The 123,210-nt window shown below is 51.2% G+C and overlaps 5 protein-coding genes, 1 long non-coding RNA gene and 1 pseudogene across 12 annotated transcripts; 3 read left to right on the top strand and 4 right to left on the bottom strand.

Moving 5' to 3' along the window:
• Window positions 1-10,259: 10,259 nt before the first annotated feature.
• Window positions 10,260-15,948, bottom strand: GLYCTK (glycerate kinase). Its single transcript, XM_012460668.2, has 4 exons — window positions 13,011-15,948; window positions 12,628-12,779; window positions 11,831-12,006; window positions 10,260-11,492 (listed from the first exon to the last, which is right to left on the bottom strand). The coding sequence occupies exons 1-4, from the start codon at window positions 13,385-13,387 to the stop codon at window positions 10,626-10,628; spliced, it is 1,572 nt and encodes a 523-aa protein (XP_012316091.2). The 5' UTR covers window positions 13,388-15,948; the 3' UTR covers window positions 10,260-10,625.
• Window positions 15,835-21,468, top strand: LOC105722891 (uncharacterized). Its single transcript, XR_001108704.2, has 2 exons — window positions 15,835-16,053; window positions 20,894-21,468. It is a non-coding gene; the product is annotated as an uncharacterized LOC105722891 (long non-coding RNA).
• A 2,699-nt stretch (window positions 21,469-24,167) lies between these two features.
• Window positions 24,168-48,347, top strand: WDR82 (WD repeat domain 82). Its single transcript, XM_064367153.1, has 9 exons — window positions 24,168-24,328; window positions 31,302-31,399; window positions 35,724-35,790; window positions 41,525-41,624; window positions 42,786-42,902; window positions 43,446-43,601; window positions 44,044-44,113; window positions 44,673-44,815; window positions 45,503-48,347. Exons 1-9 carry the CDS (start codon window positions 24,168-24,170, stop codon window positions 45,530-45,532), a joined length of 942 nt encoding a protein of 313 aa, XP_064223223.1. The 3' UTR covers window positions 45,533-48,347.
• A 4,199-nt stretch (window positions 48,348-52,546) lies between these two features.
• PPM1M (protein phosphatase, Mg2+/Mn2+ dependent 1M) lies at window positions 52,547-57,512 on the bottom strand. Of its 4 annotated transcripts, none has more exons than XM_021671619.2 (10): window positions 57,225-57,512; window positions 56,309-56,426; window positions 55,892-56,146; window positions 55,338-55,450; window positions 54,888-54,972; window positions 54,672-54,790; window positions 54,422-54,485; window positions 54,062-54,169; window positions 53,803-53,951; window positions 52,547-53,466 (listed from the first exon to the last, which is right to left on the bottom strand). In XM_021671619.2, the coding sequence occupies exons 1-10, from the start codon at window positions 57,446-57,448 to the stop codon at window positions 53,322-53,324; spliced, it is 1,380 nt and encodes a 459-aa protein (XP_021527294.2). In that variant the 5' UTR covers window positions 57,449-57,512; the 3' UTR covers window positions 52,547-53,321. The 4 variants fall into 4 exon arrangements, with proteins under 4 accessions (XP_021527294.2, XP_012316087.1, XP_012316086.1 ...); XM_012460664.3 differs by having other exon boundaries at window positions 56,356-56,426; window positions 57,225-57,243; XM_012460663.3 differs by lacking the exon at window positions 57,225-57,512 and adding an exon at window positions 56,880-57,116 and having other exon boundaries at window positions 52,547-53,491.
• A 7,141-nt stretch (window positions 57,513-64,653) lies between these two features.
• On the top strand, window positions 64,654-82,548 carry LOC105722888 (twinfilin-2). Of its 3 annotated transcripts, none has more exons than XM_012460660.2 (9): window positions 64,654-64,821; window positions 68,988-69,065; window positions 71,393-71,571; window positions 71,980-72,075; window positions 72,291-72,395; window positions 72,527-72,652; window positions 73,439-73,589; window positions 73,723-73,844; window positions 74,304-74,897. In XM_012460660.2, exons 1-9 carry the CDS (start codon window positions 64,797-64,799, stop codon window positions 74,469-74,471), a joined length of 1,050 nt encoding a protein of 349 aa, XP_012316083.1. In that variant the 5' UTR covers window positions 64,654-64,796; the 3' UTR covers window positions 74,472-74,897. The 3 variants fall into 3 exon arrangements, with proteins under 3 accessions (XP_012316083.1, XP_064223221.1, XP_012316082.2); XM_064367151.1 differs by lacking the exon at window positions 74,304-74,897 and adding an exon at window positions 79,320-82,548 and having other exon boundaries at window positions 64,741-64,821; XM_012460659.2 differs by lacking the exons at window positions 64,654-64,821; window positions 68,988-69,065; window positions 71,393-71,571; ... (4 more) ...; window positions 73,723-73,844; window positions 74,304-74,897 and adding exons at window positions 77,663-77,949; window positions 79,320-82,548.
• A 7,214-nt stretch (window positions 82,549-89,762) lies between these two features.
• Window positions 89,763-105,619, bottom strand: ALAS1 (5'-aminolevulinate synthase 1). 2 transcript variants are annotated; one of them, XM_012460658.2, is made up of 11 exons: window positions 105,456-105,619; window positions 104,236-104,455; window positions 101,025-101,252; window positions 99,746-99,895; window positions 98,835-99,057; window positions 97,446-97,630; window positions 96,722-96,901; window positions 95,839-96,003; window positions 92,592-92,860; window positions 91,757-91,919; window positions 89,763-90,066 (listed from the first exon to the last, which is right to left on the bottom strand). In XM_012460658.2, the coding sequence occupies exons 1-11, from the start codon at window positions 105,594-105,596 to the stop codon at window positions 89,906-89,908; spliced, it is 2,085 nt and encodes a 694-aa protein (XP_012316081.2). In that variant the 5' UTR covers window positions 105,597-105,619; the 3' UTR covers window positions 89,763-89,905. The 2 variants fall into 2 exon arrangements, with proteins under 2 accessions (XP_012316081.2, XP_021527292.1); XM_021671617.2 differs by having other exon boundaries at window positions 104,236-104,452; window positions 105,456-105,532.
• Window positions 105,620-106,666: 1,047 nt separating this feature from the next.
• On the bottom strand, window positions 106,667-110,867 carry LOC105722853 (fructose-bisphosphate aldolase A-like; annotated as a pseudogene).
• Window positions 110,868-123,210: the final 12,343 nt, after the last annotated feature.

Below are 123,210 nucleotides of genomic sequence, written 5' to 3'. Positions count from 1 at the left end.
ACACACACAGCAGCCGACACCACCCACCCATCTCCCTCCCTCCGAGCAGAGGCAGCTGCTAGGCCTCCATGCTGGAACCAAAATTGAATGAGCACTCTCACAATGTCGCCTCCCGCTGACAGCTCCTAATTGCATGTTGAAGCCATGTGATGGAGCCCAAGTTACACTAATTATGTCATTACCCTAATTAAGTAAATACTGTACGTGCTAATTGGCTGAAATCTCTTCAGGGGGATGGGCATGGTGTCCCCTGGGCTTCACTTGGGTGGGCTGGAGGTAACAGAGGAAGGTGGGGTGACCCCTCCCTGGGGTCACCCAGTGGGCTTCAGCGAGGGCCTCTGACCACAGCCCTAGACAGGTGTGCCTGTGCTGTAGGGGAGGACGCAGAAGGATTTGGATCAAGTGGTCAGAGACCCAGGTCGAAGGCCTGACCTGATCCCGACAGGCTGGTGGCCTTGAATAAGTCCTTTCTTCTTTTGATGTGGGCCCCCTTGCTGTCCTTCCCCTCAGCCAGCCCAGGGCCTACAGCCTTTCAGACATACAGGGCACAGGGGCACCAGAGGAGCCCAGTATTCAGTCATCTATAGATGCCAGTTATGTGCCTGGCCTGGGGCAGCAGGAGAAAGAATGGCGAGAACTGAGCAAAGCCCTGGTTCTTGGGGATGGCACCCACATACAATAGCAAAAAGGACAAACAGGGCTGGCATTCCCAGGAAGGCATGTGAGGTGGGATGCTCTGAGGAGGTCTGGAGGGCTTTCTGGAGGCGGGGGAACTTCATTTACAAGGGAGGGAGAATATCAGTGCACTAGAACTCAGGTCATCTGTAAGACGTGATTTCTAAATAATACCAAACTTTTTTTTTTCTTTTTTTTTGAGACAGTCTTACTCTGTTGCCCGGGCTGGAATGCAATGGCACAATCACGGCTCACTGCAGCCTCACTCTCTCACTCTCCTGGGCTCTGGTGATCCTCCCACTTCAGCCTCCTGAGTAGCAGGGACTACAGGTGTGCACCACCACGCCCACCGATTTTTTGTATTTTTTGTAGAGACAGGGGTCTCATCATGTTCCCCAGGCTTGTCCTGAACGCCTAAGCTCAAGCAATCCACCGGCCTCAGCCTCCCAAAGTGCTAGGACTATAGGCATGAGCCACCAAACCCGGCCTAAATACCAAACTTCTTAACCATGACCTTTGGGTGGGAGTTGGGAGGAATGAGAATAGCCATCTGAAGGAGGATCTCCAGATGGGATTCCAACCTACTTGGGAGTACTGGGGGTGCAGAAAGAATGCAGCCCTGTGTCAGGGACCGGCATGTAAACCCCAGTATGGCTGGAGCCCCATCATGCCCCTTCCTGGAGATCAGCACAGACCAGCTGGTCAGGTGGAACTCCATCCTGGCCCTGTCCTTCACAGTGTTGTAGGGAGGGTCCCAAAGGCAGGGGCTGGGGCCTCCAGCAGCTGGGTCCTCTCACATCACTTAGGGCCCAACAGCGCACATTCTCCCAAGTGTGCCAGGTGCCGCAGCACAGCCATCCCGCTCTCCCGGCTCCACCCTGCCTGCCTGCCTGCCGCCATCTCCACAAACATATGCTGCAGCTCCACACCCGGCAAACACCACCTGCTCGCTTTGGTGGGCAATGGCTCCCTCCCCGCTTGCTCACTTGCTTCCCAGGACCCCAGGCCCAGCACAGCTCCCTGCCCCAACCCAAGCCCTAGACTGGCCCAACTCCCAGGGTGGCCTTGGCCAGTCCCCAGGTCTCAAGCTCCCAGTAGGTGACATCTGCTCATTCCCTGCCTGTCTCAGGCCTTCATTCATTCCACGTAATGTGGTCTGGGCTCCCATGGGCTGGCTCCAGAGACAGAGACAGATAGGAAGCAATCCTTTCAAATGTCTGCAACTTACACAAATGAGTAAGAAAAGAAAATATGTATGTCTACACACACGCACGTGCACGCACGCACACACACACACACACACACAGAGCAAACGGAGCACAATATTCACAGTAGCTGAACATATCCCCTAAAGAGCACATGGTGTCTACTGTACTATTCCTATTCTGGCAACTTTTCTGTAAGTTTGAAATCATTTCTAAATAAAAAGTAAATAAAGGAAGAATAAGGAAAGAAGGAAGGAAGGACCTTTCCTTTCTCTGAGCTCCAGGCTATAGGAGGAGACAGCTGGACTAGTGGCAGCCAGGTCACTGTAGCCCTGCTGGGTGGGCCCAGGAGGGCTTCCCTGAGGAGGTGATAGGGCTTGGGGAGGCAGAGTTAAGGGGCACACATCTCTGACCCTTCTATGCGGGTGGCACTGAGGGGCTGACTCTCTGGGAGTCTTCCTGTCACAGCTTTAGGCAAGCCCTTGCTCCCTCCCCTCCTCCTCCTCTCCAAAGAATGTGCTCTGGAATCTCCAAGAGGAGTCTCAGATAAGAAGGGGAACTTCCCTTGGTCAGAAGGTGTGGGAGGGTGGCCAGAACTTCTGTGCCTTTGATCGTGAGAGGAGGCTGAACTGGCCGGGGTGCTGTGCCTGGGATAAGAGCGGGATGAGCCGGCCCTGGTCAAGGCCACCCTGCCCTCTCTCCCAGCGAACACTCACACAGACTGGCCGAGCTGACTTCCCCAGGCAGTGCCCTTGCTTGTCACAGCAGCAGCGCTTGGCAGCAGGAGGGCAGCAGCAGGGAAGTGGCTCATTATTTCATCCTTCATTAGCTCAGCATTAGGCAGCCTGAGAATTGTGGGGTGTGGAGTGGGAGCCTCTGGTTCGGTGGTCCTGCAGCTCCAGGCCCACCCCTTGCAGCCTCCTTCCCCCACCCCCTCTCTCTCCCGGGGGTTCCCTACCTCTTTCAGCCCTACTCTTCCCCTCCCTCCCTGTGCTAGGGATCCTGCCCCCTCCCCTTCGCTCCCCGGGCGGGGGTGGGGCACACACTCTGTTGTGTGTGAACTGGGCTTCCCCTACCCAGTTCTCAGTCAAGGGATAGGCCCCATTAACCATCCCCTCCCCCAAAAGACGGTGACACCAGCATCCTGATGTGTAGTCAGTCATGGTGTGTGTCCTGAGTGTTCTGAGCTCTCAGGGAATGACTGGGACCCCTGCCTGGCCTCACAGCCCATGTCTTCTCCCCTCCACCTCAGGCCAACACTTGAGAGCCTGGACCGCCCCAGAGTGAATCTGCACCCCCCACCCCCACTCCAGGAGGCTCTGGCTGGGATGCTCCGGGCCGGGGCACCCAGGGGTCAGCAGAAGCCGATTCCTCCATTCAGACACCGTGGTTCTCATGTCTTTGTCGACTTGCCACTGGCCGCAGTCCTCCCAGCCAGCCCACCAGTCCAGCCCCTTACCCCACGGCTAGCCAGTCCCCCTCCCTGCATGGCCTTCTGCCATTCAAGTCCTGTTGGTCTCCCCTGAGTCCAGAGCCTGGCATGGGATGGGTGGGGCCCCTCTGACCAGCTCAGCCATCAGCCACCGGCCCCCTGCAACCTGCCTCTCATCCCACTCCCTCTCCTGCCCACGCCCCTCACTTGCCCACCACCTCCTCACCCAGTCCCTGCTCTCCCGCCCACTAGCAGTCTCCCCGCTCTCTCTCTCAGTCTGGCCCTCATCTTCTCCGCCCCCTCCCCATTTCCTCTCCTCTCCTCTGCTGGCCCTTCAGTCCCTGGGTGTCAGGCTTTATCTATCAGCGGGCGGGCAGGCAGCGGGCTCGTTGTTCTCCCCTCCCCTCTCCTCTTCTCTCTCATCCTCTCCCTTCTCTCTTCCCCCTCCAGCCTCCACTCCTTCGCCCGCTCACTCACCCTCTCCCTCTCCCGCTGCCCCCCCTTTCTCCCCCACCTCTTTGTTTCAGCTGAGAACCGGCTCCTCGGGACAGTTCCCACACTGCAGTGCCTCTGGTGAGGAGACAGCGCCACTGAGGTGAGCCTTGGGGATCTGGGGACACAGGCACAGAGGGGCTGGAGCCCTGGGGGGCAGGCAGGTGGGGAGAATGGGAAGCACGCTTCTCTGCCCCAGGCAGTGGGAGCAGCAGTGAAGTGCCAGCCTCAGGTGCCCCGGGGGTCAGCAGGAGTGGGGGGCAGAGGGGCGGCCAGTTAGCCGCGAGGGACAAGGCTGGGTGGGAGCTGGCAGGCTCTGTTCCTGCCTGGGTGCCTGGCTTCTGTGGGTAGCCCTGGGCTGAGAGAGAACCTCAGGGGGACCAGACAGGGTGGGCAGGGGCTGGGCTGCCTGGAATAGCCCACTCCTGAAGGCTTGAGTGTGTGCTCAGTTCTGGAGTCCAGGGCTCTGACCCTGCCTCTGACTGCGCTGCAGCTATGGGGTTGCTGGGTGGCAGCAGCGGCACCATGCAGGGGGCTGTGACCCTCACAAGTGCCTGTGTTAGTGGGGGTGTTGGCAGCTGGCTGGAATGTGCTGGGGCTGCCCCCACTGACCAGGTGGAGAGTCTGAGCAGGAGAGACCTTCCCCCTGCCACAGGCTCACAGGTTTTACTCCAAGCTACTGATGCCCAGACCCATAGAGCCACAAGGCAAGGACAGACACTTCTCCCTCCCCTAGGGGTCTTTGACCAGCTCCCTCCAGACAGCATCCCCAGAAGAGCTTTGCCCAGAGTTGCAAACAGCAGGGTTTCAAGCCAGAGCCTAGATATTCCTGTAGTCAGCTTCCTGGAACTGGGCTGGACAGGGAGGAATGGGGGCTCTGTAGATGGGGCGGGGAGAGCAGGTGGAGACAGAGGCCTGGCTCCAGTGAGGCTGCAAGTGTGATTTTTGGAGACAAGCGAGGGCCACAAGATCTTGAGACTCTAAAGCTGTGCAGGTGGGTGGGAATGAACTGAAGGGGCAGAAGCCAAGAGCCAGGGGCCCCGCCCCCTTCTCAGCTGGTACTGGGGATGGAGGGACAGGGCTGGAGATGAGGAGAGGTATATGGCTCACACCTTCCCAGGGAGGTGGGCAGCGGCTCTGCTGGCTGCTAGTGGAGGAAAAGGAAAGGAAAAGCCAGGCCAGACGTGTGGGGGACCAGGGAAGACCTTCTCAATGGGATGCATTTTTGGGGTCCAGCTTCTGGCTGTCTGGATGGGGCAGAGCCAGGTACTACAGCCAGCTCTCTGGCTCCCCAAGGAGGCAGTGGTGGACCACAGCATAGTGAGTAGTTGCCCCATGAGGCAGAGCTGCTAAGGGCAGTGGCCCCATAGGACTGGGCAGATGGGGCACTTGTTTCCAGGACCCAACTGTCTTGCCCTCCTCCCTTGGCCAGAACCTCCTCATCTGAGCAAGGCAGCAGCCACACCTGCTGCAACCCCTGCTCCCCTCAACCCCCGGGTTGGGAGCAACATGTCTAGAGAGGTGGAATCAGAGCCGTGGACATGAGCTGGTGGCAAGTCAAGTGTCAACTCCCAGCCCACCCTCCTCCAGCCACTACAAACCAGCCTGAGTCAGGGGAAGTTGAGAGCAAAGCCTCAGAACTGGCCCTAGTGGTTACTGGGGAGAGGTCTGGCCCACAGCCTTGGGGAGAAAGCCCTCCCAGCCTGGGCACAGCTCATGACAGCCCCATGCTCCTATCGCTCACACAGCAGCCTGCCTAGGTTATTGGCTTCCCCATCACCCAGGGTGTATGTGTCTCCCACCCTTGCACACCCACTCCCCCACCTCCCCTAGCATATCCCAATCCTCCCACCTAGCTAGGGATTCTGGCCTGGGGTCAAACCAGTCCTCCCTCACCGCAGCCTGGGCCTCATCATGTCCCTCGTACATGACCAAGACCCAGAGGGAGGCAGGTTGCCCTCCCCATTTTCCAGAGAAATTAGGGGGCTCTCTTCCAGGCAGCTCAGCTCACTCTGACTCCAGTTGATCATTCATCAGCTCCATGACCTCCCAGGGCACTATACACCCTACTTGCCATTAAAGACTCAAATACCATCCCCTGCTGGTGCCTGTCTAATGTCAGAGGCCAGCAGGTCACTCAGCCTCATTCAGTGAGCACCAAGGTCCTGCTGGCTCTAACTCTGGTCCTGCCATGAAAGAAGAGGGCCTCCCTGAGCCAAGAGCTTCCTGATACTCTCCTTGGAAGAGGCCAATACCTCTCCCTTCTTTCTCTCCCTCCCTGAGGTCCCCACTTGCACAGAGCTTTTCCACACAGATCCACCTGCCGCTGACACCTCCCTAAAGAGGCAATAGGGCAAGGATGCTGCCCCCATTAAGCAGATGAGAAAACAGCCCTGGAGAAAGGAAGGTGGGAAGGCCAGGACAAGGACTTACCACCTGACTCCTACTCCAGTGCTCCTTTCAAGCCATTTAACCGCCACACTCATGAGATCCTACATGCGTGGGGTCCCTATGCCCACCAAAGTGTCCACTAGCTGCCCAGCCTCTGCCCTCCAAATCCTCAAGGCCCTGATGGCATTCCCAGAGACAGAGGGGCTCAGTGACTCCCAGTAGTATTTGAGCCAGGGCTTTCAGCCTTGGTTCCAAGGCAGGCATCTAAAGGGTTCCCTGGGCTGGCTAAAGGCTTTGGAGCTGAGGCTGCACAGCAGAGGTGGGAGAGTGTTCTCAGAGCTTGGTAATACACCTCTCCTACCTGCAATCGCTTCCATCTCCTTGCATGCCCTCACCTCTCACCCTCTGTAGTAAGGAGGCGCTCAGCATCAAAGTCCCAAAACAGCTTCATGACATTACTCCCTGCCAAAATCTTTATGAGGTTTGCCATTGCTGTCAATGTGAAGTCAACTCTCTTGGCCAGGCACACTAGCCTCTGTCAGTCTTTTGGGCTTCCTTGCCCACCTTGCTCCCTGTATCCCCTACCCTCTAACTACACCTGTGTGTCTCCACCCTGGGATGGGGCAGAGCACAGCTCACAGACTGGTTGTGGGCTGCACTACACATACACATGCCTATACATGTATCCATGCGTGCACGTGCGCGCGCACACACACACACACAATGTGCAACAGATGCAGACACACCTTTATGTAGAAGCCCACCACTCAACTGCACATGGTTTTCTGCCAAATCACACACACAATGGAGCTGTCCCTCTGAGCCAAGAAGAATCTAACAAATCCGCCGTGTGGATCCCTAGAGAGGCCAAGCATGGTGTGTCGCCATCCCAAGCCCTTGACGGGCAGCAGGGAGGCAGAAGTAGATCTCCTGGCTCTGGCTGAGCCCTTGCTTGTCCCCAGGGTCTCTGAGCCCCAGAGAGTGGCAGAGGATAGTCAAGCAGGTTCCAATTAGATTCTTATCTTGGCTCGCTGGCCAACTTGCTGTGCAGTCCCAAATAAGCCACCTTCGCTCTCTGTATCTCCAATTATTATAGTCAAAACGGTTGGGATTAGCTGACACTTAAGGGCTGCCCAGGCCCACTGCCCCAGTGCTCCCGGCTCATGCCAAGTGCAGAGAATGGACGGGTCTGTGAGGGCTGCTGCAGCCAGCAGGGCCAGACACCCTCCATGGTAAATCCTCCAGCTGGGCCCGGGGAAGCTTTAGAGAATGAAGATGAGGTAAGCATAAGGGCGGCGGCAGCCAGAAGAGACAGAAGCCAAGAGCAAGGAAGGGGCACTTTAATGATCCAAAATTGACATTTATGGAGCAAATAATGAGTCCTATCGAAACACTCACTGTGCAGGGTTTATCTCATTTCATCATCTAGACCGTGGCCAAACACATCCTTTATCATCTCTGGGGTAGCCAGTGAGCAAATCTAACCGGTTAGGCTCGTAAACTATTTGGCCTTATTGGGTCCAATCAAGGCCCTGGCCTCCTACCCCTATAAACAGAAGTATAGGGAAGGGGTCACTGTGGAGCAGGGTGAAACGCCTGCAAGATCCCATCCATACCCAAAGCCCTCAGCAGGCGTGTAGAAAGCCATGTGCCCTGTACTAAGTATCTATATGTACACTCACAGATGCATTCCCACTCTTGGTAAACCAGCACCAACGTCTGTGTGCTCACATACCCCCCCCACCCCCCCCCCACACACACCACACACCACACACACACCACATACACACACACCACACACACACACCACATTCACAGCACACACACACCACATACACACACACCACATACACAGCACACACACACCACATACACACACCACACACACATACCACACACACACCATATACACACACACCACACACACACCACATACACACACGCCACACACACGCCACGCACACACCACACACACCACATACACACACCACACACACACCACACCACACACACACACCACACACACCATATACTCACACCACACACACCACACACACGCCACACACACCATACACACCACACACACCATACACACACACCACACCACACACATGCCACACACGCCACACACACCACACACACGCCACACACGCCACACACACCATATACACACGCCACACACACCACACACCACATACACCACACACACGCCACACAATGCCACACACACCACACACACACCACATACACACCACACACCACAAATACCACATATACACACACCACACACACCACACAACCACACACACACCACACACACCACATACACACGCCACACACACACGCCATACACACCACATACACACACCACACACGCCACATACACACGCCACACACACCACACACCACACACCACACACGCCACACACCACACACATATCACACACACCACACACACACGCCACACCACACACACCACACACACGCACCACACACACATCACACACACACCACACACACCCATGCCACACATGCCACACACACACACCACACACACACCACACATGCCACACACCACACACACCACACACACACCACACACAAATGCCACACACATGCCACACACGCCACACCACACACACATACCACCACACACACACCACGCACACCACACACATATACCACCACACACACACCACGCACACAACACGCACACCACACACACACACACCACACACACACACACACACAGGGGACATGGCCACCAGGCCCTCAGCCCCTGCCCCCAGCTCTCCTATCCTGCTTTTGCCTGGAACTTTGTACCCAGTGCCAATACTCATGCTCCCAAAAGCAAGGACCGAGGCAGGAACAGGCTATGTGCAGAGGCTGCCAGAGGAGCACCAGGTCACAGGATCATGCGAGGATCACCGTAACCCGAGACTGACCCTGGTCAGCAGGAACTCCACGCCAGCACAGAAGGAAAGGAAGCAGTGCCCGTGCATCCCAGTAGGGTGCAAATTTCCCTTTTCCCTAAACCTCCCTGTTCCCCAGAGCCCGCTTACCATGTTCACCTCCCTCCCAATCCCCAGCCTGCCCTGTGTGAGCCAGGTCCCCAGGTCATGAACCATCTGCAAGCTAGGCTGTCCAGAGCCCAGGTGGGGAAGGGAAACTCTTCCCAGGGGAACGAGTTGAGGGACAAGGGGAGGGCTAGGGTGGAAGAAGGGCCTGCAAGAGCAGTCCCAGGCCTCGCTGTTCTCTATGGCTTTTTATTCCTATGTGATTCTACTGCTCACTCATATAGGGATTGGAGCCGTGGCGCACGGCGGGGACAGTCAGCGGAGGGCTCTGACACTGAGCAAGGGGGCCCAAAGGGAGGCGGGACAGTGGCACCTCCCTCTCTCAACCCAGGCTGCTGGCCAGGCCAAGGCAGCCATTCCTCTACTCCCACTCCCCTCTTCACCCGTCAGTGGTCACGGGAAAGGGTGTGGGCCACTGGACCTTGTCACTACCTGGACCCACCATCCCGGTGCTGAGACCCCCACTAAAGGGCTGACTGACGTCAGAGTCTGGACTTGGTCCCCAGAGAGTGGCTGAAGGAACTGGGATGTTCAGCCTAGGACAAGGGCTGTCACAGGGAATCAGCACTGGGCGGCGGGACAAACTTCAGCTCAACCAGAAGTGCAGTCTGTAGCTAAGGGCTGTCCAAAGACAGAAGGGATGTCCATCCAACGAGGCCAGGCTGAGGCCATGGTAATGGTGCCACTGCGGAGTCATGGTTGGGTGGGTGGCCAGTCACCCCAGACTGCAGTCCTTAGGCCTGTCCTCCCCGGGGTCTCTGTTCACACACATCAAAGCTGTCAGGAGCCAGCCTCAATCCTCACATGCTCCAGAGAGACAGGCACAGGCTCCCGTGATGTGAGGCAAGTCCTGTACATACCCAGCCCAGCAGAGGGGTGTTAAGAGTTCTGCCAGGCCCTGGCATGGTGGCTGCAGCCATACTACGCTCCTCTCCCAGTAGCTCCTCCATGAGGCCTCACTCTGAGGGAAAGCACACTGAGAACCCATGGCATAGTCCTATTTATTTTCAGACATTTTCACTTCACAGAAAAAAACAGGGTGAGGGGCTCAACAGAGAGGCTGCCTAGGGAGAAGCATGGGAACAGCGAACTGGGTGAGGGGCTTGTCCTCATCCTCAGGGTTACCTGCTGCCATCCAGAAAGTAGGGATAGAGAGGAGCCCCCATCTGCCAGTCTGGCTGGAGGGGAACGGACATAGAGCAGAGGCCCTGAGTGAAAGGTGACAGCCAACCAAGTAGCCAAGGCCAAGGAGGGGCCCTAAAGCCTAGTGAGGCCCTGAGGAGCAACCTTGGTCTGCCATCTGACCTTGCCCTTGGAGGCCTCCTCTGAACTCCCAAAATGTGACCTATGCCATCACCGAGGCCTCAGAAACAAGAGGTGGGTGTCCATGACATTGGTACCTGTCATCCCTGTGTGCAGCAGGTGCACCCCGCCCTGGAGACGGCAGAAGAAGGTATGTGAGTCATTGTGGGCTAGGAAGGTGGCCATGTCCAGGCCCTCAGCTGCAGCCTGGCTGGCAAGCTCAGGTGTGACCCAGGCGCCAGCAGCCTCTGTGGGCCCATCCTGCCCATCGGTGCCACCACTCAGAAACAGCACATCTATAGGCCCCAGTGGCCACCTTCTGAACTCTGCTCCAACACGCAGGGCCAGTTCCTGGTTCCGGCCACCCTTGCCTGAGCCCTGCAGCTGCACTGTGGGCTCGCCACCCGCCAGCAGGCAGACTGGGCCCCTTCCCCGAGCCATGGTCTCCAGAGCCTCCTCCAGCTGCAGGTCTGGGATCTGAAGCTCAGCTGCCAGCTCATGGAGCTGTGCATCTTCCTCTACAGAAGCCCCAGCCATGGATGGGGTGAGGCGGGTTCTAGCCACATGGGCCAGCAGCCCGTAGAACTGGGCCACACTTTTCACATCACCCTGCATGGCTGCACTAAGCACCACAGCCTGGTAGCCCAGTGCCTCGGCCTGCCGCTGGGCCTCAGCCAGTGCCAGCACATTAGAGCCAATGATCACATTCAGGACATGGCCACAGGTGTGTGGCCCATGGGGGTCAGAGTCGGCCCGAGACAGCACAGTCTTCACGGAACGTGGCAGGGCTGCACGGAGGCCATAGCGGTTGAGGATATGCAGGCAATCTTGCACACTGTGAGAACTGGCCACAGTGGGGCCACTAGCGATCACCTCGACAGGGTCCCCCACCACATCAGACAGGATGAGGCTCACCACCTGGGGAAGGGCCACCAGGCAAGGATCAGGCCTATTTCTTCCTCTCCCTAGAGCCCATAAGGATAAATTGCTCCTTGGGTATCCACACACCCTCCCCCAACTCAGTGCATTTCCTTACCCATTGTTAACCCCTCTCACGTGAGCTTGTAGAACACCTGGTTATGCAGGCACCTCCTCCCCATTTCTGGCACCCCCCCCATGATGTCACCCAGGCAGCCCCATGGTCTTTTACACCATGGCCCTGTCAATTTGTATACTGTTCTAGGCTTTCACGTCCCTGTCACATGTGGACCTGGCTCTACCAACCCAGGGCTGCCCGGGGAAGAAGTGACTCAAACCTGGGCAGGGTAGGCGGCTTGAGCCAGCCCCCCACCCTTGAGCTGGGACAGAGTCTTCCGAATGGTGTTCAACTCCTGGATGGTGGCTCCACGGGCCGCCAGCAGTTTGGTGAGTGTCTGTTTCTCCTCCAGCGTGACAGGTGGGATTGGGGCAGGCAGCAGGGCTGACCCCCCACCTGCAGAGACAATGAGGGATGAGGCAGAGGGGCTATCCCAACCCAGGGAACCAGGCAAGCTGTGGTGACAAGCCCACTTTAGGGAAGGGGGGCTGGAAAGGTGGGGTTAGGGTGCCCCCGTGTGGACATGCAATATGTGCACAGTCATCACATCCTGGCCACCTGAGGTTGTCCGCTGCCTTGGGGTACCCCAGGTCTCAGTAGACACTGGAAGAACTAACTATTCCTGAAGAGATTGGAACAGGAGGCAGGGCAGGGGGGACACAATGGAAGATCAAGGAGAGGACTCCATGAGGTCTGAGGGCCTAGCCCCTGGTGACATTAGTACAGACAGCAGCAACAGCAGTGACATTTTCCAAGGACTCTACGGATGTGCCAGGTCCTGGCTTAGGTGCTCCTCATGCACCCTCTCACCGTCACCTAAAACGTCAGCTCAAGGGGAGGACTCCACAGCTCAGGGGAGGCCAGATGACTGGCCCAAGGCATCCCAGGAGTCACCATCCAGGCTCCTCACCGCCTCCCTTGCTCCTAACTTCACTCTGTGATCCTGGGGGCTCAGACCTGATCTCTCAAAGACCTGATATTTGGTGCACCCCCCACCAACTGTCTTGGGTACCACACCTGAGATCAGTACGAGCAGCAGGTCATCAGCTGTGAGTCCCTCGGCCAGCTGCCGGATGGCCAACGCAGCTCTCAGCGCATCACGGTCCGGGAGGTTGTCCTCTGCACCCTCAAATACCTGGACACGGCTATGTGGCTTCAGTAGCATCTCCCTGGGGAGGGAGAGGTCAGAGCGCAGGAGAGGGGATGGGCTCCTTTCCTCCCACCTGATCTTTCAATTGTACAGATGAAGGGGGGGCATGGGGCATGGCTCATCCTGGAGCCAGGCCAGACCCAGGAGAAAAGGGAAGAGGGTGGGGAGGGGAGGCCCTGATCCAGCCTGGGTCTGGGCCCAGGTTTCCCTCCAGACAGACAGTGGGAGGCAGCCCCCCATGGCTCCTTACTGCTTGCCGGCGTGCTCCATGGCAGCACGGATCCCCTTAGGAATGCTGATCACGCCCTGCACGAGATGCTGGCCCAGTAGTTCCTCAGCTGCAGCTGCCATGCCCAGCACAGCCTTGCCAAAGCCCACCAGGTAGAGGTTTTGCTTCAGCTGAAAGCTCCGGTCCCGCACCTTCAGCTGTCTGCCACCAGGGTCCAAGGACAGTGTCCGGTGCAGCATGGGGCCTGGCAGCACTGCACCCACAGCACTGTCAAACAGCTGCCGCGCCTGCTCTGCCAAGGCCATGCTGCTGGCCAGCCGGGCCACTGGGCCCCCCCACAGGAATGGATGCAAGGGGGTTCGGGCCAAGCGGAGCAGAACCTGCAGGGCTGCAGCCATGCCCCACTGCTCTCAGCACTGCCTGGCACCCATGGCTGCCTAGAGGGAAAAAGCACAGCTGAGGCCCTTGCAAGGAAAAGGACAGGAGTTCCCCCACAGCTACCCCTCTCAGGACTCAAGGCCAGTAGACCCCACAGCTGCTGCTACAAGAAGGAGCCATCTGATAACCCCAGGGGACTTCTTGAAGCCCACAGCTGCAGGATCTCACTCCAGTCCTTGGAGACCAGCCCTGCCACTCAGCCATGTCCTTCTCTTCTGCAGACCACACGCTGGCTCTCTGGATACCCTGCCTCAAGTCCAAAGTTCCTCTTAGCTGGGCCCTCCTCCTAGGCCATCCCTTTGGCTGGGAGTTAATCATTGACAGAGGGAGTAATTTCTACCAGTGGAATCCCATCCCACCCCTTTTCCACCCCCTGCATTTCTGAGCTCTTACCCAGGGGCAACGCCCCTTTCTGGCACTCCTTCCTTGCCTCTTTACCACCTCTGCTGCCAGGAGGCTGTTGATTGTCCCACCAACTGACCCTGAGTCCACTGACCTCCAGCCTATTCTATTTCATTATCTCATGAGACTGGGATTAGGAGCCTGGGAAGTCAGAGGCTACAGGAGGCTAAAGGTTTATCAGATCAAACCCACAGCACATCCTCAGGGCATGCAATCTGAGGAATCCCAGTATTCAGGACCAGTTTAGCAAGAAGTTTAGGTTTAAATCAGGAATTGGAACAAAGTCTGGCTCATGGTGGAACCTTAGGAAAGTCCCCAGGCACCATGTGAGGCCATGTGCCATGAAGCCCAATTGCAGGACAGAGAAGGATGCCCTTCTACCCACATAGCTGGCCAGACCCAACCCTGCCAAGAACACCCCTTCTGGTTCCAAGACAACGAAAACAAGTCCTAGATCACACCACCCACAGTGGTGAGAGCCCAGGGGCTGAAGTAGGCAAAGGCCAGGCTCCCAAAGCTGAGCCCAAAAAGCCGTTTTCCCCACTGGGCAGAGTAAAAGCTAAAGAAGACTTGGGCTGAAGGCCAGGAACCTGTAGAGAGGTGTAGGGACAACAAAGACCCAAAGAGCTCATCTGTACCACAGATGTACTATTGCACCTACTTTAATAAATGCCTACCATAAATGCTGCAAGCTGACTTCATCAGCAAGTAAGGACTGAGCAGGGTAAGGAGGCTGGGAATTGAGGTTTCAGCTCTACTACTGATTTTCTGAGTGGCTGGGACACCTCCATTTCTCTCATTGGGCCTCATCCGCAAAATGAGACATGAGGTGAGATTAACACTAAGCTTTCCCCTTGACAGCCTCAGGTTCTCTGATACTGTCCACTGTAACAGAGACGATCTCAAACACCAGTTTACCCCACACCCAAAGAAGGTGGTTACTTCTAGACTCTGGCCATTCTGCCTGCCTAGTTCTCGGCTCTCCCATAGGAGAAGACAGCTGTGCCGGACTTCTTTCGTGAAAGGGAATACAGAGGGCATGGTCATGGGGATTCTGAAAATGGGTCCAGTTTTTGCCAGGGGGACCCATGGGGCTTGCCCATTAGGCTTGGAGCTAAAAGCATCCTAGCAACTAAGACAGACGGTCCTTATAGCTTTGTATCTATTTCCCAGATGGACAAGAGCCTGGAAGATCCCAGCCTTGCCGCTGGATATGAGCACAGGACAGGGGGACGCTCAATGCTAAGGCTGCCAGAGAAAATACAGGACGTCCGGTTAAATCTGAATTTCAGATAAACAAGTAATTTTTTTTTGAGACAGAGTTTCCCTCTGTTGACCAGGCTGGAACATGGTGGTGCGATCTCAGCTCACTGCAACCTCTGCCTCCCAGTAAACAATTTTAAAGATATGGGGTTTCACCATCTTAAGTCAGGTTGGTCTTGAACTCCTGACCTCGTGATCCACACACCTCGGCCTCCCAAAGTGCTGGGATTACAGGCGTGAGCCACCGCGCCCAGTCAACAAGTAATTTTTCAAAAAATATGTCGCACACAATGTTTAGGACTTAATGACAATTGTTCGTCGTTTATCTTAATTAAAATTTAGAGTTTGAGACCAGCCTGACCAACACGGTGAAACTCCGTCTCTACTAAAAACACAAAAATTAGCCGGGTGTGGTGGTGGGAGCCTGTAATCCCAACTACTCGGGAGGTTGAAGCACTAGAATCGAGAATCGTTTGAACCGGGGAGGCGGAGGTTGCAATGAGCCGAGATCACGCCACTGTACTCCAGCCTGGGTAACTCTGTGTCAAAATTTTAAAAAAATTTAACTGGCCGCTACGCATTTTTATTTGCAAAGTCCTCCAATTCTATCCAAGACATGGTCTCTCCAAAACTCCAGGAGGTTCCAGAGCAAAACAAGGAAATAAGAATACTACCGGCTTTGACTCCACCCTGCCATCAAAGGGGGCTGGCGCCATTTCCGGTTTGCCCTAGCCAGCAGAGAACGGAAGTGACGTCATCCCTTAGGTCGCACCTTCGCGAGGGAAATGGCTGTCCCGCAATGCCTGGTGATGCGAGAAAGAAGGGCCTGCTGTCACCGGGAGCCATCGTCACCCAGCCCCGGGATTGATTCTGAAAGCCATGTGAGCCCTCGCGGCGCAGACTTACCACCCAACAGCTCCGGGCCGCAGCGCCCAGCGCTGGAGGCCGGAAGTACTCGCGGGTACGCTGAACGGAAGCCGGAAGTGTGGGTGGGTGGAGTGGGGCTGGCGGGTGGGAGCTCTTGCTGAAGCCGGTGTCTGGGAAAGGAGAATTTAGGGTATTGGCTCCTCGCTGGCCACCAATAGACCTGGAAGGAGTCACCTTTAGGCCTCACTTTCTTCATCTCTCCATTAGGCATAATGATCCCCGCCTCACCGATTAAAGTTTTTTTTTTTAAACGGGATCTCACACTGTCGCCCAGGCTGGAGTGCAGTGGCACTGTCTCGGCTTACTGCAACCTCCGCCTCCTGGGTTCAAGCGATTCTCATGCCTCAGCCTCCCGAGTAACTGAGATTACAGGCATGCGCCACTACGACCGACTAATTTTTGTGTATTTTAGTAGAGACGAGCTTTCGCCTTGTTGGCCAGGCTGATCTCGAACGCCAAACCTCAAGCGATCCACCCATCTCAGCCTCCCAAACTGCTGGGATTATAGATTTGAGCCACCGCGCCCGGCCTCTCCCTGCCTTTATTCTGTACGATCAGTCAGCAGATCCACTCTGAGCTCCTGTTAGGTGTCAGGCACTGGGCTGAGCAAACCAACTGAGAGTCACTACTTCCCCACGACTCACCGCTTCTGGAGCCAAATTATAAGTCATTCCCGCTTGTCTTCATGGCTTTAATTCCACAACTTACTAGTGTTCTTCCCTCTCTCACCATGGGCCACCAAATACAGCTCTGGCTTAGCAAGAGTTCCGTTCCGTGATCCTCAAGCACATAAGCTGCATGTAAACGCGAATGACTCTGGTCCTTCCTCGCTGTCCCTGCTCTCTTACTGGGCCCACCCTGAGCTGGCCTGATGCCTTCCCACATTCATTAGACGAGTCCTGATCAGGTTCCAAAAACACAGAACAGTTCACTGTTTTTTACTGATGTTTTCTTAGGGAGATAGAGGGGAGAGTTTCGTCACAAATCACACACTTGATTTTCTAACAATTTTATCAAAACATGTTTCTTGGCAAGGCGCAGTGTTTCACGCCTATAATCCCAACACTTGGGGAGGCCAAGGTGGGTGGATCACTTGAGCCTAGGAGTCCGAGACCAGCCTGGCAACATGGCGAAACTCTTATCTCTACAAAAAAAAAAAAATTAGCCAGGCATAGTGGCATGCTCCTGTAGTCCGATCTACTCGGGGGGCTGAGGTGGGAAGATCACCTGAGCCTGGGAGGTGGAGGCTGCAGTGAACCTTGATTATGCCACTGCACTCCAGCCTGGGCCCCTGTCTCAAAAAAAAAAGAAAAAAAGGCAACAAACAAAAACACGCTTCTTTCTTTTCTTTCTTTCTTTTCTTTTCTTTTTTTTTTGGACTAAAAGTGCCTGCCACCATGCCCAGCTAATTTTTTTTTTTTGAGACAGAGTCTTGCTCTGTTGCCCAGGCTGGAGTCCAGTGGCATGATCTCGGCTCACTGCAACCTCCACCTCCCAGATTCAAGCAGTCCTCCTGCCTCAGCCCCCCTAATAGCTGGGATTACAGGCACATGCCACCATGCCTGGCTAATTTTTGTATTTTTAGTAGAGATGGGGTTTCGCTATGTTGGCCAGGCTGGTCTCAAACTCCTGACCTCAGGTGATCCACCCTCCTTGGCTTCCCAAGGTGCTAGGATTACAGGGGTGAGCCACTGCAGCCGGCCCATGGCCGGCTAATTTTTGTATTTTTAGTAGAGACGGGGTTTCACCATGTTGGTCAGGCTGGTCTCAAACTCCTGACCTCAAATGATCCCACCTGCCTCAGCCTCCCAATGTACTGGGATTGCTGGCATAAGCCACTGCACTTGGCTCAAAAACATATTTCTAACATCAACCTAAAAAATCATCAAAAGGTTCGAGATCCAGTTAAAGGAATTTATTCAAGCATAAAGTGTGAGAGCAGCCATCCAGGTAAACACAGACACCCAGCAGTGGCAATTAGTGCTCCCCACTGTGGGGAAAGCTGAAGATTGTTTATATAGGCAAAAATAAGGGTGCTGAAATTACAACATTTTCCAAAAAAAGGCTAACATAAATACAAGAATTGACTGGCTACTATTGATTATACTTGAAGGGTGTTGCTTAACATTCTATTGTAAAGTGATAACAATCACTAAGGTCTCTATCTCCCACGTCATCTAATCTAAGTTTGAATGAAGAATAGGGAGTCTGGTTAATGTATAACATTTCAACACAAAGGTCAGGAAGCAACAGTCATGCATCAGAGAAGAAAAAAAGAAAAGGCTATGCCTGCTCAGTTTCCAGGGCTTAACTTTTCTCCTTTGCATTATAAATTTAGCATGTCCTGAAATTTCCTTTTCTTTTCACACTCCCTACCTGCTCCCTTTGGCAGTTGCTATATAGTTCTCTAAAGTATGCTGTCATGAACTTTTCCCCTCCCCCGGCCCCCACTTCCAACTCTCCTCTCTCTCTCTCTCTCTGTCTCTCTTTCTCTCTCTCTCTCGACAGGATCTCATTCTGCCACCCAGGTTGGAGTGCAGCAGCGCAATCTCGGGTCACTGCAACCTGTACCTCTCAGGCTCAAGTGATCCTCCCACCTCAGTCTCCAAAGTAGCTGGGACCACAGGCATGCACAACCATCCCCGGCTAATTTTTTGTATTTTTTGTAGAGACGTGGTTTTGCCATGTTGCCCAGGCTGGTCTCAAACTTATGAGCTCAAGCTATCTGCCTGCCTCTGTCTCCCAAACTGCTGGGATTACAGGCGTGAGCCACCACACCCATCCTCCCTGGATTTTTCCTTTTAAAATATGAGACTTTGTGTTCCTTCTCCCAAATGATTTCCCACCACATCATCAAAGCAAAGGCATCCCAGGTGGAATTGCCCTCTTTAATGTGGAGGAGGTTGTAACTACTGAAAATTTTATGGGTTTTCCTTGGTTATAGTCAGCTGTCTTCACCCATCCATGCATTTATTCCTTCCTCAGACATCATTCAAGACATTTCCTGAGTGCCTTCTGTGTGGGCCAATGCTGTAGCTGCTGGGAGAAGTAAAAAGTGGTACTTTTGGCTGGGCGAGGTGACTCTAGCCTGTAATCCCAGCACTTTGGGAGGCCAAGGCAGGCGGATCACAAGGTCAGGAGTTCAAGACCCGACTGGCCAACAGGGTGAAACCCCATCTCTACTAAAAATAAAAATAAAAAGAAGTGGTACTTTTGCTGGGCACAGTGGCTCACGCCTGTAATCCCAGCACTTTGGGAGGCTGAGGTGGGTGGATCACCTGAGGTCAGGAGTTCAAGACCAGCCTGACCAACATGGTGAAACCCCGTCTCTTAAAAAAAAAAAAAGAAAAGAAAGAAAAATGAAAGAAAAAAAGAGAAAAAGAAGTGGTGCTTTAATTTTAATTTACTTTTTTTTTTAAGAGACAAAGTCTTGCGCTATCACCCAGGCTGGAGCACAGTGGTAATTACAGCTCATGATAGCCTCAATCTCCTTGGTGTTAGCAATCCTCCTACCTCAGCCTCTCAAGTATGTGGGACTACAGGTGCACACCACCATGCCTGACTAATTTTTTGTAGAAACAGTCTTGCTTTGTTGCCCAAGCTGGTCTCAGACTCCTTGGCTCAAGCAGTTCTCCTGACCTGGCCTCCAAAAGTGCTGGGACTTACAGGCGTGAGCCACTGTGCCCAGCCTGGGCTTGTGGGGTTGCTTCATGGGAGGGAGGGTCAGCTATGTTGGAGACAGGGTAGAGCGGAGTTGTTTCCTATGTAAGGGCTCTAAAACATCTTAAAGGTGGGAGCCCGAGGAGGGCAGATCACTTGAGGTCAGGAGTTCGAGATTGGCCTGGCCAACCTGATGAAACCCCAGCTCTACTAAAAAAAAAAAAAAAAAAAAATTAGCCAGCCATGGTGGCGTGCACCTGTAATCCCAGCTACTCAGGAGGCTGAGGTGGGAGAATTGCTTGAACCCAGGAGGTGGAGGTTGCAGTAAGCCGAGATCTCACCACTGCACTCTAGCCTGGGTGATAGTGGAACTTTGTCTCAATAAAAAAAATAAAATACCTTAAAGCCATTTTTCTTGCAAGGAGAGGTTGGGGAGAGTATAACAAAGCACCAGGAAGTGGTTCAGCTATGACTAGGCAAGTCACTGATGAGGGGCCACTAAAGCTGTGGATATTGGATTGTTTGGGAAGGTTTTTAAACCTTTGGAAACAGTGCTGTAGTTTTAGAGACTGGTGCCTTGGCCCTGAGACTCTAGGCAGTTCCTCCTGGTTCTGAGCAGTCAAGGCTTATCTGGGAAGATTTCTGTCCTTTCCTTCCAGACTAAGCAGGCATTGTTTCCTAACAGTGATCTTTGTTAGATGTGAATGATTGCTTGTCCTTAGCCCTGGAAACAGAACACAGGCTTTCCAGTGCAGAAGCAGAGTATGAATCCAGACTCTAGTGCTTACAGGCTAAGTGACCCTGAGAAAGTTACTTAACCTCTCAGAACTCTCAGTCTCCCAAGAGTCTTCATCATCATATGTTTCCAGTGCTTGTAGAGAGGCTCAGTGTTGTGGCTGTCCTAGTCCTGGGTTAAGCCAGCTTCATGGGTGTGCGATCTGTGCAGTCAGAAGGACCCTGCACCTGGTTTAATATTCTGTTGTTGCTGTCTTGAGATTCTTAGCAATTTTTTAACAAGGGGCCCCACAAATTGGGTAGTTGGTCCTGCTGCCAGGGAAACATGCCTGCCTTTTATCCAGGCCCTCTGGTCCTGGAGTCTCAGGACCTCTCTGAGGAATTCCAGTAAAAGTGGACATACATTGGTAACTAAATTTATTATTTCTAGTAATACTCATGTGCATCTCACAAGATTTTCCATGTACACACTATGTCAGGCCTCCAAGTCCAAGTCTGGCCATTATAGTCTTGGTGACCCACATGTACACCTCTGGATGGTCCCCAGGAGCCAGAAAGTCTGAAGTAACCAGATGGCCACAAAGAAAAATGAAACAACTTGTTCCTGCCTCAACTAATTGCTGTCCCCCTGCAACCTGCAGCCATTGTTCCTTCTTAGCCTTGCAAAATTTCCCCCTGGACATTGGGTTTCTCAAGACCCCTCCCCCGTAACTATATAATTTGCTGCACCCTCCCCTCTTCTTGCAACCAATAACCCCCACCCTTATGATCATGCCTGTTTGTAATGGATAACCCCTACCCTTGTGACCATGAATCCTGTGACACCCTCCCTATCCCTAAAATAGATTACCACCTTTAACTGACCATTTGCCCCAACCTGTGTAACTAGTCCCCTTTCCTACCCGCTTTGCCTAACTCCTTTATTGAACTTGGCCCACTTGCACCCAAGCACAAAATAAAATGGCCTCGTTGCCCACACAAAGCCTGCCTGATGGTCTCTTAAGCAACGTACCTAACAACTTATATTCTCTCTAAATAAAAATGGCTTACTTCATCCTTGTAATATTTATTTTATTTATTTTTATTTTTATTTATTTATTTTGGAGACAGAGTCTCACTCTGTCGCCCAGGCTGGAGTATAGTGGTGCGATCTTGGCTCACTGCAACTTCTGCCTCCCAGGTTTAAGCAATTCTCCTGCCTCAGCCTCCTGAGTAGCTGGGATTACAGGCATGTGCCACCACACCCAGCTAATTTTTGTATTTTTAGTAGAGACAGGGTTTCACCATGTTGGTCAGGCTGGTCTCAAACTCCTGAACTCAGGTTATCCGCCCTCCTTGGCCTCCCAAAGTGCTGGGATTACATGAGTGAGCCATTGCGCCTGGCGAGATTAACTTTCTTTTAAGGCAAAGAATCACTTCTGTGATAGAACCTTCAAAATAATCCTGTTGAATACAAACAGGATAGTGCAACTGTTATATATCTTGAATGTGGTGGTGACTGCATGACTGTAAATGGATTTCAGAACATACAACTAGCCACTAAAAAGGCTGATTTTTTTTGGAGGCAGAGTTGGCTCTGTTGCCCAGGCTGGAGTACAGTAGCATGATCTCTGCTTACTGCAACCTCCACCTCCCTGGTTCAAGTGGCATGTGCCACCACACCTGGCTAATTTTTGTATTTTTAATAGAGACAGGGTTTTATGTTGGCCAGGATGATCTCAATCTCCTGACTTCGTGATCCGCCTGCCTCTGCCTCCCAAAGTGCTGGGACTACGCGTGAACCACCATGCCCAGCCTGCCTTTCTGATTTCTCATGCCTCAGCCACACCAACATGCCCGGCTAATTTGTCGTATTTTAGTAGAAATGGGGTTTCATCATGTTGGCCAGGCTGGTCTCAAACTCCTTGAGCTCAAGTGATCATCCCTCCTTGGCCTCCCAAAGTGGTAGGTTTACCAGCATGAGCCACCTTGCCTGGCCTAAACAGGCTTTTTTTTTTTTTTTTTTAACTGTACTTAAAAGTCTACCTCAGTTAAGAACACACAATGGGCGGATCACCTGAGGTCAGGAGTTGGAGACCAGCCTGGCCAACGTGGTGAAACCTCCGTCTCTACTAAAAATACAAAAATTAGCTGGGCGTGGTGGCAAGCGCCTGTAATCCTAGCTACTCAGGGGGCTGAGGCAGGAGACTCGCTTGAACCTAGGGGGGTGGAGGTTGCAGTGAGCTGAGATCATGCCATGGCACTCCAGTCTGGGTGACAAGAGTGAGACTCCATCTCAAAAAACAAGAACGCCAACAACAATCTGGTTTACTAACATGGAAAAATGTGTAAGATTTAACACTAAAAGGGGCAAGGGTTGCATCTATAAGGTTTACGTGCATATATATGAAGAGAAGAAGGAATCTGGAATTTAAAACTGTATCCTCTGGCTGGGAGCGGTGGCTCATGCCTATAATCCCAACACTTTGGGAGGCCCAGGCGGGCAGATCACCTTAGGTCGGGAGTTCGAGACCAGCCTGGCCAATGTGACAAAACCCCATCTCTACTAAAAATACAAAAATTAGCTGGGTGTGGTGGTGAGCACCTGTAATCCCAGCTACTCAGGAGGCTGAGGCAGGAGAATCGCTTGTACTTGGGAGGCAGAGGTTGCAGTGAGCCGAGATCTTGCCACTGCACTCACCTGGGGGACAGAGTTGGACTCCCTCTCAAAAAGAAAAAAAAGAAAAGTTATGAAGCCGGGTGCAGTGGTTCATGCCTGTAATCCCAGCACTTTGGGAGGCTGAGGCTGCGGCTGTTGGATTACCTGAGGTCAGGAGTTCGAGACCAGCCTGGCAGACATGGAGAAACCCCATCTCTACTAAAAATAAAAAAATTAGCCGGGCATGGTGGCACATGCCTGTAGTCCCAGCTACTCGGGAGGTTGAGGCCACAGAATTGCTTGAACCCCGGAGGCAGAGGTTGCAGTGAGCGGAGATCACGCCAATGCACTCCAGCCTAGGCGACAGAGCGAGACTCCGTCTCATTTAAAAAAAAAAAAAATGTGTGCAGTCTACTGTATATCACAGCCCAATAAAATAGTAAAGAGGTCGAAGCTGTATAAGCGGGCGCTACGGTGGAGTAGCGGTCAAGCCCGCCTGCGAGCGGTTCACCTGATTCACCCCCGAAACCCGCTTCCAGCGGCGTTCCCGACACCGCAGTACCCCTTCCGCGAGCCTGTAGGGGACACCCGAGCCTTCGTACGAGGGTGTTGCAATCCCACGCAAGGGACCCCGGCTCCCAGGCACTCGCCACCTTCCGACACGCTAGGGAAGGCCCTGCACGTCCCGGCCCTTCCCTCCCAGCAGCCCGCCGAGCCACTACACTCGGCCGCAGCAGCGCTGACGTCACCACCCCGCCTCCCCGCCTCGCGCGGCTGTTCCCGCCCCACCCCCTTTCCCGGCGTGCGCTGCGACTAAAGCTCCTCGCCCTAGGCTTCTGCCTGTCGCCCCAAGATGGCGGACACAATGAGCCGGCTGCGCGCTAGTTGCTCCTGAGGTGGCTGTGAGAACCAACGATCGGCGAGGCTCCACAGTCCAGGCAGAAGACCGTCGTCCAAGCAGGAGAAAGGGGAGGAGGCGGCCCAACTGTCGGCCGACTTCCCGCTAGCCGCCGGCGCGGCGCCGGCCCCGCCTGGTTGGCCCCTCGGCAGCCCGCCCGCTCGCCGCCGGGCCCCGCCCCGGCCCTGCGCCGCCGCTGCCTTCCCCTGCCGCCGCCATGAAGCTGACCGACAGCGTGCTGCGGAGCTTCCGCGTCGCTAAGGTGTTCCGCGAAAACTCAGACAAGATTAACTGCTTCGATTTCAGCCCCAACGGCGAGACGGTCATCTCAAGCAGCGACGACGACTCCATCGTGCTCTATGACTGCCAGGAGGGCAAGTGAGTGAGGCGGAGGCCCTGGGCCCGGGTCTCAGTCCCTCCCTCCCTCCGGTGGCCCAGCACTGGTCCCTCAGCCCGCCCTCCGTCCCGACTTCAGCCCCCGGCCTATTTTGCACGCATTCCTGCCGGGGCCACCTCCACCCCGCAGCCGTCCAGGAGACCTTTTATTTTTTCTTCTTCTAAAAAAAATGTTGCGATAGTCATAATAATGGCATTATTTTTATGTCTAAGGTCTCCTTAGAGCGCTATGCATCGCTTGCCAAACCCCACCTTGACCTTGACCTTTAAAACGCCCGGTCCGCCCACCCCGGGCCCAGCAGGTAGCGTTTTCAGCAACTCAGGCTCTCTAAGGTGCTGGTCGTCTCTGGCCTCGACGCAGGACTGCAGGGGCTGCTCTCCTGCCTCCTTCGGCAGCTCTCTCTTATGCTCTCTCCGCTGTGACCTCGATTCCTCCCTGGCACTCCTCCCATCCCCTGCCCCTCAGCTTTTCGCGACCTTTCTGCCGTTAGGCCGCGTGGGTTGCAGTTCTTAGCTGTCAGGATTTATTTGTTGTGCCTCTTTGGGCCTCCTTGCTTTTTCTTCCTGTTCCTAGACTTTCTCTTACTCCGTCAGAATCAGTGCCCACGTTCTTAAGTGAACTTCTCAGCAACATCTAAAACTTCCTTTTTGCCACATACAAACGAACTTGGTCGTCCCATCCTGACCTGAATGTGAGCTTCCGTTAAAACAAAGCAAGCATCGTAGAACAATTTTGGGTTTCCTTTCATCCTTTTTTTTTTTTTTTATAATTATTATTACACATGTTGGTCCACTTTGAATTCCAGTTCTGACCATGAAACTTCTATGTTGCTGCAAGTCATCTGGAGACCCACCACACCTGCATCTTTTCGCAAAACCTAAGCACGGCACTTTGCCTTTTTCCGTGGGGGGTCCTTGGCAGCCCCCTCACCGCACGCCTGTGGACTTGCAGCTCCTTGGAGCCAAAACTAACGTAGATTAAATTCGTTTTACCCTCAGCCCTCTTTCCCAAGAAGGCGTGCTGATTGGTTTAAATCGGTGGCCCCTGGTTTTGTCAGACTTGATTTTGTTACATCGTGTTTTTTTGAGATCTTGGGTTTTTCTCTACCTTCTCCAGCTGTTTCTTTTGCTTTTTTTTTTTTTTCTGGTGTCTTTCTTTTGGAACGTGCCTTTTCATTTGTGAATTTGATTATCTGAGGTAACACTAGTTTGGACTGAGCTATAGTGGCATCCCCTCCCCCAGCAGTTTTTTCCCACTAGAGCTGTGAGAAAGTATTATGTAACTGGCTCTGAATCTGCCTGCAGTATGTGGCAAGGTGGTCTGCAGTGGTGGTCTTAAGGAAGAGGGAATTGTTAGCTGGGCAAATAGTTTGAGTCAGTGTTACTCATTTAGTAGATAGATTTTTGTCCTGGTCTGGTCACTTGAATCAGTTTAGAGGAGGAAGTAACATTTAAAGGTATGGTAGTAGCACTGGAGTTGTGGAGTCCTGGAGGAGTAATTTGAAGCTGGCTTGCATGAAACGTTTTGTGCTTATGCACAGATTAGAACCTCTTCCCAGAATATGAGGATAGAGATATATATCCTCATTTAAAGAAAATCAAGGTTGTGATAGCATTTCTTTGCAGTTTGTCCCCAAATTTGGCATAATTTCTATTTGGGAAGTATAACCTTGACATGAGTCCGGCCTTTTTTTTTTTTTTTTTTTTTTTTTTGGGAGACAGTTTCCCTCTGTTGCCCAAGCTGGAGTGCAGTGGCACGATCTTGGCTTACTGAAACTATCGCCTACCAGATTCAAGCGATTCTCCTGCCTCAGCCTCCTGAGTAGCTGGGATTACAGGTGCCCGTCACCATGCTAATTTTTGTATTTTTAGTGGAGATGGGTTTCACTTCATTGGCCAGGCTGGTCTTGAACTCCTGACCTCAGGTGATCCACCCTCCTCAGCCTCCCAAAGTGCTGGGATTACAGGCGTGAGCCACTGCACCTGGCCAAGTCCTGTCTTGTTAAAAGTGAAATGCCAATTTTGTGACATCAGGCAGTTTATTCACTCAAGTAGCATTTTTATGTAATTACAAACTTATAGAAAGTTGCAACAGTGTTTCAGAGAACTGCCATATGATTCAATGACTGGTTACATTTTCTGCATTTGCTTCATTACTGTATGTAAATATTTATATATACAGTGTGCATCCCCCCAACCCTTAGAGTTGGAAGCATCAAGCCCCTCTATCCTTAAACACTTCAACATGGATTTTCTTTCCTTTTTACTTTTTCCTGAGACAGAGTCTCACTCTGTCACCCAGGCTGGAGTGCAGTGGCACAATCTCGGCTCACTCCAGCCTCCACCTCTCGGGTTCAAGCAATTCTTCTGCCTTAGCCTCCTGAGTAGCTGGGATTATAGCACACCCAGCTAATTTTTGTGTTTTTAGTATAGAGAGAGGGTGTCACCATGTTGGTCAGGCTGGTCTCAAACTCCTGACCTCATGATCCGCCTGCCTCTGCCTCTGAAAGTGCTGGGATTACAGGCATGAGCCACTGCACCCGGCTCAACATGGATTTTCTAAGCACAAAGACATTCTTACATAACCAGAGCACAATTGTCCAAATTAGGAAATTTAGTATTGATACAATACTACAGGGCATGCTCTTTTGAGTTTTCTCTGGTCAGTTGTGACCTTGTTTAATTATGGTCTGTGGTGAAGGAGTGGCCTGGTAGTTAGGAGAGAACTAGGTTCTAGTTTTGCCAGTGACTAGGTATGTGACGTTGGTCAAATCACTTCTCTGGATATTAGACAACCTCTTTAGCTTCCATTCTAGGCAGTAATGTGATGAAAAATTTTGTCACTAGTATAGGTCAACCAACCTCAGAAGAAAAGAAGTATTTCCTTAGAAGGCATAGTATTGTATCTTTTTTTTTTTTTTTTTGAGATGGAGTTTTGCTCTTATTGCCCAGGCTGGAGTGCAATGGTCTCAGCTCACTGCAACCTCCATCACCCTGGTTCAAACAATTCTCCTGCCTCGGCCTCCTGAGTAGCTGGGATTACAGGCATGCACCACTATGCCCGGCTAATTTTGTATTTTTATTAGAGACGGGGTTTCTCCATGTTGGTCAGGCTAATTTCGAACTACCAACCTCAGTGATCAGCCTTCCTTGGCCTCCCAAAGTGCTGGGATTACAGGCGTGAACCACCCTGCCTGGCCAGCATAGTATCTTTATTAGATGACATTAATGTTAGAATTTGGGAGTTTGAAAATGGCTAAAGCAAGATTTTGTATACTTAGTATTTTCTAGTTTACTGGTCATTTAAATTTTCTTTATAATGGAGTTCATGCATTGAGTGATATTTCAGCTTGGAAGAATATAAAGGATGTTGTTTGTGGTAGGTGAAGCAAATTACTCAAAGTGAAAACTTAGTATTATTTTCCTTGTTGATGCTTGATCACCAGAATTATAGTTTGAGGAAGGAAGCTTACCAAAATATTTGAAAAATGTTGTGCATGTACTTTGTAAGAACCTCAAATGGATGCAGTACAATATAATCTTGCTTTCAGTTAGGAAATAAGGCCAGATGAGGTGGCTCACGCCTGTAATCCCAGCACTTTGGGAGGCCAAGGTGGGTGGATCACCTGGGTCAGGAGTTCAAAACCAGCTTGACCAATGTGGTGAAACCCTGGCTCTACAAAAATTAGCTGAGTGTGGTGGCGGGCACCTGAAATTGCAGCTACTCAGGAGGCTGAGGCAGGAGAATTGCTTGAAATGGGGAGGCAGAGGTTGCAGTGAGCCAAGATTGGGCCACTGCCTTCCAGCCAGGGGAACAGAGTGAGACTCTGTGTCAAAAAGATAAAAATAAAATTAGGAAATGAAATGAGGTAATAGATTTCTGTTATTAGAGAAAAAAAAATCTCACGTTAGTGTTTTTGATAAATTTGATACGAAGAGGCCAGATCTAACTGGAACCAGAAATTTTCCTAACACTATTCCCTTTTAACTCATCAGGTTAGAGTTTGCTCTTCATGTTGTCTTTTTTTTTTTCTTTGAGATGCTCTTTTTGCCCAGGCCAAAGTGCAATGGTGCTATCTTGGCTCACTGCAACCTCCACCTCCCAGATTGAAGCAATTCTCCTACCTCAGCTTCCCAAGTAACTGGAATTACAGGTGCCCACCATCACACTTGGCTAATTTTTTTAATTTTTAGTAGACACAGGATTTCACCATGTCGGCCAGGCTGGTCTCAAACTCCTGACCTCAGGTGATCCAGCCACCTCAGCCTCCCAAAGTGCTGAGATTACAGGTGTGAGCCACTGAGCCTGACTAGGTTCTGTCTTTACAACTGTAGATGGGGTGAACTAACTGGTATAAACTTCTTCCACTGGTAGAAGCAAAGTCAACTATCTAGAGAGTAAGTATACAGCCACACACTCAGCCTCCCTCACTGGTTACCACACAGTAACCCCACATCACAACACCAGAGAGTGGACTTGGCAAAGTAGCCTTTGCTGATCTTTTTAGTAGTGAAGTATTATATCAGTAAAGGTAAGAATGTGGAAAATCCAGTGCATTTGTAGTGAGAAATCTTTTGGAAATGGGTTTCATATAGGGAAGCCCTTGGCCTCACTTTAACAAAAATTGAAAGTGCAAACAATTGACTTAAAGACTGCTTGAGTCATGTGATTGTTTACATCTAGATTCTGAGAGGATTTTACATTGAGAGGGTCAACTTTCCTTTTCATAGATTGGAACTCTTGGTAAACATTGGTACAGGATTTATGAAATCCTTCTAAAGACCTAAATGTAGGACATTATGTTAAAGGCTTTTCTGTTTTCTCAATTGGTGCATATTGGAGAGTTGTTTTAGCATTTCAATCTAGATTTACGTAGATATTTAGGTCTCAAATTTTTCTTTTTCCTTTTTTTTTTTCTTTTTTTTTTGAGACGGAGTTTCGCTCGTTACCCAGGCTGGAGTGCAATGGCGCGATCTCGGCTCACCACAACCTCCGCCTCCTGGGTTCAGGCAATTCTCCTGCCTCAGCCTCCTGAGTAGCTGGGATTACAGGCACGCGCCACCATGCCCAGCTAATTTTTTGTATTTATAGTAGAGACGGGGTTTCACCATGTTGACCAGGATGGTCTCGATCTCTTGACCTCGTGATCCACCCGCCTCGGCCTCCCAAAGTGCTGGGATTACAGGCTTGAGCCACTGCGCCCGGCCTTTTTTCTTTTTTGAGACAGAGTCTCGCTCTGTCACCCATGCTGGAGTGCAGCAGTGTGATCTCAGCTCACTGCAACCTCTGCCTCCCAGGTTCAGGTGCTTCTTGTGCCTCAGCCTTCCAAGTAGCTGAGACTACAGGCACATGCTACCACGCCCAGCTAATGTTTGTATTTTTAGTACAGATGGAGTTTCACTATGTTGGCCAGGCTGGTCTTGAACTCCTGACCTCAGGTGATCCGTCTACCTCAGCCTCCCAAAGTGCTGGGATTACAGGTATGAGCTACTGTACCTGGCCTCAGATTTTTCTAACTTAAGCAGTATGTGTTAAAGTTTTTGGTTACAGGTTCTGCTGAGATCAGTTTTAGCCTTGTTCTTCCAGGTTCTGTAGAGGGAGCCATTTAAGGAGCTTCAACAGATGGAGATTGGTAACCTCTAACTTGGAAATGTATGATTTTTTTTTTTTTTTGAGGCGGAGTCTCACTGTCGCCGAGTCTGTATTGCACTGGCATGATCTCAGCTCACTGCAACCTCTGCCTCCTGGGTTCAAGCAATTCTCCTGCCTCAGCCTCTCGAGTAACTGGGATTACAAGTGTGTGCCACCATATTCCACTAATTTTTGTATTTTTAGTAGAGATGGGGTTTCACCATGTTGGCCCAGCTTGTTTCAAACTCCCTACTACGGGTGATCTGCCTGGCTTGGCCTCCCAAAGTGCTGGGATTACTGGTGTGAGCCACCACCATCCGGCTGGAAATGTATGATTTTACATTAAAGTAAAAACAAGGGAACTATTTAACTGGTTTTGGTAGAGAAAGTTAGGCTTGCCTTCTAAAAGGCTCAACAAGTGCTTTTGACCTGTAGGATAGGAAGGATGGATATCTTCTGCAGGAGCAGGTTACATTGGCAAAGGCAAGCAGTTTTGCATCTGGTTTCAGTTTTGAGAAATGACTGCCATCTTGAAAAAAATAAATAAAAGCTTCTTTCTAAATGGATGTCTTAAGAAGAAAAGTTTGGCCTCTTGGGTTTGACATATTCTCATAGCCCTCTTTGTTGTAAGTTAGGACTTGTTTTGTGTGGCTTTTTTTCCCAAGTAGATGTACAGCCATGCATCAGTTAACAATGAAGATCATTACTTGATGTTTTTGTTGCGCCTAGAGTGTACTTACGCAAACCTGAATGGTATAACCTATACACACCTAGGCTACGTGGTATGACCCATTGCTCCTAGGCTACAAACCTGTACAGAATGCTACAGTACTGAATACCGTAGGCAGTTGTAATATACTGTTAACTGTTTGTGTATCTCAACATAGAAAAGGTACAGTAAAAATAGAATATAAGGAATTTTAAAAATGATGCATTTGTTGTGTGGGGCAGCTCCATGATAATCTTATAAGACCATTATCCCATGTGCTGACTGTTGATCAAAATGTCATTACATGGCACATAACTATTTTTTCTCAAAGCTTACTTTTGAACATTGTAGTAAAGACTGAATTGAATCCCCATAGTTACTTGTACTTTGTACCTAACCTTGCTATTAGGTGTTCTGAAGTAAAAGGCTTTTTCAGATGGCTGTTGCTTGAGTGTTGTTTTTTCCCTTTTCGAAGAAATTGTTTCTTTCCAGTGTTAGAACTTACCAGAAATCCTCACCTTTGCCATATCATTCAAGTTCTTCTCTTTATATGGAGATTCCAGATTTTGATGATGGAGAATTTTCATGATTTTCTGTTTCTATTTCCTTATCAGACCAAAGAGAACCCTGTACAGTAAGAAATATGGTGTGGACCTCATCAGATACACTCATGCGGCAAACACAGTTGTTTACAGCTCTAACAAAATAGACGGTAAGCAAGCCTTCTTTTTAGGAAGTTAAGGTCATAGTTTCCTTAGTTAAAATAAATAGTTAATGTAATCTTTGTGATTACTTCTGCTTTGACTATAGTTACTTTAGTTTAAATATTTTCATATAATGTTAGTAATGCTAATTGCATTGTTTTGACTGAAGGAATGCTGGAAGCAAGCCATTAGCACTTTTGAAGGACTTGGGACTGAGTGTGAAAGTCTCTAGTTTAGAGTGGGGAGTGGAAAAAGGAAGCAACTAATTGTATTTATGATTTGTACTTCCTGAAACTTCAAAGAACACTTTTAAAGCTGGGCGTGGCTTGCGCCCATAATCCCAGCACTTTGGGAGGCTTAGGTGGGTGGATCACTTGAAGTAGTGAGTTTAAGACCAACCTGGCCAATATGATGAAACCCCGTCTCTACTAAAAATACAAAAATTAGCTGGGTGCAGTGGTATGCGCCTGTAATCCCAGCTACTTGAGAGGCTGAGGCAGGAGAATCACTTGAACCTAGAAGGCGGAGGTTGTGGTGAGCCAAGATTGCACCACTGAACTCCTGCCTGGGCAATAGAGCGAGACTCTGTTGCTCTGTATTGGAGCAACGACCAGCAAGTGATAAATAACAGGACTTTTTCTTTCAGAATGATACAGATTTGAGAAATGTTTCACAAATGCTTGAACTATGATAGTTTAAGGGAAGTTAGAACAGTTTTTGGTGTTTTCCCAACCTTACTCATCTCTGATTCCAGGGACATTTTCTGATCTAAAGAGTAAATAGTTATTTTTAGAAATTGAATGTGTGAGTTTCTTTTTATAATAAACAATCTCCAATCTCTCTTTTTACCTGGATATCTCTTTTTTTTTTTTTTTTTAAATAAAGACAGGGTTTCACCATGTTGGTCAGGCTGGTCTTGAACTCCCGACCGCAGGTGATCCGCCCGCCTTGGCCTCCAAATAGATTTCTCAAGATAAGTCCTAAGTTAACAGATTATCTTGGTAACTGAACTGTAACACTTATTTTCATGTTAGTATTCTTTTTAATTATTATTGTTTTTTGTTTTTTATTTTATTTTATTTTTCCGAGACTGAATCTTGCTCTGTCACCAAGGCTGGAGTGCAGTGGCGCGATCTCAGCTCACTGCAACCTTTGCCTCCCGGGTTCAAGCGATTCTCCTGCTTCAGCCTCCCGAGTAGCTGGAACTACAGGCATGTGCCACCACACCTGGGTACTTTTTTGAATTTTTAGTAGAGATGGGGTTTCACTGTGTTAGCCAGGATGGTCTCGATCTCCTGACATCGTGATCTGCCCGCCTCGGCCTCCCAAAGTGTTGGTATTACAAGTGTGAGCCACCACACCCAGCCAGGATTTTTTTTTTTTTTTTTTGAGACGGAGTTTTTTTCTCTTGTTACCCAGGCTGGAGTGCAATGGCGCGATCTCGGCTCACCGCAACCTCCGCCTCCTGGGTTCAGGCAATTCTCCTGCCTCAGCCTCCTGAGTAGCTGGAATTACAGGCACGCGCCACCATGCCCAGCTAATTTTTTGTATGTTTAGTAGAGATGGGGTTTCACCATGTTGACCAGGATGGTCTCAATCTCTTGACCTTGTGATCCACTCGCCTTGGCTGATTATTTTTTTTAAACTTAGCTCACTGATTTACTGATGATCATTTCACATTTTGCAGTAAGATTTTTTTTTTAGGCCAGGCATAGTGGCTCATGCCTGTAATCCCAGCACTTTGGGAGGCCAAGGAGAATGGATCAGTCAAGCCCAGAAGTTTGAGATTAGCCTGGGCAATGTGGCAAAACCCCATCTCTACAAAAAATACAAAAATTAGCCAGGTGTGATGGCACTTGCCTGTAGTGCCAGCCACTTGGAAGACTGAGGATGGGAGGATTGCTTGAGGTCTGGAGGTCTAGGGTATAGTGAGCTGTGATCACACCACTGCACTACAGCCTAGGTGACAGAGCGAGGCTCTGTCTCAAAAAACAAAAACAAACAAACAAAAAAAGACTTTTGTAATGTCATTGCATAAGGATAGCTTACACTGCTATTTGGTTGTGCCTATCTCAAAGCAGAATGAGCGGAAGTCCTTTTCTCTTTCTTTCTTTTTTTTCCCTTTTTTTTTAAATGAGACTCTTCTGCCTGTACTTGAGTTTTAGTAAGTATATCATTTTTACTTTTCATGCCTCTGTTTCAGAAGTGGTTTTCTAAGGAATCAGTGTAGTTGATGATTTGGACAAGAATGTAAAACCTTAGGATCCTGAGGAAACATGTCTATGTGATCATCTGAATGACTGGTTTATTTCTTCTGTTGGGCTGTTTTTCTGTGTGATTAAATGAGGATTCTCCAAATGTGGTACAAGATGAGGCAAATGTGTGGCACTTGTAGCTTTGCTGCCAGGCCTCTGCTGTGAGGATGTTCCCTTTCCTGTCTCAAGTGCATCCTGAAGAGTTCCTCCAGTGCTCCGTTTCCTTTTGCCTGATTCCAGGCTGAGGTAGTAGTTTGTACAGTTTGAGGGTCTATGATACCACCCGGTACAGGAGATAACTGTACAGGCCACTGCCTTGCCAGGAACAGCGCGCCAGCTGCCAAGTGGGGCTGAGAGGATGGCGTCGCCCTGCTCGTCTCTGGGAAATCAGGTAATGGAGAGGAAGTCTTTCTCTTCTTAGGGCAGGTGAGTCATTGTTAGCAGTAGAATAACCAGAAAAGTTATCATTCAAGAAGTTTGAAGATGTGTTCAAGGAAAATTGGGTAGTGTTCAAGTTATGGAACATACAAATATCCCATTCCCCTACTCCCCCTCCCAAATTAAACGCCTTCTTACTAGAAAGCACCCCTGTGAACCCCTGAGATGACTTGATGCTTTCAACCCCTTTATTCCTGTGTTCTGTTTGCCTTCAGAATGTTCTTTCCATGCTTTTCTTTCCGCATTTTGGCACCATTTTCTCCTAGCTGTTTCTCAACAATTTTTCCTTATTCCTAGTCTTTTTAAGGGGATAATACTTCTCTATTTTGCAGTTCTTTATGGCACTTAATTTCTCTACCGCCACCATCTTTTTTGTTTGTTATTCTTTCAGATAGAATCATTTGGTTTTGTTTTTTGTTTTTTTTTTGAGACGGAGTTTCGCTCTTGTTACCCAGGCTGGAGTGCAATGGCGCGATCTCAGCTCACCGCAACCTCCGCCTCCTGGGTTCAGGCAATTCTCCTGCCTCAGCCTCCTGAGTAGCTGTGATTACAGGCACGCGCCACCATGCCCAGCTAATTTGTTGTATTTTTAGTAGAGACGGGGTTTCACCATGTTGACCAGGATGGTCTCGATCTCTTGACCTCGTGATCCACCCGCCTCGGCCTCCCAAAGTGCTGGGATTACAGGCGTGAGCCACCGCGCCCAGCCAATCATTTGGTTTTTTAAGAGTGTTTGTCTTACTTTCCCCAAGCACAAATCTCTGATTGTTCCTTTCTCTAATATTGTCAAAATCTCACTACTATTACTCATTGGTATAAGAATTTGATTTTTTTAACTTCTTAAGATCTTAACCCAGACAGACCTCGATATCACTTCTCTAACTTTTCTTTTCTTTTTTTTTTTTTTTTAACATTTTCTTTTTTTTTTTCTTCTTTTTAAAGATAGGGTTTCACCATGTTGGCCAGGCTGGTCTGGAACTTCTGACCTCAGGTGATCCACCCACCTCGGCTTCCCAAAGTGCTAGGATTATACAGGCATGAGCCACCGCACCCGGCTCTAACTTTCTTTTGTTTATTTTCATTGTAATTTGTGTATCCAATTAAAGAATTCAAATATGTTGGGGTTGGGTCAACACACTGATGGAGAACTCTAGACAAAAACTGCTACCAGGGTTCAACCTGATCTTCAGTTTAATTGCCATGGCTGCTCACCTCTTTGAGCCTGTTTGCTCAACAGGCAAATATTTTTTCTTCAAGGTTTGCCATTCTGTGGACACTAGACCAATATCTAAAATTATTGTGTGTGCTTTTTTGTGTTTTTTTTTTTTTTTTTTTTTTGCCAGAGTATATTTGCAGGGCAAGTTGCATTGTAATTATGAAGAAGCCAAATTGATAATAAAAGGTGATTTCAGACATTGTTTTCTATGCTGTCAACTTAAGAACTCTGCTTTTGAGTTAGGTGAAATCTACATGCCCAGTCTTCAGCTGCAAAGTAGAATTATTCACCATTATTTATTCATGCCTTGCTTGGGATATAGGATACAATGGATTCTTTGACCTTGTCTTTTCAAGATGAAAATGCAAAGTAAATTTCTTTTAAATAGTATGATGTCATCATACCTTTTTTATCTTTTTACAGATACTATTCGTTACTTGTCCTTGCATGACAACAAATATATCAGATACTTTCCTGGACATAGCAAAAGGTAAGACCCACGTATTATAGAAGGAGATAGTTCTTTTTTTTTTTTTTTTTTTTTGAGACGGAGTTTCGCTCTTGTTACCCAGACTGGAGTGCAATGGCGCGATCTCGGCTCACCACAACCTCCGCCTCCTGGGTTCAGGCAAGTCTCCTGCCTCAGCCTCCTGAGAAGCTGGGATTACAGGCACGCGCCACCATGCCCAGCTAATTTGTTGTATTTTTAGTAGAGACGGGGTTTCACCATGTTGACCAGGATGGTCTCGATCTCTTGACCTCGTGATCCACCCGCCTCAGCCTCCCAAAGTGCTGGGATTACAGGTGTGAGTCACCGCGCCCGGCCCAGCAGATAGTTCTTTTATCCCTTAGGTTACACAGAGAATAGAAGGCTAGAGAGATCTTATTAGTGAACTGAAGCTACTTCCTCACTACTGTTTGGCATTCTTCTTCATCTTCTTTTAAATAGTCAACTCTTGATTTACTGAGGTTGTAGAGGTGCATGGATAGGTGTTCAGAGATAACTCAGTTAAAATATAACTAGGCCTGGCACGGCGGCTCACGCCTGTAATCCCAGCACTTTGGGAGGCTGAGATGGGTGGATCACTTGAGGTCAGGAGTTTGAAATCAACTGGGACAACATGACAAAACCCCCATCTCTACTAAAAAGACAAAAATTAGCTGGTCCTGGTGGCGGGTGCCTGTAATCCCAGCTATTCAGCAGGCTGAGGCAGGAGAATTGCTTGAACCTGGGAGGCGGAAGTTGTAGTGAGCTGAGATCATGTCACTGCACTCCAGCCTGGACAACAGAATAGATATTCTAGTTATATATATATTCTAGTTATATAACTATATACATATTCTAGTTATATATATAAAATAGAAAAAATAATGTGAATTAAAGATATTCAGCGAAAACCTATGTAATAGAAATTAGATTTGGCATTTAGGAATACCAAATCTCAGATATCCCTTAATAGAGGACTATTTGTGTTTATGACGCCTTCCAATATATATGGCCCCCATTTCAGCAGGCTCCTACATAAAAATGTTCCATTTGAAGATCTTAATGAGGATGCAAAAGAAAAGTCCTTTTTTTAAAATCAAGAAGTTTATTTCCTTATTCTTTATTGTAATGCAGGTTGCTTCTCTGTTCTTCACCCCAATGCCTGTTACTTTTTTCTCTAATTTTTCAACTTTTGTTTTAATGTTAAACATATTTTCTCCTGAATAATATTTTAATCACTTGGGGGATTTTCTCCTGCGTCCATTTGCAAATGTATGGTAACCCAGGATGGTTTTGAATGGTATGGCGCCCTGACAGGAGACGGTATGAGAGCCTCCTGTTAGAAGTTGCACTTCTAGGCCAGGCGTGGTGGCTAACGCCTGTAATCCCAGCTCTTTGGAAGGCCAAGGCGGACAGACTGCTTGAGACCAGGAGTTGGAAACTAGCCTGGGCAACATGGTGGAACTTCGTCTCTAGAAAAAATACAAAAATTAGTCGGGAGTGGTGGTACGCAGCTGTAATTTCTGTTACTCAGGAGGCTCAGGCACAAGAATCGCTTGAACCTGGACGACACAGGCTGTAGTGAGCCAAGGTGGCGCCACTGCACTCCAGCCTGGGTGACTGAGTGAGACCCTGTCTCAAAAAAAAAACAGGCAGGCCATTTGTGTTGCTGAAATATGGTGGCAGCCAGTGGTTACTGTATAGTTTCAGACAAATGATGGCTCATGATAAGTAGATGTTTTTGCTTGTTTGTATTCCAATTCGTGTTCCCAAATGTACTATTTGTAATTAAGAGTTGATGCAGTTGCTTCAGATGCTTTCCAATCTTCCCAATTATTCAATCTCTTGACCTCTGATTTTTGATAGATGACTTTATCCCTCCTTTTATGAGAAAATCAAGGCTACACAAAATGAGTTCTTTCAGTTGGGTGTGTGGTTCAGGCCTGTTATCAGCACTTTGGGAGGCTGAGGTGAGAGGATCACTTGAGCCTGGGAGGTCAAGGCTGCAGTGAGCCATGATTGTGCCAAGGTATCCACCCTGTCTCCAAAAATAAAAGTTCTTTTTAAACATCTATCCCTTTCACCTAAATTCCTCTCTTCCTTGGAATCCTTTCCTTGAGAAAGTAGTGGCCTTTCTTCGACAAAACAAACGTTCCTCTTTCTGTTTGCTTCCATCTCCTTAATTGGCCTTTTCCTTGCTCCTACAAATTTACTTGGTCTTTCTTATCTTAAATCTACTTATTGACCTTATAACTCACTCCTTTTCACTACCAACCTTGAAAGAATAATCTGCATATTCTCATCTCCACCTCTTCACACATGTTCACTGTTGAAATCATTTTTACACTAGTCCCAGAGTCATCTATGAGGCTTTATCCAAACTTTTTTCCTTCGTTCCCTGCTGCCTCTAGTTAAAACCCACTGTTTTAGGCTTTTCTTGGTGCTTAACCTCTCAGTAAACTTACTTTCCCACGGCAGGTGACTTTTCCCATTTTAGTTCCGTTCTTGTAATTCTCGGCCTCTATTTTGACTCTAAAATAAACAAATACTCTATCCACTCTCTTGTGATTTTCTGTGTCCATCACTGATTTTATTCATTCACCTCCATTCAGGTGGCTTCCCAAATCAGTATTTTTAGCCCATGTCTGTTATGAATTTCAGACCACCTTCCACCTGCAGGTTTGTTTGTTTGAGATGGAGTCTCGCTCTATCACCCAGCCTGGCATGCAGTGGCGCCATCTTGGCTCACTACAACCTCTGCCTCCTGGGTTTAAGTGATTCTTCTGCCTCAGCCTCCTGAGTAGCTGGGATCACAGGCGCACACCATCATGCCCTGCTCATTTTTGTGTTTTTGTAGAGATGGTGTTTCACCATGTTGGCAAGCTGCTGTTGAACTCCTGACCTTAAGTGATTTGCCTGCTTTGGCCCCCACAAAGTGCTGGGATTACAGGCATGAGCCACTGTGCCTGGCCCCACCTACATGTTTGTTTATTTGTTTTTATTTGTTTTTGTTTTTTGAGACCAGAGTCTCGCTCTGTCACCAGACTGGAGTAGAGTGGTGCGATCTCTGCTCACTGCAATCTCCAACTCCCTGATTCACCTATTCTCCTGCCTCAGCCTCCTGAGTAGCTGGCATTACAGGTGCCCGCCACCGTGCCCAGCTTATTTTTGTATTTTTTTTTTTAGTAGAGATGGGATTTCACCATGTTGACCAGGTTGGTCTCGATCTCCTTACCTCATGATCTACCCGCCTTGGCCTCCCAAAGTGCTGGAATTACAGGCGTGAGCCACCGCTCTCAGGCCCTACCTACATGTTTTATACACATCTGTGTAGCTGTCTCTTCTGTGCCCCTACCTTAAAGGTCCAATACTCTGTACGTCATCATTATTTTCTTTGGACCAGCTCCTCTCTGTCTTTCTCATATTTCTTCTCTGTCTCTTCCAATTCTGGCTCAAAACACCTGTTGTCAGTTCACTTTTCTTTCCTTGTCGTCATATGCAGTGAGTTGTTAAACTATTTAGTTCTACCTAGGTGTAACCTCATATGTCACTTTCTTCTGTGTTCTCTGCTTTGCTTCTGCCCTGACTCATGCCCTGTGAGGTAAATTATTGTTAACTCCTGATTAATCATCCCGTCTCTTACATTGTTTCACAACCTTCCTTAATGGTTCTCTACATTTTCCTTGCTCCTTCCCCTTATAATCATGTTCTGCCCCTTCTGGCTCTTACCCATTTTCCCAGCATTTTCTCCTACAATTCCCATTAAGGTGAACTCTGGGCTACTTCTTGAACATGGGCCTTATGCCTTCCTGTCTGGCACCTTTCAGAAAGGTGTCTGTCTCCCTTTGAAATCCTTTCCACCTCAGATGTTGTATCTTCCACAAGCCTTCTCTGGTTCTCTTGGAGTCGTGTGGACTGGACAGTTAACCTTCCTTTTAGTTAGGGTCCTTGCATGTGTTCTGCTCATTATTCATGTGTTCCCTGTACTTCTTAGCATAGAGTCTTGTACCTCCTCTGAGCTCTTGGGCTAAATGCCGTAAAATTACATGTCCACGTGTGTTCTGCTCATTCTGGTCTTTGTTTTTTTGAAATGGTTTCTTGCTCTGTTGCCCACGCTGGAATGCAGTGGTGCGATCTCGGCTTACTGCAGCCTCCGCCTCCTGGGTTCAAGCGATTCTCCCACCCCAACCTCTTGAGTAGCTGGAATTACAGGCACACGCCACCAGGCCTGGCTAATTTTTGTATTTTTAGTAGAGACAGAATTTCACCATGTTGGCCAGGCTGGTCTCAAACTCCTGACCTCAGGTGATTCACCTGCCTCAGCCTCCCAAAGTGCTGGGATTATAGGCATGAGCCACCATGCCTGGCCTGCTTGTTATGTTTTATTACCTCCTCAGCATTCCCAGGAAATTTTAGCTTTTAACAATATCTTTTAAAATTTTAAGTTGAGGAGTTGGTACAGATGTTAGTTGAGTTATATTGGAAGAAAATGTTTTTAAGTTGAGTGCCTCTTGATGGTATATCTACAAAGGGGGACCATATCAGGAATACACAGTTGCTGTTAGCGTAGGCTTATGGTTCTCCAAGCGAGGTACCTAAAACAGTAGCCTCACCCATCACCTGGGGGCTTGTTAGAAACTCAGATTCACAGACCCCAACCCAGACCTATTGGAGTAGAGGCTCTGGGAGTAGATCCTAGCAATCTGTTTCAACCCACCCTTCAGGCGATGCTGATGCCCCTCAGGTTTGAGAACATCTGTGTAGTCCTCAAACATTTGATAAGGAATCGTGCTTTTGTGTTTTTTTAAGTGCGATACCGTCTACATACTGTAAATGATTCCTTTAAAAATGTACAATTCAGTGGTTTTTACTATATTTGCAAAGTTGGACAACTATTGCCATTGTCTAACTTCAGAACATTTTATCACACCAAAGAGAAACCATATACCCATTAGGAATCACTCCCCCAGCCCCTGGTAACCACTGATCTACTTCTGTCTCTATAGATTTGCCTATTCTAGACATTTTATGTAAATGGATCAGTTAATATCTGATCTTTTGTGCCTGGCTTCTTTTAATTACTTAGCATGGTGTTCCCAAGGTTCATCCATGTTGTCACGTGAAGCAGTACTTTATTCCTTTTTATTGCCAAATCCAGTGTATAGATATAGCACAATTTGTCCATCCATTAATTAACATTTGGGTTATTTCTACTTTCTGGCTATTATGAATAATGCAGCTGTGAACATATGTGTATATTTTTATGTGGATATATATTTTCAGTTATCTTGGATAAATACCTAGGAGTGGAATTTCTGGGTCATATGGTAACTCTGTTTTTTTGGAAAAACTTTTCCAGAGCAACTGTACCATTTTTACATTTCCATTAGCAATGTATGAGGGTTCCAATTTCTCTACATCCTCACCAACACGTGTTATCTCTCTTATTATAGCTGTACTAGAGGATGTAGAGTAGTAGCTCATTGTGGTTTTGATTTGCATTGGAATCATATATTTTTATTTTGTAGCTTTAAATTGTTGGGGTTTTTTTTTATTATACTAGTTGTCTTTGATTATTCCAGATATGGTTGTGGTATGTGTGTTTTAGTGTGTTTCTTAAAATGGCAATTTTGGGAGAACAGGTTATGTATATATAGGTAGGCAGAGTAGTTTAGAATTCACATCCAATTTTTGCTAATATTTTGTGTCACCTCCTATTTATCTCAATGTATTGCAGGGTGGTGGCCTTGTCCATGTCACCTGTGGATGACACTTTCATTTCTGGGTCTCTTGATAAGACCATTCGACTCTGGGATCTCCGGTCTCCTAACTGCCAGGTAATGGTACCTCACTGTTACACTTTTTGAGCATTTTCTGTGGTAGGCACTATAATGAACTCTACCTCTCAAAGAAGGGAGAAAACAATGGTTTCATTCTGGAATCCCAGGGTCTTTTTAAACTTTGGAGAAAATCTGTTTTCCTAGTTGGTAGCTGCTAAGCAAATACTCTAATGTAGTGCAGATTGCATTGTACTGTGTGGCTTAATAGGCTTTTTTGTTTATTTGCTTTTTGAGACGGAGTCTTGATCTGTTGCCTGGCTGGAGTGCAGTGGCGCCACCTTGGCTCACTGCAACCTCCGGGTTCAAGTGATTCTCCTGCCTCAGCCTCCCGAGTAGCTGGGACTACAGGTGCGCACCACCACGCCCAGCTAATTTTTGTGATTTTAGTGGAGACGGGGTTTCACCATGTTGGCCGGGATGGTCTTGATCTCTTGACCTTGTGATCTGCCCACCTCGGCCTCCCAAAGCATGCGATTACAGGTGTGAGCCACTGCACCCGGCCGTTTTTGTTTTTTTGTTTTTTGTTTTTTGAGACAGTTTCACTCTCCTTGGCCTGGCAGTGGCTTGATCTCAGCTCACTGCAACTTCTGCCTCCTGGGTTCAAGCAGTTCTCCTGCCTCACCCTCCTGAGTAGCTGGGATTACAGGCATGTGCCACCAGGCCCAGCTAATTTTGTGTTTTTAGTAGTGACGGGGTTCACCATGTTGGTCAGGCTGATCTTGAACTCCCAACCTCAGGTGATCTGCCTTCCTCGGGCCCCCCCACCCACAATGTGCTGGGATTACAGGCATGAGCCACTACCATGCCCAGCTGGCTTAATGTTTTCAAAAGTGTTCCTAGAACTTTTAGCTTCAAGGGATTTATTTTTATTTGAACTCTGTGTCTATAATGTTGTGTAGATAGGGGTGATTAGAAATCATTGTCTGGAGACTTGTTTTATAAAAGTTTCATTTTAGTTCTATGTTTGCTTTTTCTATTCTGTAGGTAGGCTGATATGTGTTCGTATGCCTTTCTTAGTTTTCATTGGGAAAAGTAAATTATATAGTGGTAAGGTTCTGGATTCATTTTTTTTTCCCCATTATACTAGCAGTCTTTGATTGTTCTAGGTATGGTTGTGGTATCTGTGTTTTAGTGTGTTTCTTACTTCTTTTCTCTTAGGGCCTCATGCATCTGCAGGGGAAACCAGTTTGTTCTTTTGATCCAGAAGGGTTAATTTTTGCTGCAGGTGTCAACTCTGAAATGGTCAAACTTTATGACCTTCGTTCTTTTGATAAGGTAAATCTTTGACCTATCTTAATATTATGGAAGTTTTAAGGGTGAGGTAGACATGTAAGAGCCTTTTCTTTTCTTTTTTAGGCAGAGTTTTGCTCTTGTTACCCAGGCTGGAGTGCAGTGGTGTGATCTCAGCTCACTGCAACCTCCACCTCCTGGGTTCAAGTGATTCTCCTGCCCCAGCCTCCCAAGTAGCTGGGATTACAGGCATGCGCCACCATGCCCAGCTAATTTTTTATGTTTAGTAGAGACAAGGTTTCACCATGTTGGTCAGGCTGGTCTCTAACTCCTCACCTCACATGATCCACCCACCTCAGCCTCCCAAAGTGCTGGGATTACAGGCATAAGCCACTGCACCCGGCCCTGTAAGAGCCTTTTCTACGAAAGAAAAAATATGGTAGATACTAGAGAGTGGCAGAGAAGTAGCTCATTCTCTGCTTTCCTTAGTCAAACGGGAAACTAAAGGAATAGGATGGGAATTGGCTCGGGCAGAAGAAATAATTAATATGCCTTGGGCCTGGGGCTACTATTTTTTATCTTTTGCAGGGGCCATTTGCCACATTTAAGATGCAGTATGATCGAACTTGTGAGTGGACAGGACTTAAATTCAGCAATGATGGCAAGCTTATCCTCATTTCCACCAACGGCAGCTTCATTCGTCTCATTGATGCATTCAAAGGAGTGGTGATGCACACATTTGGGGTGAGCTGACAGCCTTCGAGTGTGGCTGTTTCCATGCTCATACTTCCTGTGATAAGAATTATGTTAGCTGGTTGGTAGAGACCAGCAGTTACTCTTGACTTACTGATGAATGCATGCACTTGCATTTTCTTCCTGATCATGAACTTATTTCCCTTGGATTCTGTAGATGTTTATTTCTCACCAAGTGACCCAAGTTTGGTATTTAGATATAAAATAATTTCCTAACAATAAAGTTTTCTTGCCTTGAGTACACCTGAATACAGAGTTGAGGGTGGGAGTGAATTGTAAAGGATGACAACCACATTTGGAAGCTTGGTGGTGTAGTACATGACAAGGAAAGGGTTTCATGGAAAGGAATGTGATGCATATGCTGAGTCAGTGTTTGTAGGCAGCTGTTTTTATTGATGGCCCTGTAACAACGAACTGCTCTGTTTTGTTTTAGGGTTATGCCAACAGCAAAGCTGTCACACTGGAGGCTTCATTTACTCCAGACTCTCAGTTTATTATGATTGGTGAGTTTCCTTTATCCCCTGTGGGGGTTATTTCTCTGGTACTATATGCATTTCTTTGTTTCAGTTATTGACTAATTGAGACATTATTATTATTATCTGTTTGATAGATGTTCTCAGATTTCTGTATAGCACATTATGCCAAGGACATAATGTCTTTTAATTGCCCTGACTTTGGAGTTCTGTACAGAGAACTGGCATTAATGTTGGTCTTCTCTGGACCAACATTTGAGTTAAACTCTACAAGCACTACCTTATTAGTAATACTAATGTCCTGGTGCAACCCTACATTCAGTCGTCTTAGTGGGTGCCTGTTGGTAGGGTAATGGTATTCGGCCCCTTTTTTAGATGAGAAAACTGAAGTTAAAGGGGAAGTGACATGCCCGCGAACAAATAGCCAGAGTCAGATCAATTTTCAAAGTGTCCTCCCTTCACTGCCTCTCCTCCCTCTCAGTTTTGCCTCAGGGATGGGTCCTGAAGTTTGGCCTGTCCTCAGACCTCAATCCTTGTCTCATTTCCAGTTGTCTTGAACTGTAACGTTTTCCTTCAATATTCTCTTTAGGTTCAGAGGATGGCAAGATCCATGTCTGGAATGGAGAGAGTGGTATAAAAGTAGCTGTGTTGGATGGTAAACACACAGGCCCGATTACCTGTTTGCAATTCAACCCCAAGTTCATGACTTTTGCCAGTGCGTGTTCCAACATGGTATGTGAACAGTAAGAGGTGTCTCACCCAGGGACCCTTTCCATTTGGGGTAGTGGGTGCCTCAGCAAGCACAGCAAGCTGTGTTCTACATAGGTACATTACAGCCATCCAAGTTCATGTTTCTCAACTGGTGGTTTCCCTATTTCACCTCCTATTATTTGATCTCTGGCTGGGCTGGTCTTGTCTTTCATTTTTCTTCTTCCTAGAGGTGATCTGGAATCACCTTTGAGCTCCAAGGAGATCATAGGCCAATTTTTGCTCTGGACCCTAATTTTAGGTCCAGACTACCTGGGCTATACTTGGCAACTTTTTTGCTCCTTAAAATACTCTGAATCAGCCTTTTGTGGTTTCAATTTTCCATTCCTCTTGGTTTACGCCAAATTCCCAGAACTTTCTATAGTTGGTCATAACTTACCACTTAGAATTAACTGCAGGCCCTTGTCTCTTCCTAGATAATAACTAACAGAACAAAGGATCAGTGAGTCTCAGCTCCAGTTTTCCCTGTGATCTCCTAAACCTGCCTGGGCATTCGGCAGTGAGACATTATCAGAGTTGGTTGGTCAGAAGGGAGGGCCACCAGAGCCATTGGGATTGGGCACTTTTTGCTGTGGGGTGGGATGTGAAGAACCCTCGGTAGTGAGGAGATGCTTGGCTTTTTTTTTAAGTTGATTTATGTTCTTCTTCTAGGCCTTCTGGTTGCCCACCATTGATGACTGACCCTGATGCTGCTCGGCTATTTCTGTACAGTGAGGGCAGCCAGCAGGAAGAAACTCAGAGGGGACTGAGATAGTAGTGGGATTGGATCATTTGACTGGGCTGGAGAACATCCTTTCACATGGCCTTCCCATCAATGTGCTGTACATCTGCTCGAAAGGAAATAATTACTTTGCTGAGCGTCTTCAAAAGGACTGTTGGTGCAACAGACTCAATTGGAACTCAGCTTTGTTAGCTGTCACTGCACCAAGCTCTGCTAGAGGAGTGACCAGACTCATGATTTGGGTATAGTGGGGCTCTCAAGACATCTTCAATTTGAATGTACATGCTGCTGAGGAGCCAGTGACGTCATCAGTTCTGCACATCCTTTCGCCTACCCCCCAACTGCATGGGAAGCCACAGTCCTGGTTTTGAAATGCTCAGGCAGCTCAGTGCCCCTTGCCCTCACCCTGCATGTCTTGTTACTGGGTCTCCCTGTGTACTTGTGGCATTATCCACAACCATCATGTTTCTTAGGTGCCAAACATTTACAGAAATGTTTTCATGTATCTTGGGGTCAGAGAAGAGGACAGATACAGAAGAACCTTGCTTGCAGAAGCCATCCACTTAGTCACTGCAGTTAGTTGTGTGAGGCTAGGTGGTCGGGCAGGCCTCTCAGGCTGTAGGTGTTGGGTAGGAAAAGGCGGCCCCCAAGGGCCTGAAAGGGAGGGAAGGGGGAGGGTAGCAGGTGAGTTCCTAGGGCTGGAAGGTTTAGCAGCAGCCTGGTGCAGGGCCCTGTCATCAAGACAAACCCATGGTCCTCCTGGGTGCCTACCAAGCTTGGTTTGTACAAAAGCAAGGTGGGAGTCTATTTTTGTACATGAGATACATCACACTTTCCTGTGGGCCAGTATTGTGAAGTGAGTCTGAGTTGTTTACACTGATGCCTTCCCTGCCCACCACAAATTATGTACATAGTCTTCAGATGATACCACCCCTTTCCCCAGCTCCCAGTCAAGAGCTGGTTCTAGGCCTGTGTTATATGTCATATTTAGCCTTTTTATATATGACCTTTGATTTCTGTTGTTTGTATCTTAGCACAGTGTATGCACCTTCATTTAAATACATCTGTGTGCATACAGATATGCATATATGTGTGTGCGTATGCATATCTCTCTCTCATCTGTAGCTTCTGAGAGTTCAGCTGAAGCAGATGGAGTCCTGCAGCCCAGGAGACACACTGCATCCTTGCTAATAGTGTTTGCCACAAGTGTTCGTGAGTCTTCCCTATTAATGTTTTCATTTCGGAAGACTGAATGAAGCAAAGCTTAATAGTGTTTGCTGTTTCCATGGCAGCTAAGTGAGGGTCTTGAGATGACTCCCTGTGTTCCTCAAGCCGCACTTTGGGGTTCTCTTGCAGTATTAGCCCCCTTTTTGCTTGGTGGTACTCTGTGCCTGTGTGTGTGTGTGTGTGTGTGTGTGTGTGTGATAGTCGCATGGCTTCTGTGTCTGGCTTGTGGCATTTGTGGGATAGGGTGCTTAAGCCAGAGCATTTTCAGTTTGTTTGAGGCCTCATTGCCAATGATAGATTACTCTTATTTACCTGGTATGTCTGTTTTCTTGCTGCTTTTCCTTGCTTTCTCTTGGAAGAGGAAGGGGCTCTAGTCAGGCCCAGGCTGAGTGAGATGAGCTGCAGCTGGCTCATGGCCTTAGCGCAGAGAAAGTTGTAAGTCATTTTACTAAGTTCCTAAACAGTTATGCAGGCAACACTCCTTGCAGATCCAGAAACTGAGGCACAATAGGGTTATGACTTGCTCAAGAGTACATAGCTGCTAGGGAGTAAATAAGGCATCACAATTTCTGTTCAGCGGCAGGAATAGGCTGTGAATTGCTAGCACTTTTTTTTAAAGCAATTACTTTTTGACTTGTTTTTCAAACTGAAAGTGCAAGAGGCATACACCTTTCCCAGATGTAGACTAGAATCTGCAGGATGTCACCCACTGTGTATAGCTCTGCTTTCCCAGAGAGGAAGGACTTTTAGAAACCAAATGATCTTAATTGTGATTGCCCACCCCTGGCTTTTCAGGGTAGAAAATTCATGATAGAAATAATTGTTAAGAGAGAGTGCTTGGAACCATGAGTTAACAGGAAAGGCTACATAACTTCACATATCTGCAACCAGAGCAGCCACCAAGCATGACTTATCCAGCAGCAGGAAAATGATTGTATTTGAGTTCCTGCATGTCTAAAACTGAGGCATCATATTCTTTGAAAACATGCCATCTCATGGCCTCTATTTTTGGGCCCTGTAGTTGCAAAGCTCCTGAGTTAAGGAAAGGGAAAAGATACAGCTAGAAGTGAGTGGAGATGATGGGGGGGGGGGGGTGATAAGGCAGGATGAGAGAAGAGATGCTGAGGGCTGGGGCTGCAAAGATGCTCTCAGCAGAGCCAGAGGTGCTCAAGCTCTCTTGGGGGTGGGTGAGGAGTGGGGCAGCAGTGTTTGCCACCTTTTTAGGAGTCAGGGCCAAAGCCACTGGTGTTTATTTGACAGTGACACTGCACTGCTCAACCAGAGGGGTACTTTTTAAAAAAATTATTTCCCGTTGCAATTGTAATTACTGCTTGCTTATTAAGGAAAATTGGGGAATTTTACAAAGAATCAGTTTGCCACCCAAATGCTACCACTGTTCATCTTTTGGTGTTAAATGTTCCCTTAGACATATCTGTGCATAGATTTTTGGTGTGTTTACATAGCCGTCCTTCTACTGTATATACAATTTTATGTCCCTTTTGTACTTAACATATAAACATTTTTTCCATGTTACAGTCTTAAACAGAATTTTATGGTTGCAGCCTCTTCGGTTGAGTTTCAGTAGCATTGTTTGCCTGGTTCCCAGAGCTCAAGGGAGGCTAGGGTTGTCTCCTGTTAGTTCTCCTGGCCACACTTGCTGTAAAGCTGTGTGAACCAATTGCTGGGCTCCCTGGGACTGCCTCTAACTGCTCCTTGGTAACTAATGAGGAACCCCTAGAACCAACCTTCAACCCCAGGCTGTAAGGCACAGCCATAGGGCCAGAAGTGAGTGACTGGGAAAGGCAAGCCTGAGCCAGCCTGGCTCTTCAGAGACTATGTGGCACATACCTCAGGCTGCCTTGCTTTCCCCACTGTTACCTAAACCCTTGACCAGATTGACAAACTCTAATTGGAATAAGTTTTGTCCTGCTAGGCCCTGGCTTCTGGAGGGCAAGGATACTGGAGTCTCTGAGGCCCCAGCACCCAGTCTGACAGAAGGCAATTGTTTCAGTAACCCATTGCCTGGAGGCTGCTGCTCTAGTTCAGCATCCTCAGAGCTGTAGGACTTGCTTCCTGCTCTTGCCTTGCCCTCTCTGAACCAGAGAAGAAAACCTCGGACTTGCTGAGGTGTGAGCATTGTCACATTGCTCATGGGACTCTGCAACAGTGGCAGAGGGAACATCCTAGCTTGTGTGTGATAGGCCATGCATAGGCTCTTCTGACACAAACCATGTAAGTAGAAAGAGACCCCTCCTGGCCTGGTGGGAGGACTGCTACTGTGTTCAGCTCTGCTGGGAGACATGAACAAGTTAGGTGAGCAGGGCCGCCCTTGCAGCAGTCACTTCTGTCTCTGGCCTGCTTGTAACCGAGACCACCCACTCCCCAGACTTCAGCCTTGTGATGTGAGGAACAACAGCAGGCCGGGTGGGAAGCCAGGCAAGCAGGCTGTGGGGGCAAGTTGGCTCAGCAGTTGATGTGGGTAAGAGAAGTAGGCACAGGATGCTGCCCGCACTTTTTTTTTTTTTTTTGCACTCAGGCGGTGTGGTGAGGTAGTGGGGGTGAGGAAAGAGGAAGTGGCACTCCTACAGGCTGGTAGAACAAGACTTGAGCTGCCTGAGGAGTCCTGGCAAGACTACCAGAGCTTCAAGGGTCAATTAGTTTGTCAGGGCCCACCTGTGGACAGGTTCAGTGAGTGTCCAGGCTGGAGTGCAGTGGCATGATATCTGCTCACTGAAGTCAATGGGAAATGTCTGATGCAGTTTTTCCAATCTTCCCTGGAGAATGTGCAGGAAATGGGATTTATAGTGAGTTAATGGGTAGGAAAGGGGCTCTGAGGCTAGGTGTGGTGGCTCGTGCCTGTAGTCCCAGCACTTTGGGAGGCTGAAGCGGGTGGATCACCTGAGGTCAGGAGTTTGAGACCAGCCTGGCCAACATGGTGAAACCTCATCTCTACTAAAAATACTGGGCATAGTGGTATGTGCCTGTAATCCTAGCTATCCAGGAAGCTGAAGCAGAAGAATCACTTGAACCTGGGAGGTGGAGGTTGCAGTGACCTGAGATTGCACCACTGCACTCCAGCCTGGGCAACAAGAGCGAAACTCCATCTCAAAAAAAAAAAAAAAAAAAAAAAAAAAAAAAACCGGTCAGGGGGTGGGTTCTGAGAGCCTCTCAGTTAAGTTAATTATATAGGTTTTACCATTGGCTCTGCGACCTGTTAGATGTTATTCTTGGCTGCAATGTTGGGCTATCAGTTGCCTGGTAAGGTAATTCACCTCAATTATAAAGTAGGAGTAAATAAGGGAAGGCTCACGTAAAGCTGAGGTCATGAAGGTGGTTTGCCGTGTAATTCAACAGGTATTTCCTGAGCACCTGAGCCTTGGTACGTTCTAGTCAACAGCACAGTTCTTTTTTTTTTTGGAGACAGAGTCTCACTGTGTTGCCCAGGCTGGAGTGCAGTGGCACGTCTCCGCTCACTGCAACCTCTACCTCCTGGGTTCAGGTGATCCTCTCACCTTAGTCTCCCACGTAGCTGAGACCAGGCATATATCACCATGCCTAGCTAATTTTTTGTATTTTTGGTAGAGATGGGGTTTTACCATGTTGTTCAGGATGGTCTCAAACTCCTGAGCTCAAGCAATCCGCCTGCCTCAGCCTCCCAAAGTCCTGGGATTACAGGCATAAGCCACTGTGCCCGGCAAAGATAATAGCGTAGTCTTTTTGGAAAAGATGAAAAACTAAGCTGCTTATTAAACAGCAAGCCCTAGGGCCCTAACTTTTATCCAGCTAATTCTAGCTTTATAGAAATTTGCATTTAAAAGTAAGTGAAAAAGTCACATTGCACATTTGTAATTCCAGCTACAGGCTGGGAGGACTGCTTGAACCCAACAGTTTTGAGACTAGCCTGGGCAAAATAGTGAGACCCTGTCTCATTACTTTTTTTTTTTTTTTTTTGAGACAAAAAAAAGTCTACTAGCATGACAACTTATGTTGGAGTGTGAAAAAAGAAAGAAAAAATTAAAAAAAAAAAAAAAAGACTGGGCCGGGCGTGGTGGCTCACGCCTGTAATCCCAGCACTTTGGGAGGCCGAGGCGGGTGGATCACGAGGTCAAGAGATCAAGACTATCCTGGTCAACATGGTGAAACCCCATCTCTACTAAAAATACAAAAAATTAGTTGGGCATGGTGGCGCATGCCTGTAATCCCAGCTACTCAGGAGGCTGAGGCAGGAGAATTGCTTGAACCCAGGAGGCGGAGGTTGCGGTGAGCCGAGATCGCGCCATTGCACTCCAGACTGGGTAACAAGAGCGAGACTCCGTCTCAAAAAAAAAAAAAAAAGACTGAGTCTTGCTCTGTTATCCAGGCTGGAGTGCAGTGTCACCATCTTAGCTCACTGCAACCTCTGCCTCCTGGGTTCAAGCAATTCTTCTGCCACAGTCTCCTGAGTAGCTGGGACCACAGGCGCCTGCCATCATGCCCAGCTAATTTTTGTATTTTTAGTAGAGATGGGGTTTCACCATATTAGCCAGGCTGGTCTCAAACTCCTGACCTCGTGATTGGCCCACTTTGGCCTCAGAGTGCTAGCATTACATGTGTGAGCTACCATGCCTGGCCTTACTTTTTTTTTTTTAAGTGAAAGACCACCCTTCCAGTATCTCAAGCCCAGAGCCTACAAGTAGCGGAGGCTGGGCACAGTCGCTCATGCCTGTATTCCCAGAGAGGCTGAGGTGGGAGCATGACTTGCATCCAGGAGTTTGAGCCAGTCTGGGCAACACAGACCCGGTCTCTACAAAAAATAAAAAGTAGCTAGGCGCGGTGGCTCACACCTGTAATTCCAGCATTTTGGGAGGCTGAGGTGGGCAGATCACAAGATCAAGAGATCGAGACCATCCTGGCCAACATGGTTAAACCCTGTCTCTACTAAAAATACAAAAATTAGCTGGGTGTGGTGGCACGTGCCTGTAATCCCAGCTACTTGGGAGGCTGAGGCAGGAGAATCATTTGAACCAGGGAGTCAGAGGTTGCAGTGAGCCAAGATTGTGCCACTAGACTGCAGCCTGGTGACAGAGCAAGACTCCATATAAAAAAAAATAAAGTTAGCAGGGTGTGGTGGTGCATACCTGTGGTCTCAGCTACTTGAAAGGCTCAGGTGGGAGGATCACTTGAGCCCAGGAGGTCAAAGCTGCAGTTAGCTGTGGTCACACCACTGCACTCCATCCAGCCTATGTGACAGAGTGAGACCCTGTCTCAAAAAAGAAAAAGAGCTGGTGCAGTGGCTCACACCTGTAACCCCAACACTTTAGGAGGCTGAAGCAGGTGGATCACTTGAAGTCAGGCGTTCAAGACCAGCCTGGCCAATATGGTGAAACTCCATCTCTACTAAAAATACAAAAATTAGCTGGGCATGACAGCAGGTGCCTGCAATCCCAGCTACTTGGGAAGCTGAGGCAAGAGAACGGCTTGAACCCGGGAGGTGGAGGTTGCAGTGAGCCGAGACCGTGCCACTGCTCTCCAGCCTGGGTGACAGTGAGACTCCATCTCAAAAGGATGGTAGAGACTTTTGTTTCCTGGGCAAAAAGTCTCTCACTGGTGCTTACCCAAGCTGAGAGCTAGAGAAACTGCAAAGAAAACAGTCCTGATTATATGCAGGCTTGCAAGGTGGAGCTAAAACTAATCCACTGGAAGGTGACAAGAAATAGCAAAAGGTATCCTTAATTCAAGCTGTACAGCAATTCACAATTCACAAGGGCTCTTCTGTACACAACATTTAATAGGGAGGTGAGAGGGAACAAAGCAAAGGCAGAGTTGGGGCATCAGACCAGGGCAGGGCTGGAACCAGGGAGAAGCAACCGGTTAGCAGGCAACTACAAGCAGCAAATGGAGAGCCCTCTCACCCAGCCAACTCCAGGAACTTCTCTGGTCCCTTGTGCTCTGGTCCCTGAACCTTAGCCCGAGAGCCTGTTCCTCATCTCCAGCAAAGGACAGCAGGGCAGAACCTGAGTTGGTCTCTTCAGGGCTGTCTTAAAGATGGCTGTTTCAGCAGAAATGAGGCTGCCCAAAGGTTTCGACAAGGCAGCTTGCATGGACTTTGGGGGTTGTTGAACACATGCCCTGACATCCATGCATTGGAGACCTGTATTTAAACATGGGCTAGCTGCCCATCCTGGCATCTTTGGCTAATACCCTTACCCTGGGTGCCCCTATCTGAGAATGATACTTTGGGTTGTTGAAGAGCCTGTCTGAGGAGCCTCACATGGGTTTCCTGGTTAAGTTGTAAAGTCACTCTGCCAGAGAGGTTATCACTGCAAAAGTCAGGACCTGGTGGGCTGGGCTCACCACACCCTTCCAGCTCTGACTGCCTGGTATAAATGTTCCTCTTGAGATGGATGTGTGTCGAGGTGAACGCTGAGAGCACTGGGCTGTGGCTGGGGATAGGGCAGGCAGGATTTGCTCTTGGTCACACTGGAAGGATGCCCAGACCACACCCAGACACTGGAGCAGTTCCGGGATACAGTATCTGAATCCTCAGGGGCCACTGCTGTCTTGGCCCTGACTGTGCAAGGGAATCACGAACACAGAGACGTCATCGTAGGACACCTGCCCTTCCACTGTGAGACCGTCTTCCTTCCCCTGTGTGCTGTGTATCAGCATCTGGGCCAGCTTCAAGAACCTGTGAAGACCATCCTGCAGATAGACTTTAGGGGCAGCGCAAAGGGGCAAGGACAGCCCTTAGAACTCACTGCATAAGGTTGGACACTGGGGACCCAAGCATGCAGTCCGACTGCGGAGCAAGGAAGCAGCAAGCTTGGGTGGGCCATGGGCTGGACCACAGGAGTCTAGATCCAGGGATTTTTGGAACCCATAGTCTCCCCTCCTCCCTCAAGAAGCTTGAGACAGCCCTGATCCTGGCCAGCTGCCAGCTCATTGTCAGTGCTGTCTTCTCAGCCATAACTACTTGGGTTTGCTGCTGGCACCAACCCAGGCAGGTCCCCAGCAGCTACAGTACCTGTGTGGGTCCTCTTGGTTCCCAGGGAGGAAGCTCCGCACCAGCCATGCCACCTGCTCATTGGACAGGACGTCCCAGAGTCCATCAGTCGCCATGACAACCACATCATCCTCCTGTAGCTCCAGCTGGTCCACATCCAGCACAGTCACCTACAAATTAAGCCTGAGGATGCTGCATGCTCCCTTCCCTCCTCCCACCAGCCTCACCGTCTGCCTTTCTGGGCAGATGGAAGCTGGGTTGGACAGCGTTGCCCCCTCACCTGTGGGACAGAGAGCAAGAAAGGCTTGAGCTGGATGTTTGTGTCCAGGACTCTGAGCTGATGGTCTCCCAAGCCCCGGGAGACAGCCAGTGTTCCTAGTAACCGAGCCTGAGGGAAAGTGAGGTGTGAGGTGACGACAAACAGCTCCAGCAAATGCACAAGTACCAGGCCCTAGCACTGCAGAGCACAGAGGGAGAGGTGGACTGTGGCCACCTTTGGAAGCCTTGGACCGAGAGAGAAAATTCCTGGTCTCAGAGCAAACCCCAGGGCACCAGCCACAGCTACCAGCAAGAGGCGAAGGAGCTCCCAACTCTGTAGGGGATAATGAAGAGGGATTCTTGGGGGGAGCCAGGCACTGACCTGCCTACCCTGTCCGTGGATCAGTGGGTACTTGAGATCCGATTTGTCCACACGTTTGTAGCTCCTACCAGGAGCAGAGCCAGCATCAACCCAAGCCCTGTGCCCCATCTCATCTTTCCCCAACTTAGGGACCAGCTATCATACCCTCATGGTGCCCACCCTGCCAAGGTGGAGGGGGCTGCCCCAGGCCAGGCAGCCAGGCCCCGATCCCAGGGCTCTCCCTTCCCACCTGTCCCTCATCCCCACTCACCAGCCCCTCATGTGGTGATCCCTGAACAAAACCTTCTGTCCCAAGTCATCCCCCTTCAGCCGCCGAGGGAACTCTAGTCGGGTGAACTCGCCAGCCAGAAGCTCAGGGTAGAGAAAGGCCTGGGGTGGGGAGGCTGTGCTCAGGTCACACTCCCTCTAGTGGCCCTGGACCCAGGAGTTGGGGCTTCACAGCCTCTGTGCTGCCAAGGGCACCTACCAGCTGCTGGATCCGCTGCCGCTCAGTCTCTGGGGTGAACTCAGAGCTCAGTGGCCGTATCTCATCTCTCCGCACCAAGATGGCCCTGGATGGGGTTGAGGAGAGAAGGGAGAAGTCTAGGAGAGGGCCTCTACCCTCACCAATGTCCACCCTCCTACGAGTCCCTCCTCCAACCACCAGGACCCAGCTCTGCCCATCATGATCCCTTAAAGTCCTCCATGTCTGCCTAAAACCTGCAAGGGTAGAAGCTTAGCTCTTTAGCGGGGCACTTGAGGTCCCTGCCCTCCCCAGCAGCCACTGTCCACCTCATATATGCCAAGTACATACTCAGTTCAGCCAGCCAATCCTTCCTACTATCCCTCCACTTCCAGCCACCTTTCATTGTCCCCATTGCTGCTTGTGCCCTCCCCACCCCACCCTTGCCCACCCTCCAAGGGGTGACTCACTCACCTGCTATCCCCAGCATTGGCCACGTACAGCTTTCCCTGCAGGGACACAGCCACCAGGGCTGTGCAGCCGCCCACCTGGCCTGAGGCCTCCAGCTCCCGCCCGATCACCTCATCCTGGGGCAAACCAAGGCCACCTTAGCTGCTGCCTGTTCTGCCACCATACTACTTTGTCTCTCAATCCCCACCCTACCCTATAGTTCACTTCCACCAGGAGGCCTGACAGTCCCAGCCCAAAGTCCAGCCACGATCCCTGCAGTCAGAAGATCTAGACAAGGGAAGTGTTACTCAAAATAGGAAGAGAAACCAGCCCCTGCACCAAGGACCAACAGGGTATTCGATGAGATGATGTAGGTAAAAGTACCCAGCACATAGTAGATGCTGGATAAAAGAGGGGTTATGCTGAGAGTGACGGCTGTTAATAACAACCCAACCAACCCAATCTCATCCTTCCAATCTCTGTATACTGTGATGACCACGATATACAGAGATGCCATTCCCCGAGATCCCTAAGGGCAAAATCTCCACTTCTTCCCCAGCCAAAAGCCACACACTCACACATTCCTGAAAGGCACTCTCCAATGCCCCGATCACCAAGTCTTCTGCCTTGATGCCCTTTTCCTCCACAAACTGGGGGTCACTGGGGCAGATGCAGCGGCCGCTGAGGTGCATGGGGGGCCGAGTGGCTACCAAGCCCTCTACAACAGCCTCCAGCTGCCGGCGCAAGCAGGAGTGCAGGGTGTTGGCAGCCAAGATGGCTGCTGCAGGACCTCCGTGCCCATCAAACAGTGCCCAGTAATGGCCCGTCAGAAACTGCACAGGAAGGGCTCAGTGTCAGGATTCTGACAACTTCCCCAGTTGTCCCCTGACCCAACCAGAACTAGGACATGGGGCAGCAGGGCAAGAACCTCAGCTTGCACGTCCTGGCCCCAGACTGTAGGAGGGATTCAGGCCAAGAACTCAGGCTACACTCACTTCCTCTGGACACAGGGTCAGCCACTCTTCTTCAGCCCCAAACTCACATCTCCGGATGCACAGCTTCCCACAGGCGGCTTGATCCTCATTGAATTCAGATTTCTCTGCATTGATGATCCTGAGGCCGAGAAATCATCAGGGGCCCTCCAGGGACACACCTATGTCCCTATGGGCACAGGGACCTGAGCCAGCACAGGGAGAGGACCCCTCCCTCTGGGGCAACAGCTCCCCAGTGCTGTCCCTAACATGCACTTAGACAACCACGATGTAAGCTTCCTAACTTCAGTGGCTCCATGATTAAGGTGAAAGTCAGGGCCCAGCCGGGCACAGTGGCTCACGCCTGTAATCCTAGCACTTTGGGAGGCCGAGGTGGGTGGATCACCTGAGGTCAGGAGTTCAAGACCAGCCTGGCCATCATGGTGAAACCCCATCTTTAAAAAAAAAAAAGTCAGGGCCCAACTCCTCTGGAGCCTACCTGCTGACCCAAGGCTAGAAGGTAAGGGTGGGCTGCCCTTCCTGTTCCCTGCCCTGTCACAGCCCAAAGCCCTGTCCCATGCAGTACAGGTCATACCCAGGGTGAGATGGTGGAGGTGGGGGGTGGGGGGAATCGCCAAAGCCCCACATGCTGGAACTCTACCGAGTCTCCGGGCCTCGTCTTGGAAGCCCCTGGGCTGCAGGTCCTTCCTGATCTGTCATCTCTGAGGGGTAGGTCGGAATCCCAAGGGAAACCCTGGGTCGGGATGTTGGGGAAGTTGTCAGGGTTCAAAGATGAGGATAAGAAGGGGCTGTCCACAGGTGGTGGGGCTGTCACTCACTCAGCTCCTCCCGCTTTCTAGGCCGGCACTGGACCCGAGGCGGGCTCAGGCCGGGGCCCGGGCCGGGCCAGGCTGGGCCAGGGGTGGGGAGGGGCACTCACTCGGCGTAGCCTGCGTTCCAGGGCAGCGCGCGTCCTCGCGCGGGGCTGCGCACGGGCCGGGAGTCTGGGCGGCGCGAAGCGTCTGCCGCGCCGGGGCTGGAGCCGGAGCCGCGCAGGAAGCGGGGACGCTGATAGGGGACTGGGCTGGCACGCGGCCCTGGCGACCGCGGCGCGGGGAGCGGCTCCCCAGGCAGGAAGCGGCGCCGGAACCAGCCGGCGGACATGGCGCGGCGGCAGGGGGCTGCCCGCGGAGCGCGGGGCGCGAGGGCTGGGCCGCCCGCGGGAGGAGGAAGCGGGCCGGGGGCGGGGCCGGGGCGGGGCTGGGGGCGCGCAGGCGGGAGGCGACGTCCCCCAGCCCCGACCTCCGCCCGGGAGCGCGTGCGCGGCTGGCTTGCTCAGCCGGGGGTCCACCCTCAACCCTCGCGACCGCTCGAGAAATCCCACGCCGGCATCAGCCCCATTTGACAGGCAGGAAAACGGAGGCCCGGAAAGGAGAAGTCGCCTGCCCGGCGTCCCACAGTTCACCCACGCGTGGGTCACCGGCGGTTGAGAGGAAAAGTTCCCCACACCCCGCGGGCCAGCATCGCGCAGAGCCTTGGGCCTCCTCCTGCTGGGCGAGGACCTGACGAAGGGGAAGATGGGGACAGGATGTGGTGGGAGGTGTCAGACGCGCACCTTGAGTAAGTGTCTCTGAGCACAGGGTCCTTCAGGCCGCCTCCAACCCTCTCCACGCCAGCCTGCCACCCTCCACCCCAGACGGGCTTAGTGGTCACCCTGGCTTTCCCCATCCTGAGAAGCTGCTACCACCCTCTAGGACACTCTTCCAAATGGCTGTGCCTGCAATCAAGATGTCCTCGCGGAATAGACAGCAGGGTCCTCACTGGACTGTGAGTCACAGACAAGAGAAATCTTTGTGTGTATAAAGGGGAATCCGTGGTCCCCCAAAGGCTCCAGCTGGTCCCAGTTCAGACCTGGGACGGAGGGAAGTGAAAGACGAACAACCATCTTGCGGTCTCTCAAGACGAACAACCATCTTGCGGTCTCTCAGTCACTGGCTAGCTGTCACCGGGGGTCAGCAGCAGTGTCCCCTTCACATCTACGAGTTAACAGAGCGCTTCCTCACCCATCTGTCCTCACCCATCTGTCACTTAAGTCCAACTCCCCGTGCAAGAGTGTTACTTCGGCCGGGAACTGTGGCTCACACCTGTAATTCCAGCACTTTGGGAGGCTGAGGCGGGCAGCTCACCTGAGGTCAGGAGTTCAAGACCAGTCTGGCCAACGTGGTGAAACCCCGTCTCTACTGAAAATACAAAAATTAGCCTGGCATAGTAATGTGCACCTGTAATCCCAGCTACTTGGGAGGCTGAGGCACAAGAATTGCTTGAACCCAGGAGGTAGAGGTTGCGGTGAGCCGAGATCAACCCACTGCACTCCAGCCTGGGTAATACAGCGAGACTCAGTCTCAAAAGAAAACAACAACAAAAAAGAGTGTTAACTTCACAGGGAGGATTCTGAGGCCCACAGAGGGGAAGTCTTGGACACCCAGGGCTGTGCTATTTCCATTATGACAATGCAGCTGACTCAATCTCGCCCCGGGGCACTTCTCTTCCCCTTTCCTCCTCCAGGAAGCCAGGGCTTGCCAACTGATTACAACCTCTGATTACAGGCATGAGCCACTCCACAGCCTAGTGCCCCCATATGAGGAACATGAAGAGTCCACCTTCACCTCCACTCCCTAGCCCAGGCAGATGCTCAGTAGGCCCCACTTCCTCCCAGCAGCTAGCCCTGCCCCAGTGGGAGTTCCTCTGGCCCAAGAAGGAAGATTCTTAGGGCAGGGAGCTGCGCCCTACACCCACTCCCTCCAATGACTCAGTTCCAGAGCAGCCTGGAGGCTGATTGACTGAACTCAGAGTGTGTGCTGGGCCCACAGTGGGCACAGGAGCACAGTGCTAACGGAGATAAGCCAGGCCTGTGCCCACCAAGCCCCCTGCAGTGAGGGTAGCAGTTCTGGTGGATGCTGCTTCATCCAGCTGGCAAGGGGATGGGGTGACATTAGATAAGTTCCAAAGGACCTCTGAGCTGAGAACTGTCACTGGGACAGAACAGAAATGTGCCAGGGTGGGGCAGGCCCAATTCAGTCTGTGAGGCCACTTCCTCACCCTCGCCAGTCAATGCCTCAGAGGATTTTCAAGTCTAAAATTGGAAGAAACAAAGCACACGCACTCTATTCCCCAACCCACCTCTGGGTGGGGGGTGGGGGAAAGTCTTGTCCTAAAGTATTTTCACAGAAGCTCTAGGCAACCAGATGTCATAGGCAGTCTGTTGCCCAGCTTAGCCATTTTGTTTTCAGAGCCATGTGGGGCCCCATGGCAATCCCATCCTCTCTGTTCCAAGGTGGTCTGAGTGTTCCTTCAGTGTTACCAGGCTCTTCTGGCTTCCAGGGATCCTGAGTACCTCAGTCAGGCCTGGATCTTAAGCCTATGTCTCTTGATTTACTCCCTCATTTTGCCAAAGTGCATCCTCCAACAACTTTCCAAGAAAGGATGACTGGGAGGTACTTTCCTGAGAGAGATTATTTATCTATCTTTTTCTGTGAATGGTCTATTTGTATCCTTTGCCCTATTTTCTACTGGACCATTGGTCTTTTTTCTTATTGACTTATGAGAGCTCTTTATATATTAGAGAAATCATCTCTTTATTTTGAAGTGAGTTACAAGGTATGCTGTTTGTAACAAGTTACAGTTCGTTATTTGTGTTTTGGCTGTGATGGTAGCTTTTTCCATACAGACTTTATTTTTAATGCAAATGGATTATTAATCTTTTTATAAAGGAAAATAAAAATTTCAGGACCCCCAAATTTGTTATGCTAAAAAGAGAGTTGGCCGGGCGTGGTGGTGCATGCTGGTAATCCCTGCACTTTAGGAGGCCGAGACAGGTGGATCATGAGGTCAAGAGATTGAGACCATCCTGGCCAACATGGTGAAACCCCATCTCTACTAAAAATACAAAAAATTAGCTGGGAGTGGTAGCCAGCACCTGTAGTCCCAGCTACTCGAGAGGCTAAGACAGGTGAATAGCTGGAGCCTGGGAGGCAGAGGTTTCAGTGAGCCAAGATTGCGCCACTGCACTCCAGCCTGGCAACAGAGCAAGACACTGTCTCAAAAATAAAATAAATAATAATAACAATAATAAAGGGAGAGTTAAACTTGGAGACTAAATCACGCAACACTGGCATTCCTTTTTTTTTTTTTTTTTTTTTCCTGAGATGGAGCCTTGCTCTGTTCCCTGGGCTGGAGAACAGTGGCCTGATCTCTGCTCACTGCAAGCTGCGCTTCCTGGGTTCAAGCGATTCTCCTGCCTCAGCCTCCTGAGTAGCTGGGATTACAGGTGCCTGCCACCACACCTGGCTAGTTTTTGTATTTTTAGTAGACACGGGATTTCAACATATTGGTCAGGCTGGTCTTGAATTCCTGACCTCAGGTGATCCACCCACCTCAGCCTCCCAAAGTGCTGTGATTACAGGTGTGAGCCATGAGCCATGGCACTGGCCATTTTTTTTTAAATTCTGGCAACACCTCATTCTAAGCTGTGAAATTAATGTTTTCCAACATTGTCATTCTTTTCCCAAATGGATACCTGTTACCTTGCAACCTTGTGTCAAAACATTCTGCATTAGCCAGATCCCCAGAAAAATGCAAATAGCCTCATGCATCTCCAGGTGACTGCCCTCACAAATTGCTCATCAGTAAATCCTTTGCCAGCCCCTAAACCTTTCAGGAAGTATATCCTCCCATAAAACAAGGACATGTCAATTGCAACTTTAGGTCTGGAACCTAACCCTACCTCCTAAAACCAAAGTCTGTTAAATTTCACAGTGACGATGTCAGTTACAAGTTTATCGGCCCATGTGCAGAACAAGGATAGGATGAGATCTATTATTCCTCCATCTACCCTGAGGCCTCTGCAAAATTGGCTCTTCCTTTACTCCCTGTTCTTCAAGTGTTCACCCTATCTTCCATATACCCTAGATTTACAGGACACTAATTAACAGTCTCACAAAAACATAACCATTTGCCTCACTGCCTTCTCCCCTTTAAAGAAATGTACAAATATTGAGCGTCCTGAAAACTTCCTGGGAGAGCACAGGCCACAGACATTTCTGTGATTTGTGTTGCTTTCCTGGGCATGCTCGAGCTCTGGCTCAATAAATTTCGATTGATTGAAGCTCTTGCCTCCGTCTCTTATTGGGGTTAAGATTTTCTCTTTTCTATAGCCTAATTTAGGAAGTGAAAGGTTTTCGTTTACGGTTTCTGTTTGGTGACACAGAAGTTTCCTCCACTCCAAGATTCTACAATCTGTTCCCTTTGTTTCTTCAGTATTTTAAAATTTTTTTAGAGAGGGTCTCACTCTATCACCCAAACTGGAATGCAGTGGTGTGATCACGGCTCATTGCAGCCCTGAACTCTGGGGCTCAGATGATCCTCCTGCCTTACTGTCCCAAGTAGCTGGGACTACAGACATGTGTGACTGTGCCTCACTAACACATATCTGTCTATAGATATGTATATGTAGAGATGGGGTCTTGTCTTGTTGACTAGGCTGGTCTTGCATTCCTGGCCTCAAGCAGTCCTCCTGCCTCAGCCTCCCGAGAAGCTGGGACTACAGGTGTGCATCACCATGCCTGACTAATTTTAAAAGATTTTTTTTGTAGGGATGGAGTCTCACCATGTTGTTGCCCAGGCTGGTCTCAAACTTCTAGGCTCAAGAGATCCTTCCACCCTGGCCTCCCAAAGTGTTGGGAGTACAGGCATGAGCCACTGCACCTGGCCCCCAACTCTCGAATAAAGAAAACTGTGATTCTTGGACACACTCACTACCATGTGACCTTGATCAAATCACTTCACCTCTCCAAACCTCAGAGTCTTCATCGCTAAGATGGAAACAGTAACACCTACTCCAGGGGCTGTCATGAGGATTAAATAAATGTACCCAGTAGGTAGTAAGTATATAACACAAAGCCTCTAATGGTTCATTCATACATTTGCTTATTAATTTTTTTTTGAGATGGAGTCTTGCTCTGTTACCCAGGCTGGAGTGAAGTGGTGCAATCTCAGCTCATTGCAGCCTCTGCTTCTTGGGTTCCAGCAATTCTCCTCTCCTGCCTCAGCCTCCTGGGTAGCTGGTATTACAGGTGCACGCCACCATGCCCAGCTAATTTTTGTATTTTTAGTAAAGACAGGTTTTCGCCATGTTGGCCAGGCTGGTCTTGAACTCCTGACCTCAGATAATCCACCCACCTTGGCCTCCCAAAGTGCTGGGATTACAGGCAGGAGCCACCATGCCCAGCCTACATTTGCTTATTTTGCAATTATTGGCCACCCGACAATGTTGGGTACGGTTTTAGGCACTGGGGATACAGCAAGAGCAGACACCTAACTACTGGTGGAGGGAAGACAATAAACAGATATGTAAAGGTATGTGCCAGGTAGTGATAAAAGCAGAGAATGGCCCATGGAGAGGGTCAGCCAGGGAGAACACGCCGTACCCTGCTTTGTCACAGTTCATCCAGTGAGGGATATTTTTACAGGGTACATTACCTTATTTTTCATTACTCTTGGTTAATTCCTGTTTCTAGGAGGTCAGGGCTCTAGTGGTTCTGTGGAATCACTAGCTGCTCCTGTGGATGTGGCTTAGTCTGAGCTGATGTAACCAGTAGCTCTGTGTTGCTGGCACCATTTGGCTGTGGCAGGGCTCAGCGTGGGAGGCCTTGCCTGTGAACTGTTCTAGAAGGCAAGCTGCAGGTCTGCACAGCACTCCATTTTCCATTGTGAGTGCTGGGGGGAGAGTGGTTAGCAGATGACACAGGCCCAGTCCTCAGGGTGAGCACAGGAAGATGAATGAGAAAACCCTTCAATTCTGTGTATGCTGGGCTCTCCAGGGATGAGAAACTCAGGGGAGGGCACGAAGGAGGCCTCCATGCAGGCTAGTAAGGGTGGGTAGCAAAACAGTAAATAGAGCTGAAGCTGGGGTCAGATGCCAGGTAGGCCACATACTTCATCATCACATCTCAGCAACCCAGCCCAGCAACCCCAGCCCAAAAAGGTGGCCTCCTTTCCATTCTTCCCAGCCAAAGTCCCGGGACTAGCTGATTGGACCAACCGGAGTCAGATGCTCATCCCTGACTCATCACAGTGGCCTGGAAGATGCCATATGTTGACTGGTTGGTAGCAGCAGGCAGGTACTGGTACCATTAAGGCAAGGCTGCTGGATATAGACACAGAAGGTCATTAGGACATGGGAAATTCTCAGACTCATCAGGCTCTGGTCCCTTTCAACCCTCTGGGCCTTTGCACATGCAGTGCCCTCTTCTCAGAAAACTTCTGGCTAGGACTAGTGGCTCACACCTGTAATCCCAGCACTTTGGGAGGCCATAGGCAGGAGGATCGCTTGATTGCTCTAGACCAGCCTGGGCCACATAGGGTGACCCTCTTTTTTAATAATAAAATTTTTTTAAAAAAGAAAACTTTTCAGCCGGGTGGGTGGCTCACGCCTGTAATCCCAGCACTTCGGGAGGCCGAGGCGGGCAGATCACCTGAGGTTGGGAGGTCCAGACCAGCCTGACCAACATGGAGAAACTCGGTCTCTACTAAAAATACATTAGCTGGGCGTCGTGGCACATGCCTGTAATCCCAGTTACGCCGGAGGCTGAGGCAGGAGAATCACTTGAACCCGGGAGGCGGAGGCTGCGGTGAGCTGAGATTGCGCCATTGCACCCCAGGCTGGGCAACAAGATCAAAACTCCGTCGCAAAAAGAAAAAAGAAAACTTTTCCCTCCACTCTGCTGGGCTGTTCCATTCTTCTCTCTAGGTTTCGAAACTTTGCCTTCTCCTGGCAGCCCCTCAAATTCTCTCGACGGGCTCTCACCACCATACACTCCATCTAGTGGGTGCCTGCTAGAAGGCGGGTCTGGGCTCCCACCGTGAGGGCAAAGCCTAGCTGCCATGACTATCCCGAAGCGCCAAGGGCCTCAGGGGAGGCGCTCAAGAAACGGGCCCTGGGGAAGCATGGCACACGCAGGCGCGCGCACCCATCCACAAGCAGACCCCTTCCTGGGTGCAAACCCCGGTACGCTGGGACCCCCTCCTTTTCGGAAACCCACCTGGCTTGGGGTGCAAAGATCGGGCGCGCGCGCACGATCCACCCCACCCACAGACCACCGTGATCAGGGGGCACCGACACACACGCGCGTCCTCCCACGCACGCTCGGTCACACGCAGGCCCGTCTCCTGACTCAGAGGAACGCGCTGGTGCGCACGGCGGATCAACCAGCGTTAGACCCACCCGGACCGAGGTGCACGCTGTGCGCACGCGCGGCCCCGAGTCCCCGCCTCCAGGCCGCGCCTGTCGGGGGCGGGGCGCCGCTGGGGGCGGGTCCTGCGGCACCGCCCGGGAAGCTGCGCGAGGCTCTACATCCTCCGCCACATCCTTCTCCTCTCCTGGTCCAAGCGAGCGGAGCCGGGCCAGGGCCAAGCGGAGGGCGCCGACGGCGCGGACTGAGCGAAGCGCCGAGCCATGGCGCACCAGACGGGCATCCACGGTGAGGGCGGATGGCAGGCGGGCGGGTGGGCAGGGGGCGTCTGTCTCGGCTCTCGGAAGCGCCCCCTCCCCGGCTCTCGGCCCCTCTCTCCACCCCGCACCAGCCAGGAGAAGCTTCCTGTTCTCTTTTGCAGCCGCGGGTCGCCTGGGGTGGGCACATCGTGGGGGAATACGGACATGCTGTGCATAGCTGGGAGTGGGTGTATATGTACGTACACAGCTAGGGTGGAAGTTTCTTTGCCTATCTGGGGGTGAATGTGGCTGTGTGTGCCCATCTGTATATTTTTGCTCCTTTCCGGGAGTGGGTGTACACGCATGTGCACACGTCTCCTGTGTACAGTTCTGCGTGTGCACCTCTGGATGTGACTTGCTTGTGCACATCTAGGGTCACTCATGCACCGGCAGTAGTGGCTGTTTGAATGCACACTGTAGGTCCCATAGGACCCTCTTTAGACATCAGTGTTTCATGCAGTGTGCACGTGTGCGGGTGTGTGTGTGTACAGTTGGAGCGCAGCTCAGTGTGCATTTGTTGCCAAGGATGCATGTACTGGATGTGTCTGTATGACTTGAATGGGCTTGTGTATGTGTGTAAGGAGGGGGCCCTGACCTCTGCTCCTCCCAGGACACTCACACTCTCCCCAGGCTAGGGAAAACCAGGGACAGAGCCTTGTAAGTGGGATGGAGAAAGTTGCCTATCTGACCTTGACCTCTGACCTCCCTCCCATGTTCCACTGTGACCTGAGTCTGCTTCAGTTCATTTGGAAGATCCCAGCTCCAGGCTGCAGACAGGGAAGAGGTCCAGATATGGGGTTTATAGGGGATAGTCCTGGCCCTAAATAATCCAGGCTGGCTCCCACCCACCCCCCACGCCTAGGAAGCTTCACCATCCCCTAGCATCACACCCCTCCTCCCCCAGGGGTCCCAGTTTCCTTCTTGGACAGGCTGTGAGAGAAGCAATGGCCAGGAGCCAGGTGCCCTGACTCTATCTGGGCCTCAGTGTCCTCATCTGTCACTGGCCTGGGAGGGCTGCCTGGCCTGTGGGGAAGGCCCAGGCTGTTTGCCCAGGCAGCCTGGTGGGTTTGGCCATCAGCCACCCCTCCCACCACACTAGGATCCCCTGCCTGGGGCTGCCACCATCGACCTGCCTGACCGCCTGAATCCTGGTGCGGTTGTGGCCACTTGGTGGCTGAACTGCCCTGAGAAGATTTCCCTGGCCGGCAAAGGCAGGGGCCTGGGTCAGGGCCAGGCCTCCCAGATGGGCCAGCCTTTCTCCAGGAGGAGGTGGCAGGCGGGCTTCATGACTCAGCCCCACAGGAGGGAACTGCCTCCTGGCCGGCTTCTTCCTTCCCCTTTGTCTGGTCATAGCTGCTGCCTCTTGGCCTCCAACCCCGGTGGAGGAGATCCCAGGAAGTTAGCCACCCCACACCCCCTCCCCGCTGCCTTACTCCCTCATTTCCCACAGGGAGACAGACCCACCAAGGGGGTCACTGGGGACTGGGCTGCCCCCAGCCCTCCTTCCACCTGTGAGCTGCCCAGTCCTTCTCATTTCTGGGCAGGGGAGTTGGCAGGAGAGATCATCCCGCAGGACCAAGTGCCAACCCTGTCCTGACCATAGGTGTGGATCTGCTGACCTCAGAGCAGGGCAGGGAAGGGACCTGTAACCTGAGGCTCACTGGAGTCAGAGGGAGGGTGTTCATGAATCATTGATAATAGAGGCTCAGGTGTCCCAGGCCTGGCCTCTGGATTATTGATGGCGGCTGGGCAGGTGTAGGGGCTGGGGTGGGCAGGGATGTGCCTTCCTCTGCTGGGGTGTCAGTTTGCCCTGGTAATACTAGAAGGGGTCTGTTGGCCTGTCCCTTGGGGGAGCTTCTTGGCCTCTCTTCTGGGAAAGTCTGGTCAGGTAGAAGGGGCAGCTCAGCACAGTCATGCTTGCTGTTATTACCGTAATAAAAGATGAATTGTCATTAATAGAGGCCGCCATCATCAAGCTCTTTCTCCCATTTATCCCTCACCACAGCCCTGCAAAGTTTGGGGCTATTATGTCTTGTTTTTTTGTTTTTGAGATGGAGTCTTGTTCTATCTCCCAGGCTGGAGTGCAGTGGCACTGCACTTGGCTCACTGCAACTTCTGCCTCCTGGTTCAAGCGATTCTCCTGCCTCAGCCTCCCGAGTAGCTGGGACTACAGGCGCTCGCCACTACCAGCTAATTTTTGCATTTTTAGTAGAGATGGGGTTTCACCATGTTGGCCAGGATGGTCTCAATCTCCTGACCTTGTGATTCACCTGCCTGGGCCTCCCACAGTGCTGGGATTACAGGCAGGAACCACCACACCCAGCCATTATCTCAGTTTTATACACTGAAGTTCAGAGAGGTCAGGGGTCACACAGCCGAGGGAAAGGTGGAGCCCCAGAGGCCAGGCTTGGGGCCTCAGGGACCTGCTTGGGATCTGCCTATGGAAAGTTATGTCCTGGCCCAGTGGGATGGTGTCCACCTGCTACAGTTCCATGACATGCTTCTCTGAGAAGGGTCTGCTAAGCTCAGTTGGGCCCCAGCCCACTCAGTGGCCTTGGAGGGTGGTGATAGTCTGAGGTCTCAGATTCACGGTCACTCTGAAAAGGGGGGCACCTGAGGACATGACCAGAGTTTGTTTTCCTAAAGGCCCCCCCACCCGCCCCTGAGTTGCCCAGTCCTGGCCCTATAAATATTCTCTGACCTCAGGCCTCCAGCTGTGTTCCTGACGGAATTCTCCTGACCCCTGGGCAGCCTCAAGGTCACGCTAGCCTAGCCCTGCTCACCCAGGGACCCAAGCAGGGTCCCTCCCCACGTGGACTGTGGTTTCCCCATCCACCAGGAGATCCACCACTTATGGTTCCGCGCTTTAACCATGGTCCTCACCTCTCGCCCTGGGGTCCTTAGTCACTCACTGGCTCTCACCTTTCAGCTCTACAGCCCAAGGACCAAGATGGAGTCTCTTAGGGAGTTTCAGGGGCCACTTCCCCTGGAAGCTGTCCCTACTGCCTGAGGGTTAAGGGTGTGTTGTCCCCCGGCAGTGCTGTGCCTGGGCTGGCTGTGGCTCCCGGGGCCTCAGGGTTAGACAGCCTGGCTGGAGGGCTGGGGCTGCGCACACAGCTGTCATTGTGTCCATGTGCTTCTGTGTACACTTTGATACATGCTCTTGCCTGCACACACGTCTCAGCCAAGCTTTGCACTTTCCTGCCCATGTGCGTGTTAGCAAGCTGGGGACTGTATGTCTGTGTGTGTTTGCGTATCTAAACGTGTGTGTCCATTTGTGTTTGAGCAACTGAGCGTGTGTTCATGTATGAGGGCGTTTGCATTTCTTTTTTGTTTGTTTGTTTTTCTGAGACAGAGTCTCATTCTGTTGTTCAGGCTGGAGTGTAGTGATGCAATCTCGGCTCACTGCAACCTCCGCCTCCTGGATTCAAGCAGTTCTCCTGCCTCAGCCTCCCAAGTAGCTGGAATTAACATGTGTGTGCCACCACACCCGGCTAATATTTTATATTTTTAGTAGAGATGGGGTTTCACCATGTTGGCCAGGCTGGTCTCGAACTCCTGACATCAGATGATCCACCTGCCTCGGCCTCCCAAAGTGCTGGGATTATAGGCGTGAGCCAACATGTCTGGCTGGCGTTTGCATTTCTGCTTCTCTGTCACACATGTGTGTTATGTGTTACATTTGCACATGCTGGATTGAGCTCTGTGTGTGTGTGTGTTTGTGTATGGGCATAGTGGTCATGGCACAGTGGGGGCATTTGTCTGTATGTTCCTTTGTGTATATGACTGTGCTGAGTGTGTCCCAGGCCAGCTGAGTTCGGCCGTCCTGGAGGCAGGGGGCAGATGGAGGCTATTCACTCTGGCTGGCCTGGCTTGTGCCAGAGCCTGCCCCATCTTCGGGTGGGCTGTCCCCTCCCTGCCCACCCCGCCCTATCACCAGACCTATCCCAGCCGGCCGGCCACTCGCCTGCCACCTCTGCTGGCTAAATTTGGGAGCTTGAGTTCAGTGGCTGTCTCAGGTTCCCAGTCACATGGGGGGCCGTATTTAACCTGGTTCCCAGCTCAGCCACCAGACCCTGCGGGACAGAGCAGGCCCGATATTCGTCTCTGTCCACTCTGCCCACTCATCCCCCACCATGTTTCTTGTTCTCATAGCCACGGAAGAGCTGAAGGAATTCTTTGCCAAGGCACGGGCTGGCTCTGTGCGGCTCATCAAGGTTGTCATTGAGGACGGTGAGTGCCCCCCACAGGCCAGGGAATAGGCTGGGGGTTGGACTCAGCTGCCTCTACGGGTGGGGGATGGTGGATGTTGGCCCCTGGCCTGCCAGGGACCTCAATTTCCCCCTCTGGAAACAGGTGTTAGGCCATCCTGACAAAGGAGAGCCTCATAGGGGAGCGTCAGAGGTGGGTGTGATTGTCACCCCTGTTATGCAGAGCAGGAAGCTGAAGCTGGGGTCAGCAAACAGGGCCCTGTCCTGGGGTCCTGCCACCTCCCAGAGACTGCGTGGGTATTCAGATGGGCCTAATCAGGATGCTGAGCTGGGCTGGGCAGAGGGGCAGGGGATAAGTGAATCCAGGCACTGCTCTATGTGGCTGGCACCACCGGCCCCTATCTGTCTGTGGCCTGGCTTGGCTCAGCTGCTGGCCGTGGGGAGATCTAAGGAGATCCTTCACCCTTCTCTCAGAAGTGCCCCCATGATGGGGTGAAGGGACGAGTATCTGGCTCATTTGAGAGCAGGATGGGAGGGTTGTAGGCTTGGCTGGGCCTTGGCCTGGCCCCTGAGGACCTGGGGTTGTATAGAGGGCAGTGTTGAGGGTACTGGGACTTGAGCTGAGGCCTGAAGTGGGGAGGGTTTGGGGAGGCAGAGGATTAAACTGAGGAGGATTGGGAGGTCAGAAGTAGAGGACAGAGGACTTTTTCCCCTTTCCTCCATGCCAAGGGACTGTTCCTTTGGGTGAGGGGTACAGACTTTGGGACTGGGGGTGGGTCAGGCCCCCCAGAAGTCCTCCCAGCTCTTCTCAGAGCCATTCAGCAGTGGGCGCTTTGGATGGCTGCCCAAATGGGCCTGGTGCTCAGCTGACTTTTCATACACTGAATTGGCTCAAAGCAGGGTCTGCCATTCGAAGTTTTAGGGCCTCAGCTGTGCTTTGCCCAGGGTCTCAAAAGGCTGCCCTCAGAGACCGGGCAGGGGTCACTGTGGAAGGATGTGAGTGACGGCCACCTCATCATGCGGGCAGACCACAGCCACCCCACCCTTAAATAGGCATTTGTGCTCATTGACCCCAGTCCTCGGCCCTCCCTGTCGCCTCCCAGACAAGATGTCCCTGCAGATTTGAAGCAGGAGGAATCTCTGGGTTGACTTTTATCTCAGTTCTGCATGACAGTGGTTGGGATACCTAGGAGTGCCCAGGAGGGTCCAGGCCTTCAGTGGGCAGCCACTGTCTGTCTCCAACTGAGGCGGCCTCAGTGTGGCCAGAGGGCCTGGTTTTTCTAGAGAAGCTGAGAATTCTACTTCTTATGTAAAATTTCCCAGTTCGAAAATGTTAGCAAAAAAAAAAAAAGAACAACAAAAAAAGAAAATGTTAGCAACAAATTAAGCAACAAATGTTGCCAGTGCTGTGGGGACCGACACAGACCATGACTACTCGAAGTCACCGTGACTGTGATCCCGTCTGAGTTCTGGGTGGGCAGGTGAGGAAGCTGAGGCCTCAGAGGGCCTAGCCTGTTGGGGTGTCTAGGCACTGGGGCCCCTGCCCCCATCAGGAGGGCCTGGTGGGCTGGTGCCAGGACCCCCAGCCAGCTGATCGCCCCTTTGCCTCAGTTCTTGCTCCAGCCTGGACCTGTGGACACCCAGGCTGGTATCTGGTGCCCAGGTGAGATCCCAGCCGCAAGTGCAGCTGGATGCTCCATTCAGCCAAGGAGCTGGCAGGCCTGTCCTGTCAGGCTTAGGCACTTTGACGGTGGCTGCTTTGGATCTGTGATGTTTTCAAGGGGACTGCAGCTGGCAGGTGGCCACAGGATGTCCATTTGTGCAGGGTCTGGTAGGAGCCCCTGCTCCTCCTTCCCAGAGGCTTTTGTCCCTGCAGGTCCCTGTGGCCTGGGGCTGTGACCTGCCCCTCAGCACATTTGTCCTGAGCGGGGTCTGCTTCAGTTCTTCTGCTGGAGCCCCAGGGGAGAGGGGAGCAGGAATCAGTTTCATGGGGACTATGGGCTGAGCAGCTGTGCAGTGGGGGTGGGGTTCAAGGGAGTCTGTGAGGGGCTGATGGCTGCATGTCTTTGTGTGGCTGCTTGTGTTGGTGATTTGTGTACTGGTGTGTGTGCAGGTGTGCACGCCGTGGGGATGTGCAGAGGGGCGGCCCCTAGCTGGCAGCTTTGTGCTCTCCCTTGCTCACTCATTCAGCCACACAGCCTCCCACTTCTGGAACCTGGGGGCTCCAGGGAAGGTGAAAGGTGGCTGGTGACTCTGAGCCAGCTGGGCAGCCATGGCAAGGCTGGAGGTCCGCAGCGGGAGGCTCGGTGGGAGCTGGGAGCTGGCTGCTCACCCGGCCTCTGCCCCCAGAGCAGCTCGTGCTGGGTGCCTCGCAGGAGCCGGTGGGCCGCTGGGACCAGGACTATGACAGGGCTGTGCTGCCACTGCTGGACGCCCAGCAGCCCTGCTACCTGCTCTACCGCCTCGACTCCCAGAACGCTCAGGGCTTTGAATGGCTCTTCCTCTCGTGGTCACCTGATAATTCCCCCGTGAGTCCTGGGCCAGCGGGCAGTGAGGAGGGGAGCTGGGGCTGAGCCGGACAGCAAGGCCTTGCCCTGGGGGATCTGGGAGAGGACACAGGCCTGCCCCTGGAGGGCGGGTGAAGAGTTATCAGGCCCTACCCCAGGGAATCTGAGAGAGGGACAAGGCCCTGTGCCCGAAACCTGGGTACCTCACGCCCTTGGGGCATCAGCCTGGCTGGCTCCTGGAGGCTGTGGTTGGCCTGGGCAAGGGCTCCCCCTGCTGGTAGGAGCCTCCTGCTGCGCCCTCGCCCTCGCCTGGCTCTCTGCTGGGTGTGCGGGTGCAGTGAGCCTACCAGCTCCCTCCAGAGGTGCCTGCCTGTTCCGGGAGAGGCAGCCCTGCCCAGAGGCCTCTCACAGTTGGCCCTTGCCCTTCAGGTGCGGCTGAAGATGCTGTACGCGGCCACACGGGCCACAGTGAAAAAGGAGTTTGGAGGTGGCCACATCAAAGATGAGCTCTTTGGGACCGTGAAGGTAACTCTAAGTCAGGACTTTCTGGGACACAGTCCCGGGCCCACAGAGACAGGTCATTGTGCAGGGTCAGAGAGTAAGCCAGTGCCAGTCTTAGGAGGAAGATGGGGGCGCTTGGGGAGTCCCAGAGCTGCAAGCTGGTGTGCTTGGTGGGCTTCCTCTAGCCACCCCCTGCAGGTACCCATTTATGGCTCAGCATTCACCCCCACCCCCTCCAGGACGACCTCTCTTTTGCTGGGTACCAGAAACACCTGTCATCCTGTGCAGCACCTGCCCCGCTGACCTCGGCCGAGAGAGAGCTTCAGCAGATCCGCATCAATGAGGTGGGTGGGGAGCAGAGGTCCCAGCCTTGAGCCCTCAGGGTCACATCAGGCCCACTGGCAGCCTGTGCTGTCTGGGAGCCACAACGTGCTTTGAGCTGGTGAGGGGCGCCCTCACCATTCCCTTGCCGCAGGTGAAGACGGAGATCAGCGTGGAAAGCAAGCACCAGACCCTGCAGGGCCTTGCCTTCCCCCTGCAGCCCCAGGCCCAGCGGGCACTCCAGCAGCTCAAGCAGAAGACAGTCAACTACATCCAGCTGGTGGGTGCCTGCTCCCTACCCTGGCGCACACTGCTGCCACCCCTACTCCTGCTCATGCACATGCGCAGATGTGCACTGAGTCCCTGCCCCACCAGCCTGCAGCCTGTCCCCTTCAGCTCGTCCATGTGCTTGAGGGAACACACAGTCTGCCTCACCCCTCCCTGATCCTACCTATTCCGTCCCGGCTGCAGCCACTGTGTGCACATAGATGTGCTCTGGTCCCTTGTCCCCCAGGCCCTGCCCATACACAGGTATACCTGTGAGCACACTGCCCCATTCTGCCTTCCACACATACACCTGGGGTCACACTGACCCCTCAGCGCCAAGCCCCTTCCTGTCCCAGATTCCCCCTGTAGTCCCCTTGAGCAGCCCGTTTCCCTAGGCAGGGTCCTGTGCTGGCCATTCTGGCTGCCCATGTCAAGCAAAACGGCTCCTCCCTTCCAAGATGCTTCCCGCAGAGGCCTGGCCTCGAGGACCGGCTGGCCCAGTGGCAGTGTCTCCCAGAGGTCGAGACCCTCCACACCGTCCTGTCCCATGCTGTTTCTACCCTTGGTGGGAGTTCCTTCTCCGGCACAGCCTTCAAAGGGGCAGAGTTGGGGCTGGGCCCAGGACTGTCCTCTTCAGAGGGGACCCCCATAGAGGGATGGCCATTGCAGGGGAGTCTTGGGAGAGGGAGGTCATGTCAGGCTCCTGCCCACCAGCTAACCCTATTTGAGGCTTCTTAGGGAGAGGGGCCTGGGCCCGCCCCAACCTGGTGCTCTCCCATCTCCCCTTGGCCCCGGGCAGAAGCTGGACCTGGAGCGGGAGACCATTGGGCTTGTGCACACAGAACCCACAGATGTGGCCCAGCTGCCCTCCCGGGTGCCCCGAGATGCTGCCCGCTACCACTTCTTCCTCTACAAGCACACCCATGAGGGTGACCCCCTCGAGTCTGTGGGTGAGTGGCCATGGCGGGGCCGCCAAGCCTGTGGCTGGGTGGGCAGGGCTGGTCTGCGGTGGGGCGGGCCTGCTCTGGGCGTGAAGGTCAGCAGGTTTCCCAGGCCTCCAGGCTCACCTCCTGTCCTCCGCAGTGTTCATCTACTCCATGCCGGGGTACAAGTGCAGCATCAAGGAGCGCATGCTCTACTCCAGCTGCAAGAGCCGCCTCCTCGACTCCGTGGAGCAGGACTTCCATCTGGAGATTGCCAAGAAAGTAGGCATCCTCCCCAGGGCCTCGTCTCCCAGGGCCCTGTCACCCCAATCTCCATGCAGGGCGTTGTGGTCCTGAGATGATGGCAGAGCAGGAATCGTTGCTGCCATGTTGATCACAGGGAACCTGAGCCCCAGGGGGTGACATGCATTGCCCAAGACTGCCCAGCTGATTGGTGGCTCAGAAACGCCCAAGTCCTGGCCACTATGTCATGTCTTTTCCCTGGACCTGGAGACAGGGAGGAGGTGACCCCAACGAGCAGAGTCCGAGGCATGCAGGGCAGCAGGCCCTAAGCTGTTGTGTTCCTGAGGGTGGCATTCCAGGTGGGGTTTCAAGGGGAGACCCCAGGAGACCCCAGGGCTAGGATGTAAGATCAGGGGGTACCCCAGGAGTGGGGGCTACCAGGGGTGGTATGTGTCAGAGCCTCTACCATTGGGGTGACCACTGCCTTGCCCCATGCAGATTGAGATTGGCGATGGGGCAGAGCTGACGGCAGAGTTCCTCTACGACGAGGTGCACCCCAAGCAACATGCCTTCAAGCAGGCCTTCGCCAAGCCCAAGGGCCCAGGGGGCAAGCGGGGCCACAAGCGCCTCATCCGTGGCCCCGGGGAGAATGGGGATGACAGCTAGGGGGCTGGAGCTGGGCCGGCCACCGCATGTGGACTGTGGGGCTGCCCGCCTTCTGCTCCCTGCTACCATCCTCCTTCCTGGGCTCCAGGAAAGTGCTTCCAGGAGGGCAGGAGGGCTGGCGGCTAAACACACTTGCAGTGTCCAAGGGCCACTGGGCTGGTGTTTTGTGACCCTTCCCTGTTGCTGTCCCTGCGTCTCATCTGTGTGCCCAGAGTGTCCGGGAACTCTGCCTGGCTGGCTCAAGGGGGCTGGATCAGGGGCCTGTCATGAACCTGACCTCCCGGGGAGCTGAGACTAGGGTCCCAGCACAGCCTAGAAGCCTTTGGCCACAAGAGGTGGGGTCAGTCAGGGCTGGGCAGGGGTCACTGCAGTTTGGGATGGTTGAATGCTGTATTTTCTAAAGAATAAAGTATTTTTAAATCAAGACTTGCGCTTGGCCCTGAGACTGCCTCTGGCCCTGGGAGTTGGACAGCCCTGTGCAGATAACTGTCCTCTCCCAACGTGAGAGAGGGGACTGCCAGTCTTCGAGGTGGAGCCCCGGCGCTCTGCCTCCAGCTGTATGGGAGAGGCTGTGTCTGTGGGGGGAGGGGCGCAGCCTTGCTCGAGTCTCCAGGTCAACAGGAGTCCGCCTGAGCGGCAGGCATGCCTCCATCATGACATGGGGGACCTGGGTGTGTTCATTTGCTGTGGCTGCTGTAACAAATTACCACCAACTTAGTGGCTTAGAAGAAACCCAAGTGTATCCTCTTACAGTTCTGGAAGCTGGAAGACTGAGATGGGTCTCACTTCCAAAGTGGAGGTGTTGGCAGGACAGGCTCTGTCTGGGCCCCTCGGGAGAACCTGTCTTCTGGCCTTTTCTGGCTTCCAGAAGCTGCCTGTATTCCTTGGCTTGGGGCCGCATCGTCCACCTTCAAAGCCAGAGGTGACATCTTTGATTCTGCTTCCCTTGGCCTCTGGGCTCCCATGGCCTTTTGGAGTTGAATCTCCCTCTGTCTCCGTTTCATAAGGGACTTGCATTCATCATCCCCACCCCGACTACCTTCCCACCTCAAGGTAGGTAACTTAACCACATCTCTGAGGTCCTTTTGGCCACACTCCATGTGGGGTGTTAGGGTCATGTGTTGGCAGGTTTGGGGAATTAGGGCAAGGATCTCTGAGAGGGGCTTTATGCAGCCTCCTGCATGGGATAAGGGCTCCTCCCCGAAGGTCCCAGCCTCCCTGGGCTAAGGCCAGGACAGCTGTTTCTGTGGACGTTGGTATCGGTGTCTCCAGGCTGAGTGTGTCCATGTGCATGGGTCTGTACGTGTGTGTGCAGACCCCGCTGTCAGCCTACTGGCTTCTCTAGTTTTCTGCCTCCAAGGGAGGCAAGACCACTGCTGGGTATGGGAATCTGGGTCCCTGGTCCAAGGGACTCTGGGAAAGTCTCAGGCTTGGGGTTCCACAGGAGCCAAAACTTCAGTGTGTGCCTGCAGGGCAGGACAGTCAGAAAGGTGGATGGAGGGAATGAATGCAGGCGCCTCCCACCCCAGGCAGACGGGCACAAGCATGGGGCGATGCCGGCAGCCCAACTGCTGAGTGGGCACTGCCCTCCCCTGGCTCAGGGCAGCGTTCTATCCCTGGCACCTTTCTGAGCCCTTGCTCAAGCCCCTAGAATTGTAGAGAGGATAACCCAGACCCTAGCTAGGACCCAGAGGAGGGCTGTCCTTGCCCAACCTAAACACTGGCTCCCAGGTGGGCAGGAAGATGATGCCATCACCCCTGCCTTGGAGCCTGCCTGTCATGACACCCAGCCAGAATAGGCCTGGGGGAAGCGGGCTGGCAGATGTACAGCCCTGCCTCCTCCCAGCAGCAACCCCATTTGTTCATTCATTCAGCCTTCACTCAGAAACACCCTCTCTGTGCCTGCCCAGAGCTGAGCGCTGGGTACTCATAATTCAGCAGCTATCAAGCACCTACTATGTGTTGGGCACTATACTGGGTCCTGGGGTTACAGATAAAAGATCACTTCGCTCAGGTGGCTGACATTCCGGCAGGGGAATAAGACAATATACAATGAACCATGAAAGATCAATGATCCGGTGTGCTAACAGAAAATGTTAGGATAAGAGAAACGGAGTGGGCAAAGGAGCTCAGGGTGCTAGACCTGGAGTAGGAGGTTTGGAAGAAGACTGGATGGTCCTGCTGAGAGGGTGACATGGAAGCAGAGACACAGTGGAGGCGAAGGAGGAGCTGTGTGAGACTTGGGAGAGCTTCCAGGCAGAGGGAGCAGCACATCCCAAGGCCCCGAGGCAGGAGAGTGCCCGGGGGCTACTCAGGCAACTGCAAGCAGGCCAGTGTGCCTGGAGAGGCAGGTGTGCCAGCAGAGGCAGGTCCCACAGGGCCTTGTTGGCCATCTGTGGACTGTGGCTTTGACTCCTGAGGCAGCCAGGGAGGGGTCTGAGCAGAGGAGGGACCCAGTGTGACTTATGTTTGAACAGGTCCCTCCAGGGGTTGAATATGACCAGCTGCGAGTGGAGAGCAGGGCAGGACAGCCAGAAAGGCGGTGGCACCTGTGTGGGTCTGGGAGAGAGGATGGGAGCTGGTCGACGTGAGGGTGGCGGGCTGTGGGCACATCCTTCAGCATGTTGGAGCCAGCAGGACTTGCTGAGGGGCCTGGGGTCACCCGAGGCTTTGGGCCCGAGGAATCCAAGTCCTGTCACCTAGGTCAGAAGGACTGTGAGAAGAACTGCTGGGGAAGACCAGCTGGGAGCCCCGCTGGACCAGTGCACACCTGGCCTCTAGGAGCCCCATCTGGAGTGATGTGGTGTGTGCTCTGATGGGACCCCAGGGGCTCTGGGAATGCGGAGGAGGAGGTCTTGTTTCCGGAAGAGGTTGCAAGGCTGTGGTGAAGGCAGGTGCACCCCAGCCTCCCGCTCAAGCTACACCCCGGCCCTCTGCGCACGAGGCTCAGCAGAACTCGAAATGGCGCCCACGAGGGCAGGAAAGGACAAGTCGGGAGCCATTGTCCTGAGGGCACCAGCTGCAGTGCGGGAGCCAAGGCCTGAGGGTGAAAGAGTCCTCTGAGAATGGGAAGGGCCCAGCACAGGTGTACCCGCTACTGCTGCTACCCGAATTCCCGTCTCTCCTTGCTCTCCGCCTGGGCTCTGGCCTTAGCTTTACCCTGGGCTTGGTGGAGGACAGGTGCACAGCCCTCATGGGAGTAGGCTGTCTGAGGAGGGAGTGGAAAGAGGAAGGGGTAAAGGGGCTGTCTGCCATTTGACTATGCAAATGGCCTTTGACTCTGGGACCCCATCCTCCTCACCGTGGGCACGGTGGAGTGGAGAGGGAGCTACTTGGCTGGGGTAAAAGTTTCACTTCCTCTGTTCTCTGAGCCACTGCTGCCCCCGTGGGAAGGGACCTTGAATGTGAAGCATCCTTCCCTGCAGCTGCTGTCCAGTCTGCCTGCCACCCTCTGGAGAAGCCCCTGCTCCCCAGCATGGTAGGACAACAGCTCTTAGTCCCCTGGAGAAGGGACATCCTGGGGAGGTGTGGGGAGAGAGGTGGGCTTGGCAGCTGCAAGCAACAGTAACAGGGGTTGTCACCCACATGGCCCTGGGGACATTCACTGAACCCGAAACACAGCAGAGCTGAAGCCCTCTTCTTCTTCTTTTTTTTTTTTTTGAGACAGAATTTTGCTCTTGTTGCCCAGGCTGGAGTGCAATGGCACAATCTCGGCTCACCTCAACCTCTGCCTCCTTTGATGCGATTCTCCTGCCGCAGCCTTCTCAGTAGCTGGGATTACAGGCATGTACTACCATGTCTGGCTAATTTTGGTTTTTTTTTGAGATGGAGTCTCACACTGTTGCCTGGGCTGGAGTGCAATGGCAGGATCTCGGCTCACTGCAATCTCCGCCTCTGGGGTTCAAGCGATTCTCCTGCCTCAGCCTCTCGAGTAGCTGGGATTACAGGCACCCAGCACCACGCCTGGCTAATTTTTTGTATTTTTTAGTAGAGACGGGTTTTCACTATGTTGGCTAGGCTAATCTCAAACTCTTGACCTCAGGTGATCTGTCTACCTCGGCCTCCCAGAGTTCTGGGATTACAGGCGTGAACTGTGCCCTGCCACTGAAGCCATCTTCTGAGCAGAGACCCAAACCCACAGAGGGCACAAGGAGGCTGAGGCAGTGACGGAGCTGCAGCTGGAGCCTGGGCTTGGGTCTCACTGGGCCTGCAGCCTGGGGCTGGGCTCTGCCTGGTGCTTTGCTGGCCACCCCTCCCTCCATCTGTTCTGACTCATAGGGCAAGGGCTCTCGGGCTGGGAGAGGCAGGCAGAGAGTGATGGAGCTGTGCAGTGCCCACCCTGGTCAGGGACCCTGGGATCCTGGACCATCATGGGAGACTCTCATGCATGCCTGGGTTTTGGCCGAAGGGAAAGGAAGGGGTTGGGGGGAGGCTGGTGGAGGGCAGAGAGCGGATTTCAGGGCAGCTGGAGGGGAGGGAGCCAGCTGCCACCTTACTCAAGAGCAGAAAGAGAAAGTCGGGAGAGTCCGGGAGGCTGCGGGCCACCTTGCCTGACCCTGCTGGCTAGCCAGGGATTGGTTACAGTGAAAGCTCCAGATCATGAGTCTGGATTCCAGGTCTCAGTCCTGGTTCTGAGGCCTGATTCTAAGTCCAAGGCTGGATCTGAGACCGAGTTCAGGTTCCCCACAAGCCATGGAGGATGGGAAGGGGGCGTGGCAAACAGGGAAGAACTTCTGGAGGGAGGGCTTGGAGAGAAGGGCTGGAAGATGCTGGAAGATACCCATGAAGTGAAGTGGGTGGAGGTGGGGCTGGGGGCCAGCCACTCACACAGCCCTCCCACCCCCACAGGGATTCTGCTGCAGCGCCCTGCACCCGCTGTCTCTCCTGGTGCAGGCCATGATGCTGGCCATGACCCTGGCCCTGGGTACCTTGCCTGCCTTCCTACCCTGTGAGCTCCAGCCCCATGGCCTGGTGAACTGCAACTGGCTGTTCCTGAAGTCGGTGCCCCACTTCTCCGTGGCAGCACCCCGGGGCAATGTCACCAGCCTTTCCTTGTCCTCCAACCGCATCCACCACCTCCATGATTCTGACTTTGCCCATCTGCCCAGCCTGCGGCATCTTGACCTCAAGTGGAACTGCCCGCCGGTCGGCCTCAGCCCCATGCACTTCCCCTGCCACATGACCATTGAGCCCAACACCTTCTTGGCTGTGCCCACCCTAGAGGAGCTAAACCTGAGCTACAATAGCATCACGGCTGTGCCTGCACTGCCCAAATCCCTCGTGTCCCTGACCCTCAGCCGCACAAACATCCTGGTGCTAGACTCTGCCAGCCTGGCCGGCCTTCATGCCCTGCGCTTCCTATTCATGGATGGCAACTGTTACTATAAGAACCCCTGCAGGCGGGCACTGGAAGTGGCTCCGGGTGCCCTCCTTGGCCTGGGCAACCTCACCCACCTGTCACTCAAGTACAACAACCTCACCGTGGTGCCCCGCAACCTGCCTTCTAGCCTGGAGTATCTGCTGTTGTCCTACAACCACATTATCAAACTGGCGCCTGGGGACCTGGCCAATCTGACTGCCCTGCGTGTGCTCGATGTGGGCGGAAATTGCCGGCGCTGCGACCACGCTCCCAACCCCTGCATGGAGTGCCCTCGTCACTTCCCCCAGCTACACCCCAATACCTTCAGCCACCTGAGCCGTCTTGAAGGCCTGGTGTTGAAGGACAGTTCTCTCTCCTGGCTGAATGCCAGTTGGTTCCATGGGCTGGGAAACCTCCGAGTGCTGGACCTGAGTGAGAACTTCCTCTACGAATGCATCACCAAAACCAAGGCCTTCCAGGGCCTGACACAACTGCGCAAGCTCAACCTGTCCTTCAATTACCAAAAGAGGGTGTCCTTTGCCCACCTGTCTCTGGCCCCCTCCTTCGGGAGCCTGTTCTCACTGGAGGAGCTGGACATGCATGGCATCTTCTTCCGCTCACTCGATGAGACCACGCTCCGGCCGCTGGCCCGCCTGTCCAGGCTCCAGACTCTGCATCTGCAGATGAACTTCATCAACCAAGCCCAGTTCGGCATCTTCGGGGCCTTCCCCGGCCTGCGCCATGTGGACCTGTCGGACAACCGCATCAGTGGAGCTTCAGAGCTGGCGGCCACCACGGGGGAGGCGGACGGTGGGGGGAGGGTCTGGCTGCAGCCTGGGGACCTTGCTCCAGCCCCAGTGGACGCTCCCAGCTCTGAAGACTTCACGGCCAACTGCAGCACCCTCAACTTCACCTTGGATCTGTCGCGGAACAACCTGGTGACCGTGCGACCGGAGATGTTTGCCCGGCTCTCGCACCTGCAGTGCCTGCGGCTGAGCCACAACTGCATCATGCAGGCGGTCAATGGCTCGCAGTTCCTGCCACTGACTGATCTGCGCGTGCTGGACTTGTCCCACAATAAGCTGGACCTGTACCACGAGCACTCGTTCACGGAGCTACCGCGACTGGAGGCCCTGGACCTCAGCTACAACAGCCAGCCCTTTGGCATGCAGGGCGTGGGTCACAACTTCAGCTTCGTGGCCCACCTGCGCACCCTGCGGTACCTCAGCCTGGCCCACAACAACATCCACAGCCGAGTGTCCCCTCAGCTCCGCAGCACCTCGCTGCGGGCCCTAGACTTCAGCGGCAACGCGCTGGGCCGGATGTGGGCTGAGGGAGACCTCTATCTGCACTTCTTCCAAGGCCTGAGCGGCTTGATCTGGCTGGACTTGTCCCAGAATAGCTTGCACACCCTCCTGCCCCGTACCCTGGGCAACCTCCCCAAGACCCTGCAGGTACTGCGCCTCCGTGACAATAAGCTGGCCTTCTTTAAATGGAGGAGCCTCGCCCTCCTGCGCAAATTGGAAGCCCTCGACCTGGCGGGAAACCAGCTGAAGGCCCTGACCAACGGGAGCCTGCCCGCCATGACCCGGCTCCGGAAGCTGGATGTCAGCTGCAACAGCATCAGCTTCGTGGCCCCGGGCTTCTTTTCCAAGGCCAAGAAGCTGCGAGAGCTCAACCTCAGTGCCAACGCCCTCAAGACAGTGGACCCCTCCTGGTTTGGGCCCCTGGTGGGTGCCCTGAAAATACTAGATGTGAGCACCAACCCTCTGCACTGCGCCTGTGGGGCGGCCTTTGTGGACTTCCTGCTGGAGGTGCAGGCTGCCGTGCCTGGCCTGCCCAGCCGGGTGAGGTGTGGCAGTCCCGCCCAGCTCCAGGGCCAAAGCATCTTCGCGCAGGACCTGCGCCTCTGCCTGGATGAGGCCCTCTCCCGGGACTGTTTCAGCTTCTCGCTGCTGGCTGTGGCTCTGGGCCTGGGGGTGCCCCTGCTGCATCAACTCTGTGGCTGGGACCTCTGGTACTGCTTCTACCTGGGCCTGGCCTGGCTTCCCCGGTGGGGGCGGCGAGGTGGACGACGTGAGGATGCCCTGCCCTACGATGCCTTTGTGGTCTTCGACAAGGCGCAGAGCGCCGTGGCAGACTGGGTGTACAATGAGCTTCGGAGGCAGCTGGAGGAGTGCCGTGGGCGCTGGGCACTCCGCCTGTGCCTGGAGGAGCGTGACTGGCTACCTGGCAAGACCCTCTTTGAGAACCTGTGGGCCTCGGTCTATGGCAGCCGCAAGACGCTGTTTGTGCTGGCCCACACAGACCGGGTCAGTGGCCTCTTGCGCGCCAGCTTCTTGTTGGCCCAGCAGCGCCTGCTGGAGGACCGCAAGGACGTTGTGGTGCTGGTGATCCTGAGCCCCGAAGGCTGCCGCTCCCGCTATGTGCGGCTGCGCCAGCGCCTCTGCCGCCAGAGTGTCCTCCTGTGGCCCCACCAGCCCAGCGGTCAGCGCAGCTTCTGGGCTCAGCTGGGCATAGCCCTGACCAGGGACAACCACCACTTCTATAACCGGAACTTCTGCCAGGGACCCACGACCGAATAACCCTGAGCCAGAGTCTCTCACAGCATCGCCTCCCTGCTCACCGCACCTCTGCCTGCCTTGCTCCTCCTCTGCTTGCCTCCCTCACCCCACACCTGGCACAGAGCAGGCACTCAATAAATGCTGCTGAAGGCCAGATGGCTAACCCTGAGCTTACTGGAAGCATGGGTGGGAGGAGGGAAGGGAGAATTCTCCAGGCCTCCACAAAGCAGCTTAGGGAAAATTGCCATAAAGACAGGACGGAGGTCTGCAGGGGAGGAAGCTGTTAAGCTCAGTTCTCTGAGGAGTCTGATGATGGTCACTGGATGTAGTCTTGGTCCTTCTCAGAGAGCAGGGCCTCTTTTAGCCCCTTCCAGAGTGTCCTGCCCTACCTTTCCCATGGAGAGCCGGGCAGCCCCTGCCGGACTTGGCCCAGCACCCCTTTGTTGTGTATGGGTCTCAGGTGTCTGACTCCCTCACCCACTGGTCTGGAATACCTTGAAGGCAGAGAAGCTGCAGGCTTAGTTCACTTCTGGTCCTCAGCAAAGTCTTGAGCGGTAGCAGCTCTGGGGGCTGCTCATTTCAAAGCAGAAGGGGAGAATGAATTGCGGTGAGGGCAGATGGGTGATTATGCCCTCTAGTGGCCATGCCTGTGCCAAGCGGAGAAGGCTGGTTCAGGCTGGGGAGAGGAAGGCCTGTGGGTGCATCCCTGCAGCAGGGAGCTGGGAGCCACAGAAGACTGTAGGAGAATCCACTCTTTCCAGGTGCATGCTGGGTCTCTCTGTTCTGATATTAAAGAGACACCTAGGCAAGCCACTTGCTTCCTTCCCTCCCTCCTTCACTCCCTCCCTCCCTCTTTTTTCTTTCTTTCCTCTTTCTTGCTTTCTTCTTTCTTTCTCTTTCTCTTTTTTCTTTCTGAAACAAGTTCTCATTCTGTCACCCAGGCTGGAGTGCAGTGGCATGAGCCCTGCAGCCTTGACTTCCTGGGGTCACGCAATCCTCCCACCTCAGCCTCCTGAGTAGCTAGGACCACAGGGGTGCACCACCATACACAGCTAACTTTTTATTTTTATTCTGTAGAAACAGGGTCTCACTATGTTGCCCAGGCTGGTCTCAAACTCCTGGATGCAAGTGATCCTAAAATGCTGGGATTATAGGTGTGAGCCAGCAAGCCTGGCCTCCCTTTTTTTTTCTTTTTGCCAGGGTCTTGCTCTGTCACCCAGGCTGGAGTGCAATGTAATGGTGGGATCACAGCTCACTGCAGCCTCAACTGCTTCACCTCAGCCTCCCACGTAGCTGGGTCCACAATGTGTCACCACACCCAGCTAATTTTTATATTTTTAGTAGAGACGGGATTCCACCATGTTGCCCAGGCTGATCTTAAACCTGGGCTCAAGCAATCCTCCTGCCTCGGCCTCCCAAAGTGCTGGGATTACAGGTGTGAGCCACCGTGCCTGGCCTCTATATTTGATAATGTAGATTTCAGGATGATAGAGCTGGGAGCCCTTTTGACCAATGTGTGGAGAGGTCAGGGTCTGTCTGCAGTCAGATCTCCTCCACACTCTGTGGAGCTATGAGGAGCGTCAGGCCTGGAGCCCCTGAGGGGCCCTCTCCCGGGCTGGCAACTGACAACACAGAGTGTCACTACAGCCAAACCTGCCCTTTGAGGAGCAGGGGAGAAATATGCAGGCTGACAGGTCAGAGCCTGCATATTTCTGGGCTGGGGCCCAGTTTGGCCGGCCCAGGCCAGCTTGAGATCCGCTCGGCCACTCAGGGCCTCTGGAGGGGAGGGCAGGAGCTGGCAGCAGACAGCTATCTTGGTCGGCTGATCAAGGGTAGCCCTTGGGGGATTGCTTTTGCCTCATTCCCCAGGGCACAGCTGTGAGGGAAGTCTAGGCTACATCCTCTTTCTGACTTGGGTACAGGGTCTCCTGTGGTGGGCTGGAGTTCCCTGATATCTGCTCATCTGAAAGAAGGAGGATCTCTGACCTACCAATCGGAAGCCCTGTACCCCGTGTGTGCTCTGACCCAACCTGTTCTTTCTTGGCTACCTGCAGAGAAAAGAACATAATAGTCCTTTCCACCAGGCTGGAGTCTAGGGGAGTCCCCTTCTGAGTGGCTCTGAGACTATTCTGGCCACAATCAGGGGCAGGAACAGGAAGCTGGAAACTGAATCCCGTCCAGGGAACCATATTTTGCATGTGGGAGGTAAACCTGCCTCTCTTGGGATTTCCAGGCCTGCCCCCTGGCAGTTCTCAGTGGACCTTCCATCTCCCCGCCCCCAACCCATGCTCACAGTCCTGATGCTTTTGGGGCTGGAGAAGCAGGAGAGTATTTGGAAAGGAAGCACGGGGGCCGTGGTGGAGGGCCGTTGGGTTCGGCTCGAGTGAGTCTGGGGGTCTGTGGCACTTGGCTCTGTGCGGTCTATGGGATCAGAGAGGCTGAGCTCTACTATCTCAGGTCTTGCAGGAAGTGGTTGGAGCGGTGCCAGGGTGGGGCTGGGTGGGAGGCAGCTCCCACTGCATTGTAGTCAGGAAGGATGCTAGGGATGGCTCCAGGCCCTCTCCTCCACACAGTGGCCATCCTCGCCCATCAATAGGCCAGGAAAGAGACAGGACTCAGGCCAGAATGCCTGGGCCTGCCTGCCAGTTCTGCCATTTGGGTTGTCTCAGGCAGGTGACCTCCCCTTCTGGAACCTCACCTTGCTCATTCTATAAATGGGAATGAGCCGTGCTACTCTGCAGAACCGCTGGAGGATTCATATAGTATGGGTAGAGGTCTGAAACACTGAGCCGGGCCTCAGTTATTACGTGATGGGATTTACGTGCAGGACCCTCAACTGATGTGGCTTCCGTGTTTCTCTCTCCACCCAGGGCACTGACAGGGTTTAGATGAGGTTGCATCAGAGGCACATGAAGCTGGGGCAGCAGCTCTCTCTGGGAGCAGGACCAGGGAAAGTCCATGGACCTGGTGTCGCCCCCTCGTGTTGGGGAGCAGAAAGTGCTCGTGGTGGTGCACACTTGTAATCCCAGCTACTTGGGAGGCTGAGGCAGGAGAATAGCTTGAACCTGGGAGGCAGAGGTTGCAGTGAGCCAAGATCACACCACTGCAGTGAGTGCTCCCCAACACAAGGAAGTAGAGGAGCAGGCCAGAGACTCAGGCAAACTGATAGGAGGAAAACTTCAAGGAGAGGAATGGCTGTTCACTAAGATTTCAAATAGTTTGCCCTTTTCCCTCTAGGACACCTTATTTAATGCCCTTGGCTTCTAAATACCCTTAGAGAACTTTCATTTCACACTAGAGTTGCTTATAAAAGCCAAACTTCCTTTTTTTTTTTTTTTTTTTTTAAGACAGAGTCTTGCTCTGTTGCCCAGGCTGGAGTGCAGTGGTGCAATCTTGGCTCACTGCAACCTCTGCCTCCTGGGTTCAAGTGATTCTCCTGCCTCGGCCTCCCAAGTAGCTGAGATTACAAGTGTGCACCACCATGCCTGGCTAATTTATTGTATTTTTAGTAGACGGGGGTTTCATCATATTGGCCAGGCTGGGTCTCGAGCTCCTGACCTCAAGTGATCCACCTGCCTCGACCTCCCAAAGTGCTGGGATTACAGGCGTGAGCCATGGCACCCAGCCCAAACTTCTATTTTTAAGCAGTTCACGAATCCCACCTACTTCCCACAAATCACCCAGTCCTTTGTTCTCACAAACCCAAGAAGCAGGGAGGGGCACATGCACCTGAGGACCTTGCTTCTGCTAGTTGTGGGTCTTACGAAGGAAGAGTGGGTCTTCCTAAGCATTTGGGCAGCAACATTACCACAGCTGGAGGAAAACAATCCCATTTGAAGGAGGTGAAGGGGATCCTGGGCGTGGGAATGTGAGGGACAGTGGAAAGCCCTGAGAGCTCCCGTGAGGCAGCAGAGCCAGGAACGCTGAGTGAGGCTCGTTTCCTGAGCAGGAAGGAACCGAATCATGGTTCTGAGGTGATGTGGTTTCCATCAAGCCCTGTAGCCTGCCTAGGTGTATGGTTTTATCTGATGGGACTGTGACTCAGCTGAGCTCTGAGGGTGTGTGCCACAGGCCCATTGCCAGCTTCCTGGGAAGGGATGCCAGCCCAACTCTGTCCAGAGAGAAGAAAACACAGCTGCTGTTTCTAGAGCTACAAGAAGGGAGCAAGGTCAAACGACTCTGCTCACCTCCAGCTGCCTGGTTTTGCTTCAGCTCTCCCAGTCTTTCTAGTGAACTTGACCTGTTGCCATTGGGTTTCTTTTTCATTCATCCAGTACACATTTGTTTAGCACTCACTATGTATCAGGTACTGTGTTGGACTTTGAGGATACGGAAGTGAGAAGACAGGGCACCTGTCCTCGGGGAGATGACATTACAACAGGGTAAGTTGTAAGCAGGGGAAAAGTCATTGTGGGTGGTGACCAGAGCTCTGAAGGGCATTATGGCAGAGGCCAAGCAATAGTGAGACTGCAAGACTGTCTGCCTTAGCTGGCGTGCTCAGCGACAGTCTCCCTGGGGACCCTTGTCCTGAGTGAAGAGAGCCAGCCACACCATGATCCAGAGGAGAAGCACTCTGACAGAGAAAGAATGGCTCACACCAGGGCCTGGAATTTGCAGAGAACCTGGGTATTTGAGGCCCACAGTGAACAAAGGAGGAAGATGGGGCTGGAGAACTGGATGGGACCTCAATCCTAACTTTGTCAGCCTGTGTGAAGAATTTAGGGTTTTTTGTTTTGTTTTGTTTTGAGGTCTCACTCTGCCACCCAGGCTGGAGTGCAGTGGTGTGATCTCAGCTCACTACAACCTCTACCTCCCAGGTTCAAGCAATTCTCCTGCCTCAGTCTCCCAAGTAGCTGGGATTACAGGTGCACGCCACCATGCCTGGCTACTTTTTTATATTCTTAGTAGAGATAGGGTTTCACCATGTTGGCCAGGCTTTTCTCGAACTCCTGACCTCAAGTGATCCACCTGCTTCATCCTCCCAAAGTGTTGGGATTATAGGCATGAGCCATCTTGCCTGGCCTACAGTTTTTGAGTCAGGGTCTCGCTCTGTCACCCAGGCTGGAGTGCAGAGGTGCAGTCTCAGCTCACTGCAGCCTCAACTGCCTGGGCTCAAGCGATCCCCCCGCCTCAGCCTCCTGAGCAGCTGGGACCACAGGTGCGCGCCACCACTCCTGGCTAATTTTTAAATAGTTTGTAGAGATGGGATTTCCCATTATTGCCCAGGCTGCTCTCACAAACACCTGGGCTCAAACAATTCTCCTGCCTCAGCCTCCCAAAGTGCTAGGACTACAGGCATCAGCCACCGTGCCCAGTCTGAATTTAGAATTTAATCTGAGTGTGACTGGAAGACCCAGGAATGTTTTCTTCAGGGTAGGTACATAATTTGATTTGATTTTATTTATTTATTTTTGACAGAGAGTCTTGCTATTGCCCAGGCTGGAAGGTAGTGACACGATCTCAGCTCACTGCAACCTCTGCGTCCCAGGTTCAAATGATTCCCACCTCAGCCTGCTGAGTAGCTGGGATTACAGGTGTGTGACACCATGCCTGGCTAATTTTCATATTTTTAAGAGAGACAGGGTTTCACCATATTGGCCAGACTGGTCTTGAACTCTTGACCTCGTGATCCGCCTGCGTTGGCCTCCCGAAGTGCTGGGATTACAGGCGTGAGCCACCGCGCCTGGCCATCTGATTTTATTTTGAAAAGATCTCTCAGGCTGCTGTTGGGGTGAGTTGGGTAGATGCCATGGTGGCATGACAAGGGTGGTGGCAGTGGAGGGGATGAGACATGACTGGCCTGACATGCACTTCAGAGGTGGAACTTACAGGATTTGCTAGTAGTGTGCATGTGAGGGAAAGGGTTGATTTCCACCTGAGAGGTCTGAGTGCCTGGCCAGAATAAGGCAAGAAGAGCAGGCAGGGAGGGGTGGCAGGTCTGGGGTGCCCTCCATGCCTGTGTGGTTGGAGCTACCTGTTTGACACCCAGGCAGAGATGGCAGTGCACAGATGCAGTTTAAAGCGCAGGGCTGGGAGAGATTCTGTCGGGTGGGGGAGTTAAGTACAGTTAAGAGATGAGCCTGGTGGGGCCATCAACATTCACAGGAAGACCCAGCCAAATGGACCAAGGACCAGCTCATGAGGTGGGGGGAAAACAGCAGAGGTTAGTGGCACAGCAGCTTTGAAGAGAAGCTTCAAAAAGGCCAAGGAGCTGGCGCGGTGGCTCACGCCTGTAATCCCAGCACTTTGGGAGGCTGAGGCGGGCGGATTACCTGAGATCAGGCGTTCGAGACCAGCCTGACCAATATGGTGAAACCCTGTCTTTATAAAAACAAACAAACAAACAACAACAAAAAAAAAAACGCCAAGGACAACCACTTCAAATAGCAGAGATCTGATAAAGACAGAACTGGCCACTGGACTTGGCAAGATAGAGGCAGATGTAAGAGAGAGACGAACAGCCTTCCCAGAGAACAGGGATGCAAGGATGAGTGGGGAGACTGCTCAGAACAGGGGCTGCACAGAGAGGCAGGGGCAGCAAGAAGGGGGTCTAGACAGAGAGAGCTTGTTTTTCAGAAGGAAGACAAAGTCTCTGCAGGCCAAGGAGAATGAACCAGCAGAGGGGGAGAAATTCTGCAGCAAAGAGATGACTGCAGGACTGTGCAAGGAGCAACAGGACCTGAAATACAAATGGAGAGAGGCAGGGTGAGGAGACAAACCCCTCCGCTTTTGCTGGATGGGACACAACTACAGGGGCAGGAGGCCAACAGGCTGGAAGAGAGGGTGGTGACAGACAAGCCAGTCTTCTCTTGATGGCCAGACTTTCACAGGGAAGAATGGGGTCATGGCAGTAGCTGAAAGGGAAAGTCGGGGGTAGGCAGCTGCTGCAGAACTGCTGGGCAGCACCGATTACCCATTGAAGATTTGAAGTGAGAAGTTTAAAGTGAAACCGGCCGCCAACGTGGTATCACTCTTTGAAAACTGTTCAGTTGCTGGGTGCAGCTGCGTCAGCCACCGGATACTGTAGGCACTAAGGAGATAGTAGGGCTTAAGCAGTGGGAGGTTCTGCCACTCCTGCTCTGAAGCCATTACCAGAGCTCCAGTACTTTATTCAGTTTATTCACTCCTAGAATACAGACAGAACTTAAAGTGATGATGAAAATTATTATTTTTATTTTATTTTAGAGGCGGTCTTGCTCTGGCACCCAGGCTGAAGTGCAGTGGAGCAATCAGGGCTCACTGCAACCTCAAACTCCTGACCTCAAGTGATCCTCTTGCTTTGGCCTCCCAAAGTGTTGTGATTACAGGTGTGAGCCACTGTGTCCAGCCAATAAAAAATTTTATTCAGTAGCCGACAGCAGAAAGAGCCACCACTTAAACAAGAATTTATTTTCAGGACTATGTTTTTACTATAGATTAAAATTTAATATAATTTAATTCACATATAAAGACAACTCTGAAGACTATCTGGATATGATAATGGGGCCTAAGTGGAATAACTGAGGTCATGCTCAGGCCTGAGCGGATACCAACTTGCTCAAGCCTGAGAAATAGGACTTCTCTCTTTCACTCATCACTTCAAAATGCAGTGGCCTCCTGCAGAAGTTGCACTCAGCCGAGGAATGTGGCTTCAGTTCCAGCCCCACCTGTTTCCACGTGACCAGCAGATTCTCTGAGGAGAAACAGTTAAATATTAAAGGGAGTGTATACACAAGAGAAATGAAAACATATATCCACATAAAAACTTGTACACAAATGTTCACAGCAGCATTATTCATCATAGTTAACAAGAGAACCAACCAAATGTCCATCAATAGATGGATAAACAAAATGTGGTAAATCTGTACAATGGAAGGTTATTTAAGTGCTGATGAATGCTACAACATGCATGAGCCTTGCAGACATGATGCTGTGAAGGCGGCAGACACAAAGGAGCTCACACTGTATGATTCCACTTAGACACAGGTCCAGAAAAGGCAAATCCACAGAGACAGAAAGACCCATGGTTGACAGGGGCTGGGGATGGGGAAAAGGGGAGTGACTCCTAATGGGGAGGGGCTTCTCTCTGAGGTGATGAAAATGTTCTAGAGTTAGATAGAAATGATGGTTGCACAACTCTGGGAATGTACTTAAAAATCATGGACTTAGGTACTTTAAACAGGTGAATTTTATGGTATGTGACTTATATCTCAGTAGGCATTCTTTTTTTTAAGATGGAGTTTCACCATGTTGGTCAGGCTGGTCTTGAACTCCCGACCTCAGGTGATCCGCCTGCCTTGGCCTCCAAAGTGCTTGGATTACAGGCGTGAGCCACCACGCCCGGCCTCAATAAGGCTTTTATAAAAATAAATAAAGAGAAAAATAAAACCCAGAGTTGGGCTTGATTTCACAGGCCTGTAGGGAAGAAGCTGCTCCAACATCGCCACTGGACATTTGGTTTAAAGCCAGCATTTCCAACAGAACAGAGAGCCCATGAGGAAGCTGAGCCATGCTGGGCGGGCTCGGGAGGGCAATGTACCTTAGAGGCAGAGGTGACCTGTGACTAACAGCCCCCTTCAGTCTCTGCCTTTAGGTTCGACATGGGTCGGGCAGTACAGAACCACAGGGCAGTTGAAAAATGTTGAGCAATGCTTCTTATCAGAGGGGATTAGGTGTGCGGTTATTTAAGGATTATACAACGTCATGGAGTAGAGGGCAGTGCCAAAGACAAATATGAGCTGGACTCTGGAGGGCCAGCAGGCACTCAAGCCTTCCGAGGCCTCTTCTCCCTGCAAGTCACTACCATGCATCCTTCAGCCACAGATAAGGGGACACTGGGAACACTGAGCAGATTCCCAGGCTCCCTCAGAGCTCCCAGAACAACTCTGCGCCTTCTTGATGTGAATCAGACAATAAATATCTTTTAGGGTTTTGAACCATTTGATGGCATTCCTAATTACATGGAAAAAGAAGAAACAGGCCAGCCACGGTGGCTCATGCCTGTAATCCCAGCACTTTGGAAGGCTGAGGCAGGCGGATCACCTGAGGTCAGGAGGTCGAGACCAGCCTGACCAACAGGGAGAAACCCTGTCTCTACTAAAAAGACAAAATTAGCTGGGTATTGTGGCATGTGCCTGTATCCCAGCTACTCGGGAGGCTGAGGCAGGAGAATTGCTTGAACCTGGGAGGCGGAGGTTGAGGTAAGCCAAGATCGTGCCAGTGCACTCCAGCCTGGGCAACAAAAATGAAACTTTGTCTTAAAAAAGAAAGAAAGAAACAAACAAACAAATCTGAATGCCTCTAAAGGGCTACAGTTATAAACACTGCAAAGACAGCTTTATGTAAGTCTCCAAAGAGGCACCAGCAGCTCCCCAGGTACTCACCAAGGAAGTAGTTCATCATCTGGGGTGTATGGTGAGGGGTGGGGGCGATCCGTAGGAGCTCTTCCCCCCGGGGCACTGTAGGGTAATTGATTGCTTGCACATAGATGTTATGTCTGCTCATTAGTTCATCACAGACTTCTGTGTTTTTAGCAGCATCTGCAACCTGAGTTCAGTAAGAGCAGAAGGTAAGGTCACAACAGGAAGGACTACCTCTGAGAGATTCTAACGAACATAGTCTCTACAACGCTCAGCTCAAGACCAGACTGTAGCAACATATGCAAGCTTGGGGGACAGGGAAGGTGCTGCCCAAACATCTGTCATTTAAAAGGAGCCAGTGTTGTTTAGTGAAGACCAGAGAGCCTAAACCTTATGAAAAAGAAATATTTTTAATGAGAAAACACCGGTTCTGTTCATACCCAGGATGTATAGTGTAGATTCCATTATACTAGCTGTATTCATTACACTTATTCAGCTGTGACACCAACAGTGCTACCATTTGTAGTGGCAAGGGCAAAACCTATTTCGAAATTTACTAAGTAGAAAGGCATACTTCAAAGTTGGCCAAGCTCAAGCTTCTGGAGTTTACCCTGTGTTTACCCTGTTAAGGTCAGTGCTCTGGAGAGGGAATTTCTGTCCCAGCCTGCTGAGTTCAAAGGCTTTTTTCTCATCGTGAAGTCAGCCAACGGTGGAAACATGACAGAGAGTGGCTGGCTACAACCCTGCCCTGGCAGTCACCCCGCTCAAGCCCAACTTCAGGAAGGTATGAAGCAGAACAACTGCACACCACGTGTAGAGGCACAGCCCACAGCAAGTCCAATCAGAGACAGGCCATTACCCGCACAGGGATGATGTGGCTGGGGCAGTGGACCACAGGGAGACCAGCATCCATTAGCATCTGTCTCATGAGCTTGACATTGCGCTGGTGCTGGCGGCGAAGCACTCGTCCCTCAGCGCTCTTCAGGATCCGCACAGACTCCAGGGCTCCAGCCAGAAGCATGGGTGGCAGAGAGGTGGTGAAGATGAAGCCAGCAGCATAGGACCGTACAGTGTCAATCAGAGAATTCGTGCTGGCGATGTACCCTCCAACACAGCCAAAGGCTTTGCCTGGGAGAAAACAGCTTCATTTATTACAGCAACAGCCTCTAAAGGGAAACAGCAGGTGTTGCAGAGCTCAAAGCACTGACTTTTCTCCTTATCTTCTTAATTTGTCCCAGGACTGATTGGAGTAGTCATGTACCGCATTAACAATGTTTCAGTCAATGACAGACCACATATATGATGGTGGTCCCATAAGATTATAATACTGTATTTTTACTGTACCTTTTCTAAGTTTAGGTATGTTTAGATACACAAATACACATCAGGGTGTTGCCTACAGTATCCAATACAGTATCATCTTGTACAGGTCTGCAGCCTAGGAGCAATAACAGGCCATACTACAAGGCCTAGGTGTGCAGTAGGCTATACCATCTTGGTTTATGTAAGTATACTCTATGGTGTTTGCACAATGAGGAAATTGCCTAGTGATGCCATTCTTAGAACATATCCCCCATCGTGAGCAATGTGTGACCATAAAAGGATATCTACTTTTCCTTTTTTTAGAGACAGGGTCTTGCTCTGTCACCCAGGCTAGAGTGCAGTGGCATGAACACAACTCACTGCAGCCTCAACCTCCTGGGCTCAAGTATTCCTTTCACTTCAGCCTCTGAAGAAGCTGGGACAGGTGCTCACCATCATGCCTACTAATTTAAAAAAAGTTTTATTTTGTGTAGAGAGGAGGCCATGCTTCGTTGCTCAGTTCTGGTCTCAAACTCCTAGGCTCAAGTGATCCTCCTGTCTCAGCCTCCCAAAGTGCTAAGATTACAGGTGTGAGCTATCGTGCCTGGCTACCCATTTTTAAAAGGGAAAAAAAGCTAAAGAAGGTTACAAAAGGATCTTGCCAAAAGTCATATGGCCAAGCTGGTGTCTAACCAGGATCAAAATGCAGGTCTTCCAACCAGACTTGACACCTCAGTGGCTGGTCCCAGTATGCCCAAAGACCCAGCCGCTGCCTCCCTTCCCACCTTCTGATTCTGCTTTGCCTTTCTCACCCAGGCTTGCTGCTCTGACAGCCAGCATAGCTCTGGTCCCATGTCTGCACTGCATGTGTTCTTTGGAACAAGACTGGCTCTGCAGTGCTTGCACCATCCTCCCACTACGAACATTACCCCAGAGGCTGGAATTTTACCCAGCTGAGACATTAACTCTTTTAGTGTGACTGGTGTTATTTCCTACTTAAGTAAGAACAAAACTCTTGGCAATTAATGCATTTGCTAGACAAATATGAAAACTCAGAACCTGTTAGGATTGATTTAGGGCCTTGGTTTTCAATTCTCATTGAGTCCCTTTGTATAATCTATATCTCAAGTTTCAGGATTAAAAACTCCAGACGAGGCCAGGTGTAGTGGCTCATGCCTGTAGTCCCAGCACTTTGGGAGGCTGAGGTGGGCTTGAGCTCAGGAGTTAGAGACTAGCCTGGCCAACATGGTGAAAACCCGTCTCTACTAAAAATACAAAAATTTGTCAGGCAACACCTCAAGCTCAAGTGATCTGCCCACCAGAAGGTTGAGGTGGGAGGATCACTTGAGCCGAGGAGGTGGAGGCTGCAGTGAGTTGTGATCACACCTGGGTGACAGAGTGAGACCCTGTCTCAAAAAACAAACAAACAAAAAAACTCCAGAAGAGTCTTCATAGATCTTAATGTTACATTCAGTAATTAACGTTTTTGCTAAAACCACATGCAGAGCTGGGTTGGTTCAATCACCTATGGTGCAAAGTTTCTCTCTCTAGCATTTCCCATCTCACAATGACCGTACTTTCAAAGAGCTCACATCAGGAGATCTCCTCAAAACAGAAGAGCTTCTTGAATTAGGACACATGACCAGGTGCTTTTCTCCTGGTAGGGTTCCACCCTTAGAACTCTCAGGCTGTCATCGGGCACGGTGGCTCACACCTGTAATACCAGCACTTTGGGAGGCCAAGGTGGGCGGATCACGTGAGGTCAGGAGTTCGAGACCAGCCTGACCAATATGGTGAAACCCCATTTCTACTAAAAATACAAAAATTAGCTGGGCATGGTGGCAGGTGCCTATAGTCCCAGCTACTCGGGAGGCTGAAACAGGAGAATTGCTGGAACTGGGGAGGCGGAGGTTGCAGTGAGCCGAGATCGTGCCACTGCACTCCAGCCTGAGTGACAGAGCAGGTTCTCATGCCCCTTGACGGTGCTGAAGGACACTTTTTAAAAAGCCTGCCCTTCCTTTACAAAGCGTAGGCTATAAACTGGCATTTTAGCTAACTGCTAGATGGGTTTCCAACTGCCTTACCCACTTTTGAAGGCTTAAAAAAAAAATCTTCAAATTTATACAATTTTCATCTCTTTAGGGTTCTCATAGGCAAAGGGAATGTCTATAGTAACTGTTTGCATACAACTCATTTACCTTCTTCACAAAAATTGTGATTTAGGTCCTATTGTTTTCTCCATTATACTGATGATGAAACTGAGGTATAGAAAAGTTAACTACCAACCCAAGGTCACACAACTAGTGAGGCGGCAGGGCTCCAAAGTCTAGCTCCCACCTACCATGAGACATAGCCTCTGTATGAGGAAGAGCAGAGGAAAACCGGGATGAATTAGAATGTTCCCACATGGCAGGCACAGAGCTCAGCACTTCACAATGCCTGAACCTAACAATTACTCCAGGAGAAAAGTACTAGAATTCTTTTTTCTTTTTAAGTAAGAACAAGCTGAGGCACAGAGAATACAGGCTCTTGCCACGGGACGTGGCTAGAGCCACAACTATGTTTGAAATGAGTTCAGATGGCAATAAATGGTCTATCTGTTGTTAGGCTATGGGATTTACTTTGATTCTAAGAGCCATGCCTCCATGACCCAAGGGATTCCACTAAGCTGGGCCAAAAGAAAGAGTGGCCCAGGCTTTACATGCTGTCAGACTGTCTCTTCATCTGATTCCAGTTAGACTAGTTAGTCCTTGGCCTTGTTAGGATAATGGAATTTTAGTGTATGTGATGCAGTGTATACATACCAAGTGTTCCAGAAATGATGTCCATTTTTGGCATGACTCCGTCCCGATCCCCAATCCCTCCGCCTCGAGCCCCATACAGCCCCACCGCGTGGACTTCATCCACGAACGTGATTGCTCCAAACTCATGGGCCACGTTGCACAGCTCTTCCAGTGGGCACACTGCCCCTGAGGAAAGACCAGATACTGTTCTGAAGAGCTTGCCACTTCAGAAATTTCTGTTTTGTTTAAAGTCAGAACAATGTAAACTTATATTCTAAGGTATCGTTTTTAATATTCAAAGAAAATGAACTTCCTACAATTTCTAGGTTACTTGGGGTCCCAGAGCCTAGTAAAAGCCAGAAAAGAAAATCCACTTTCACCCAAATCTATTAAAAAAAAAGTCTAACAATTACAAAATCCTGGCAGAATGCAATACTACACAGCAATAAAAAAAGAACGAGACCATGTCCTTTACAGCAATACAGACGGAGCTGGAGGTCATCCTAAGTGAATTAATGCTGGAACGGAAAAACCAAATATCACTTTCTCTTCTAAGTGGAAGCTAAACATGAAGTACACATGGATACAAAGAAGGGAACAACAGACACTGGGGGCCTAGTTAAGGGTGGAGGGTAGGAGGAGGATGAGGATCAAAAACTACCTATTGGGTACTATGCTTATTACCTAGGTGATGAAATAATCTGTACGCCAAACCCCTGTGACACATAATTTACTCATATAATAAATCCACACCTGTACCCACTGAACCTAAAAGTTAGAAGAAAAAAAAATCCTGGCAGAAAGGAAAAGAAAATTAAAAAGTACAACAAAACCCCATACTTTTAAAAGAGTTCAGGCCTAGTTTTTCATCTTAGGTTTCAGATAGATCTCTATCCACACTTACCATCCATTGAGTGGACAGTTTCAAATGCCACAATCTTGGGGACTGAGGGGTCAGATCTTTGCAGCAGTTCTCTGAGATGGTTGACATCATTGTGGCGGAAGATGTACTTTGGCACTCGGCTGTTTCGAATCCCTTGGATCATGGAGGCATGGTTCCCAGAATCAGAGTAAATCTCGCAGCCTAACACAAGAAAAATGCTATTTATTGCCATCTGCATCAAAGGCAAATTATTTCCTAGAGAGAGACAACAGACTTTTCCTTGGAAATGATACTCTGAAAATGCCTAGTAGGAAAAAGACACTGTGTGCCAGTTTCTTCCTGGCAAAATAGGTAGCTAGCACTTCCCCTGTGAGAAGACCCAAAGGTGTAGAATAACCCTGTGGCAGGCAATTAATCTTATCTTAAATTTGGTTGCCTCACTCCAAACTCAATCAAGAGGTAACTAAAAATGATTAAGAGACTTCTCCAAAGGATCATCTCAGAATACAAAACACATTTGAGGCAATTAGCTCAAGGACAAGATGCTTCAAGTTTGAACCCTCCCTGGTATCATGTTCTTACTGGAACCCATAACATAGAGTTAGCACTCAATCCCAGAGCAAATGCCCAGATAGGACTATTATTTTCAATTAAGAGATTCTGGTAAGCCTTCTTTGTTGCTAATGTTCTTGTTATTATTGAGAAACCCAAAAAGCTCTAAGGCACCCATGCCAGGCTTCCCTACCTGGCATCATCTTAGCCAGAGTGAAGAGGGTCGAGTCATTGGCCACAAAGCACGAGGAAAACAAGAGGGCTGCATCTTTCCCATGGAGGTCTGCCAGCTCCCGCTCTAAGTCCACATGGAATTTACTAGTTCCAGAAATATTTCTAGTACCACCTGCCCCAGCACCGTGTTGTTTCAAAGTGTCCCTATTTAAGAAAAAAAAAAGACAAAAAATAAAGCTCATGGTTCTAAACACTATGTGAATTTTTTCCTCTTTCCAGGATGCAGGAGATTGAAACATGTTGATGTAGCAACTCTCTCACTGTGAAACCTGGAGTCAGAAGTTTCAACCGATTTCATCTTCAGACTATGTGGGAGAAGGTGTCAATGCTAGGGTGATTATACCCCCAGGAATCATCAAGAACAGTGTTCATTTAACAGTCAGAAAGTGCTTGGTATTAGTTGAGTTTCTTTTCTAAGAAACTAATGTTTCTTTTCTCTGAGAAACATTATTCTTCCCAATAATATGTTATTTTAAGAAAAAGAAAACTATAGAGACATCCTGGATGGTGGTTACCCTCTGCATGCCAATCATGCAACTTTAGGATACATCACTATCATTAAACTTCAACTGGGACTCTCTTTAGCAAGCCTTTGGCGAATTGGACAAGCAACTCTCTCAAGCATCCCTAGGATGGTGAATCTCCTGAAGGACATGAGTGATGGGATCTATCATCCTTTTTTTTTTTTTTGAGACGGAGTTTTGCTCTTGTTACCCAGGCTGGAGTGCAATGGCGCGATCTCAGCTCACCGCAACCTCCACCTCCTGGGTTCGGGCAATTCTCCTGCCTCAGCCTCCTGAGTAGCTGGGATTACAGGCAGGCGCCGCCGTGCCCAGTTAATTTTTTTTTTTTTGTATTTTTAGTAGAGAAGGGGTTTCACCATGTTGACCAGGATGGTCTCATCTCTTGACCTCGTGATCCACCTGCCTCGGCCTCCCAAAGTGCTGGGATTATAGGCGTGAGCCACCGCGCCCGGCTCTATCATCCTTTTTAACATGTCTTTTGAAGTAGTTTTGTCTCTAGCACTGCTAGATTCATATTTCTCCACTCACAGCCACAACCAAGGATGTCTCTGTGCAAGAATGCCTGGTGTTAAAGGCACACTCACTTGCAGGGTAGTAGGAAGTGAACTGACACATGTCGTTACTGGGCTTATAAGCTTGAACCCTCACAAGCTAAGGGGCTTCAGCAGCTACCTGCACATGAGCATTCCTTTAAAAGTAATCTGTAGATATTTTTCAGAAGCTAAGAATAGTATTTTGCTATGGCACACTTTCAGCTACTGAATGTTAACTCCATAAGAAAGCCAAATAACACCAGTAATATTTGAAAGCCAAGGGCTACTTACATAACTGCCCCACACACCCGTGGGTGGCGACTCATTCCTAGGTAGTCATTACTGCACCAGACTGACACCTGCTTTTTGGTGATGAGGGAGTCTGAATAGTCATCTGCCATGGGGAAGATGTGTGCTCGCCGGTTCACAGTTTTAAAAACTCGATAGGTGTGATCATTTTTTTTCTCATCAATTTTTTTCTCAAAGAAACGATCATACTGAAAAGTGGAAACAGCTAAAAATTGAACAAAAGACAGTACAGAATGGTGGTTGTGAAACATAGTTGTGTTTTGGTGAAAGACAACAAATCTCAGCTTGGCCACTGAGTAGCAGGGAGATCCTGGGCAGGTTATTTGATGTCCTCATCTTGTAAGTAAATGAGACTGTATGTCATGTGTTTGGCCCAGTGCCGTGGGTAGACAGTAGGTATTAAAGGACAGAAGGCAGGCTACCAACAGCACCTGTGGTCCCCACAACCACCAAGAGCACCTGCTCACTCAAGCAAGGGATATGAGTTTTAAGCCTCAACTCACCAGACATTTTTTGTTTTTCCTAGAGACAGAGTCTCTCTCTGTCATTCAGGCTGGAGTGCAATAGTGTGATCATAGCTCACTGAACCTTGAACTCCTGGGCTTAAGCGATCTTCCTACCTCAGCCTCCTGAGTAGCTGGGACTATAGGTGTGGGCCACCATGCCTGGCTAATTAAAAAAATTATTTTTGTAGAGACAGTGTCTTGCTATGTTGCCAAGGCTGGTCTCAAACTCCTGGCCTCAAGTGATCCTCCCATGTCAGCCTCCCAAAGTGCTGGGATTACAGGTATAAGCCACTGTGCCCAGCCTCACCACGATATTTTATATTTAATCTGATGTATGTTTAAATTATAAATTCTCTCCTACATCAGACAAATAACAATAAGACTTACATTTTGGCAAGTTATCTTGAAGAAGATGAGACACTCTTTCTGGTCTTTGCTTTTGCATGATGTCCTGGAAGTTCTTCGGCAGTCCACTGGGATCCCCTCCATCGGTTTTCACACTAACCACACTGGGGCTCACTGAGGTTTGAGCAACCTCTGGAACAAAAGTAACAAGAGGCAAATGGGACCAACTTTCTATTCTGAGTTCACAATATCTTCCACACATATTGTCAAAAATGGCTTACTGCCCAGTTCACAAAAAAGGCCAAGCATAACTAAAGTTAGTTGTAACTGAGCATACAAAGCATCTCCTCTATTTTAGTTACTGCAATGGCAGACTCTTGGCGTTGTTTTCAGAGCTACAGGTCAGCTTTAATGAACAATAAAGTCCAAAGCTTTCTTGCTAGTTGGCATGTCTTATTCACTCCACTACATCCCCACCCCAATCCTAATCTCCATTTTCTGTTTTATTTTTGAGACAGTCTTGTTCTGTCACTCAGGCTGGGGAGTAGTGGTGTGATCTTGACTCATTGCAACCTCTGCCTCCTGGGTTCAAACAATCTTCCTTCCTCAGCCTCCTGAGTAGCTGGGACTACAGGCATGCATCACCATGCCCAGCTAATCTTTGTATTTTTGATCGGGATGGGGTTTCGCCATGTTGGCCAGGCTGGTCTTAAACTCCTGGCCTCAAGTGATCCACCTGTCTCAGCCTCCCAAAGTGCTGGGATTACAGGTGTGAGCCACTGTGCCTGGCCCTAATCTAAATTTTCTTCATAGAAAACAATTTTGGCCATATGTGTAATTTCTGCTGTTAAGGCTTCTGGGGAGCCTTGGGTGCTCTGCAGATATAGTCACAGCTGGAGTTAAGGTTGTAATTCAATGACCATCAGTAAGACACATAGCTCAGGAACCCTGGGACCAGCACTTACTACAGTAAAACCATTGTTTTCTATCTTTATCCCACCAGATGATGGGAAAGACCAAAGGGACAAAAGGCAGCTGGTAGCAGCTCAAGACTGCAAGTTATTTTCAGAAATTAAGCAGTTACTATAAAAGCTGGTCACATTCTACACACACAACAGAAAGAAAGTCTCACATTTCGCAATACAGTCCCTTGACTGTCTATCTTGAGGACCTTCCTCCCTGGCCCTAAAAGAGGAAGGTGTTCCCATAAATAATATGCTAATAAAAAATAAGCTAATAATAGCTCATACACAAATTTGAGGGCCCAAAAGAACTAAAAGGACCCCTTCATGACCCTAATGGTTCACGACTCATCTCTTACCTTTCCTCACAGCATTCATTTCCTGCACATCCTCCTGAAGCTCAAGACTGGCTTTGCAGAAGACACTGCTGCCTCCTTGGCTCATCTGTGCTGCCAGGAAAGGGCATTTGCTTGCAGTGCCCTGGCTTGTGGCAGGCAAGGGGTGTCCAGACGGAAGCTGCGTGCCATCTGGACTCTGCTGGGGTTCATCAGGAGCCTGCTGGACCTTGGCTTTGGCAGTTTTGTCTTCTGAGAGAGGAAATGGAAAAAAATGAAGCATCAGGTCTGGTTGCACAGTGTATAAGAAAACCATTTATTTCTTTCACTTATTGCCTTGAAGATAAACTCAATACTCACTCTACCCCAACAAAGATAAACTTAATACTCTACCCCAGCATCCAGACACAAGCTTTTTTTTTCTTTGGGAGATGGAGTCTTGCTCTGTTCCCCAGGTTGGAGTGCAGTGGCACAATCTCAGGTCACTACAACCTCCACCTCCCAGGTTCAAGCGATTCTCTCACCTCAGCCTCTCAAGTAGCTGGGATTACAGGTGCCTGCCACCACATCTGGCTAATTTTTATATTTTAAGTAGAGATGGGGTTTCACCATGTTGACCAGGCTGGTCTCGAACTCCTGACCTCATGTGATCCATCTGCCTTGGCTTCCCAAAGTGCTGAGATTACAGATGTGAGCCACTGTACCCGGCCACAAGCTTATTTTTTATTAGGTTCTGCTAATCTCTTTAGTTTTTCATCTGCCTCACAGGAAACAATGCTCCTGTGAAGAGTTAATTGGCACATTCCAGTTACCTCTTAAACCATAGTATTTCTCTTCATAAATCCAAAAAAGTACCACTTTCTAGTTTTAGAAAATCTGGAATCCTTGAGTTGGATCATTTCCAGTAATTTTTACCCCAACTACACTCAGCTTACTTCATGAGAGGACACACTTTCTAAGGTAACTAGAAGTATTCACACACATTCTTTTCCTCTGCTATTATTTTCTTTTCCTTTTTTTTGGAAACAGGATCTCACTCCGTCACCCAGGCTAGAGTGCAGTGGTGCAATCATAGCTAACTGTAGCTTTGACCTCCAGGCTCAAGTGATCCTCCCACTCACCCTTCCAAGTAGCTTGGACTGCAGGTTCTACTGCTTTTTGTAGAGATGGAGACTTGTTATGTGCCCTTGGCTGCTATCAAACTCTTAGACTCAAGCAATCCTCCTGCCTCTGCCTCCCAAAGTGCTGGAATTACAGGCAAGAGTCACCACATCTGGACTCTGCTGATATTTTCTAAACAGATTCTTGACAAAGAGGCTGTGTGTTGCTTAACGTAAAAGCTATTGGTTTTCTTCTAAACAAAAGAAATTAGACTAAAACTTAGGTCTTTAGATTGCTAATACAGTAAAAAAATAGGGGTATATCACATTCACATACTGCATCTACTTTCTCATCTAAATTCATCAAACTGCTGACTTAAAACAGTTGGCTGTTAATTATGCTTTTGTTAGAGTGACTTCCCTCTCCCCTTGAGCAAATGCATTCATCTTCTTTCTAGAAAAGTCTTTCTTCATCATTCTGGAATACTCTTGTGAGTCACTGGCTAGCCTTTCCTACAACTTGGGTAAGATGTCTCAATACAGTTTTCATTAAAATCTTCTATAAAGGAAAGCCGAAAAAATTATTTTGAAGTTAATTTCATTTATTATAAAAGTAATACATATTCATTAAACAAAGTCTAGAAAAAAAATCCTATTATTTAAAACAACTATTGCAAACATTTTGGTAAAAAATACACAACTAACTCTTGAAAATAAACCCTACAAAGGATTAAATCCTTTCTACTTAAAGAAAAAAAAAATTATTCTTACAATCCCACACCCAGAGAATACACCTAAGAAAAACCTGTAAAGTATTCTCTAGGATTAAGTGGAACCTGAAAAGCCTTGTTCTCTCCTAGCAGAACCAGAGCAGACTAAATTTAACTCCAGTCTCTTTATTAAAAACAACAACAAATGTATATACAAATAAAGATATAGGGCACGATCTCAGCTCACTGCAACCACGCTTCCTGGGTTCAAGCAAGCCTCATCCCCTCAAGTAGATGGGATTACAGGCGTATACAACCATGCCTGGCTAATTTTTTAATTTTTTGTAGAGGTGGGGTTTTGCCATGTGGCCAGGCTGGTCTCGAACTCCTGGCCTCAGTGATCCAAATGCCTCTGCCTGCCAAAGTGCTGGGAGTACAGGAGTGAGTCACTGCACCTGGCCAAAATAAATTTGTCCCACTAATAAATACTATACAATTTCACTAATATAAGGTACCTAGAGTAGTCAAATTCATAGAGACAGAAAGCAGAATGGTGGTTGCCAGAGGCTGGGGAGAGAGGAATGGAGAGTTACTGTTTGGTGGGTACAGTTTTAGTTTGAGAAGATGAAAAAAGTTCTGGAAATGGATGGTGGTGATGACTGCACAACAATGTGAATACCACTGAACTGTACCTTTTAAAATGCTTAAAATGGTATTTTTTCTAGTGCATTTTACCACAATAAAAAAAACTTTTAAGGAAAAAGAAATCACTATTTTAAAAAGCCAAAGGGGCCGGGCACGGTGGCTCACACCTGTAATCCCAGCACTTTGGGAAGCCCAGGCAGGTGGATCATTTGAGATCAGGAGTTCAAGACCAGCCTGGCCAACATAATGAAACCCTACCAAACGTACAAAAATTATCCAGGTGTGGTGGTGCATGCCTGTAGTCCCAGGTACTTGGGAGGCTGAGGCAGGAGAATCACTTGAACCCAGGGGAGGTGGAGGTTGCAATGAGCCAAGATTGCATCACTGCACTCCAACCTGGGTGACAGAGCAAGAGTCTGTCTCAAAAAAGAAAAACTAACTAAATAAAAAGCTGAAGGCCAAATGTTTAATGAAAGAAAGGTCAGAATAGAACATTCCAATTTAATATTTATGTGAACAAGGCACTGAGGAAATACTAAAACCCCAACTGAAACTAACATGCAATCCAAAAACCTGTATGTGCAACACTGGCCACTGTTTCACTTTTAAAGATGGAGAAACTAAAAGTGCCTACTCTTGGGTGACAATCATATGAAATAATCCATGCACAGAGCAGCCCTCTGTGAGTGAGTGTGGCCCTCACCACCACTGTGGACTGCTTCTAGTCTACCAATGAGCACAAACACCCCTATCTGCTCCTTCACTGCCAATGACACTTACTCTCACTGGTCGGAGGAGTTTCCTTGATCTGTTGGTAGTGTACTGCTGCAGTGGACAGTGCCCGAGGGGCTGGCTTGGCCCCAACTTCCATCATCTTGGGGCAATTTTGCGCATAAAACAACAGAGATTTGCCTGCTTTCTGCAGAAAGGCCTGAGGGACTCGGGATAAGAATGGGCAGCGTCGAACAACAGTCTCCATGTTCAAGAAGTATGCTGGCTCCTGTGGAAAGACTGCTGATGAGTGACATCAACACTTGTTAATAATCAGGCAAATATCACCGCAAACTCACTGGATTCAGGTGTCACCTACAGTTTACATAAAGGGTACCCTGGAATACTAACATTTCTCCCTCAAAAATGCCTAAGGACAGCATGGATGTGCTGTCAGCTAAGGAATGGTGACCGCACTCTAACCAGGTCATCAACTTCTTCATTCCCCAGCTCTACACAAAGGCACCTGCAAAGCAACTTCACCAAATGAAGTAAGTACTGACAGTAAATAATCAAGAGCGTGGAAGGATGAGGGACAAGTCAAGAACAGGTTTGGGAGCCCAGAGGTTTCTTAGGGAGATGCACAGTGCAGATAAGACATCTTGGCTTACACCCAGGTGGAGAAGGGATGCTAGGGAAGAAGCCACTCATTCATCCAGGCAGGGAAGACTCTTAAGAATCCTGACTTTCTCCTTGTTGCCACATCCCCGAAACCACCCCTAAACCCGAGGAAGGAGTCCAGCAGGGTTCCAAGTCCCTAAGGCAAGGATTCCTCCGCGGTCGTGTCCCCACAGCGGGAAGAACTGGGCATAACTGAGAAAGGAGGGGCACAAACGAGGGTAGGTGTATGAGGGCCAGCGCCTTGGGACTCACTGGGAACGTGCAGGGGCTAGAAAGTCGAGGGAGTTGAGTTTGGAGAAACAAGGCAGTCCTCGGGGCTGGGGGTCAGAGGTGACCCGAGGTCGAGGTCTCCACAATGAGGAGAGGGATATGAGAAAGGAATTCTAAAGCTGCAGGTTCAACCGGGAATAGCCCGAGGGGGCCGAAAGGGGGAAACTGAGGCGGCCGTCCAGGCAAAAGATTTGGAGGATAAACGCTGACCCCCCGCAGGCGCCGGGTGACTGGGACAGTGGGGGATGGGGTTCCAGTGCCCGGCGAGGGGTGCTCCGACTAGCAAGACACGCGAGGGCTTCCCCGGCCGGCGCCGCACCCACAACGCTGGCCCTCACCTGCGCGGGGGACTCTGCGGAGGCGGCGGAGGGCACGCAAGCGGAGAAGTCCAAACGAACCGTTCGTTGCCCTTGTCCAGGAGCAGCCTCAGGCCGCGACCGCCGGCGCCTTAATATACAGCGGGAGTGACCGCTGCGCATGCGCGGTGGCCGCGGCCTTCTTCCGCGCAGGCGCGCCGCGTCGCTCTCGGCGGAGTGGGTGGCGGGGACCGACCGAGAGGCCCACTTCTTGGGCTCAGCGGGTATCGTTGCCGGCTCGCTTGTCGGGAGGAGGAGGTCTCTTTCCCAACCTCGTCCTGCACACTCATGCTGCCTCCCCACCAACTACCCTGGGCTTCAGAACCCTACGTCCCGATTGTGGGGTATAAAATGGCAAGGTCGAGGCAAAGTGCCGCTAGGGCCAAGTAGGGGGCTATAGGGTTGTCAAATGGGTGTCTTGGGCATGGAGGAAGAAGGAGATCCAAGGGATTCTGGGCCGGGGTCTTAAGCAGGATCCATTCCACCTGCGGCTTGCTTTGGAAGCTGTGAACTAGGGCTTCCCGGAGGAGGTGAGGAAGATCGCCCACAGATGAAGTGGTCTTGGAGGGATGCGGAAGAAGCAGGACACTCAACTGTGTCACTTTCTGGTCTAAGATGATCCAGAGAGGGGTAGAGGAATAGGGCTGGATGGAACCCATCTATTCCACAGCTCTGAGCACTTGGGGAGGAAGAAGAGGCACAGGGTCTGACAATAGTTAGCTTGTGACAAATATTTAGCCACTATTTTTATTTTTCCATCCAGGGTTGTCCGAAGCCCCTTGCTGGCCACCCTGGGCAAGCAGGGTGGCTTAGGCCTCCATTCCAGAGGTCATCGTTGGGCCATACCTCCCTTGAATTTCCCTGGCACAACACATGAATTGTAGGACTTGGCAAACCCCTCTCAGGAATGCCAGTCTGCCTTCCTTGCTCCACACCCTTCCCAGCTTGGCTTAGGCTGGGTTGGGCTGGGCCTGTGCCTGGCTCAGAGGTGCTCTCCTCCAGCCTTGAGGAAAGGGCCATTGAGGGTATTCCTTTCCCAGCTGGGCATTAACAAGAGGGACAAAGTCCAGAATGACGGTGACCAGGGTGTGTCCAGGTACTTTCCATTTCCCTCTCTGAGCATCCAGCTGGCTGCAAGGCAGGTGAGGCGAGTCTCACCTTCGGAGGAGTGCCTTCCAAGGAGGCACCTGGGTTCAAGTGTGGCAGTAGGACCAGTCCAGGATGAGGGCTCCAGTCTGAGAGCTTGAGTTCTGTGCCATCCTGTCGAGGGATCGTGGGCAGTGCCCGTCACCCAGAGAGGATGAGAGAGAAAGGTCGACACTTGAGCTTGGACCCAAGTGCAGCTGGAAGTGGGAGCGCAATCAGAATGATATTGAGTCCTTTGCTCATCTTTGGGCCTTGCTTTCCTCATCTGGTCAATAGGATCATAATCCCTGACATGCCTGCCTCACAGGGTTTTTTGTTGTTGTTTTTTGTTTGTTTTTATTTGTTTGTTTGTTTTGAGACAGAGTCTTCCTCTGTTGCTGAGGCTGGAGTGCAGTGGTGCAATCTTGGCTCACTGGAACCGCTGTCTCCCAGGTTCAAGCAATTCTCCTGCCTCAGACTCCCAAGTAGCTGGATTATAGGCATACACCACCATGCCCAGATAATTTTTGTATATTTAGTAGAGACGGGGTTTCACCATGTTGGCCAGGCTGGTCTCAAACTCCTGACCTCAAGTGATCCACCCTCAGCTTCCCAAAGTGCTGGGATTACAGGCATGAGCCACTGTACCCAGCCCTCACAGGGTTTTTTTGCGGGGTGATCAGAGGCAAAGCCGAAGCAGAAAGAACTGGATAGTGGAGTTGGGCATGGCTTCCAAACCTAGCTCTGAATCTTACTTGGTTATGGACTTGGGCAGGCCACAACCTCTTCAAGGCTTGGTTTCCTGATTTGTAAAGCTCTCCCAACCCTGCCACTTGTGGCTGGCGGGAGGGTCAGATGAAGTCATATATTTCAGAGGCTTTTTGTTTAAAACGGCAAGTCCCCAGCCCTCTGGGAATTTCCTGTTTAATATAGAGAAAGGTTGGGAAACAAGGCTGACTCACATGGAAAGTGAAATAGAGTGTTGTAAGCACCTCCAGCTGAAGAAGGAGGAGGCTATTACTCCCACAGGTGCTGAAAGAGGAGGATCCCAACCATGAGGAAGGCTTCCAGAAGAGAAGCGGGTGCTAGCTGGAAGGGTGGATCTACATGCAACTGGGAGACTGTGGATGAAACCTTGAGTGGAAAAGGGCCAGCCCTGTGGGGGTGGTTGGGGTCAGCATGAGTACAGGACGTGGCACTAAGAAAGGCCCTAAATGAGCCACAGGGTTTCCCAGTGTCAGGACCCAAAGAACCACCACCAGGGTACTGGTCAAAATGCAGATTCCTGGGCCACACTCCTTTGATTTTGACCCAGAAATCTGCATTTTAACCAGCACACCTTTCTGGTGAGGTAAGGGTGAAGTATCTTGGGATATGCTGCTTGAGTGGTTCAAGGTTTGAGGCCTTGAAGGACTGACTAGGCGTAAGCCATGAGTTCTAGTCCTGTGAGATCTTGAGCAAGTGACCTCATGCCCTAAGTCTTAGTTTTGGTGTCTGTGAAGTGGGCCCTATTCGGGTCCCGTTGTGATCCTTATGGGCCACTTCTTCCCCACTCTGTCCCCTCCTCCTCTTCCTCTTTCTTTTCTTTTCCTTCTCCTTTTTTTTTTTTTTTTTTTGAGATGGAGTCTCCCTCTGTCACCCAGGCTGGAGTGCAGTGTCACGATCTCGGCTCACTACAACCTCCACCTCCTAGGTTCAAGTGATCCTCCTGCCTCACTCAGCCTCCTAGCTGGGGACTACAGGTGCGTGCCACCACGCCCAGCTAACTTTTTGTATTTTTAGTAGAGATGGGGTTTCACCATGTTGGCCAGGATGGTCTTGATCTTGACCTCATGATCTGCCCGCTTCAGCCTCACAAAGTGCTGGGATAATAGGCATGAGCCACCCCACCTGGCCCATTTCCTTCTCCTTCTTCCCCTCTTGCTCCTCCCTTGTCCTTCCCCATCTTCTTTTCCCTTTCTCTCTCTCCTTCTCTCTCCCTTACCCCTCCTTCCCTTAACCCTTCCTCCTTACCCCTCCCTCCCTTTTCCCTCCCTCCCTCCCTCCTCAAAGCTACAGTACAAACTCGTCTTATCATTCGCTGTGGCCCTGAGCAGCTGGAGTTGAGGCAAGGTCAGGCCCCATCTCAGGGATGACGCTGGGGCCTTGTTTCCCTCCCACCGAGTCCACATCACCGTCATCATCACCACCACTATCACGGTCAGGGACTGCTGGGCAGAGTATCCACCCAATGGTCAAGGCAAATGGAAAATGTCAACCCCAGCCCCCAGAATTCACTCTTTTTATTCTGGGCCCCAGGAAATATTTTTATTTTTATATTTTATTATTATTGTTTTTTGAGATGGAGTCTCCCTCTGTTGCCCAGGCTGGAGTGCAGTGGCGCGATCTGGGCTCACTGTAACCTCTGCCTCCCAGTTCAAGCAATTCCCTGCCTCAGCCTCCGAGTAGCTGGGATTATAGGCACCCGCTACCACGCCCGGCCAATTTTTGTATTTTTAGTAGGAACAGGGTTCAGCATCTTGCCCAGGCTGGTCTTGAACTCCTGACCTCATGATCCACCCACCTCAGCCTCCCAAAATGCTAGGATTACAGGCGTGAGCCACTGTGCCTGGCTTTTATTTTTATTTTTATTTTTTCCCCCTTAAATAGCTGTTTATTAGCAGTGTGCTGGCAAGGGTGATGGAGTTGGCCATTCACAGACAACATCGCACACCACTGTCACGAGGGAGGCAGGAGCATGGGCAAGCCAGCCTGGAGCTCCAAGGAGGAGGCCCCCCTCTTCAAGAGAGTCTGGGAGGGGGCGGGGCCTGGAGTGTTGAGGGGCAGCCTGGGAACATGTATGCTTACTAGGTGTGATTAAAGACGAAGAGGGACTCACTGGCAGCAGCCCTGTCCTGACGGCTTGGAGTGTACTTTCCTTGTCAGGTGTGGCTGTTGGCCAGGGCTCACTTGACATACTCCCCTGCACAGCCTTCAGGTTCTCCTTCCTCCTGCCCCAGGCCTTCAGGGCAGAGGTCTGCAGGGCTTGGCCATAGGAGAAGGTCAGGGCCCAGGGCTTCAGGAGGGGGGACTTGTTAATGGCATTGAGGTTGATGGACACCTCCTCTTCTCTCTGGCCTCCAGATAGGAAGGTGATCCCAGGGACCAGGGGTGGGTGGGGGGCCACTGTGCAGTGCAGTGCTGTGATGGTTGCCATGACAGTCTCCTGTGAGAAAACTTCTGCACCCAAGTGCAGGTGTGGCCTTGGGTGACCATATTGGACTTCAGCAAGGTGCCTTCCAGGTGGATGAGGTGGTCGCTCAGAGCCTGGTAGACAGGAGCCAGCACCTCCCAGTTACATGCTGGTACTGCTTCAAGTCATGGCCCCACTGGGGAGGGTCTCAGGCTCCGCGATGAGCATAATTCCATTCTGCTGGCAGATGCTGGCATAACGGGCCAGGAGTTGGCATTTTCTTTTCTTTCCTTTTTTTTTTTTTTTTTGAGATGGAGTCTTGCTTTGTCATCCAGGCTGGAGTGCAGTGGCGCGATCTCAGCTCACTGCAACCTCCGCCTCCCGGGTTCAAGCGATTCTCCTGCCTCAGCCTCCCGAGTAGCTGGGATTAAAGGCACCCACAACCATGCCTGCCTAATTTTTGTATTTTTAGTAGAGACAGGGTTTCACCATGTTGGCCAGGCTGGTTTTGAACTCCTGACCTTGTGATCAGCCCGCCTTGGCCTCCCGAAGTGCTGCGATTACAGGCATGAGCTACCACACCCCACCAACGTTGACATTTTCAATGATGGCGAGGGCTGAGAGGGTGTGTTCTCCAATCTTCAGCACACGATGCCACTTGGCAAAATCGGCTCCATCCATAGTATTGGGCACAGTGCTGAGCACCCAACCAGCCCATGAATGGTGGTCTCTCCATTTGTCCCTGCCAGGGGTACCTACCACACCCTTGTCTACCTTGATGCCCACAACACCGCCCTTGGATTTGATAACTTGGGGGGTGGAATGCCCATCATCCGCCTTCTGGTAGAGTGTCTCATGGAAGAGGATGGCACCCCCAAAGCAGGGATTCACACAGTTGTCAGCTATCAGTCGCAGCTGGTGGTAGAAGCGCCAGTTCTCCTTGGTGTTCTCAGTGCCAGTGGACTGCAGCCCTTGGCAATGCTCCCAGTGGACTCACCTGCAGCCGGGACACCCTTGCCTGGAGCCACGATGCGGTGAGTGATGTCAGACAGCTCCTTCTTCTGCTTCCAGGTCAGTGCTGGATACTGTTAGGGCATGGTGCTGATGGTAGCAAGTTCCTGGCACAGGAGAGGGGTGACTTTGCAGGGTGCGGCAGTGGAGGGCGGCAGGCCGGCGAGTGGACTCGGGGAGATGACGTGGCACTCGTCACTGGGACCCCTTCTCCCAGGAATTATTTTTAGCAGCACCCCTCCAAGAAGATGAGGTAGCTCAGTCTGGGCAAACCTGCTGCTTTCTTCTTGGCCTCAGTTTCCACATCTGTCAGCCAAGCAAGAAATCCTGTATCCTTCTCAAGGAGACCCCTGGTGGACATAGGACACCTCCAACCTGTGCTGCTTCTGCTCCTTGGGGTGTCAGTGCCCTTCTGTATAGTGGTAGATGGGTGCCAGCCTCACACAGTGGGTAGAGGATCTGGAAACAGCTCAGCTCTGCCCTGAAGGGCTGGAGGCATGAGCTCTAGGGTTTACAGTGATGGGGCCCAGGAGCCACCATGTGAGATGAAATTTCGGGGTTGGCAGAGCAGAAGAGTTCTGAGGTCTCTGGCATCGGCCTCATTCTAACCCTGCCTTTGGAATCCCCTCAGACTGTGGCTGCAGAGCAAGGGGTGAGCTCTGGTTTGTGAGAGGAGAGAGAGGGGCTGGAGTGGGGCAAAGCCAATAAATGCTTCAGGAGGCAGGTCTGGAGTTGGGGGGCCTTGTAGGGAGCAGCAGCCCCCATCCTAGAGAGCAGAAAATGCCCAGAGAGCCCCAGGGGACCCCTGAACCCAGCCCTCTAGCCTGGCACCCACAAACTGTGGCCCAGATAAGTTCTGTGTGGCCCACGTGCTTGTTTTATAATAAAATGTGAATTTGTTGTCAACATTTAACCAGCAGGAGATTTCTCATCAAACCTCAGATGTTCAGCTTCTTTTGAGAAATCAGCAGACCTGGAGCCCCTGGGCTGGCCCAGGCAGGGTGTGCTCTCTCTAATTCTCTATCAGCTCTTCCTTCAGTGAGTCCTCAACCCTGAGGAATGTAGTTGTCCAAGCAGCGACACCTCCCTGGCCTTGTAGGCATCAGTGTGTGTCCCAGCCCTAAGCCATTTGCAGCCAGGGAGACTAAGACTCAGAGAGGGGAGAGGACTTGCTTGAGGTCACACAGAAAGTGATGTTTGGGTTGCAGGGGGACCCAGGTGTCCTGCTTTCTATGTCTCCCACACTGTGCTCACAGCCTCTGGAGGAGGGTCTGGGGTCGGGGGTAGGGGAAGGATCTGGCTAGTTACGAGGGGCTCTCTGGAAGGGACTGGTCCAGAGGTGGATTCCTCCATGCTTGTCCTCATCCCCCCAATCCTCTAGAGGTGGATCAGGCAGATCAGGGCCCCTTGAAGGTAGTGGGGCAGAGGCAGGGCCAGGCTGAGCCCTCTCCTGTGGCCGGCTGTGCCTGCCTCTGCCCCATCACCTTCAAGGGGCCCTGGTCTGTCTGATTCACATGCAGGGGCTTAGGGGGATGAGGATGCACAATGTGGGGAAGCCTCCCTCCCTGTCCTCCTGAGCTGCTGGGCAGACAGACATCAGCAAAGAAGCCATGGCAGGCTGTGACCAGGGTGGACAAGGGTGCTGAGATAGAGAATGGCGGGATGGGAAGGGGGACCCACCTCAGGGCTGCACCCTGGTGTCAAGGAGATGCCACCAGGACAGAGTGGCCAGGCTGAGGGGCCCCAGTGAAGGCTAGAGGGAGCCTAATGTGGAGGAGGAGCATGGAGGAAGACAGGGAGGCTGGAGACAAGAGAGCAGGGGAGAGGGAGGGGTGTGTGGCAGAGGCAGGCCGGGAGACATTAGAATCTCGTCATCATCAACGGTGCAATTATCCACCAATTCAGGGACCTTATTTCTCTCTGGCCCTGTTGGCATTTAAAGGCCTACCCAGGACCCCTTCTACCCAGACATGAGGGAGCTGGAACAAAGGGGAGGAGGAGTGAGGAGAGAGTAAACGTGGAGAAGTGTGCTGGCTGGGCAGCGCCAGTAAGGAGAAGGCCAGGGAGCATGAGAATCTGCCGAGCAAAGATGGCAGCAGCAGCCGCTGTGTGCAAATGTTTGACCTGGCTCTGTGATTATGTGCACAAACTCAGGCCCCCCGAACAGCTACCCTACAGATGTCCGTGCAATTATTAACCCATACAAGGGACAGAGGCTCAGAATGGTTAAGTTGCCCAAGGTCGTACAGCTAGCAAGTGGGGAGCATGGTGACCTCCTGGCCTTCTGCCTTCTGGTCCAGCATTCCACCCCGTGGGGGCGGGGTGAAGAAGCTGGGAGGATTAAGGCTGGGGCAGCTTCAAGGGCCTCAGTCTCAGGGGAGGCATTTCTCTATTTCTGGGTGACAGGACCAGTTTGGGCAGGCAGATGGGAGCATCTAGCCAAGGAGGCTGGCCAAGGCTCTGGCTAGCTGCCAGCCACCCAACTCAGGAGAGGTTGCCCACTTCCGGGAACTTCTGGGCAGCCAGCCACAGCCTCAGAAGGCAGGACTCCTTCCAGACTCCACATGCTGGTGGACACTGCTCACTATCTCTCCCCTGCACCTGGCCAGCAGCTCTGGGCCCAGTTGCACAGCATTCAGGACCCACAGCCTGGCAGAGGCCTCCCGCCCTCCTTGGCTCCCTCCTTGGAGGTTCCTAGAAGGAGGAAAGGGGCCCTTTTGCAAAGAGGAAAGAGTTTTCTGTCACCCTAAAACCCATCTCCAATGGTGGGGACCAACAGCCCTCTCCTCTCTGTCTCCTCTCCCCGCTCCCACAACCACCACCTTATTGAATGATCTGTGTTAACAGTAGTAGTAACAGTCACTACCAAATTGAGTTGTGTCTCTGCCGTAGTGTGGTACCAGGCTCTTCTGAAGCAGCCACCTGCAGCTCTATTCTCAGAGAGTGGAGGCAGCGCGCTGCCTAAGTTCAACTTCCCGTTCCATCCTGTATGCTCCATGTCCTTAAGCAGTTGGCACAGCCTCTCTGAGCTTCAGTTTCCTCATGCACAGAAAGGGAGTGATATTTTCTGTACTGGCTAAATGCTGTGTGTCAACTTGGCAAGGCTATGGTGCCCATTGTTTGGATAATATACTAGCCTAGGCTGGGCGTGGTGGTTCACGTTTGTAATCCCAGCACTTTGGGAGGCCAAGGCAGGCGGATCACTGGAGGTTGGGAGTTGAAGCCCAGCCTGGCTAACATGGTGAAACTCTGTCTCTACTAAAAATACAAAAATTAGCTGGGCGTGGTGGTGGGCGCCTGTAGTCCCAGCTACTCGGGAGGCTGAGGCAGGAGAATCACTTGAACCAGGGAGGCAGAGGTTGCAGTGAGCCGAGATCATAGCACTGTACTCCAGCCTCAGTGACAGTGCGACTCCATCTCAAAAAAAAAAAACCAATACTAGTCTAGATGTTGCTGGGAAGGTATTTTGTACATGTAATTAATATCTACAACCAGTCGACTTTAAGTAAAGGAGATTATCAACAATGTGGGCCTCAATCAATCAACCAAAGGCCTTCAGAGCAAAAACCAAGGTTTCCTGGAAAAGGAGAACTGCTGCCGCAAGATGTAATGTAGAAATCTTGCCTGAGTGTCCAGCCAGCCAGCCTGCCCTACCAAGTTCTGACTTACCAGAACTTGGCTTACAGTCATGTAAGCCCATTCCTTAAAATCCATCTCCCTCTCTCTCTTTCCTATTGGTTCTGTTTATCTGGAGAACCCTGACATACTTTCCACACAAGGTCGATGAGACACTGCTGCTGTGATTGGTGGAGGAACCTCTTCCTGGAAACAGCATGCAGGTAATATTAGCTGTGGGCTACGGATGAGGCCTCGGGAAGGTGACTTGTCCAAAGTTTCAGAGCTGGAGTCGGGATGTAAGCTGAGCCTGCCTACCCGCGGCTGCACCTCAATCACTGGGTCCTTACCTTGTCACCCACCTCCATGTCAAGACCCTCGGACCAAGCTGCCTAAAGGGCTACTCGTAGCACCCTCTCTCCAGAACTTGCCTTTGAATTTAATTAAAACCCTCAGTCCCTGGTGTGGGAAGTGAAACCAGAGGCCATTGAGTCCCCACTGACACTGAGTTAACAGGTTCTTTTGCAAGACTAGCAGGCTTGCGATGCCAACACCAACGTTCACCTGCCTTAGAATTGTCATGGCCTTGATGGGGCCTTTGCAGTTGAGAGTGAAATCAGCAAGAGAGCTAAGTAACAACCCCTTACCTTGGGGAAGCCTTCTTAGCCCTGCTCCTCACTCTGCAGACCTAATAAGCCTTAGCTTTGCAGCATAAACCTGGAATCTGCAGTGCAGAGGCCTGTGGGGTCCAGATAGGTGAGGACAGTGGGTACCCTGGACCCCTGGGCTGAAGGACAGACACATTTCGGCTCTGGCCATTGTTATCCCTAGAAACAGAGCCTGGTGTGTCCAGGCCTTCTTCCTGTATTTCTAGAAGAGATTCATATCCAGATTTTTTTTTTTAAGAGACATGGGAGCCGAGTACAGTGGCTCACACCTGTAATCCCAGCACTTTGAGAGGCCAAGGTGGGTGACGAGGTCAGGAGTTTGAGCCAGGCCTGGCCATATGGTGAAATGGATATCCAAATGGATAAATAGGCTTTTTTGATTCAGCAAATGCTTACTGTGTACCTACTGTTTTCCTGGTGTTGAACTAGGTTCTGGGATGGCAGCTGTGAACAAGGCAGATGTAGTCCCTATTCTCGCAGAGTGGACACTCCAGTTGGGGAGACAGATGTCCAGAAGAACATGCCATCCAGACACACAATCATGTTAGGGTGAGAGCTCACGTGGTGTTCTGAGTGACAAGGACAGAGGCTGCTCCTTTTGGAGGCTTGGAGAGGCCTCTCTGAGGAAGGGACGTTCAGGGTGAGTTCTGAAGAAGAAGGAGCCAATTGGGCGATGACTGGAGGTGGAGCAGGCCAGAAGCTGACCAGGGCCCCAGGCTGGGGGATCTAGTGCCGCACTCTTGGCCACCTCCAGCTCTGGCCACTATGCTTTAGAATATGAGAGGGTTGGAAATATCACTGATTCATGCCCAGTGCCAAGGAGGTGTTAGATAGATCTAATTATGATTACTATTATCATGACTGAAATGTGAGCAAGGAGATATGGCAGAGAAGTTGGGAGGTTGTGGGCAGTCTGGGAAGCTGGGCTCCAGGACCCTTGGGAAGGGACAGTGTGGAGGAGCTGGAAGGCTATAGTCTTCCAAGGCCTCAGGGAAGTTGCAAAATCTGGTGTAGCTGGTGGGAGGGGGGCATGGGGGCAGCTAAGGCAATCTAGGCCCAACTGAAGGGACCCTGAGAACCAGCCCAAGGGATAGGTCATATTCTGTGGGCTTTGGGATTAGAGGACAGCTCTGAAGCCTTGGGACTCAACCCCAGCTCATTAGGGTGACGGTGCCAGACCCAACCTGGGGTTGGGGGAAGGCAGCCACAGTGTTTACCCAACCTCCAGAACCCATCCGGCTTGATGCAGTGGCCTGGTTATGACACCCCTCAGTGCTTCCCCCAGCTAACGGCCATCAGCCCACCCAGCCTCCAGGTTCCTCTTTGCTGAGCCGCCCACACTGAAGTCCACTGGGACTGTGCCTTCATTTCTCTGACCTGGGGAGTTGGAGAAGTTCAGCAGGGCTGGTGGCTCACAAGAGGTACCTAGTAGGTGAGCATTTGTTGAATGAATGAATGAACATATGAATAAACACATGAATGAGTAGAGTGGGCAAATAGACGAGGATTATCTGTGAACTATGTGCAAGTGAGTATGTGTGGGTGAGTCCTTAGGCCCCAGAGATAGGGCCGTTTGTGGGCCCAGAGATGGGGCCATTTGTGGGCAGGTTGTGTCAGCAGAGAGGCGAGTGTGGAAAGCTAGGGGCAGATGGCTGGTCAGCAGATGGCCTGGAGAGAGCCAGGGGAAATGGAGTGAGGCCATTTACTAGGCACCCAGTTGAGCCAGACGGGCATCTTCGGGAGCCTTCCTGGGGGAGGTGTGTAAATGCTCATGTCCCGACACTCTGCCACTCCACTGCCACCCATGTATATGCAAGCTCCCATGGGCCCTCCCCAGTGGCTCTTTCTAAGCTCACCCTGGGATAGGCCACCTCTGATCTCAGGCTGGTCTGTGGACTGCGTGCTCAGGAGTCAGCTGAAGCCCCTTGAAGCTGAGCTGGGTGGAGGCTGCAGGACAGACCCCCATTCCCCCTCCTGGTTCCTCTCCCACTCTCTTCCCTGGCCACCACATCAGAAGATGACCAGAGCTGTGCAGCAGAAGGGCTCTCACTCTACATTTCTGTAACCACATTTAGAAAATCATTTTCCACAGCCTGCCTGGTCTTAGCAGACAGAAAACTGCTGGCCACTCTGAAGTGACATTTCAAGTTTGGAAGTTCTTAGGACCTAGTGTCTCGCAGTGCAGCCTGCTGGTCACATTCCTAGGTGCGCACCCTGCATATCTCTCAAACACACGCATAATCCCAGGCCCACAGGTGCCCAGAGTCACAAACACCCTTTGGACATGGCCACATGCTCAACTGCTCCGGTCAGAAGGACAGCAGCACCTTGTTACAGGTAGATACATGGTGTAGTCACAGTGTGCCCTGGGGCTGTGACACTGTCACAGAGGCACACGTGCAGCCATGGTGTGCCATGATTGGGATGTCATCATACACGGGGTCACACACATGGGCTGAGCTGTGCAGGACCACAGGGTTGCTCTGCTTCACCCCTCACTTCCACCTCCCTACCTCAAGTGTGGCCTGGCTCCCTGGGATCATGATCCCTTCCCCTGCGCTCATTCCTGATGAAGTCAGGTCCATCATGAGCCCCTGACTGGCTCTCCCTCTGCCTGCCTCCTCTGTGGCCATCCTGCTTATCCTGTGGTCTGTCCCAATGGCTCTGTACACCCCTGAGAACCATTAAACTGACCAGAGCATGGACTAGGGAGAACCTGAGGGCATGAGAGCCAAGCTGTGTGGCCATTACAGTCCTGTCTGCTTTCTGGACCTCAGATTCTCCACCTGTTTTTTCAAAAAAGTCATCGATAAATAATAGTTGTACATGTTTTCCACCTGTTAATAGAAGCATAGACCTGGTGATTCCAAGTCTCTTCTGGCACCGCTGATGGGGAAAGCTGTGGTTCTGTGGCCCCTCTGCCATTTCCTGGACCATCTGGCTTCTGCTTCACTTGAACTTTATGGGCCAGATGCCTCTTGCTAATGAATGGGCCTCCAGTGAGATTTCCTTGGGAACAAAGGAGAGCTCCGTTGTTCTTGAGCCCTCAAAGGGGCCCCTGAGGCAGGCCTGATGCCTGGCTGTCTGCAAGAACCAGAGGAGTGGCTGCCCAGCCTGGAGGCAGGGGCTGGCTGGACTGACCTCCTGGGACCCACTTAAGCTTTCTACAAACAACACATCATCTGGGCTGAGAGGGTGGTTCTCCTAGCAAAAAAAAAAAAGCCTTCTAGGGAAGCTGCCTTGTGACTTGGCCCTGAGCTCAGGTAGGGTGGGGACCCTGGACACCAGAGAGGTCATTGTTCTGTGAAGGCCAAGGCGGGGGCCCCTCCCTCTTCCCCTTCTTGTGCTTGGAACCTTCCAGACCTTTGGGCTCCCAGGGCAGCCCAGGGAGTCAGTGTATGAGGGGCTGACACCAAGTCCTTCCAGAGTTTGGGAAAAGGTCAGTTGGTTTGTAAATCACCCAAGTTCCATCAATGTCACCATGGGAGAGCTTCATGCATTTTTCAAAGGGCAGTTGTTTGGTGGTCACTCTGTGTTAGGTGCAGTGTGGGAGCCCAGAGAAATAAACCAAAATGTACCTGAAGTAGCATTTTTCAGTGTGGCCTATGTTCATGAAGTGGTCTTGGGAAAAAAAGTATTCGCTAGTCAAGTAAGTTGATAAAGAGTATTCTAGCCAGGCACAGTGGCTCACGCCTGTTATCCCAGCACTTTGGGAGGCCGAGGCGGGTGGATTACAAGGTCAAGAGATCAAGACCATCCTGGCCAACATGGTGAAACCCCATCTCTACTAAAAATACAAAAATCAGCTGGGTGTGGTGGCTTGTGCCTGTAGTCCCAGCTACTCGGGAGGCTGAGGCAGGAGAATTGCTTGAACACGGGAGGCAGAGGTTGCAGTGAGCAGAGATCGGGCCACTGCACTCCAGCCTGGCGCCTGGCAACAGAGTGAGACTCTATCTCAAAAAAAAAAAGAAAGAAAGAAAGAGTATTATATACTTCACCTGGCCTGAGCAAAGGTGACCTGGTTTCTTTTTTGTGGGATTTGGAGAGGCTTTAAAAGGCTGTGTGTGGAGAGAACTTAGGGATGTGGGTGCAGGAGCCTCATTTCCCACATGCAGCTGACCACAGAACTCATTCTGCTCAGAGCATCTGTTGGGGTCTGATGGGGATAGAGTCCTCCGGGAGCCCTGGAGCGAGGCTGCTGGAGGGGTATAAGCCATCGCTGGAGGACTCCTATAATGCCATCTCTGTGCCCTGTCCCTGGGGTCCTGATTCAACAGGGTGCCTGAAAATCTGCATTTCTGCAAGTTCTCTGTTGCTGCTGTTGGACCACACTTGGAAAACCACTGATCTATCTCAGAGCAGCCAGAGTGACCTTTTAAAAGCTAAACTGCGTGAAGTTCCTTCTCTGCTGAAAGCCCCCCAGGGCTTGCCGTCACTCAGAGTAGTAGCCAAGTTCTCACAGGAGTCCACAAGACCCACCGACCTCATTAACATTCACCCACAACTCATTTTTCTGTCCCTTAAACCCACCCTGCAAATCCCCACCTCAGGCCTTTGCTCTTGCTGTCCCTTCTGCCCATAATGTTCCTGCCCTAGATGTTGGTAGGGCAGCATCTTCCCATCCCCCAATTCCTCCACCCCTACTCTTGTACCCTTGCCTGCCCTGGCAGGGCAGCCACTGGTCACGTTCATAGGTGCACACCCTGAATAGCTCCCAAATATACACATAATCTCAGGCCCACACATGCCCAGAGTCACAAACACCTAAGCAGCTGGGCTCTCACATAGGAGCACCAGAGGGGGGCTTTCTGGTCCCATGTACATCTAGCACCTTGGGAAGGGTGAGACGGAGCACGGGTGTCCAGGCTGGGGCACTGGGGAGTGACCCTGTGGGCAGCTGTGTGCTCTATCACTGGTTCCATGAACCTTTTCAGCACTGCCCTTGTCCTAACCCTGGAGCACTCTGTGTTCCTGATGCATCTGCACAGAGGTCACAGCAGTACAGATGAACTTAGCTCACCTAGCTGCCCACAGTGACCCTGATAAGCTCGCAAGGTGTCCTGTGGCAGAAACCAGAAGGTTCTGAGTTGGGCAGGAACTCGGGCCAAGCCTGTCTTTTCCACCCCAACCTCCATTGGCCCTGGCCTGGCTTGGGGGTGACCCCGGTGGGTAGCTGGGGGAAAATGGTTTACCTTAGGCCTGTCTGACTGCCAGATGCATAGGTGTTATGGAGAGGGGATGGGGGAATGGCAGACCCCGCTCTGACCTACTCTTCTGTTGAGTGGGGAATGGCTGCCTATAATCTTCACTGGGGTCCCCGCGGCCTGTCTGATTCTATGTCCTGACCCCTCTGTCCTGTGGGTGGGTGTGCTGGTAAAACACAGACTCTGCCACCCCATCGAGCCAAGGCTGTGGGTCTGAGTAGCCTTGCGTGTGGGGGCACAGATTCATCATCTGTGCATTTGCACATGATGTCGGTGGTGGCCTTGCTCAATATTCTCAAGGAATTTTCTGACGAGCAAAGCTTTGACTTTGGCAGCCCTCTGCCCAGGAAGCTGATGCCCTGAGCTTGGCTCTGCTGAGCAGGTGAGTGCAGGCTGAGGCTCCTGAGTCCCCTGTCCTGGCCCTCCTGTGTGGATTCCCTGGGTGGCGCTTTGCCTCCTGTGTGTGTGTGAGGATGTGGACACATGCAGGGAAAGCCTGCCAGTCTGAGCTCCCTCAGCCTCCCCTAGCCTGCCCTTCTTTTTAAAGCTATCATTTTTTGGGAGTTTACTATGTTCTAGGCCTGTGGTTAAATCTTCACAGCAACTCTATGGCCTAGGGTTGTTATAAAGATATATTCAAATCCTAACACCCAGTACCTGTGAATGACCTTATTTGAAAATAGGTACTTTGCAGATGTTACTAAGTTAAAAAGAGTTCAGGCTGGGAGCAGTGGCTCATGCCTGTAATCCCAGCACTTTGGGAGACCGAGGTAGGTGGATCACTTGAGGTGAGGAGTTCAAGACCAGCCTGGCCAACATAGTGAAACCCTGTCTCTACTAAAAATACAAAAATTAGCCAGGCATGGTGGTGGGCACCTGTAGTCCCAGCTACTTGTGAGACTGAGGCAGGAGAATTGCTTGAACCTGGGAGGCGGAGGTTGCAGTGAGCCAAGATTGAGCCACTGCACTTTAGCCTGGGCGACAGAGTGAGACTGTCTCAAAAAAAAAAAAAAAAAACCCAACAACAAACAAACCAGAGTTCAAGCCAGCGATCGTGGTTCACACCTGTAATCCCAGCACTTTGCGAGGCCAAGGCAGGCAGATCACTTGAGGTCAGTAGTTCAAGACCAGCCTGGTCAACAAAGTGAAACCCTTTCTCTACCAAAAAATACAAAAATTATCTGGGTGTGGTGGTGCATACCTGTAATCCCAGCCACTTGGGAGGCTGAGGTGGCAGAATCGCTTGAGCCCAGAAGGTGGAGGTTGCAGTGAGCCGAGATCACACTACTGCACTCCAGTCTGGGTGACAGAGTGAGACACTGTCTCAAAAAAAAAAAAAAAAAAAAAAAGCCAGCCATGTGAAGAAGGAGGCAGAGATTGGAGTGATGCTGCCACAATCCCAGGGGCTCCTAGGGCTACCAGAAGCTGGAAGAGTCAAGGAAGGGCCCCCCACCAGGGCCTTTGGAAGGAGGATGCGCCTGCCAACACCTGATTTCTGAGTTTCGGTCTCCAGAATTTTAAGAGAATCCATTTTTGTTGTTTTGAGCCACCCAGTTCTCGGTAAATAATACACCTGGCTTCAGTTACAATCTTCATTCACATGAGGCAGCTGCTGCTCAGAGTTCAAGATCTTGCCTAGGGTTACACAGCAGGCAAACGTTGCACCTGGGATTAGAGTCAATCTGCGCAACTCTAAGCCCGTGAGCCCAGCTCTGCCCTACAGACCCCCTTGACCTGTCACCTTCTCTCTTGACTCCATCCCCTACCCTCTACAGCACCCCACCCCTGTAAGCCTCAAGGGAGACCGCATTCCTTCCCTGCTAGCTCCTAAAGACTCCCCAGGGTCCTGGCTTCCCCAAGCTCCAGCCCCAACTCCCTCCTGCTCTGCCCCAGTAGGCATCAGGGGTGCCTCTCTCTGTCCCCCTAGACCCCACACCTGCCTCAATCCTTGATACTGCTCCCAACTGTGCATTTGGGAATTCTGGTGCCTCACAGCCTGGCACTGCCCAGTGCTCCTGCTGCATCTCTGTACTGCCACCATCTCCCTAGGGCCAGGCCCCTTCCACCTGCTGCTCCTCAGGTCTCCAGGCCTAGGGGCCTCCACGCTCCCTCTTTGTCGAGGGTGTTCAAGCTCCTCCAGTCTCACCCCAGCTCCTCCACATGGTCCATGCTGCCCTTGACACCCTCCCCAATTTATTCTCACTCTTCCTCCGTAGCCCCTTCTACTCCCCCTGGCCCAATAACCATTAGACCCTTCCAGTGAGACTTGGCAGCTCCCCCTTGCCACATTATTTGGCCCCTTGTCATTGGCCCTGTCCCACAGCTCCTGAATTTCTAAACCTTGCTGAGATAGTGGTAACTGGCCACTACCCCTCCCTGAAGGGGAGTACTAACCCCCTGCCAGTGTCACCCCAGGCACACCCCTTTCAGCCCTGGGCTAGTCACTGTCACGCATAGGGCTTTGCGCAATCTGCCCAGCTCTGCTCCTTTTTTTAAAGACAGAATCACACTCTGTTGCCCAGGCTGGAGTGCAGTGGCTCAATCTCAGCTCACTGGAACCTCCATCTCCCAGGTTCAAATTATTCTGCCTCAGCCTCCTGAGTAGCTGGGACTACAGGTGCATACTACCACGCCCGGCTAATTTTTGTATTTTTAGTAGAGATGGGGTTTCACCATGTCGATCAGCCTGGTCTTGAACTCCTGACCTTAAGTGATCTGCCTGTCTTGGACTCCCAAAGTACTGGGATTACAGGTGTGAGCCACCATGCCCAGCTGCTCTGTTCCTCTTAAAAGCCTCCTCTAGGTGTTCCAGCTTCTAGTTTCCCTCCCACAGCTTGAGGTCCAGCCCTGCTCACAGCATTGACTGTGCTCCTCACAGGAATGTCCAGCTTCTAGCACTTCCCACTGCCTGCAGGGCAGAGGCCAAGCTCACCTCTGTGGCA

The sequence above is a fragment of the Aotus nancymaae genome, unplaced genomic scaffold, assembly GCF_030222135.1.
Source record: "Aotus nancymaae isolate 86718 unplaced genomic scaffold, 86718_ANA_hifiasm-v0.15.2.pri h1tg000067l, whole genome shotgun sequence".
Classification (NCBI taxonomy): Eukaryota; Metazoa; Chordata; class Mammalia; order Primates; family Aotidae; genus Aotus; species Aotus nancymaae.
The sequence above is the reverse complement of the archived record's forward strand: the minus strand, read 5'-3'. Positions and strand labels throughout refer to the sequence as shown.

Bases quoted from the DNA above. Each gene is read 5' to 3' on its own strand.
- GLYCTK (XM_012460668.2), bottom strand. From the start codon at position 13,387: ATGGCTGCAGCCCTGCAGGTTCTGCTCCGCTTGGCCCGAACCCCCTTG. The intron at 12,007-12,627 runs GTGTGGTACCCA...TTGTCTCTGCAG, and splicing joins GCTGCTCGTACTGATCTCAG to GTGGGGGGTCAGCCCTGCTG. The intron at 11,493-11,830 runs GTTTGAGTCACT...GCCCTTCCCCAG, and splicing joins AAGCCGCCTACCCTGCCCAG to GTGGTGAGCCTCATCCTGTC.
- WDR82 (XM_064367153.1), top strand. From the start codon at position 24,168: ATGAAGCTGACCGACAGCGTGCTGCGGAGCTTCCGCGTCGCTAAGGTG. The intron at 24,329-31,301 runs GTGAGTGAGGCG...TTTCCTTATCAG, and splicing joins TATGACTGCCAGGAGGGCAA to ACCAAAGAGAACCCTGTACA. The intron at 41,625-42,785 runs GTAATGGTACCT...CTTTTCTCTTAG, and splicing joins TCCGGTCTCCTAACTGCCAG to GGCCTCATGCATCTGCAGGG.
- PPM1M (XM_021671619.2), bottom strand. From the start codon at position 57,448: ATGTCCGCCGGCTGGTTCCGGCGCCGCTTCCTGCCTGGGGAGCCGCTC. The intron at 56,427-57,224 runs GTGAGTGCCCCT...TCTCGGCCTCAG, and splicing joins TGGAACGCAGGCTACGCCGA to GATCATCAATGCAGAGAAAT. The intron at 54,170-54,421 runs GTCAGTGCCTGG...ACTTTCCCTCAG, and splicing joins TCCACGGACAGGGTAGGCAG to GCTCGGTTACTAGGAACACT.
- LOC105722888 (XM_064367151.1), top strand. From the start codon at position 64,797: ATGGCGCACCAGACGGGCATCCACG. The intron at 71,572-71,979 runs GTGAGTCCTGGG...CTTGCCCTTCAG, and splicing joins GGTCACCTGATAATTCCCCC to GTGCGGCTGAAGATGCTGTA. The intron at 72,396-72,526 runs GTGGGTGGGGAG...CCCTTGCCGCAG, and splicing joins AGCAGATCCGCATCAATGAG to GTGAAGACGGAGATCAGCGT.
- ALAS1 (XM_012460658.2), bottom strand. From the start codon at position 105,596: ATGCGCAGCGGTCACTCCCGCTGTATATTAAGGCGCCGGCGGTCGCGG. The intron at 104,456-105,455 runs GTGAGGGCCAGC...GTCTTTCCACAG, and splicing joins CCGCAGAGTCCCCCGCGCAG to GAGCCAGCATACTTCTTGAA. The intron at 99,896-101,024 runs GTAAGAGATGAG...CTTTTGTTCCAG, and splicing joins AATGAATGCTGTGAGGAAAG to AGGTTGCTCAAACCTCAGTG.